This window comes from Dendrobates tinctorius, unplaced genomic scaffold (genome assembly GCF_039654945.1).
Source record: "Dendrobates tinctorius isolate UK_male_01 unplaced genomic scaffold, ASM3965494v1 ptg000107l, whole genome shotgun sequence".
Classification (NCBI taxonomy): domain Eukaryota; kingdom Metazoa; phylum Chordata; class Amphibia; order Anura; family Dendrobatidae; genus Dendrobates; species Dendrobates tinctorius.
In genome coordinates, this window is record NW_027361775.1 from 40,905,692 (window position 1) to 41,049,870 (window position 144,179).

The window sequence follows — 144,179 nt, forward strand, 5'->3', positions numbered from 1 at the left end:
GAGGTCCTCTCTTGGGTTCACGCGTCCAGGGTGGGTGGACACTTTGGTACTAAGCGGATGGATGAGCTTTTAGCAAGGGCGTACTGGTGGCTGCATATGGCTCATGATGTCAAACACTATATTCAGGCGTGCCTTCCCGGCAATGACCCGCTGGGTTATTGTACCCCTTACTGGTGGCGGACAGGCCCTGGGAGATGGTTGGCATGGACTTTGTGGTGGGTCTACCCAAGTCCAGTGGCAGCACAGTTATTTGGGTCGTCACCGACCATTTCTCTAAAATGGTGCACTTGGTGCCTCTCTCTCGGCCACCTTCCGCACGTGGCCTAGCAGTGTTGTTCATCAAACATGTTTTTCGGTTACATGGCATGCCAGACTAGATTTTCAGTGACCGGGGTCCCCAGTTTGTGTCTCGGTTCTGGAGAGAGCTCTGCTGCTTGCTCAGTATTGAGCTGAATCTACCCTCGGCCTATCATCCCAAGATGAACGGGTTGGTAGAGAGGGCCAGGGGGCATGTCCTAGCTGGCCATGTGAGAGGACGCTCAGGAGAGAGCTCCCGCTGCCATCGAAAGATTAATCCTGTACAGGTTTTATTGCCTGCCCTAAATCAAGTGCTTACTGCTGTCTGAAGGTCCCGAGCCCGGGTGAGTGCCGGTCGGACGTCTCTGGAGGGAGAGATGAATAGACGGAGGCAGCGTGATGTGGGTGGAGGAGAGGCTGGGGCGATCCAAGATGTCACCGCGGCCAGAGAGGAAGCTGCAAAGGCTAACGCCGCATGTCAGAAGCGCATGGCGGCCGCTGCAAAGCTCTAGCAGTTTGCACGGGTGGAAGCTGTGGAGGAGGCAGAGACACCAGGTGGAGATGGATCGGATAAGGAGGAGGAGGAGATGTCTTCTGAAGATGAGATTGAGGTACAGATGAGGGCAGGGGGAAGTAATGTGGCGGTGGGCACAGAGGCACAGAATGAAGAGAGGCCTGGAGGGGAGCCGACCCTGAGGGATGTCTTTAACTTGGTCTCCTCATGCAAGCAGACCCTGCAGGAGGTTAAAGGTGAAATAGCTCACATAAATAAAGCTCTGCAGAAGGTGGATAAGCGCATGGGTGCGGTGGAGGAGAGGGTGAGCACTGCAGAAGACCATGTAGTAAATCTGCAAAAAGTGGAGAAAAAGTTTGCTCAGGCACTGTCGGAACTGGCTGCAAAAAATGAGGACCTGGAGAACCGGTCCAGAAGGAATAACCTCCGTATTGTGGGTCTGCCGGAAAAAACAGAAGGGAGAAATCCCACTGAGTTTATTGAATGTTGGCTGAGGGAGAAAATTGGAGTTGAGATACTGATGAAAGTTTTTGCTGTAGAAAGGGCTCACAGGTCCCCCCCACAACCCCCTGCCCCGGTGGCTAACCCTCGTACTATGCTTGCTAAAATTTTGCACTACAGTGACAGAGACATTATTCTCAGGAGGGGCAGAGAAATGGTGGATCAAACTGTCAATGGACAGAGGATTGCCATTTATCCGGATTATTCTGCTGCAGTCCAAAAACAGAGAATGAAATTTACCGGGCTCAAGAGACGTCTGAGAGAGCTGGGGCTACAGTACTCCATGCTGTTCCCGGCGAGGCTGAGGGTGGTAGTGTTAGGAGTCAGGTTTCTGCATCTGCTCTGCAGGAATCCAGACCTTTACATTCTGCGGTCTCTTGCTCTTTATCTACTGCAGAGATTGCCTTGCAGCTAATCTCTCCAGGGGCTAAGTCCCTCTGTCCTCCTACTGAGCATGCTCATGAGACGGTTTCCCATTGGAGATCGGGAGTCATGTGCACAGGTCCTGCTCCAGATCTCATTGGTCCATCTCGGAGATCTGGAAGCTTCCGGAAGGTCCCAGCTGCTATAAAAAGCGCGCATGGCCGTTCCGCCAGGCGCTAGTATATTGTTAGGAACGGCGGAACACACTAAATAAAAATAATAATAAAGTGCATTCGCCGCTCGGGGTCCACCGTGCAGTAGGTGTTACAACCGCTGCTGAGTAATGGCAGACGAGCAATATGGCGATATAATGCACACGGGTTCAACTTCACCCGAAGTGCGCAGAGCGGGCTCTGTTCACCCACAGAGGTGCCGCAGCAAAAACATACAAAAGGCTGAGCCTGTTAGAGTCACAGGCCTCAGGTAAATGCACACACGGTATAAGGTCACAGGAGCAGGACCCAAGACGGAGGGGCTGCGTCCGTCTAGACCTACCGTGTGTGCGGCGTTGCTACTGCGAATGCCATGAAGTGCTGCAACTGCAGCGCTGCGCAGGACACTGCCGCTGGACGATACAGCTACAAAGCAGGCGCTTAGTCGGACGCTAGCGCAGAGGTGCGGTGTGCACAGTGGCCTAAGGCATGCAACAGACTGGCGCAACCAACTTGCTTGGTCTCTGCCGTCTCTCTTCAACGGACCCCTTGCTCTCCGGTGAGGGCAGCAGATGTGCTGCAGGAGAATGGGGGTAAGTCTCAACCCTCGCCATTGGCCAACCATGGGAGGTGCAGCCCTCGTGGTGGAAGGGGTTGGAAGGTGGTGTACCCCTTGGTGAAGTGCGGGGGTGTGAGTGTGGTGACACAGGGGGGCGCCTCTGTTGTCAATCCCAGAAAGAGTTCTCCAAGTGGTGACAAACGAATGAGTGGCAATAAACGTTCAGGTCCGGACCTGTGTGTGAACAAGAGTGGCCACCAAAAAACATCCAGTGGAAGTGTGTTGTGGAGTCCTACCAGCTCATACCAAACATACACATACACAAGCCGTTCCCCAAGTCAGAGCTTCGGAGATGTGTGTTGCCTCCAGAACATGCGTTGCCAACACCAGCGGGCTCATTTGTCATAAACCTGAGGTGAAGGTAGTTGCTGGGGTGAACTCTGGATCTTGGCATCCCCGCTGTAGGTGGTTCCCTGATGGGGAGCGGTCTTGAGGGTCCAGAGGCCCCTCATTAAGGGGAGGGTACTGTCATGATCCATGCTGGATCAGGACTGAGATAAAGCACAGGTAACCTTTTTTTTTTTCTTAAGCTGTGCTTAAGGTATTTTTGCCCCCGGTGGTCATTAGGATTATAGCACTGTGTGTCGTTTGTTATAAGTTTTCCCCTCGGTGGTGGTGAGCGCCATTGCACTCTAGTTTCTTTTGTTTAGTGCACATGAATATAATGCAGGTGTGATTGTTAAGCTCCCAGGCTTAGGTGTAGGTAGGACAGAGTCTGAGACAGGCATCAGTGTCTACGGTGCACATGTTCAACACTCCATAGTCAGCGTCTATAGAGACGTCCGCAGGTGCGACGCCGCACGCTCAGTTGATCTAGAGGGACGCTGACCCCGTGTCCTTGGGGCAGATTTCTGTGACCGCTTTCTGTGCGCTCCGTGGCCGGGCTCTGTGAGCTAAACAGGCACCGGCATTTATGTTCTGCGGTAGCGCGGCTCTGTGAGTTAACAGAGTTCGCTTCTGTTCACACTGGGTGACGTTAACCCACGTGTGACCTTTTGTACACCGCTTTATACTTCCGCCATTACTAAGCAGCAGTTTACCACCCCTGCACGGTGGACCTGGGGCTGCGAACGCACCTTACTAATATTCTATTATTTGGTGCGTTCCGCTAGCCCTAACACATTCATCATCTGTCCGAAGTCTTCAAGGTACTAAGCCAACATGGCCTCAAAATAAAGCCCTTCAAATACCACTTGCTAAACCCACAAGTCAACTACCTTGGACATGTGGTAAGCACAGAAGGGGTACAACCTAACCCCGACAAAATTGCAGCAGTTCAAAACTGAATAACGCCAACTAACATGAAAGTAGTCTGAAGCTTTTTGGGATTTGAAGGCTATTATAGCTGCTTTATTCTTCACTTTGCTCAAGTGTCTGAACCACTTACTGATTTGCTACGGGGATGTCCCAAGGAAAATTACAACTGGAGGCTTCCAGTAGTTTGGACAGTTCGTCAAGAACAAGCATTCCAAAAACTGAAGACCCTTCTTACCGTACCACCTATCCTGGTCTATCCTAATTACACTCAGCCATTCCTTTTGTATACAGGTGCTAGCCTACAAGGGCTAGGTGCTGTTTTGTCCCACATCCAGGACAACAAGGAGAGTGTGATTGCTTACACTATCTGCAGCCTCAGAGGAACTAAGAATGACAATTACAGTTCATTCAAGCTTGAACTGCTTGCACTTGTCTGGGTAGTTATATAAAAATTCAAGGCATACCTGGCTGCCATGCCCTTCACTGTCTACCCAGGCAATAATTTGCTAGCGCACCTGGATACTGCCTGGCTAGGAGCCATGGAATAACAGTGGGCTTCATGCCTATTGAACTAAAAATTCAGTCCTGACTGCCTGATGGAGAATACCCGACCCTGAGATGACATCTAAGAGGCAGAAATGCCCCCTTTCTACTCAAGGTTTGCCCAACAGAGTGCCATCACTGCCTCTGCTGAAAAGGAAAAATCTCATTCCAAGTCACATGCTGAACCTCTTCACGAAACTTCCCTGTGGAAGAAATTACAAGAAGAGAGCAGAGTCCTGGGAGTACTCCATGACTTCCTTACTATTGGAAGAGTTCCAACCCGGCTACGACAAGCTCATCCTGATGTGGAACCTACTTGTCTCTGCAGACAGAGAAAACGCCTATATGTCCAAAAAAGGCTCATAATGAGAAACACTTTGGACCCTGTCTCAGGCGACAGACTTCACCAAATACTCATTCCACGTAGAGATGCATGGGTCATACTTGAAGCCTATCATGATCGCTCTGGCCATTTTGGTGTCCAGAAAACTGAAGATACCATCCACCGAAGGTTTTACTGGGTTGTTATGAGGAGACAATGAAAGTTGGTGCCGAGAATGTCCCACATGTAACATCACAAAAGATGGATGCAGAGCTCAAAGAGTGCCCCTACACCCTATCAAGTCACAAAAACCAGGAGAAATTGTTGCTCTTGATCAGGTGAAATTGCCGCTATTGCTCCTGTCAAAGATCTATTGCTATTGCCGCTATTGCTCCTGTCAAAGATCTTACAGCCAAAACTGCAACTGAAGTCTTCTATGTTGAGTTCATCCAACACTGATCGCGGACCTGCCTTTGAAACTTAATTTTTCCACGAGCTATGCAAGTACAGAGAAAGAAAGAAACTGCGTACCACCACTTACGAACCACAAGGTAATGGACTATGTGAAAGAGTGAACGAAGTCATCATCGGCATGCTGTGCACCGTTTCTGCCACCAAGGGAACTGAGTGGCCTGTGATTCTGAAAGATCTTTACCACATCTACAATAACACCACCCATTGCTCAACTGGTCATATTTCATTTTATCTGATGTTCTGCTGACAACACCAGTTGCCATCAGACTTGGTAAGTACAAGTACCTGACACCATTAATCCTTTTCCACAAACAGACTGGGTGATTGAACACCGCAGACGCATGGTGGAAGCCAAGGAAGTTGTTAATTCACAAATGGAGGAAGCACAAAGTAGACAATAAGACTATAATCAACGTGCCCATGCCAAGCCCTTACAAATTGGTGACAGAGTCTGGCTTTGAAACAACCATTGGACTGGAAAATTGGATCCACTTTGGGAAGTTGAACCATACACAATAACTGCTATACCCTTTGCATTGTCTGATGTGTACAAGATATCCAAAATTGATTGGAAACCCCAGATGGTACAAAGAATCCACCTAAAACTATGCCTCAAGGAAGAACTCAGTTGGTCCCATCGGACAATGGCTGCACACACACAACCCCCGGCAGGACCGCACAGACCCCCGGCAGGACCGCACAGATCCCCGGCAGGACCGCACAGATCCCCGGCAGACCCCCGACAGGCCCGCACAGATCCCCCCCCGGCAGGCCCGCATAGACCCCCGGCAGGCCCGCACAGACCCCCGGCAGGCCCGCACAGACCCCCGGCAGGCCCGCACAGACCCCCGGCAGGCCCGCACAGACCCCCGGCAGGCCCGTACTGACCCCGCCCGCACAGTCTCCGCCCACACTCTTCCCCCCTCCCGAACTGGATGTGCAAGGAAAGAAAGGGTTTATTTTCATTCCGATATTTGTGCCCCATTGACTTGCATGGGTTTCCGGTATCGATATCGGCGATACCCGATATTTTTGGGGTATCGGTCCGATCCAATCCGATCGATATTTCCCGATATCGGAAGGTATCGCTCAACACTAGTCACTACTGCTTCCAGGATGTTTTCCTTGCCAGTCCACGCTGGTGGAACATCTTTCTCCTCACAATCTCCTCCATAAAGGAGTGAAGCCTCATCCAGTCAGGAGAGATAATGCTGCACATGTAGCCAGCGTCTATTAATGGCGTTCTCAGGTGCGACGCCGTGCGCCTAGTGGGTCTAGAGAGGCTCTTACCCTGCGTCTTTGGGGCGGAGTCTTGTGACCGTACACTAGCACTGACTCAGCTGTGCCCTGTGACAGTCAACAGGGTACGGCCTCTGTGTTATGTGGTACCATGGCTTTGTGAAGCAACAGAGCCCGTCGCTACTACATACTGGGTGGCGTCTTACCCATGTGTGTCCAGTGCGATAGCGCAATTTAGTGTCCATCATTACCGAGCAGCAGTTAACATCTCTGCACGGTGGACCCCGGGCTGCGAACGTACCTTATTACCATCTTTAAATTATTTGGTGCGTACCCCCAGCCCTAACACCGTGCAACCGCTTTAATGCAAGAGTTCTGAAAAGCAATTTTCACCAATAAATTTACAGCTGTGTTTTAAAAAAAAAAAACAGAAACGACTCCAGAAAAGTCAATTTTTCTTGCTGTTGAGGATTTTATTTGTTTCTACTTGTACAGCTATTGTTACATTGCAGTAATGCAGTTTTAGAAACAGCCCAAACCCTGTCTCCCGGCAGTTTATTATTAACACAAGCAGGACAAAGCGTCATGAAATCAACATAAGGAGAACAAAAAAAAATATATATATATATATATATATATATAATAAAATAATGACTGACCTTTCCTAAAGATTAGTGACTAGCTTTAGGATGTACCTTTAAAAAGGGATTAGGTTCGAAACATTCATTAACCCCTTTAATGCCAGTGGGACTGGCAACTTGTTGCTGTTCCCCCTGGCACCAATGAGGTTAAAAGGCACCAAAGACAAAATATACATATTTACAAACATACAATAAGAACAAAAGTTACATAATCCTTCGACAGGGTGACTAAGTTTTTAAACTTACTGTAAACCTTCACTTCCAAATAAAGAAAAAAAAAACTTAAGAAACAAAAATACAAATAGACTGTTGCGTTTAGACAAAATAACTTTTCACGTACACTGGTGCAATACATTAAAATATCTTGTAAGTGCTCCATCACAATGAAACATATCTCAGATTGAATTCTGCCCGCAGATACAATCTACATGTTTGCTTTTTTTTTTTTTATAATTTCTTTATAGAGCGTGTTTTAAACCTTTATTTTTTTTCACTCTTCATAATATAGGTATATTTATATATATATATATATATATATATATATATATTTAGATATATATATATTTACAACTCTTCCATAAATTCCTTTTCCTTTGGTTAAAACTAACAAAAGTTAAAGCCCTCTTTTAAAAAGCATACACAATAATTCTTTGTTCTATTTTTTGCCTTATGAGTGCACAATTTGCATACCATAAAATTAAATACTTTGTAAATGTTTCAAGGGTGCAAAAAGTTAGCAACTAGAAAAATAGCTGATTTAGGTGCCTCCAAATGCTGGTATAATATTTCAGCTTTAGCAAAAAGGTACCTTCTGGGGTCATATTAGCCTAATCTAAAAGGCAAGGTTATCACTGGCCAAATGACTCAAGAATGCCTTATTGCTTTATAAATAAGGGGATCTAAGGCGGGTGAAGTGCTGAACTCTGCCAAGGCAGAATGGAGCAGTATATCATTTCCCATTCAAACAAGGAAAGTCAGTTAACTCTGCCATGATAGTCTTGTATTGGACCACCACACAGTGCATTGCTAGGGCCTGTAGCAGCCAACAGATTTACATAGACTTAAGTGTTTCTCACATTAGTTAGTCAAACGTCTAGCACTGACAATATTCATTAAGTCCAACTTATTTACATGGCCGAACACTGCTCCCTTTGAACTCAACACCCTCCATGTGTAATAAATTATATTATATACATTAATGTATAGTTGTGTATATATATATATACACATATACACACTCATACACTACTATACATTAATGTGATTTATTTCTAAAGGGTTTTGCCAACTTTGATGCTGGTGACCTATCCTTACAGTAGGTTATCTGTATCAGATCGACGAGAGTCTGAAACTCCTATTGATTAGCTGTTTTCAGAACCAGTAGAGGCCAGAAAACACTGCATGGAGCAGAACGCCACCGCTCCGCCACACTGTACAGTAGCAGTTTGATGATACTATGAATTAGTTCCTATTCAAATGATAGGAGCTGATCTGCAATATCCAGCAGCAGCCACTAAATTGATAGAGTTGTGTACATCAGCTCAACTGTTTACATACATCCACCACCGAATCTGAGAACAGCTGATAGGTGGGGGATCCAAGTGTCTGTCCCCTTAAGATCTGACATTCATAACCGATCCCAAGGTTAGGCCATCAATATTATAGTAGTGAAACACCCCTTTAACCGTAATTAGAGGTGGAAGGTGCTTATTTTAAGTGCTTGTGTTCTGTTGCATCCATAGAATGCCAGATGGCACCCAAGTCATGGAGATAATTCAACTTCGCAACAGACTGCAGTTTCCCCACTTTGTACTTGGCTTCTTTACAGTCACTAAAACATGGCTGTTGATATTATCCTACTAAGCTAGACACTGTTAGCCACCGAAGAAAAAATAAACTCTTATAAGGTGCTTTCTGTGGGTCATCTTGGCAAGTATTAACAAAAGGAGAACTGAATAATCACTATAATGCCTAAAAGCAGGCATAAGAACCAGGAAATCTCAAGGGACCTATGGATCCTTTGGGTGATGAACTACCTACCAAAGAATGGTGGTGCAAAAACTGGATTCATAAAAAGAAGCAAACTCTGGCTATTATTACTAAGAGGCATTTGTGGAGTCACTCCCCCAAAAAACATACTAGCATAATCACCGATTCTTATACAGCTGGTGCTTCAAAAGCTATACTTCACTCCTCATGGGAGTGCCAGTGCATTGTTGGCTGGGTCCACACAGCAAGGTGCAACAGGCTTTGCATGCCCAATTAAACTCTTCATTCAGTCTTTTCCTCAACATTCTGAATCTCTCAGGCTGAGAATTACAACGCTGAAATAATAAAGAGCGCATGGTCACTATGCCACACAGATTTAGAAAAAAATGTTATGTATATATATTTACAAATAAGGGCGCACATTTCACATGACCAGGACAAATAAAAAAAAAAAAAACTAGACCCGTTTTGTTTTGCCCATATGCGCTTAAAGGTCAAAGAGAGGCACTCCAGTATTACTGGGCAGGACTCAGCAAGATTTTGGGAGATCAGTAGGGAGCTCTGCTTGAGACACCCGGTACTGGACTTTTGTGTTGGTGATTGCCCCATGTTTTTGACGCAGATGAAGTCTTAGTTGGCTCTTGTGACGGAAATGGAGATTGCATTTTTCGCACTATAAAATAAATAGGAGAAAAGAAATTAAGATTACATTTTTAACATGAAACGGCAATTACAGACTATGTAAACATTCCCAGAAATCAATACATATATTGTGACTGAAGTTGGAACATTTACTTTAATATGACACATAAATGTACATTTACATGCATCACATATCTGTCCATGTAGAGTGCTGAGGAACTCTTACACGGATTTTGAATCTGAGCCACTAAACAAGATATGGCTGGATAGGATTTTGTAGAAATCACTATGTAAAAGGGAATGTTGACAAGAAGCAGATAGTTGCAGAAATTTCAGCAACCCAAGAAAAATCTATTTTATACATTGGATTCTGTACCATTACTATAAATCTCCAACAGTTGGAGACTTTTCTGCAACAAATATACCATGTTTGAATACAGTCAATCAGATGGATATCACCTGTTATTAAGCTATGCTCTTCAACTAATGCATAAATACAAAAGATTGCTGAAAGAAAATGATGATGTCTAACACAAGAAACCAACTAGAATAACTGTTCATATGACATTTTTAGATGATGGACCTACATGATAAGGTTTTTCTCCAGTGTGGATACGTAGATGGCTCTTCAATGTCTGCAAATGTCTAAACCTGGTCCCACAGATCTCACATGGGTATGGTTTTTCTCCGGTGTGTATTAGTACATGGGCACGGAGATGAGCAACCTAAAAGATATGGAAAATTAATTAATTAAGAGCATGGAGAGGACAATGACATTGACTGTTAAAACCAATAAAAGACTTTATTTTGACATTTACCTGTACGAAGCGGGCACCACACGTCTCACACTTATACGGCTTTTCTCCAGAGTGAATTCTGGTGTGGGTCTTTAGGTTTGCAGGTCGATTGAACTGTGCACCACAAATACTACAGCGATATGGTTTCTCCCCTAATGAGAAAATAAAAAGGTTAAATTCAATAATTGCATTAACTTTTCTGAACAGTAACTACGGTAAGTAGGATAAAGGGAAATATAAAAATTAGGCCAGCTGTGACACAGAGGTTACAATTCTACCGATACAAAGTAAGTGCTAAATTATACATTTAGATGGACTAAAGTTGTAGAGCTCATTTAAAGCTTTACTGCCACTTTTACATATGTCAGAAATTCCACTAGTATTAAAATAGGACACAATCCATTACTTTAACAGAATGACAATAAAGTTTGCAACCCTTCAGTATTTTAACAACTCACCGGTGTGTACAGTCTTGTGGCTGGCAAGGTTTCCTTTGTAGCGGAATGAAGCTTGGCAGCGATCGCACTTGTAGGGCTTATCACTGTGCATCTGCAGAGTATGTCTTTTTAAAGAGCCCTCTTCAGAGAAACGAGAGTCGCATTCATTGCAAAAGAAAGTGCCATTTTCTGTGGAGAAAACAAAGATCTGTAAGAGATTATAGAAACTAAATTCTATTACTAATATCACCTTATACAATGGAGCCACAGATTAATGTCCCAACAGGATAAGATCTGCATGGAGTCAACAAGGCCCGTTTCATTCGGACACTTCATTTTCTACTAACACTCAAAAATTTTATTTCTGTATACCAATGACTGTGAAACACATAGGAAAAAAGTTTGCTGTATTTCAACATCTGTCCCTTTTGTTCTTAGGGGTAGTAAGTCACCTCCAGAGGTGTAAGGCAGCACCTTACACCCTTCTCCCAATGAAAACACATGTATGCTTGGACAAATTGAGCATTGGGTCATCGGGGGAAAAGCTGTGCCAAAAAACTATTTGCACCCAGCTAAGGTGTAATGGCACCTTAAATGCCATTGTGGGCAATACGAAAAATTCTATATGGCACTCCATAATACGTAAAACCTACAAAAATAACTGCTTGAATGGTCCTTTGTGGAAAAGAACTGATATGGAAATATTCCAGCAGTTATTAATAGACCAAGACATAGAATCGATACTATTTTATTGTCAAACTTCCCATGTAGAAGGCTTTAGGGAAAAAAAAAAATTAACCATAAAATGATGATGCTAAAAAATGTGATATAAAAATGTCTAGCAAAGTTTACATAATAAGCATCCTAAATGGAAACGTACCACAGCTTGAATCTGAAAACTCTGATTGAGTCTCAGCAATCTCTTCTCCAAAGTTAGAACCAGGGGTGTGAGGACACATTTCAGGAGGGGATTGTGAAGAAAACATGCTGAACTTGGTTGTGTGGATGTAAAGAGGTGAATGTCCTTCACTGCTCATAGGTGAACCCTCCATACTCCTGTGAAAACCAAAAAGAAACAAATCACTCGGTTACCTTACGATCCTAAGGAGGGATAAAAGAGATATATACAAACAAGAGCCAACCAAATAAAACATTTGGAATTCCATCCAACCATACATGACTAGTGGCAAATACATTGTGTTACACAGGTTCAGGGCTTACCTATGTACAATGCTGTTCAGTTTGCTAGCCTGGGGTACAGCAGAGTCTTCCGGGCTCCCATTAAGTTTAGCTGAAGTCTGAATGTCCATATTCTCTGACTTAACTGGCTGCTGACATGACGCCTGAGAAGTGTAAAATGGCGGGGACAGGTTGGCCATTTCACTTTGGTTGGCGCACACTTCTTTGTCACTCTGGTTCAGGGAATTCAACAATTTATACTTTTTCCAGTTACAAGCCTTTGGGTCTGTAGAAGATTTCGAAATAGGAGAACTAGAACCTTGTGAAATTCGAGCATTTTTACTGCTGCTGGACTCTGTTGGAGAGTTTGGTTGGCAGTCTGACTTCTGCGGACTTTGAGGGCTAACAAGACCTTTGCGGTTGACAGGAGAGTTTGAAGGTTTAAAGTGTATTATTTCATCTTCCGAAGATGTTCTTTCCTCCTCTTTCCCTTTGTCACAATTATAGAAAGGGCTGCTTCTTACAGACGGACCAGCAGACCGGGAGCCTGCAAGCACATTGTATTGAGAGTCACAACGGGGGTCTTCAAATGCAGCTTCCTTAGGAGAGTAGATGTTGCTGTGGCATACATTGACAGACAAGTCGGTAACCGCTTTCCTGTAGTCTCCTAGCACAGTCCTTGAATTTTCTCCAGGTAACACACTTTCTTTAGGATATCTATTGGATCTTTGGATGTCAGCCATCTGCACATCTCTTACTTCATCCTCTGGAAACAGAAACCCGTGGACTGGAATGTGACTGTATAGAGGGTATGAAGATGGAGAGCCATTGTACAAGTTGGGTATGTAAGACCTTCCATCACAGATAGCTGTGTTACGCAGAGGTACTGTATTTTCTGATATCTCACAGTTTCTGTAGGCCATTACATCAGGAGGCAACATTGACCTGCCTTGTAGGAAATCATCTCCTCTAGATGTTTTCACAGAACTCACAATATCCTCACTGAAGAAAAAAATAGAAAAATATGGTACTTACAGCATAAAATAAGCTATTAATTATACAAATCACTGTAAAAGCATGGGAAATAAGCAGGGTACATAATGAAATGCTACCTGGACTTGAGGAACCTCTGGCAGGTGTCCACAACATGCTCCATCTGTAAGTAAAGTGCAGTGCTCATGACCGCCATAATGCTGCTCTCTCTTAAGCTTAGCCGAGATGTGTACATGAAATCCAAAAGGACCCGAAAGCCTTCTGCGCTGATTTCTGGATCAAGATTGATGATGTTCATGTTGCATTTCATTTGGTCAGTGAAGATGGTATAGAATAATCCACTGGAAAAAAATATATATACATATAAAATCATGTAAGCGTTTCTTATTTAATAAATATAAAATTTCCACTTATGAACAATACAAGTATGAGAAAACTAAACAATCAGTGAAATAATCATACCCCCGCCACAGAGTATACAGAATGCCTAAATGCCAATATGTACCAATATGAAATAACTACAGACTGCATTATGCCCATCCGCACTCACCTGCAAGCCATAAGGACTGTCTTGTGAGCACGAAAGTGTTCCCTGTTCACAACGATGATCACATCTGTGAGGATGTCTCGACTTCGAAGACGATTGAGATTCAGGAGGACATCGCTGGCATGCCGCGTGAACTGGATGCAGCTGTCAGTTGCAGATGTCATTGTGGCCCCTATCCTAAAGGAAAGAAGACAGAACTTTACTACATGGATAGAACGTAACCTTAGCTGTTAAGAGTGCACTCAGACAATAGCTACCCCGAATTACATTACAGACAAGTTTCAACTTCTACTTTTGGTGGTTTGTGTTATTTATGGATCACTGAATCTTCACCAGTTATGAAAGTGGAGTAACATGCAGGTGTGTAACCAAAAAGTGAACGTACGCACAATCGAAATGAAAAACACATAAGTGCCAAATCATAAATAGCATGCACAGCTAAAGGAAAACACAATAAAAGTGAAAATCACTTACCCAAAGTGTCTATTTAAAATCCAAACTCCTCTTTGAATACTACAAAAAAAAAAAAAAACACAATAGCAAAAGTGAGTATGAATGTTGGATGAGAACGGTTTACTTTACAAACTATAGGAATGTCAGATATTAGAGGACATTTATATCGACAGTAACTACTAAGGAACAGCATGTAGAATGTGCCTGGACATGGCAGAACTTCCTACCGCATATTGATAGGAGGTGAGATCACTTTCCACATCTTTACATACATGCGTCCATCCTTACCAACACTTTGATTAACAACGAGATACAAATGTAATCCAATATTGCAACATTTGAGGGCCTGCAATACTGATCACAACCACTGGATGGCCTCACAGACAACTATACCATAGCCATCTCATAACAGACGTTGTCATGCACTGTAAATCTTGGGATATGTAAAGCCAAGATAAAAAGTAATAAAGGAAGCCCTTGGTCCTATACTAGAATCCAGGATGGGTCTTGTCTTAACGGAGCATTTATGTTCATTCCATCCTTACTAGTTTTTAATTCTAATTCAATGCAACACTTCTCATAAAAATGGCTTGTGATAATATAGGAAAGTTATACTGTGAGCCACTATGGAGACCGGTACCGATATATGGTAAATGTGAATGCCAGAGGACTGAAGTAAGCTATGAAGTATTGTTTATTTCCATACACTAAAATGTGACTGGCTCATATATTAGTCCAAGTACCTTTCACATCCCCACAAGGAAAAGCAGAAGTTTTAGGGTTAGACAGTTGGTCCGCAGATAACCCAAAAGGTACTGAATGGTTAGGGCTAAAAATACAGAGGTTGATTCCTCTTCCTTTTTCAAGGAACCTTGAAACTAGGCATTTCCCGCACTCGGTAGTTTCTCTACCCTTTTTGCGCGTTCCCATCCAAACAGAAAGAGTAGCTTGCAGCACAGACTAAAGAAAACCACTGATTGTTGGATTACATCAAAAGAAAACAAAGTCTCAGTAACTCACAAGTAGCTCAGACGTAATAAATCCATAAAATGATGCATCATATTAAAGTGTCCAAGATACACAGAAGTAATAGAAGCCATTACCTTACACACAGAGGACAGGAGAGCCGCATGTATACATAGCTTTGGAAGTGGAATATTAACAGATACCCAGCCTGTGTCATCATCACCTGCTGTACATTGTTTTCCTTTACACAGAGGAATAGGGGTGGATATTGCAGCCATATCATACTGGAAAATATTTGACTCAGACTGGGATTACTTCACCAAATGAACTCTACTACAATTCACTTTCCTGGAAAGCCAGCCCAGGACACAGCCTTACAGCGTGCTCCCTTCTAGGCTTCCCTAACACAAGACACATTTTGGTAGTCAAAATTAAAAAATCATGCATCAGAGTATCCAAGAAACAAAAAAAAGCACAATTACTGTCAGACCGGCACCTAAATAATCTCATTGTAATAACAAGTGAAATGGATTTTCGCGCAGAACAGAGACATTTTGCTCTCGGGTACTGGAACTAACTATCAAATTCATCAACATTTGGAACTAAACATAGGAAAATAACGATCTTCCTAATCTAATGCTAACTGCGGCCTGTTTGCTGTCAGCTTTGCATTAGATTACCATCGTCTGCCACCAGGTGTCGATACATAACAGGGTTCTGTCCTTTTGTCGGGTTTTGGCTGCAGGTAGGGAGCAGTTTAGATTAATATGTGACAAATTGTCATTGGCTATAGTCCTTTTTAGTAAATCACCCAGCCTATACAAAGTACTCCGGATGCTTGGCACCATGATGCAGGCAGGCAATCAAAGTAGCAAGACAAAACTATACAAATACATCAGTAATGTGACAGCAACAAGTGGAAATGCTTCTATTTTGGGTTCTGTTCACTCAAAGGGGCAGACAGGCGCTATCTTGGCTTTTGTGAAATGTCCTTAGTCTTTAACACTTTACCACTGACACTATGATGACTATATAGAAGCCTAAAATGTCGTTCTGTATGACCAGGCGGCTAAAGAAGCTGTTAAAAGTCACGATGCATAGTCCCCTTCATGACAAACAGACCCAGCAAAGGAGAAGAAGTCCCAGTACCTTGATATAGTCTCATCTGGGAAAGCAATGGTCATGGCAGCAGTGGTATGGTGCCCGGTCATGGCATAGCCGCCCTACATTTCACGCTTGCAGACAGTCAGGGCAAGACAAATTATGTCACATGCCATTAACTAAATCTGCTGTAAGAAATATACATTATTTGACCATTTCAATACAGTCAATGTAGTCATATGACTAAAAAAAAAAAAAAAAGTTGTGCGGCCTTATGCTATGAGGGAAAGGAGAAATTCTGCTGTAATGCTCTAATGCTACTCGTACGACTCAGCAAATGTTTCCAGGGATGGCACCGGTTGGCTTCATCTAAGTCTGCCCAATTAAGAAGAGATGCACTTTTACTCTATTCCTCATAGGAAAACAGATATGAGGGGCAATGCTCCCAGTTTTGCTTTCCAGCAGAGAATCACTTTCAAGTTGATTGGATTAATTATTTAACAATACACAAGCCGCCTGGGATTTGTGACTGGCAGCAAGCTCTCCCTGCAATGTTACTCATTCCTTATTTAACCAACAGCTTGTAACAGTATCAGAGAAGAGCAACTTCTACGAGGCAACACCAGGGGACACTGCGCAGGGCAACAACGGGTTAACACTACGAGCTAAGAAGTCGTCCTGTATATTGGCAAATGGTGGGGGGGGAAACTAAGGACGCCAAAAAGGTATGTACCAAACAGTAAGTGCACAGGGATGAGTGGCCGCTCTGCCCTTCCTCTTGGCATTGTAGGACAAATCATCTAGGGCAACACATGCCCAAATCACTATAACAGGAAAAGTAATGCTCAACTGACGGGTTTCCTTAGACATGGAATGCCCCCATCGCCGTCTCTACAAGGTATAGGGGGGCATCTCAGATCCACAGCACTTATAGTGAACTAAAGCATGACCAAGCTTTTTGGTTACTGTTCGTACATGCCGCAAAAACGTATTCTAATGTATAAAAAAGTTCGAGCTATTAATAAATAAAACTTATGAAGTATGGGATATGCATAAACTCATATACAGCAATTTGTAACTAGAATTTTATATAGATTATCTGCGATCACGATTAGCTGAGTCATATTGAATATTAATCATGCCCTGTAAACGGATAAGTCTTCTACCGGAGACAGATGTCAGCGGTGTGATCTGTGCGCCACTAGATGGCACCACTGCCCCTCTTTTCAGATTTTGGCAGGCAGCTTCCATTATGTCCCTAAGAAAAGTTGTTTTTGGATAAACACACACACGTTTGTTCTGATGTTTTGCCCTTTTCTCGCTTAAAAAAAGAAACATTTTATGGAGTTTTGAATCCTGACTCGACATGTGATTTTTTTTTTTTTTTCCACCAAGTCACCCAGGCTCCAGAAGCCTGGCCATGAAATAACAGTGTGGAAGTCTATGGCTTTGGAGAGCTGGCAGGGACCCGGCTTGGAATGCGTTGGTTAGTAGCGGTGCACAGAGACACCTCCTTTGTAAAATAACCTGAGCAGTATTAGTGACAGGGCCAACTACATTCCTGCCCTCCCAAACCTGACACCAGCACATAGCCAGGGAACAAGTTTCTATTATGGAACCTGTACTTTGTCACCTTTTTGTGGCTGATGCCACCCAACCTGCGGACGCGTGCCAAATCTATGGGTCAGGGCTGAATAAGGGCCATGGTAGGCTAACATTACTAAGTAGCAGGTGCGTTGTACCTGGGCTACATATAGACAGCACTGTCACTACAGCGCCAGCTCATCCCACAGCGCCAACGTCACCCAGATGGGCACACACTTCACAAAACAGCAGAAATAAGAGCCGCAAAACCCCAGGGCCAAAGTTACAGTCTCTAAACAATATAAGTAGGGTATTTTTTTTATAAAAAATTGTAATAAATTTGTCAATTGTCCGCTTCAAGCAAATAATAAGATATGTTTCGTTCATTTCTTATGGAAAAATCAGAAATAAGCCTCGCCAACACGCCAAGTGACACGGGAAAGGAGACGTCATGGTCGCGGACTGTCAGAACCCCATCATCTTCCCACAGCCAGCAGAAGAGCTGCCATAAGAGGGGCCTCAGCAGGAATGGAGGGCTGGGGAGGAATGGGAAACCTCCACAGGGGGGAGCATGCATCATTTAACCCCTGGTCTAGGCTTCCCAGTATCGGTATAGCAGGCCATTTGGGCGGTGAGGTGACTGCAGCTTCCCCTCGGTGTGAGCGCGGAGCCGCCGGCGGCAGCAGCGTGTCTCTAAATTTAGCGCGTCGCTGGGGAATTTTATCAAAGAGCCATTCCGATTGTGAGCGGCAGGGGGCGCTGCAGCCCTAGACACGGCGCAGACATATGTTATTTACCACTTGTGTGGACGGCGCTGGAGGCTCCAACGTAGACTGTCATTATGTTATCTATCGCCGTGTAGAACACAAGGTCCTGTACCGACGGGACAAATGTACAGCGTCCGCCCGCCCGCCCAATATGTGCTGCGGGGCACCTGCACCGTGCCCGGCGCCACAGGGTGCTCCTCTCCTAGGGAGTCATGCACAATACACGGGCGTCTGCTAGAACCTGAGGTACAACCATGGGCACAGCCAGCGCCTCGCCTTCTGCCACACACAAACATGAAGAGAAAGGGGACCCCATACTTAACTGCGGTGGTCTTTATTGGTTACCGGCAGGGGAGACCCCATATATCTAGGTGTGGTGGTCCCTGGCGGTCACCTGTCAGAGAGTCGGAGACCCCACATATGTGCATAGTGAAGAGAGTGTACCCCTATACTTGTAAGAGTGGCTGTCTCTGACCGCTGCCTATGTAAGAGGGGACCCCCATACTTATAAGTGTGGGGGTCCCTGGCCGCTACCTCCAGGAATAGCGTGTGGAGCCGCGCCAGCACTTCACTGGGCGAAGCTGATTTACGAGGCGCCCTGCTGTGCCAAGTTCCCTCATAGTAAACACCGAACAGACAGGAGGACGCGCTGCAAATGGAGGAGCAAAGCCTGCACGGTGCCCCCTAGCTACAGTGCCCCAATTATCACTATATACAGGGACCCCATCACTATACACAGTGCCCCTATATACAGACTGCATCGCTATACACCGTGCCCCTATATATAGAGAGCCCCCTATATACAGACTGGATCCGTATATACAGTGCCCCTACACAGAGTCCATCACTATATGCAAGTTCTGTAAACTGTGCACCTAAATATACCATGCACCTATATATGTCTAGTGTCTATATAAGGTTCCTCTAAACATCCCCTAAATATATAGAGAGCTCCCATTATATCCCAAGTATCCCCCTATATACTGTGCCCCTCTATATACAGTGCCACTATATGCCAAGTATCCCCCTATATACTGTGTCCCTCTATATACAGTGCCACTATATGCCAAGTATCCCCCTATATACAGTGCCACTATATGCCAAGTATCCCCTATATACTGTGCCACTATATGCCAAGTATCCCCCTATATACAGTGCCACTATATGCCAAGTATCCCCCTATATACAGTGCCCCTCTATATACAGTGCCACTATATGCCAAGTATCCCCCTATATACTGTGTCCCTCTATATACAGTGCCACTATATGCCAAGTATCCCCCTATATACTGTGTCCCTCTATATACAGTGCCACTACATGCCAAGGATCCCCCTATATACAGTGCCACTATATGCCAAGTATCCCCCTATATACAGTGCCACTATATGCCAAGTATCCCCCTATATACAGTGCCACTATATGCCAAGTATCCCCCTATATACAGTGCCACTATATGCCAAGGATCCCCCTATATACAGTGCCACTATATGCCAAGTATCCCCCTATATACAGTGCCACTATATGCCAAGGATCCCCCTATATACAGTGCCACTATATGCCAAGTATCCCCCTATATACAGTGCCACTATATGCCAAGGATCCCCCTATATACAGTGTCCCCCTGTATACAGTGCCACTATATGCCAAGTATCCCCCTATATACAGTGCCACTACATGCCAAGTATCCCCCTATATACAGTGCCACTACATGCCAAGTATCCCCCTATATACAGTGCCACTACATGCCAAGTATCCCCCTATATACAGTGCCACTACATGCCAAGTATCCCCCTATATACAGTGCCACTACATGCCAAGTATCCCCCTATATACAGTGCCACTACATGCCAAGGATCCCCTGTATCCAGTGCCCACAGACACCCAGCGCACAGCCCGGGCACAGCACCACGATCCCGGGCACACGCAGACCTGGGCGCCGGGCAGACAGCAGGCTGGCACAGCAGACAGGCACCAAGCACACTGATGGCACAGCATGGCCAGGGAGAGCAGCTCAGCCCGAGCCCAGCACTGTCAGCTCCTGGGGAAAGTCACAGGAATACAGGAGGGAGAAGGCGAGGAGGAGAGGAGCAGCAGGAGAGGAGCAGCAGCCCCAGCAACTGGCAAGTAATAAAAAAGAATGAAAGAGAAGCAATCACCTGGTAGGGCTTTCCTAGAAAATCCTTGCATCACCACTTCTAAGAACCCCCAGTTCTAAGAATCAACAGGGCTCAATTCTCGGAATTTGAGCTTCTGATCTTACCATTATATGAAGGCAGGGGAGGACTGCGAGTGTCCCAGCCAGCCCCTTTCATCGTCCTCCTGCCTATCGTCGCCGTCTGCGGGCACTCAGCGTCTGTCCAGGCATTTTGCCCAACCAGAAAAAAATGCCTTTTACACAGGTTCATCTTTGTTGAGGGTCTTAATCTGGTATCTGGCATATAGGGTTACCGTACCCCCCCGGGTGACTTGGTATCGCCCGGCTGGAGGCGTCACGTGGTATGTCTTTGGCCGTGACGTAGGCTTTCAACTTGGAAGGCCGGCCCTGAAATTCTGAGAACTCATTTGCTATTCTGTGACATAGGAGAGGGGTCCGTCCGCTGCTGCACCGAGTGCGCACAAGCCACTGCGTACACTGCGCACACGGCGCACAATGCACACCACTAATAAAGCTTCCCCGGGCAGGGCAGGGCGGCATTGGGGGCCCCGGACTAGGAGCTGTGCGGCTGGAGCCCTCGGCATGGCCTCAGTAGGGTATGGTATCACGGCATCTGCTGCCCATCCTTCTGCCTTCCTGTCTGTTGTGTGTACACGGGTGAGCGCATGGTGCGGCTGCCAGGGGAGGCTTCTAGGGGACCTGCTCTTCCAGGGTTTGGGTGGGGCCTGCCTGGCTCCATGGATGAGGAGAGGGTTAATCAGCTGCCCACAGTGACACCCTGACAAGTCACACTGAGCCCACAACTCTGCCAGGATCAGAGCCCTGCTAATCAGATTGGGCACGGGTATATGGTGCAGCCTGTGTCTAGAACATGACAGCGTTAACCCTCCGTCAGGCGCAATAGATCTGACAGGCACACAGTAATTAGTTTCACTTCTCTCTCCTTGCCCACTTATCAGAAAACCCCACCCCTCCTAGTTATCTCCTGACTCTACAGGCTCTGTGAAACCTGATATCACAGTGACTCAGCAGACCTTCTAGTGAGCAGATATCAACACTTTGGCTTCTCAGGCACATTGCGCCTGATTTCAACACAAATTGAAAGGTTAGTATTTTCTTTTTTTATTCATCACGATTGTGTATTTAGCTTGTTTTATGAAGGATTAATGCTAAGTTAGTGTACATAAGTACTGTTTTCTTAGACAAAAGGAGGGTGGCTTCTAAGGCACATTGCGCCCTAACACATACTCTTTCTCTCTTGCTTCAGATTTTCTGCTGCAATGGCCAGAAAACAGTATGATTCATCTAAACCCCTTCATTTAGAAGAAATGAAGATTTTTTTGTTAGAAGATGATGAGGAAGAACCAGCAGTAACTGAGGATTTAGAGGAATCTAGTGACATTTCATCTGAAGATGAGGTAGCAGAATGTAACACTGATTCTGGAACAGAGCAGGATGGTGATGACACTGATACAGAGGAAACAGACACAGATCTAGCTTATTATTTGGGCAAAGATAAAAATACAAAGGACGTCCCAAGGACGTTCCAGAACAAACACCGACTCTACCACCTTCTAAAAGACGCAGTTGTACTACCTGCTCATTTGTATCTGGTTTCAGAAGGCTTTCTAAATATGACTGCAAAATATGTAAAGAATCAATCTGCCTTTCCCATGCAACTTTCGTCTGCCAGCCTTGCTTTTCTAAGTGTACCTGTGCTGCTTCTGCTGCAATTGAAACCACTGAAGATGAGTAGAAAATAATTAAGTAACATCTAAGTGCAATATCCTTTAAGTTTTTTTCCATAATTTTATATTTAAGCAATAGTTAAGTAAAGATAACTGGAGCCTATTTGGCGGTACTACCGAAAAGTGGTACTTTTAGTTTTAATAAGTTTATGGTTAATAAATGTTTTTTTTTGCATCTGATTTGGTGTAATCTCTTTTAATACATTCCTATGAAGGTCACTGACTACTTCTATAGTCCTGAAATTGAAATATGTAGCTACTATAGGTGGTTTTCTGACCTGTGCTTGTCAGGCACATTGCGCATGAACTGAGGAGAATCTATATTGCGCCTGACGGAGGGTTAATGGGTCTAACTCATCCAGAAATGCTCATGTAGCAGAGCTGAAGTTGTCTTGTCTCTGGGCTCCACTGTGGGGGAATAGGTTCACCTGTAACCCTATGTGTGCCATCCATGTGACAACCTCTGCTCTGCTACCTAGGCATGTGTCACATCCAGTGTAAAGGGTCCTGGATCCCCCAGTGTCTGCTGCTTGGTGGCTTTGCTTTTGGAGTGTAAGCTCTGTCCTAGCTCCGTCTGACAGTAGTGAGGCCAGGGCCCTATTCGATGTAGGTTGTCCTATGTGGCCCCATCGCATGCTGCTGCCCTCTGTGGTTTTCCACAAGACCGATGCGGAATCTAGGGTTATGGCAAACAATGCACCCAGCTCTGCTATTCCTGGGCACACAGCAGCTAGGTCATTGTATGGAGCCCAGCCTCTGTGCACACTCTCATATGTGGAGCCTGTGTGTTGATGTTGTGATGTTTTTGGCCTATCTCTTTTTTTTTTCCGGTGACCTACTTTTTAACAACCGGTCACTATGGGCTCAAGTTGTTAATGGACTGAAATCCAGTGGGTGTTTAGGAATCCTGCAACTCGGATATTTCTTCTGCAGCTGAAAAAAAAAAGAAGCTAGCTAATAAGTGTCGGAATATTTAACCTTGTCTACGCCAGGTGACCTAATTTATCTAAACCTTGAGGAAGATATGTAAACTATGAAGTAAGGAGGGAGATCCACCCTGTTCTATCTAACCTGTCAATTATGTGCAGGGTTATGCAATTCGGCATGTCTCTTGGTATGGGCTTGGGAGATGCGCACAGTGATTATTATGCAATGTAACCCTCTGGTATGGGCAGACTCGATTTAAGGTCCCAAATACCTGCCTTTTCTCAAACTAAAGGGGCTGCACTGGAGGGGTATTTGGGACGGCTGCAGTGTAGAAGCCACCAGCCTCAGTGTCACGCTCCACGCTGTCGATCCTATTGCAGCAGGTCTAAGCTGTTTCTGATCCTTTCCCCAAGTACAATATAATAGGCAAGTCCTGGTACTTTTCCATTGAGAATAACCGCTGCCTGGTCCATGCATGGAGACACTTTTGCATTACATTCCCGTCATGGGTGCATTCCCCTGGGTCCTGAGCCATAATAAAGTCTCCAAATCTGCCTTTACTGCCTTCAATCCGCTCCATTACGAAATACCAGATTGTTTAGTCCTGGTTAATCAATAACTGAGGTCCCTTACACACAAGTCACCTAACAAGGGGCAAAGTCTGGAAGGTAGACCATTTACTTAGCGGTCAAACTAGAGAGAAGGCCCTATTCATTCACAAAAGTTTCCTCTAATAGGAAATGCAGTTTCTTTGTGAAGCATTGTACTGTTACCAGAAAAGGGAAAGTGGGTATCACAATGTGTCCTATTAGAATATCACTTTCAGCTTCCCATGATGTGGTCTGTTTACTGTGACAGCTGCATCGACAGACCATAGAGGTAGAGGATACAATGTCAAATCATAGCTTAGACCACTACCCCCACATTAATCTTCAGCATTTGTCTTTGTTTTGCCACCACAATATGATTAGTATTTATTTATTTAATTGTTTATTTATTTTAAAAGTATATTCAACCTGTTCAGTACAATCCGAGGAGTTCGAAAACTGCCATCCGCATCGTATTACATCACTACTGTCCTAAAAGTGATGTCATAAGAAAGCCATTCATCTCTTATGTGTAACATGATGCACTTTCCCTCCAGTAAGAATAACTAATTATATTCTTGTTTGCTATGCACTCGTGTCACTTCTCAGCATAATAGCTGAGGTTTCCTTAAAGGATAGCAGCCGAATACATAATCTTGTGAATTGCAGCATAAAATCCCAATACACATAGAGCGCAGCTGAGTTTTTCTGTTAACTACTTGGGGCTGCGATTACTTGCCGCTTCCTCTACCTGGAGTCCTGTGATAACTATAGCAGTGATGTCACAACGTGCGATGACAAATTTCATTAAAGACTTGGCGTTCTAAGAACTGTGTGTAAATAAAACAATTTCCAAGGCTAATTTGATATAGTGCATTTTACTACTTGAAGAAATAGACTAAAGAGGAGTATAATTGTAATGAGGATCCAATCAATATTAAATATAATATATAGATTTATAACATTACGCTCCTAACTGAATCCCCTGGTTTACGAGTGAAATTTACTTTCGGCCGTAGCCTTATTATTATTGAAAATGTGCTGTAAATGGGCACAAATACAATTCCACAACAAATTCGGTTTAACATTTTTTTTTTACGTGGACTCTAGTGTATTAAAATTCTGTTTGCAAGCTGAAGATTGCTGGAACATGCTGCTTAGGGGAAAAAAGTAGAATGACTTATTTCTCAGGTTAGAGAGCTGCAGCAGAGTTAGAGGACAAGCACCGTTAACCCCTAGCACCGTTCTTTATGTTTATGCATTCTGTGGCTTTACAGAGAACATTAGACTAAGAGAACAAATATGCATCATATATGATTTACTTGCAAATAAATTGTAATAAGGACTATATCATCGGAAGCCACAATCAGCATCCAAGCTGCAGCGATAATCCTTTATGGCCACTTTATATCCACAAGGTTAGTGCTAGTATCTGGTACAGTTTCATGTTGTAGAAAAAAGCAGAATCAATTTAAGTGTACTATATAGAAATGGTAGTGTCCTGGTGGATCAGTGGTTAAGACTCCTGCTGTTCCGCATTTTAGAGCTCGCTCTGTCTGTGTTTGTGTATTTCCTCCCACAGTATGAAACGTACTGATAATAATCATCATCAACAGGCTTCCTAGGAAATTATGTGTGCACGTGTCTGGCTCTGTGCAGACTCTGAATAAATACCTTCCCCGATCAGAGCAACAGTATATGTTGCAGCCATATAAGTCACCTGTCCATCTACGCTCACTGAACATATGTCTGGTCCAGATGGAAGAAAACGTGAACTATGTTAAATGTTATTTACCGGTAATTGATCATTAGTACAGATAGTAAATCAGTAACCGGTTACATTGTAAAATCAATTCTATGACCATTTATACTTTCTTCTAAACATATGCCCTGTGCACTGAACGTCAGAGACTAAAATTTCAACATTCATTTTAATTATATATTAAGAAGTAAATACCACATAGTCACATAAGTCCGGGACCAAGCGCTTTTTTCTACAGTAGTTTTATTTTTATGTTTGTTATTTTTTTGTTTGTTTGTTTTGTTTTTAAAATTGGAAATTAAGTTCTTTGGTAATAGAGCCTCTCTTATTTCATGTCAACTTAAATCCACTTGCTCCTAATTTATCCACCATATCAGCTGGCAACCATTCCTGGCATGTAGTACACTTTCAGTAAGAGAATACCTTCCAATGTTATTCCTGCTGTCCGCACACTCCAGCTTCTCCCTGGCACTTGGTTCAGGTTATACATCCTGGAGAGTACAGTTTATTAATTTTTCTAATATTCTACTATTTCCATAATGTACCTCCTTTCCTTCTTTCTCAAGGTCACCTAGTAAATGCTATTCATTAGCGTAAGTTATCATTATCGGATGGGTGAGGGTCCATCACCTGGCATTACCACTGATCAGCTATTTGCTGCTCACCCAATGTACAACGTGTTGTGACAGACAGGACAGCGCAGCTCCGTACACTGTGTAGTAGCCATTCTCTGGCACTGCAGCTAAGCTCCTATTCACATGAACAGAGCAGGAGCCCTATATTGCTTACATCCGGCTATCTCCGGAATAACAAGCAGCTGACTGCTCGGGCGGCAGACCCCAACCATTTTCGTACCGATGACCCACATTGAGAATAGGTGATTAATATCGTAAGCCGGGAAAACCACCTTAAACTTCCCAAGTCATTCCTGCCATGTCAGTCATTTTTATCAGCTGTGATTGGGCCTTGATGTATTACGAATACATTCCTGTATAATAAGTCTATAGAATTAAGCATGGTTTTCAAATTACAGTCTAACTACAGTTCTATATATTGGAAATACAACATTTCGTTATTATTACTATTGTACTGTTTCATCACAATCATCGAAATGTTACGGTAAAATCTATATCATGATGTCAGTGGTGACAGTGACCAATGGTGTAAATGGACCCCTTTAACTTTTCATTGTGGTGTTTATGTAGTGCAATTTTTCCTGTAAAATGTAATGGAATCTGCGATGAAGACTCCTCTGAGGCTTTTAGTAACCGGCTGTCATAAATTAACATTCCAGTGATAAGAAATATATGGTTGATAAAGAAGCATAGTGAATGCACACTGGCCTCCATCGATGGCATCAATTTTCTAGTATACTCTAATGCTGGGTTGGCGACTTTCCATAAATTATTGGATGTCCCTTAAAGGGAATTTGTCACCTTAGAAAGCACTATTACCTGCCGATGTGGGATTAAACTGCAGGTAAGTAGCGTTACAATGCTCCCTGCCTGGCTCACTAAAAGTCGGGCTTGTGGGTGAAAATATATTTATTTCCTTCTGGGCCCCGCCAGCTTTGAGTCATGGGTGCGTGCATGGAGCGGCTTCAGTCACTACTCACAGCACTGGTCACTTTACTGCGAGCAGTGACCGGACATACTGTCCGGCACTTTGATAGTTTAGTCTGCACTACAAAGCTTATAAGTTATAAACCTAGCACTCAACTTTAGGATATCCAGAAGAATATTTATTGTAGTACGTAAAAAAACGTTTTGGTCAAATTTTGACCTTCTTCAGTTACGTACTGTACCAAATACATGGTAATAGGTATTAAACCTATTGTGAAGATTCATGTTGGGGTGATCCATCCCACTGCCTGTTGTAGCATGCTTATAGAGGCTAGTAGATGAGGCAACATATGCACGTATGCTGTTTACTGGGGAAATCCATCCCAAAGCCTTGTGTCAGCCAGTAGATGGGGCAGGACGTGCCTCCAGACACAATATCCACTGCATGTCTCAGGCAGTGGGACGGATCACCCCAATTAAGAGCACATGAATCTTCACAATAGGTGACCGAAACTTTTTTTACATACTACAATAAATATTCTTCTGAATATCCTAAAGTTGAGTGCTAGGTTTTTAACTTATAACTACTTGGTTTGGGAACCTAACCTTTAGCACCATTACTTAAGTTGTGCTCACGGTGTTTTTCCCTTCTATGCACTACATAGCTAGCTGTCAGTCAAAGTGCCGGGGTGTGATTACAGCCACTACAAACAGTGTTGTGAGTGGTGACTGAAATCACTCTGTGCGTGCTCCTGTCACTGAAAGTCAGCAGCTCTCGAGAATAAATATGTTAATTTTTAATTTATTATAGGGCTTCAGGCAATTAAATGTAACGCGAGTTACTATAAAAGGGTCTCGTTTTGTGCATCATACTAACATACTGACTTTCATAGCATCAATAGGTAAAAAGATAAAATTTAGTTGCTTGCATAAACCGTATAGTCAGATTGCCTGCGTGACTCCAAGGATTAGTGCAGCCCAGGACAATGTAGTCATTGATTGTTAAATTGATAGCTTTGTGAGATACTGTTTTTCTATTTTTTGCTGTTTTTCATTTCATTGTTGAACATGAGAAACTTTCAATAAGCCGCTGCTGATCGAGCTCTCAGGCTAAGTACCTACAATGAGTGTATGGTGCATTTTTGACGCTTCATATTTTCATTGCAAAAAAAGCGTATTGAATTACAGTTCCACCGAATGGCAGTGAAGCGAATGGAATTTGTAAAAACCTCATGCCCACTGCGCGTTTTTTTAATGCAGCGTAAACTGACCTGCAGTGCATTTTTTAATTCCCCAATATATCAATTACTCTTGCAGTAAATATGCATTGTGGATTTTCCCAAATGACTTGAATGAGATGAGGAACATAAACAAATTTTGAATGTGCACACACGCAATAAAGAGATCAAGGAACAGCCATCCTACTTGTTGGTTTCTGTGCAGAAATAGAGTGAAACTGAAAAAAATGGAATGTAACAAAAATGGAAAGAAGATATAGGCAAATATCACTATCCTGACATAATATCCTGCACTAGTACAGTGAATACTGTAGATATGCCAAGCTTATGTGATATATTCCCATATTATACAGTGTTTTTTGTCCACATTGCTGACTTGCAGCAACCATGAGTTTATTGGACGAGTTCTACTCTTCCCAAAACATGACAAGTGAGATCCATCATAAGCATCATAATAAAAGAAAAATGGTCATTGGAAGCAGACAGTTCCACTTATAATGGCACAAAGCAAATCCAAAACATGTAAGGGTGGTTTCACATTAGCGTTTCAGGGCGCAGCGACGGCTTGCGCACGGCCGCCGCTAAGCCCCACCCCTGCCGCGCCTCCTCCGGTAGCTCCGCCTACGGGCGCATGATGCTGCATACGTCCTGCGTCCCCTATCTTTATCACTGGGGACGCAGGCCGTGCGCAGTATGCGTTTGGTGGCGCATGCGTTCCTTTGACGGTGCGCGAGTGCAACCAAATTGCAACAGGTTGTGTTTGGCGCTGATCAGCGCACCGTCAAAAGGACGCATGCGCCACCAAACGCATACTGCGCACATGGCCTGCGTCCCCAGTGATAAAGATAGGGGACGCAGGACGCATGCAGCGTCATGCACCCATAGGCGGAGCTACCGGAGGAGGCGCGGCAGGGGGCGGGGCTTAGCGGCAGCCGTGCGCAGGCAGTCGCTGCGCCCTGAAACGCTAATGTGAAACCACCCTAATACTGCAAAAAGGAGAACACAGGAGCTATAAGATTAAATGTAACAATTTAGTCATACATATAGAATGCAAAAAAATACATAAAATTCATAAAGATGGAAAGACAATAAATAAATAACCTCGCAGGCGCAGCACAAGCACAAAATCCAGAGTGACTATGTCACCTATGGACACATACCAAATAGCCAACATATAATAGACATAATGGTCAGGAGTAAGTATGCAAACATATAAGTGTCATAATAAACACATATTATAGAGACTCATATCCATAAATATTAGTGCAAACTGTGCAGACTGCAAGGTTGCCATTGAAGAGAACAGTTCCCAACGTGCATTTCACATGTTCAATACATTGCTTCCTCAGGGGGTCTGATCCATCTGACAGGACCTTAAATATTTTCAGCGCTGACCATGCGATCTGGACACCGACCAATGAGATTGAAGTAGGAGGCGCATACGTGCCCCGCTGTGTACACCCTCCACTCACCACCCAGGCCATGAGAAGGAACAAGGATGAGTCACCATGCATGCGGAGCGTGCAGCCGCACATCAATACTCACAGGTTTGCGTGATAATGTATCAAGTGCCAACATGTATGAGCCTCTATTTCACCAATTTAAAACTCTCAATGCTTGAAAGTTACTTATTGACTTAAAAAAGGGGGGGGGGGATTGGAAAAATATTACAAATGTGTACTTAATATAGACAAAAAATACAGAGAATAATGAAGATTAGAAAAAATATGAAAACAAGAAAAATTATCATTTTTCATATTTTTTATTTTCATTATTCTCTGTGGTATTATAATATTAGGTACACACACACTTATATATGTATATATATATATACAGTAAAAGCTAAATTTAACACATACATAGTACTGTGCAAATGTGTTAAAAGATGTTTGAAAAAAAATCTGCAAAGTTGCAAAGTAAGAATTCTTTTAAGTAGAAATGTTTAATAGTTTACTTTTATCAATTAGGAAAAATTCTAAGTGAATAAACAACAGAATCAATACTTCTAGGTATACTTGCACATTGTTTTTGAAGGAACTTGGCAGCAATGTATTCCAAACATCTTGGAGAATTAACCACAGATCTTCTGTAAATGTAGACTTGTGCAAATCCTTCTTGTACTTCATTTAATCACAGACAGACTTGATGATGTTGAGATCAGGGCTCTATAGTGGCCATATAATATTTTCACTTAAGGTTTCGACCAGAGTCTTACACTTAAGCATCTTCTTCTATACCTTTTATCAGCGCCACTTGTAGCCACAACTTCTGACTGACCAGAAGTCAGAAGTAACAGTCACAAGCTTTCAGTGTAAGTTTATGATAGCCAGAATGAGTCATAGACTTGTATAGAAAAGTGACCTCCGGTTTGTTCCAGCAAACACGGGAACAACCTACTGCTCACTGACCGGCGCGGCACTGATAGAAGGTGAAAATGATAGAGGGTTATGTGTAAGACTAGGTGCATGGACCTTAAGTGAGAAGCACCACTTAGTTTAGAGTCACTGTCCTGCTGCAGAATAAATTTGTATTCAATCAAATAACTCCCAAAGGGTATTGCTTTATGGCTAAGTATCTTAACATTGAGGACACCACTAATTTTGACTAAATCCCCAACTCCATTTGCTGAAATACAGCCCCAAATTTGTCAAAGTGTACCTACAGTTTCTTGAAAATGTTTTCATACCTCATGAACTTTTTAACAATTTCTAACATTACACCCACAAAAAATTATTTTATTGGGATTTCATGTGCTATGCCAACACAAAATAGCAAATAGTTGTAAAGTGTAAAGGAAATTATACATGTTTTTCTAATTATTTAAAAAAATATAAATCTGAAAATTGTGATGTGTATTTGTATTCAGCCTCCTGTAATCAGATACCCATAAATAAAATCCTGAGTGACCAAATGCCTCTAGACATCACATAATTAGCAAATTTAATCCACCTGTGTGTAACTCATTCTCAGTATAACTACAGCTGTTCTTTGAAGGCCTCAGAGGTTTGTTTGAGAACATTAGGTATCAAACAACATCATGAAAACAAAGGAACACATCAGACAGGTCAGGGATAAAATGTTGAGAAGAGAAAAGCAGGGTTAAGTTATAAAAAAAAGTAGCCCACCCTCTGAACATCTCAGAGCACTGTTATGTCCATCATCCTAAAATCTTTTAAAATACCCTGGTTTAGGGAGAGAGGGAAAAAAGACAAGTGCGGCGCTTCCTCTGAGCGTAATACGTTTTTACCAACAGGGAAAAAAATTCTTTTGGTTGTGGTTATGCTCACCTTCAATCAGTAAGAAATGATTCTCAAGGAATCAGTTCTTTAAGCACCTCTCTTCGTGTCTTCTATAATCCAAAAAGGTGTGCAGCTCATTTTATATATATATTGATCCTACTTCGGATCTACATAGGTGATGAATTCTACATAAAAATAAAATCCAAGCGTATGTGGCCCTAATCACCTTAGGATTTATTGAATACATTCATTTCCAGTGAAAGTCTATTACTAAAAGTTTATTTTCTAAAAAGCAAAAAAAAGTTTTAAATATTTTTAAAATACAGTACAACGCACTTCGGCTGCTATTTTTACAGTGCAGCCTTCATCAGGTAACAAAAAAACAAATAAAATGCAAAAGCATTATCAAGACACATTGTACTGTACTGTATTAAAAAAATATTTAAATTTTTGTGTTTGAGAAAATAAATTAACTTTTAGTAATAGATTTTTACTGGAAATGGATGTATTCAAGAAATCCTAAGGTGATTAGCGCCACATACGCTTGGGGTTTCTTTTTAAGTAGAATTCATTATCCAAAAATAGAAGTATGGCAGAACGGCAAACATACTAAGACATAGACATCCACTTAAACTTAAATCACAAGAGATGAGAGCATTAGTTAGAAAAGCAGCCAAGAGGCACATGGTTGCTCTGGAGAAACTGCAGAGATCCACAGCTCATGTCGGAGAATCTGTCCACTGGACAAATAATAGTCATATGCTCTACAAAACTGGCCTTTATGGAACAGTGGACAGAAGAAAGCAATTTTTAAAAGCGAGCTATAAGAAGTCTTGTTTGTAGTTTGCAAATAGCCATGTAGGGTATACAGCTAACACATGGAAGAAGGTGCTCTGGATAGATAAGACCAAAGTAGAACTTTTTGGGCTAAATGCAAATTGCTATGTGTGGCAGAAAACAAACACTGCATATCACTCTGAAAACGTCATCCCCACCGTAAAACATGGAGGTGGCAGCATCATGCTGTAGGGATGCTTTTCTTTAGCAGGGACTGGAAAGCTGTACAAAGTTGATGGTAAGATAGTTGGAGTTAAATACAATGCAAGCAATCCGGGAAAAAACCTGTTAGAGGCTGCAAAAGACTCTAGCAGGACAACAACCCTAAACATGCTGCCAGAGCTACAATGGATGGATTAGATCCAAGCAAATTCATGTGTTTGAATGGCTCAGTAAAAGTCCAGACTTAAATCCCATTGAAAATCTGTGACAAGACATGGAAATTGCTGTTTACAGATATTCACCATCCAATATAACTGAGCTAAAGCTACTTTGTAAAGAAGAAACTGCAAAAATTACAGCCTCTAGATGAGCAAAGCTTTCAGAGACATACAGAGGCTTGTTAATGTATTCTCCACCCTTGCTTTTTACCTATTCTGTTACATTACAACCTGTGTTTAAATATTTTTGTAATCCGATTTATGTGTGATGCATCAACTAAATAGTCTAAGTTGGTGAAATGAAGTAAGAAAAATATAGGCATAAATTACATTTATGGGATCAAATAAATAAAAATTGACATGTGCATATGTATTCAGCCCTTTTGTGATGAAGCCTCTAAAAATTTCTGGTACAATTGCTTTCATAAGTCACATGCTTAGTGAAAGGAAGTCCACCTCTGTGCAATCTAAGTGTCACATAGTCTGTCAGTATACACACACCTTTTCTGAAAGGCCACAGAGGCTACAACACAGATCAGGGTTGGGTTATAAAAAATATCCCAATTTCTGATGATGCCCTGAGCTCCATCAAATCCATTATCATCAAACGGAAAGAACATGGTACCACAACAAACCTGACGAGAGGGCCACTCACCAAAACTCTCAGCCTGACAAACAAGGGCATTAATCATAAAGACAGCACAGAGGCAAAAGGTAACCCTGAAGAAGCCAGGTTCCCAAGCAGAGACTTGAGTATATGTCCATATTATCACAATAAGCTGTACACTCCGTAGAGGTGGCCTTTATGGAAGAGTGAGCAGAATAAAGCATTTACTTACACACAAAAATTGTAAGGTTCATTTTGAGTTTGCCAAAAGACATGTGGGAGACTCCCAAAATGTATGGAGGAAGGTGTTGTGGTCAAATGGGACCAAAATTGAACTTTTTAGCCACCAAGGTAAACGCTATGTCTGGCGCCAAACCAACACAACTCATCAACCCAAGAACACCATCCCCACAGTGAAACATGGTGGTGGCAGCATCATGCTGTGGGGCTGTTTTTCTGTAGCAGGGACAGGGAAAATGGTCTAAGTCGAGGGGAAGATAAATGGTGCAAAATATAAGGATATTCTTGAGCTAAACATGTTTCAGTCTGTCAGTGATTTGAGACAGAGGTTTACCTTCCAACAAGACAGTGACCCAAAGCTTACTGCTAAAGCAACAGTAGAGTGGTTTAAGGGTAAACATGGAAATGTTTTTGAGTAGTCTAGTCAAAACCCAGACCTTAAGCCAATCGATAATCTGTGATCAGACTTGAAAATTGATGTTCAGCAGAGAAATCCCTCTAACTTGAGGGGGCTGGAGAAGCTTTGCCTTGAGGAATGGGCAAAAATCACAGTGGCAAGATGTGGAAAGCTCATAGAGTTTTAACCAAAGCAACTTTCCTGCAATTGCTGCTACAATTGCGGCAAAAGAGGCGCTACAAAATGCTGACTTTAGGAGTTTTCAGTTATTTTGTCCTATTTGTTTTTTGTTTCACAATAAAAAGAAAACCAAATGTTCACAGTTGTAGGCATGTTCTTTACATGAACTGGTGCAAACCATCAAAAAAGAAGTCAAATTCCAGGTTGTGTGGTCGCAAAACAGGAAAACTGCCAAGGGGCGTGAATCCTTTTGCAGGCCACTGTATTCCGAAAAATCTGCAGCAGTAGTTGCATCTAATGGTTTCGAATTCAGTTTTCTTCATTCACTTTGTATTTAGTTAATTGATAAAAAAAAATTAGCATAGCTAAAAAGTGAACAATAGGGCATCGCCTTGACAATAATCGATGTAGATCGTATGGTATTGCTCACCTGGCTGAGTTGTGTCAGGCACAACTCCTATGCAGGTATAGATAGATACCAGCCGCTGCAGCTCTGTTGCTCATGTGCTGGAATAAATCCAGCAGTAAATGCAATAGTAGAAAGGGATATATGGATAATTCTGCTGCACCGCTGGTCAAGAGGATATCAATTGTGATTTTTTTCTGATGAAGAAGTCTGTTTAACTCTGAAAAAACTGCTTTTTGCTCAACACCATCATCATTTATATTGGACAATTTCTTGACCAGCAGCGCAGCAGAATTATCCATATATCCCGTATAAGCTATTAACACTTCTATTTTTTGAAAGCATTCTTACTTTAAACACGTACTGAACACAGCAGTGGATGTTTACCACTAGTCGTAAAAAATAATAGTATGGTGAATGTTATGCAAGGTGAGTGACAAACATCTGCTCTATAGGACAGAATGGCGGACCATTCGGAAATTATTAGAGACCCAAAGAAAAAAGAATGAACAAAGGTCAAAGAAAATAGAACAATAAAAAATTAATTTAAGCTTAAAATACCTTTATTAATAATGGTAATGTAATATAGCAAGCATTACAAACAAAAGAGGCGCCCGCACGAATGATAACACATGATTTGTACAAATAGTAAGTTAAATTAAAATATTTAAAATATATTTTAAAGACCACCACACCAGGTAAAAAATGCTAGAAAATTATATGTAAGTGTAGCCATAGCATAATCATCACAGTTACATAATTTATCTAAAGCAAGACCACAGAGATCGTCTACCACTTAATGCAGCAAAAGTATGTATAGCAGCATGGGTAGCTAAGAGGACCACAAAAGGATTGTACAAGGTGACAAAACAATAATTCTCAAACAAACATATGGGTAGCAAAGAGTCAACCAAATAAAAAATATACATAATCATCGTATAATTAGTGGTAAAGAAAAAAATCAAAAAAACATATGTGAATAGATAAAGACATGATCAAAAAAGTGCAAAGTGGAAAAGGAGGATAAATAATAAATGATTTGTTATAGCCAGAAAATAGGTTAGCCAAAATAGATTACATGGCAGTGAGCAAAGTATTACAAAAGATATGAAAAGAATAATTGATATGATCGCAATGGACCATGTCAAACAAGTGCCTGTGAAGGGGGACTGTTGAGTACAGGGGAAGACAGAGTCCTGTGGCTGAAAGAAGTTAACTACCTAGGTATCGGTAGTCTCTGGTGCGGCACACTCCCCGACGCACATTTCGGAACTGGTCCTTACTTTGTAGCATTTTCTCTATCTACACCTGTCTAAAACTTTTGCACAGTACTATATATATAGTAAAACAGGTTCCACCATTCACAATAATTCATTGTTACAACTCGCCTCTTCCCCTTTTCTGTACAATTACAGTGCCTTGTGAAAGTATTAGGCCCCCTGGAACTTTTCAATCTTTTCCCACATATCATGCTTCAAACATAAAGATACCGAATGTTAATTTTTGGTGAAGAATCAACAACAAGTGGGACACAATTGTGAAGTTGAACGAAATTTATTGGTTATTTTAAATTTTTGTGGAAATACAGAAACTGAAAAGTGGGGCGAGCAATATTATTCGGCCCCTTTAACTTAATACTTTGTTGCACCACTTTTTGCTGCGATTACAGCTGCAAGTCGCTTGGGGTATGTCTCTATCAGTTTTGTACATTTCGAGACTGAAATTCTTGCCCATTCTTCCTTGGCAAACAGCTCGAGCTCAGTGAGGTTTGATGGAGATCGTTTGTGAACAGCAGTTTCCAGCTCTTTCCACAGATTCTCGATTGGATTCAGGTGTGGACTTTGACTTGGCCATTCTAACACCTGGATACGTTTATTTGTGAACCATTCCATTGTAGATTTTGCTTTATGTTTGGGATCATTGTCTTGTTGTAAGACAAATCTCCATCCCAGTCTCAGGTCTTTTGCAGACTCAAACAGGTTTTCTTCAAGAATAGTCCTGTATTTGGCTCCATCCATCTTCCCATCAATTTTAACCATCTTCCCTGTCGCTGCTGAAGAAAAGCAGGCCCAAACCATGATGCTGCCACCACCATGTTTGACAGTGGAGATGGTGTATTCAGGGTGATGAGCTGTGTTACCTTTACGCCAAACATATCGTTTGGCATTTTTGCCAAAAAGTTCGATTTTGGTTTCATCTGACCAGAGCGCCTTCTTTCACGTGTTTGGTGTGCCTCCCAGGTGGCTTGTTGCAAACTTTAAACAACACTTTTTATGGATAGCTTTGAGAAAGGGCTTTCTTCTTGCCACTCTTCCATAAAGGCCAGATTTGTGCAGTGTACGACTGATTGTTGTCCTATGGACAGACTGTCCCACCTCAGCTGTAGATCTCTGCAGTTCATCCAGAGTGATCATGGGCCTCTTGGCTGCATCTCTGATCAGTCTTCTCCTTGTTTGAGATGAAAGTTTAGAGGGACGGCCGGGTCTTGGTAGATTTGCAGTGGTATGATACTAATTCCATTTCAATATGATCACTTGCACAGTGCTCCTTGGAATGTTTAAAGCTTTGGAAATCATTTTGCATCCAAAGCCGGCTTTAAACTTCTCCACAACAGTATAACAGACCTGCCTGTTTTTTTCCTTGGTCTTCATGATGCTCTGTGCTTCAAACAGAACCCTGAGACTATCACAGAGCATGTGCATTTATACGGAGACTTGATTACACACAGGTGGATTATATTTATCACCATTACTCATTTAGGACAACATTGGATCATTCAGAGATCCACAATGAACTTAATGAATAATATTACATGCCTCACTTTTCAGTTTTTGAATTTCTACAAAAATTTAAAATAACCAATAAATTTTGTTCAACTTCACAATTGTGTCCCACTTGTTGTTGATTCTTCACCAACAATTTACATTTGGTATCTTTATGTTTGAACGTTGATATGTGGGAAAAGGTTGAAAAGTTCCGGGGGGGCCGAATACTTTTGCAAGGCACTGTACCTATGCACAGATCACAAAGCATACCTAAATATCTATCCTATAGAGTCAGATCATCTTTTGCTGCTTATTCATGTGGCTGCTGTAATCCATTTCTCTAAATGGAATTAGCATCTCAGGCAAGATGCTCTCTCCCCATCACCCTCCTCACAATCATGTACAGAAAATAGAATTTTAAAAAATCTGCCCTCAAAACGTAAAAGCAGATTAGAAAAAAATATGTATCGTTATCTGGATTTAATGAAAATAATTAAATAAATAAAACAATTAAAGTGTTGCAGCTATATATAAGCAAAAATTGTAAGAAGTAGATATTGAAGTTCCAATACAACAAGCTCCTTTTAGAACACTACTTTTAATCACTTGGGTAAATCATGGTTTTTTTGTTGCTGCAATTAAGGCACAGGGAAAGGTAATGTAGAATATAATATTGACATCTATTTAAAAATCATGCTTTTCCAAACATACAGTCAAAGAGAGAAACATTAACAGAGTAAATGATTGAAAATTTGCAAAACACATTTCAGGATGGACCAGGGCGCAGAACAATAAAATTGAGTGCTTGATGCTTATGAGAAACATCACTACAATCAAAGACACAAGGACAAATTCAGCCATCCAGTGAACAGACTACAGAAACACATGCCAAGGTTACCATATTGCATATTTCAATGTCTGTACTAATCCCATCTGATCTGCGCTGCTGATCCATATCAGATTGGCTAATCCGTCTGGCCTCACTAACATAGGGTTGTAATTCCCTCTGTAAATCAGCTAATATGTGATACGTTAATTAAAGTTTTCAGTTTTATTCAAAATAATCAGAAACAGAGAAGATGGTCCAGATAAGATAACTAAGTGTAGCAATTCATTCACCTCTGGGCCGGCAAAGGTAGTAGTATTATTAGGAGAACATGGTGTTTGGGTGTACTATCTGCATTATGTAGCTTTATGGGTCACGCTGCTTATTCAATGAGTTCCTCATCTTGTGTTTCACTTGCTAAAGTACAAAGAGGTGTTCTTATGTGTTCTGTATGAATAATGACTAAATAAATTAGTAACTATGAACTCCAATCCAATATTGGGCAGTTGATGAGTTCCCTAAGCACTAAATCATGGACGTGATTATTGGATGGAAGTGTATTTGAAAAAAAGTCAATGTGCCATATTAAAATCTTTGTCACTTTAGAAGCTAGTAACGTAATGCCTAGTGCTATTTTTTTCATTGACATAACCATATTTTTCTGGAAAAAGTTAACACTATTCATTCTACCATTTATTATACTGAAAAATGAGGATGGGGTGGGGTGAAATGTTGAAAAAAAGCGTAATTCTAAATTTTTACAGTGTTTACCGTACAGGAAATTTACCTGGGAAAGTTAACCATCAGGTTATTGCAAATACAGCTTAGTACACTTGTAGTTTTTTCTTCGTATTTTAGTGGTTAAAATGTTCAGAATTTGTTTCCATTTTATGAGTCCCACAACTTTATTATTGTTCCGATATTTATATATTTTACATTTTTAAAATATTTTGTAATCTTTTTATTCTTTGTTCATTTTTATGTATTTTTTTTTGTTGTCTTAGGGGACTTAAATCTGTAATCGTTTGCTTATACTATACAGTATATTCCAATACTCGGTATTGCAGTAAACTAAAGAAATGACCATCTCCTATTGACGTACAAATATGGTGACAACAGGGCCTTCAGTAGGACCCCGTGTGCCGTGATAATACATCAGCACCAATATTAAAAGCTTCAAAAAGAGGAATTAAAATTTCCCCCAAAGTTTTGCTGTGTTAATACATTGACACCAAATAATCGGATCACTACTATAGTGATATTAAATAGCAGCGATCATATCTATCTCCTGTCACCACAGTTAGAGGCTAGTGCCAACTGTATAACACTGCAAGAACCTGTTCCATAAACCATCACCCAACATAGGACGATTATGTCCTACATCGAGGAGGAGTTTGCATAATCAGAAGTATTTCACCTTGGTCCTTCTAATAGTATTAAAGAGGTTGTCCACTACTTTTTCACTGGTGACCTATCCATAAGATAGGTCATCAATGTATGATCGGCTGGAGTCCAACACCCGGCACCCCCGCCGATCAGCTGTTATCGGTGTCGGCGGCCCCACCGCTGGCTGAGAGTACTCACTTGCTGCAGGGTACTACACATCCACCTCCTATTGATTTGAATAGGAGGCAGATGTGCAGTACTCTGCCTTGGTCACTACCAGAAGACGGCCATATCTGCAAGGGAGTATTTCCGACTGCCACCAACATCGATAACAGCCGAGTACAGAGTGCTCAATTTGTGTTATGTGAGTTTTATTATCTGTATAACTATAACATTATAGGTAATTAGTTCAAGTTTAGGGGTTGGCTTTTTGTTTATAACTTAGCAAATAAGTTGGGTATATGATTTTGTGGCACACACTAATATATTTCCTTCCTTATATACTGCACAGCTTTCATTCTCAAAATGGCTGCTGAAGGAGGAGCATGTGACCAGACCTGTCTATTAGCACCCTTCAATTGAAAAACAAGGGGAAAGATGTTTTTCAATTGGAGGAGGCTGATAGACAGGTCTGGTCACATGCTCCTCCATCAGCAGCCATTTTGAGAATGAGAGCTGCACAGTCTATAAGGAAGGCTGCACTAATAAGTCCGGAAAAACCTGGCATACTTATATGTTAGTAAGTGTCATAAAATCATGTACCCAACATATTTATTAATGTAAAGATAAAGTTGTCAATATCTTTCAACTACAACAGGATGAAAAATATTAGTTTCTTACATGATGCTATTAATAAAGACAGGGGAAGAAATCCCCATGGTAAATATTACATGTTTCTAAACTCAAGTGCTAGCCAACAATATTATTCTCACGCTTACAACTCACTATGAAATGCACAATTTTCTATTTGATGAGATTGTTAATCATTAGCGCATAATATCACCTTAAGTGTCCGCTCTCACAACCAAATTTGTCCCTAGTTTTATTTAAAAACTTCCTTTTCGGATTTTTTACTATCCCTATGTACTGAGTTATGTCTCTATGGTAACAGACGACAAACAAATTCTGTGCAGTCAGATGTTGCCGTAATACTCCCTTCCATCTTGTGTCCCCCTTTATTTGTAATAGTAATCAAGCCATAAGGAAGAGATAGAAGAGATTATGAATATTGCCTTCATTTTTCACTTTTGATGCATTGGAACAATAAAAAACTATGTTGCCAAAGTGATCCATTAATTTTGGTAGGTAACAGAAACCTAGCCATTCGCTGTTGAGAGAAAATTAACTTTATTCCTCCAGCAGCATCCCGGTTTCAGTCACGAGGTGGCGCCGGTGTGGGCTCAGTCACCATTCTGAGCATGCTGAGTGGCAACTGTAACCGCACCCCCGGCACTGACTGACCCTGGCTCTCCATGGGGGCTGGGGGCGCTCTGTATTCTCAGATCGGTGACTGAACCAGCTTCCCATATCAGCAGGTTAATAGCGTTTCTTCTGCTGACAGGTTCCCTTTTACATCATGGCAAACTAAGTAAGAGTAATGCCTGAAACCTGCTGTACATCTTATTTTTGTTATTTTTGAGTTCTAGTTATGAAAATTGCTTGCATAATATGACTAATAACTTTCTAAGAAGTGTTCATTATTTGCAACTGGTAAAATCTTTCCATATATCAAACTGCAGTCAAGAAATTAAAAAAAAAAAAACAGTTGTAGACAGCGCTCTACCGCATGCCAAACTTTTGCTTCCTTTCTATTTTGTATTAATAAAACTCCTATTCGTGGCCAGTAGTTCTACACTTACCTAGAGTCCAGCCATTGTGGTAACAGCTGTCCAGAAGAAAAGCAGTGTGGCACGTCTATAATGTCAGTCTATGAAAGCCATCGACTCTTCATTGTTGAACCCCTGTAAGTTGCATCTGTCTGTGACAAAATGTCTTCAATTTTTGAACATCTGAGAGATGTTCTGCAAGGGTTATGGCAGTAGCTGGTGCGTGCATAATCCAAAAACATCCCTACGAACCACAATTTGGATACAGCGTCCTACCACCGCGATTCAGCAATACCGAGAGGGCTGAGATGGTAAATTTGTGAGAGCAGGAAATAGCCAATTCCCCTGACGCTGCCCCACCCAGCTAACCTATTCAGTATGTTTCCAAAAAAAAGTGTGCAATCCCTTCCAGTGTGGCCCAGGGACATGTATCAGCCACATCTTAACACTTTACGGATAGTTTTCAAATGTCCCAAGTTTAGTTATTGTAATTCTTTCATTGCTATGTTACTCTCATTTGATCATATTTTTGTACAAAAAAAGAACCGTGCAAACCCCCCTTATCAACATACAGTAGCTGTACTTCTTGGCTACACAATTTCAGATTCATTTAGTGGTCAGTACGCTGGATAAAGTGTGAATAGGGTTAAATGGGTTAAATGACCACTGGTCACATAATACAAGTTGGCTTACCAAACCTCCGGATGAAATTTACTAGTACGTCTGTAAAAGTTTTAAGACGCCTCTCAGAATATTTCGGGTACAAGCAGATAGTGTTAATTTAAAAGAAATGTTAATAAAATAATGGGGAAAAATAGGAAATAACTAATTCTCTACAAAGGTGTGAGATATATATGTATGAATATATACTGTTTGTATCTATATATATATCTATATATAGATAGATATATGTACACATATCTATATATATATATTTACATATGTACTGAATTACGATGAAGTCAATGTGTACGGGGTATCTCAGAATTTGTTGTGATAACTAGAAATTATAGCAAATAAAGCCATGCTAGAACTGGCCTTTGTCATTTGTAATTCCTGATTTCTGTGCTGTAGTGAATAACAAGTTTATAGACTAGGAACGTTTATTGTAGATTTTTCATACTAGTGTTAACTTATTTATATTTTTGCTTACAAAGAACGCATTCCCGGAAAAAAAGGAAAAAGTAAACAGCTAAAATTCGCAATCCTAGTAAGCAAAAGGTTAACGCAGTGAAATTGGGATTTCTAAATATGTGCATTTGTCAATCCGGCACCAGTCTTTGTATTGCATATTAAACGTTTAGTTGTCTAGTCTCCTGCATTATAAAGCTAAGATTATATCCTGCTATAAGGTTAAACTACATCTGCGTTCGTTCATCCAGTTTCTTGTAGAACTTTGAAAGCAGCACCGGTCTCCTGGAACCATTCCACTTACATGCTCTGTGTTCAACTATGCATAACAGATTTTGACATTGGTTATTATTGTGTCCCTTTTCCTGGAAACTAGTTGCTTACTTTAGAAATTCTCATCTGATTGCCATAAAAGCTTACGTAGAATTAATGCGTTTCTTTAACATACAAATCTTTTAGCCTATCTGTAGTTGCAGTAGTGACACAACCACTGGCACGCTCATAGCAGTATCTCAAGTGTTTTCTAAAGGTAATAACCCCCAGAGCAGATTTTATGTGTAATGTTACCATTCACATTTTTGCACTAGTGAGTGCTACTAATTTTTGGTGGTGTTAAGCCAGCCATACACACTAGATGGCTGTCGGTGAACTATGCTTTAGCCAATCGGTCGGCCGACGATTACCTTGGCTTGCTCTTCTTACACAGAAGTGCTTATTCAGCCAAGTGTTCCTGGGTTTTCTATTAGAGAGCTATCACCAGAGATGTCAAGCAATGGCTTATCTTCAGTTGTCCAGGATTCCCGCACACATAGACTGTTGGCCGAACCCGTTGATATTGGTGGGATCGGCCAACATTAGTCTTAGACTGTTTGTAAATAATAATGTTTTTATTTTTTGTTGAAATTCCTGTTTGTTGTTTGGACCTTTTTGTATTTAATTCTGTTGCATTGTACAATATGACAACATTGGACCTTGAACAAAATATTTAATACCATATTACTGACCCTTGATATTGTAAAGGGAAACTGTTACTTCCAAAATAATCTGCACATAAATAGCTTTTCAACCATCTGTTGCTGTCTTACTGGAAGTGGGCTACAGGCAGAAAACAAGCTATATTCTCCCTGCAGCCCTTTGCTTCCAGTCATCGACGCTGTAACAATCATCGCTTACTACACAGCGAACACTCTGTCATCATTCTCACTACACCTTGACTGACAGCCAGCTCTGCACACTTTCTGCACAAATACTGCAGATCAGGCTGTCAGTCAAGGTGCAGGAGGAGTAATAACAGCAGGCTAGTGAGCGGTGATGTTCTGAGGACTGGAAGTGAGTGGCTGCAGGGTGAAAATAAAGTCATTTTCTTCCTGTACCTGCGCTTCCAGTAATACAGAAAAACATGGTCCAAATGTCTGCCTGCAGATTGCCGCTATATCTCCAAGCAAATAGTATTTTGAAGGCGTCAGGTTCCCTTTAAGGGGCTTCCCAGTTCTTTAAAATTGTTGACTTGTCTTCAGAATTGGCCATCAATATCTGATCAGTGGAGGTCTGAATCTCAGTTGGCACACCTGTCTATCAAATGTTTAATATGGCCGTGTCCCCGTCATTGTTTATCAAGCACATCTCTGTACTTTGATATCAGCTGTGCCAGTTACGGCAGATAATCCTATTCACTTGAATTAGATGACGCCATAATACCAGGCACAGCAGCTACTAAAAGGGATGTGAATGGTGGGGACACAGCGCTAGTAGGAGTGGAGTGGACCCTCACCAACCTAACAATAAGACATATATTCAAAAGAATTGGAGCCCCCTACCACTCAAGTCCCACGTGCACATATTCTCCCTCTCTGTATGATTTTTGTTTCTTTTATTCAATCTACGGGTAAATCCCTGTATTTGAGAACATCAAGGAAAAATCATTTATTGATTTCTACTTTGTAATTAGGCTTGAATTTAGTTTATGCCTTTTGTGTCACGTGACATAAAATTATATGTATAAATATATGCTATTATTAAATATGACAAGAAAGATTTTTTTTGTTGGGGGGTCAATTTATATATATATATATATATATATATATATATATATATATATATATATATAAAAATATATATGTACATACGCATATATAAAAATATCTTATCTATGACAATGTGCCAAGCAATATTTTTTTTAGGTTGATTTTAGTTTTTTGGGAAAACGGTTCAGGATTTATCATCCCAAGTTACTAATAAATTCCATTAACTGAGGCTTTCTTCTTTAAACACAAACCACATACAATGCCGGACTATAATATTCAGGTAACAGTCAGGACTCACTGGCTTTTTTTTTTAAAACTGTTTTGATTTTCTTATGTCTACTAAAATTAGTGACTACATAAACTATCCGTGCGATTCAGATTTAATGAATTTTGAACTCCAGAATGGAAAACGATCCATTCTCCAAAACACGGGTTGTTAATATGTTAAGGTTTTCATGTAATTCAAAATATGGTTATTGCAAAAAATGAGTGAAGAAAGCTGAATGTTGAATTATCTTTTTATTAGTATTATTATTTTCAGTATCTTGTATTACTGAACAGTTTCTCTTATTTTTTTCTCCTTTATTATAAATGCTTATGTAGCCAAAATAATAAAATATATATTTTCACAATGAACACAATCTTTATACTTTTCTTTGTAATAGAGATTATTTGCTTTTGGCTTCCAATACTCTTTTAATGGTGGTTAACAATTAATGAATCAAACTGAAAAGTACATATTGTCATAGATGCTGGCCATATTAGTTATCTAAGGAACGGCCTTGATGTAACTCAGCAAGTATTACAGCATTATCACTGCAGAATAACCAGATATATTTTTATAGAACTAATCTGATATATTTTCATTTATTGGCAGAGCCGTTTGGAATAGTCGTCAAAACTGTCCTCACTGCAAAACAGCTTATTTTTAAAGAATACTTCAGATGTGTTTCTGTTACGGTATTTTAGTCAATATCTCATATTTAACAGCACATCAGCAATTTGCTTTTAGAAAAAATAGCCTTTTATTAATGACGACACAAATATCAGCTACATTTACGTTAATAGTTATAACATGGGTTAACTATGATTTTTTAAGGGGTAAGCCTACCATGTTGCTTTTTTTTTAGACATTGCAAAAATATTCTAGTAAGTACGGATCTAGAAAAGGTTATCTTGATTCAGATAACACAACACTGAGATATCATAGCACAAAAAAGTGCAATTCGACGGTCTGTGCAATGTTATCTTAATTCTCTTATTTGACAAGTTGGTTTGTTGGCAGTCATGGTAACTTTTGCTACATCTGTAAATTGAACTTGAGCCTAATCTGCATATGTCTAATGGGAAGAATAGATTATTAGCCCAGTTGGCACAGGGAGCGATGTTGAATATGTTATGCATACAACACTTCTAGCTACGCTTGTGGTATAAAAGTAGAAAGAATAGATAACTGTAAAGGAGTTTCCCACGCAAGAAAAAAATAACAATTTTACTCATTTGCCAACCTTTTTTTAAAAATATCCAACATTATTGGGCACATTTGAATAATGTTTTGTTTTCCTTAACTACGTCTATGTGTGGGGAATATCTATTGTAGTGATGAGCGAGTATACTCGTTGCTCCGAGTATTTTGGCGTGCTTTGAGATTTAGTTTTCGTCGTCTTATCTGCATGATTTGCGAGTTGTAGACAGGCTGAATACATGTGGGAATTCCCTAACAAACAGGCATTCCTCACATCTATTCAAGCTGTCTAGCAGTCGCAACTCATGCAGATGAGACTATGAAAACTAAACCTCCTAGCACGCCGAAATACTCGAAGGACACCCGAGCAATGAGTATACTCGCTCATCATTAATCTGTTACTTCTAGGTCATGCTGAAAACTACAGGTCCCCGAATTCAGTAGTATCTGTGTAGTCCTGCAGGTATGCATCTATGCTCTACCCCCTAATGCAAAAAAAACATGCATGCTTGTGTCAAGGAGTGAATCTGGGCACCCAAACAAGAATCATTAATGATGTGCTGTATGATCATTGCGATCTATGGCACTGTGATTTTTCTGGCACTATGATGGAACACTTCATCTATATGCAACACTTCCTCTACAAGCAACACTTCCTTTACATCTAACACTTCCTATACATACAACACTTCCTCTATATGCAACACTATCTCTACATGTAACACTTCCTCTACATGTAACACTTCCTCTACAAGCAATACTTCCTCTATAAGCAACACTTCCTCTACATTTAACACTTCCTCTATAAGCAACACTTCCTTCTACATGCAACACTTCCTCTACATGCAATACTTCCTCTACAAGCAACACTTGCTCTACATCTAACACTTCCGCTACATACACTTACCAACACTATCTCTACATGCAACACTTCCTCTACATGTAACACTTCTTCTACAAGCAACACATCCTCTACATTTAACACTTCCTCTATATGCAACACTTCCTCTATATGCAACACTTCCTCTACATGTAACACTTCCTCTACAAGCGACACTTCCTCTACAAACAAAACATCTTTTCTACATGCAACAGTTCCTCTGTATGCAACACTTCCTCCCTCTACAACACTTCCTCTACATGCAACACTTCCTTCTACATGCAACACTTCCTCTACATGCAACACTTCCTCTACATGCAACACTTCCTCTACATGCAACACTTCCCAACACTTTCTCTACATGCAACACTTCCTCTACATGTAACACTTCCTCTACATACAACACTTCCTCTACATACAACACTTCCTCTACATACAACACTTCCTCTACATGCAACACTTCCTCTACATACAACACTTCCTCTACATACAACACTTCCTCTACAAACAAAACATCTCTTCTACATGCAACACTTCCTCTGTATGCAACACTTCCTCTACATGCAACACTTCCTCTACAAGCAATACTTCCTCTACCTACAACACTTTCTTTGCATGCAACACTTTCTCGAATAGCACAGTGCCAAAGAGAAGCAGATGATTTCTCACAAAATGTAGATCACTATAATGGTGTCCATGCTGCAGAATGTATTTCTGTCCTAACATCATATAGTATACCTCTTGATGTCCTTTGTAGCAATTATTCTCAAACTGTGAAATTAGCCTCAACAGTAATGCCCCCCCCCCACACTTTTTAATCACTGGTGAGATGATTCTGGGTAAATTGGAAGCACTTTTAATTATACCATGAACATCCATAAGAGATGATGAGGTCCAGGCCTATCTGATGAGGCTTCCGTACAGTTGTATAATCTCTGCATATAATAACATGAATGTATCTATTTAAGTATTGTATTGATATTTTATAATGCATTGTATGCAGTATTGGTATTATATAATGCATTGTTTCCAGTACCGGTGTTATATAATACAGTTGTTATATTTAATAAATGACAGACATCCAAAATTATCTGGCTAAAAAGTAGTTAAGAAAAAACGAAACTAAGGTTGTTTGCAACCCGAATTTGATGCTTTCTTTTTGGGAGCTGAACGGAAAACCATTCGGCAACGTTAATGCCGTGCTAAAACTGTAACATCAAAAGCTCTTCACTACACATCAACTGTTTGGAAATGTCTGCAACCAGTATTTTATAATTATTTGAATAAAATCAAATTATTTGATATGTCTTGTTTCTTTTCCTTAAATAAAAGATTTCAAGAATATTTTTATGTCTCTGAAATGTTTTGATAACGGGATGTCTATGCCAGAGCCACATGGCGGTTAGTAGTACTTTATATTATAGGAGTACGTGCCAGCAATTTTTGAAAATATCAATTAACTTATTGGCTCAAAATAAAAACATATTGAATACTTTTCTTCTTAGTCTTCCATTCATTTCACAGTTTCTAAATGGCATTATGGTATTTACAGCGGCAATATTGCAACGAAAATAATACCTCTAACATCTGTTACAGCAAACACAAATACACCCAATTATATATATATATATATACCTACACACCATATATATATACACACATATACTGAATATTTATGTACACAAATTTATATAATTATATGTACACACACATAAGCACATATACCATATACATATTTAAATATACGCATATGGTATGTATATATGTACACACACATAAATATATATACACACACACATTTGTACAGATAAAAAAACAAACAAAAATTAGACACTAGATTAAATATTTGTCAGCTGATTCTGCTCTGCAAAGGATAATTGGACACTACATGGTGTGAAACCCAGTTCGGTGATAAGCAGTAAAGGGTTAATGAGCTTACTTTTTAAGCCAAAGCCCACAGAAATGCCAAAGGGAATATTATTTAATCAAAAGTGCAAATAAACTCTGCATGATCAGGGTTGTAAAACAGCAAGAGAAATAAAAGGAGAGCTCTGTTATACTCTGAAGATCCATACCCAATAAGCTACTGTAGAGATTTCTAAAACACTTGAAGATTATTCTTCATCATGGTGGGGAGGGGAGAGTTATTGCTTATTGTTTTGTTTTTTTCTTTTTTTTTTATTAATGCTAAATAACAACCATTAAACTGTGATATAGAGTCAAATAAAACAGAACCCATTTATTCTGTAATGCTACCAGTAAGACTAGACGATGTGCCATGATCAGAAAGATGTGATGTATACAGTATCATTTCTATCTACCAGAAACAAATGACACAATGACAATTTAGTTTGCATATATCAAATAATAAGTAGTGCCAATAACATATTCAGTTGCTCCTCTAAGCATGCAGGTGAGTACCCAGACCCAAAGTGTTCTACTCCTCTTCAGCGGCCCACCTTGGGAAGTATCAACAGGACCACAGTTCACATTTCAGCACTGGAACAGCGCCCATATTTAAATTTGCTTCTATCAAAGGTCAGTGAGTGTTTTACAGATATACACACAGTACAGACCAAAAGTTTGGACACACCTTCTCATTCAAAGAGTTTTCTTTATTTTCATGACTATGAAAATTGTAGATTCACTCTGAAGGCATCAAAACTATGAATTAACACATGTGGAATTATATAATTAACAAAAAAGTGTGAAACAACTGAAAATATGTCTTATATTCTAGGTTCTTCAAAGTAGCCACCTTTTGCTTTGATTACTGCTTTGCACACTCTTGGCATTCTCTTGATGAGCTTCAAAAGGTAGTCACCGGAAATGGTTTTCACTTCACAGGTGTGCCCTGTCAGGTTTAATAAGTGGGATTTCTAAGCATGGAGGAGGAGGTGAAGCATGGAGGAGGAGGTGAGATGGTGTGGGGGTGCTTTGCTGGTGACAATGTTGGGGATTTATTCAAAATTGAAGGCATACTGAACCAGCATGGCTACCACAGCATCTTGCAGCGGCATGCTATTCCATCCGGTTTGCGTTTCGTTGGACCATCTTTTATTTTTCAACAGGACAATGACCCCAAACACGTCCAGGCTGTGTAAGGGCTATTTGACCAAGAAGGAGAGTGATGAGGTGCTACGCCAGATGACCTGGCCTCCACAGTCACCAGTCCTGAACCCAATCGAGATGGTTTGGGGTGAGCTGGACTGCAGAGTGAAGGCAAAAGGGCCAACAAGTGCTAAGCATCTCTGGGAACTCCTTCAAGACTGTTGGAAGACCATTTCTGGTGACTACCTCTTGAAGCTCATCAAGAGAATGCCAAGAGTGTGCAAAGCAGTAAACAAAGCAAAAGGTGGCTGCTTTGAAGAACCTAGAATATAAGACATATTTTCAGTTGTTTCACACTTTTTTGTTAATTATATAATTCCACATGTGTTAATTCATAGTTTTGATGCCTTTAGAGTGAATCTACAATTTTCACAGTCATGAAAATAAAGAAAACTCTTTGAATGAGAAGGTGTGTCCAAACTTTTGGTCTGTACTGTATATATTGATATATAAATGAAATATACACAGACATACTGTAAGTTATATACCGTATACACACGGTCAAAATTTTTGGTATCCCTCATTTAATGACAGAAAACCCATAATGGTGACAGAAATAACTTGAATCTGACAAAAGTAATAATAAATTAAAAATCTATGAAAATGAACAAATGAAACACAGACACTGAATTTCAACCATGCTTTCACAGAATTAAAAAAAAACCTCATGAAATAGGCCTGGACAGATGTGATGGTACCTCTGAAAATAATGTGACTAAAGGGACATGTTAAATCAAGGTGTGTCCACTAATTACCGACCAACAATTTTGACCACGTGTGCATATATACAGTATATACTGTATATACATACACATATACATATTACGCATGTGCCTGTATACAGTGCCTTGCGAAAGTATTCGGCCCCCTGGAATTTTTCAACCTTTTCCCACATATGCTTCAAAAATAAAGATACCAAATGTAAATTTTTGGTGAAGAATCAACAACAAGTGGAGCACAATTGTGAAGTTGAACAAAATGTATTGGATATTTTAAATTTTTGTGGAAATTCAAAAACTGAAAAGTGGGGCGTGCAATATTATTCGGCCCCTTTACTTTCAGTGCAGCAAACTCACTCCAGAAGTTCATTGCGGATCTCTGAATGATCCAATGTTGTCCTAAATGACAAATGATGATAAATATAATCCACCTGTGTGTAATCAAGTCTCCGTATAAATGCACCTGCCCTGTGATAGTCTCAGGGCAGGTGCATCATGAAGACCAAGGAACACAACAGGCAGGTCCGTGATACTGTTGTGGAGAAGTTTAAAGCCGGATTTGGATACAAAATGATTTCCAAAACTTTAAACATCCCAAGGAACACTGTGCAAGTGATCATATTGAAATGGAAGGAGTATCATACCACTGCAAATCTACCAAGATCCAGTCATCCCTCTAAACTTTCATCTCAATCAGCAAACCGCTCACACACACAGCGCCATACATGCAGCCTGCCATTTGCCCTGTACAGTGAAAACTGGCATTCATTCGTGAAGAGAACACCTTTCTAACAAAGTAGACGCCATCAAATGCAAGCACTTACCCAATGAAGTCGGTTATGACAACGAACTATAGTCAGGTGGAAACCCTGATGAGGACGACAAGCATGCAGGTGAGCTTTCCTGAGACGGTTTCTGACTGTTTGTACATACATTTTTTGGTTATGCAAACCGATTGTTGCAGATGCTGGATGTTGAGGTCCTGGACTGGTGTGGCTACAGGTGGTCTGCAGTTGTGAGGCCGATTAAATATACTGCCAAAATCTCCAAAACGCCTCTGGAGACAGCTTATGGCAAAGAAATGAACATTAAATTCGTGAGCAAAAGCTTTGGTGGACATTCCTGTGATCTGCATGTCAACTACACGCTCCCTCAACATCCATGGCATTGTGCTATGTAATAAAACTGCACTTTTTATTGTGGCCAGTCTAAAGCAGCGCTGTGCAATAATCACGCTGTCCAATCAGCATCTTTATATGCCACACCTGTCAAGTGGATGGATTATCTCGGCCGAGGAGAAGTGCTAACTAATACAGATTTACACAAATTTGTGAACAATATTTAAGAAAAAAAATGGCCTTTTGTGTATGTGGGAATGGTCTTAGATCTTTGAGTTCAGCTCATGAAAAATGAGAGCAAAAACAAAAGTGTTGGTTTTATATTTTTGTTCAGTGTATTTGCACATATGAGAATTTAGCTGCTAAATGTGCAGCATAAGAAAGACCTTTACTCCGCTCATACCTATGTTTAATATGCCATAAAAGCAAAGATTAATTGTGCTTACATAGCATATAAATGATCATTCATACTTATCAGACATTTTTTATCCACACATTACCTTTAATATTCTTTAAGTGTGTTTACCACCAAATTAATCCCACACTGCTTTGTTTTTGTTGTTTCTTACCATTGGACAACCCGACTACCTCATTAGTCATTCTCTGCACTCTTTGAGCTGTCAAGTTGGAACAGTTTAATTTGCTTTTACTGGAATAAAGCCTGGAACTCAAAAACGCTTGTGGTAGTTTCTCTACTTAAAAATACATGTTCACTTGTGCAGGGTATAAATATTTCCCTTAATCGCTTATTCAAATGACAGAGAATATACTATTTGTGATTTTAATATATTAGAAAAAGTCACATTCTCTGATAAAAGATATATTAAACTTGTGTTAAGCTGAGCGCAACGTTGGTGAAACAGTACAATAGATAATGAGACCCAAGAGAAGCCTCTGCTTTGGTCTGAACATATTATTATGAATAAAATCATTGTATTATGGAATGAATTCATAAACTACTTCCTACTACGTCTGCAGATGCGTAAAAGTGGACAGACATGATGAATTAAGAGGTGATATTTTTTGGAAACTGCGATGATTTTGCATGTGTTTACTTTCTATTATGACCAATAGTCTTCATTTGTTATTTCTTCCACTTATTGCTTATTCCATCTCATGCATTTATCATCAGGTAGATGTGAAATCCCAAATCAAAGCTATTTTAAGAACACCTATAGAAGTGACGAGAGAGCCCTGTATTGGTGGCCACCTCTTCATTCACAGTAACCACAAGGCTTGGCCCAATTTAAAATATAGTTGCAGGGAGAACCTTATTCTATTTGACTTATCCTGTGCATAGGCCACAAATATTTTGGGATGGGAATGCCACTATAATGCTTCATTGCACCCATCAGTACAATTCTACTGTACCACAGTGTTTGTAAAGTGACTCAGCCCAAGGGAATCAAACAGCATGGCCATGCCTTTGTTATGAACCCATAGCCTTACATTAGTTATTCCTATACTGTTAAGGAATGACATATCAATGGAAAATGCTATCACTTTATGATCTGTAGGGGTCCAACCTCTGTGATACTCATCAACCCTGACTATTAAGGGGCTCCACCCATTGGAGTAAATGGCAATGCTGCTGTGCAGGTAAAGATTTGGTAGTATACAAAGAGCTTAATCAGTTTTGCCCTTGAGGATCGCTGGTAGTCATAGAGGTCGTACCCCCACTAGTCATGAAGTGATTACATATCCTAGCAATTTGCCGTCACTTCATGGTAAGTCAAAGATTTTTTCTGGCCAAGTGCGGCTTAGTGGTGAAATGGGACAGAACTCTTAACCCCTTTACCCCCAAAGGTGGTTTGCACGTTCATGACCGGGCCAATTTTTACAATTCTGACCACTGTCCCTTTATGAGGTAATAACTCTGGAATACTTCTATGGATCCCGGTGATTCTGACATTGTTTTCTCGTGACATATTGTATTTCACGTTAGTGGAAAAATTTCATTCATATAACTTGCATTTATTTGTGGAAAAAAATGGAAATTTGGGAAAAATTTTGAAAATGTCACAATTTTTCAACTTTGAATTTTTATGCCCTTAAATCACAGAGATATGGCACACAAAAACTTAATAAATAACATTTCCCACATGTTTACTTTACATCAGCACAATTTGGGAAACAAAATTGTTTTTTTTAGGAAGTTATAAGGGTTAAAAGTTGACCAGCGATTTCTCATTTTTACAGCACCATTTTATTTTTAGGGACCAAATCACATTTGAAGTCACTTTGAGGGGTCTATATGATAGAAAATTCCCAAAAGTGACACCATTCTAAAAACTGCACCCCTCAAGGTGCTCAAAACCACATTCAAGAAGTTTATTAACCCTTCAGGTGCTTCACAGGAATTTTTTGAATGTTTAAAAAAAATGAACATTTAACTTTTTTTCACAAAAAAATTACTTCGGGTCCAATTTTTTTTATTTTACCAAGTGTAACAGGAGAAAATGGACTGCAAAAGTTATTGTGCAATTTGTCCTGATTACGCTGATACCTGATATGTGGGGGGACCACTGTTTCGGCACATGGCAGAGCTCAGAAGGGAAGGAGCGCCGTTTGACTTTTTCAATGCAAAATTGGCTGGAATTCAGATCGGACGCCATGTCACGTTTGAAGAGCCCCTGATGTGCCTAAACAGTGGAAACCCCCCACAGGTGACCCCATTTTGGAAACTAGGCCCCCCCAAGGAAATGTGTGGTGAGCACTTTGAACCACCAAGGGCTTCACAGAAGTTTGTAATGCCCAGGCGTGAAAATGAAAAAATCATTTTTTTCCACAAACATGATCTTTTAGTCCCCAATTTTTTATTTTCCCAAGGGTAACAGGAGAAATTGGACCCCAAAAGTTGTTGTCCAATTTGTCCTGAGTACGCTGATATCCCATATGTGGGAGAAAACTACTGTATGTGCACACGCCGGGGTTCGGAAGGGAAGTAGTGACGTTTTGGAATGCAGACATTGATGGAATGGTCTGCGGGTGTCATGTTGCCTTTGGAGAGTCCCTGATGTGCCTAAACTGTAGAAACCCCCCACAAGTGACCCCATTTTGGAAACTAGACCCCCCAAGGAACTTATCTAGATGTGTGGTGAGTACTTTGAACCACCAAGTGCTTCACAGAAGTTTATAATGTAGAGCCATAAAAATAAAAGAATCATATTTTTTTCCACAAAAATTATATTTTTGCCCCCAATTTTTTATTTTCCCAAGGGTAACAGGAGAAATTGGACCCAAAACGTTGTTGTGCAATTTGTCCTGAGTAGGCCGATAACCCATATGTGGGGGTAAACCACTGTTTGGGCGCATGGCAGAGCTTAGAAGGGAAGGAGCACTGTTTGACTTTTTCAATGCAGAATTGGCTGGAATTGAGATCAGATGCCATGTTGCATTTGGAGAGAACCTGATGTGCCTAAACAGTGGAAACCCTCCAATTCTAACTACAACCCTAACTTCAAAACACCCCTAACTCTAATTCAGCCCTAACCCTAGACCTAATCCTAACTCTAACCCTAGCCCTAGCTCTAACCCTAGCCCTAGCCGTAACCCTAACCTTAATGGGAAAATGGAAATAAATATTTTTTTAAATTTTATTATTTTTCCCTAACTAATCCCTAACTAAGGGGGTGATAAAGGGGGATTTGATTTACTATTTTTAGTGGGTTTTTATGTTTGGCAGCAGTCATACGCTAAAAGACTCTTTTTATTGTAAAAATAGTTTTTACATCACCACATTTTGGCAGCTATAATTTTTCCATATTTTGACCCACCGAGTCATGTGAGGTCTTATTTTTTGCGGAACAAGTTGACGTTTATATTGATATCATTTTTGACTTTTTTTTATCACTTTTTATTCCGATTTTTGGAACGCAGAATGAACAAAAACCAGCATTTCATGAATTTCTTTTGGGGGCTGCGTTTACACCGTTCCGCGTGTGGTAAAATTGATAAAGCGGTTATATTCTTCGGGTCAGTACAATTACAGCGATACCTCATTTGTTTTTTTTTATGTTTTGGCGCTTTTATGCAATGAAAACAATTTTATATAAAACAATTATTTTTGCATCGCTTTATTCTGCGAGCTATAGCTCTTTATTTTTTCGCTGATGACGCTGTATTGCAGCTTGTTTTTTGTGGGACAAGATGACATTTTCAGCAGTACCATGGTTATTTATATCCGTCTTTTTGATTGCGCGTTATTGCAATTTTTGTTCGGCGTTATGATGATAAAGCATTGTTTTTTGCTTTGTTTTTTATTTTGATTTTTTAAGGGGTTCACTAAAGGGGTTAACTAGTGGGACAGTTTTATAGGATGGGTCGTTACGAACGTGGCAATACTAAACATGTGTACTTTTGTTGTCGTTTTTTTATTTCCAAAAAATGAATTTGTTAGGGAATTTTTTTTTTTACTTTATTTTATTGTCCCAGGGGGGACATAACTGTAATGTGTCAGATCGCTGATCTGACAGTTTGGACAGCACTCTGTCAGATCAGTGATCTGACAGGCGCTGCTGCAGTCTTCCTCGTGCCTGCTCTCTGCAGGCACTGAGGAAGCCGCCTCCCTGCAGGCCCCCTGAAGGCCCCTGTGGCCATCTTGGATCCGGGGGAAGGAGACCGTCGGAGCAGCGCAGCACATCGCACTGCTCCAGTGGTCTCAGGGAAGCACAGAGGGAGCCCCCTCCCTGCCGATGCTTACTTAATCCCCCGGTAGACTGCTGGGTGTCAGCTGTGATAATCAGCTGACACCCAGCCACGATCAGCAGCACCCCTCCCGGGAGTGCCACTGATCACTTAGACATGCTATCCCATCCCCGGTCATACGGGCTTGGGTACCGTGGACAGGATAGTATGTCTCATGTCAGAAAGGGGTTAATAATCACCCATGCACAGGTATTTAGATGGTTACATCAAGTTCAACCAAAAGACCCAATTCCTTCAAGTTCATGCTTTCTTATTCAATTATACATGATGTTTCCCTAGATCATTTATAATCCACAATGCCATTTGTTGTAAGAAAAGCATCCAGCCCTTTATAAAAGCTGTTATAGTGTCTGTCATTACCTCTTGTGGTCGGCATTCCACAGTGACTGCTCCAAATGTAAAGAACCCTTTCTTAGGGTAGTTTCACATTTGCGTATGGCGGAGATGTGGAGGAGCTGCGGAGGGCTGCGGACTGCCTCCGTGGCGCTCCGGCCACTGCCACACCTCCTCCGGTCAGCTCCACCTACGTCTGCATGCGGCCTGCGTACCTATCTTTAACATTGGGTACGCAGGTAGTGTGGATGTATGCGGATGCCTCTGCATGACCTGCGTATTCAATGTTAAAGATAGGGTACGCAGGCCACATGCAGAAGTATGCTGATGTAGGCGGAGCTGACCGGAGGAGGTGCGGCAGTGGGCGGAGCTTCACGGAGGAAGTCCGCAGCCCTCCGCAGCTCCATACGCAAATGTGAAATCAGCCTTATTTGGTGCCAAAATCGCGTCTCTTCCACACATTATGAATGTACCCTGGTCCTTTGTATGGTCATTGGAAGGAATAAGTCATGTGCCAGTGTTTTGTATTGACCACACATGTATTCATACATGTAAATGAGATCGCCTTTGAGGCACTGCTTTACTAGGCAAAGCAAACCCAATTTTTCTAACTTTTGACTGTAAGAGAGACCTTTCATTCTATGTAAAATCTTGCTTTTTAATATCTCTTTTAGAATGTGGAGCCTAAAACTGGATCCCATATTCAAGATGTGGCCTCACAAGTGATTTATAAATAGGTAATAATATATTGGAATCACAGGATTTTATCTCTCTTTTTATGTACCCAAAAATCTCGTTTGCCTTCGCTGCTGCTCCCTTACATTGAGTACTGCTGCTTGTAACCATACTGCCCAAGTCCTTCTTCTATTCTGTAATTTTTAGTAAACTACCATTTAATATATGCCGCAATAGGATTACTTCATCCTAGGTGCATTACTCTACATTTATCTACTTTAAACTTCATCTGCCAAGTATTTACCCAAGCAGCCATCTTATCTAGATGAAGAAATTCAGCACACATTCATGAACACAGCAATGTACATAAATTAAGGTGGCTATTGCATACAGCAAAAAAAGATTTATTATACTCGGAACAATTTAAATTGACTCCTGCATGACAACAATGCCTGACAGGACACGGCCATTGTATCCCTCCTAAAGCCTCCAGAGTTTTCTCTTTCAAACATGGACCCAGAAGATCTACAGGATTCTCCAAGCAGATGCCCAGAAATTTCAAGTATTATACTTTGCAAACACTTGGGTTGCTAATACTGTATATTTGGTGTATTGCTATCTAGTACAAATAATTACAGAATACGAGCAGCAGTAATTGTGCAGAGAGAGACCCTTTTAAAATGAAAAATAGTTTCTGAAAAATTATACACCTAAACTTTTCAGAAACTACTTTGCAAATTTAAAAGGTCTTTTTAAAGGGGTTATCTGGTCCAAATCGATAAGTCTGCAGCAACTCTGTGTAACTGCAGATTAAAGAATCCCCCAGCGCACGCACTGCGCACTGAGCCGGAACCGGAGGGTATGTATGCGTTATACATAGTCCTGGCCAAAGCCCAACTGCTATTGAATGAGGCCACGCCCCAACTAGTGATACGGCGTCCAGTGGGTGTGGCCAACTAGAGGACGCGGCGACCTCGCTTCATACAAGTGTATGGAGTAGGTCGTGCCTACTGGAAGGGCTCTGGCAGGAAATATGCATAAAGCACATATACCCTCCGGGCCCGTCTCAGAAACCAGCGAATCTTCGCAGCTCACAGTACATGCACTTGGGGGGGGGGAATTCATAAGTCTGCAGTCACATAGAGTGCAGACTTATCAATTTGTAAAGGCCAACCCCTTTAATTATCGCTGCCAGTACAGCAGATAGCGAATCAATGAATGTATATACTGTATATATATATATATATATATATAGTTAGGGACTGGCGGAGCGCACCTAATTAAATAAGCGTAGGGACAAGGTGCTTTCGCAGTCCGGGGTCCATCGTGCAGAGGTGTTAACTGCTGCTAGAAATTAACGGACAGTGTATGGTAAAGAATAGCCTAACTCACGCAGGTTAAAGCCACCCGGTGTGTACTGAGTCAAACTCTGTTACTTCACAGAGAGTGCCCTGAACCTGTTCAGCCTCATAGACTATTACTAGGAGAACGCTAGTGTGATGTCGCCCCAAGACACGTGGTCAGCGCCCCTCTAGACCCACTCGCGCACGGAACTGCTACTGCGGAGCCAGGGATATACTGTACCTTTAAGATATGCTGTGTCCTTTTAAATGTCACAGGGTGTAGCAGACAGTTGCTTACCACACAGAGTGAGTACAGCACCGCACTAGCGGACACCACTAACCAGCCTCAGCTTAGAGCTGGAAAGCGCACTATCTGCACACGGCGCCGCTCTGACGGACGCTGCGGAAATGCGGTACCGAGGTGCCGTGTGTTGAATGGCGCCCTCAGGCGCTAATATGTAAATGGAGCTGAGAGCAGTGCGGTGCTAGGTAGTGCCATTACTCAGTGCTGACTCAAAAACCCTAAACCCTACAAACGTGCGTATCAAAGGCAGGGGAATATAATAAGTCATTCACCAGTCTCAGACATCCATCATCAAACACACCACTTAGCTACAAGTCTCTATATTAGCGCATGGCCGGGTGGCCATGCGAACCTTTTATAGCTGCAACCTTCCGTGACCTTCCTGGTGGTCCAATCGGAGCAGCAACAGGACCTGAGCACGTGACCTCCGACCTCCAATGAGAGGTCATCTCACGTGCATGCTCAGTTGGGGAAAAGCAGGACTTAGTCCCAGGAACATCTGCTTGCTGCTGACACGCATGATACAATAGTAGAGCCACAAGGAGCAACCAGATGCCTAGCATTAGCCTGGGCAAGGCGCTAGGACCGACGTCTCTGCTGAGCAGTCTCCTCTCTGGCTGGAGTGGAATGTGAGACCGCAGAAGGCAAGGCTCAAGTTTCCTCCTGTGCAAAGGCAGGAACTCGACGCCTAACATATATGTATGTATATATATATATATATTTATGGTATGTATATAATAATAATCTGAAGAGAACTGCCAACTATGAAGTCACTATCTCAAAATGTATGCTACAATACAAACAAAGACAGCGCATCACCTTGTAACAGAAGGAAGCTAACTTTTATTAGTATACAGTATATGCACTGGAAAGGTAATAATATAATGAAAATATGGTTAAACTTGTAATGACATTAACCAGTTTATGACACTTTACATTTTAAAAAATGCCTGGTAGAAAGCCTATAAAGAATATGAGACCGTGGATTTTTCTCAGTCAATAACATTTCTGCATGTAGCATTTCTTTGATGTAACAATTATTTTCTGCTTTTGATATAAAGTAATATTTATTTAAAAGCAGCCACATTGCATCATATTATAGGAATATTGCCATCAAATTATTTCCAGAGTAAATGGCAATTTCCACTGATACTTAGAACTTTTAAATGCTCGATTTTACTGAACTACCCTTCAGGATCCTTATACCGTAGATATGTAAAAAAAAAAATATTTGAAAAACCATGTTCACATTTGTAACTAACAGTGTTATTCTTCATTGCCTATGTAGCCACCATTTCTCTCCTTACAGATGTGCACTGACTTGTTTCTAAACATGACATTTCCTGTAACGTATGGTGCAAGTATCTTCACCAAATATGTGAAAGAACCAATGTGGAGGAAGATTAATATAAAAGAATATTAATTTCCAGCGTTTTGGCAATGAACATCTGTTCTGAATAAAAATAAACGTTCAGCGTTTGACCAGACTTCTGGAGCCCTACCTGCCTCCAATACTTCTTCTAAGCACAGAACTGTTTGGAGACTCCCAGCTGTCCTCCGCTAGGCCACAAATGAATCTTTGCTAATGGTGTGGCGCTGTCATGACCCTTCTCAGAATAAACATAAGAAATAATACAACTTAGACTCTCGCACAGGGGGTTTAGTCATGTACAAGAAACTCAAACATTCTCACATAAGGAACTTGTTAGTCAGTTGCTTCATTAAAAAAATGTATTAATAAAGCCAGATCGTACTACAACTAAACAATGCCATTATATTTCACACTTAATCAGTGCTGCCACACTGAACACTAGCTAAACATTACCACCAAAATGCACAAAAGCAATGCCAGGATATTACAAACATAAGCTACATACTGCCATATTCCATGATTTAAACATGCCATCATATGGTACACCAAAGAAGTACTAACATAGTACACTTAAAGGGGCTGTCCACTATTAGGGCAACCTGTTCTTAAATGTTCGGCCCAATAAATAATAAAGCGTATACTCACCTCCCATGCTGTCTCTGTTCCAGCGGTGTTGGCACTCGCGGTCCTGGAGCTGTGATGCGTTGTTGTGACACATGATGCCCGCTGCCCAATCAGCGCTGGAGTCACTGTCTCCACCTTCAAACAAACTGAACATGAAGAGGAAGTCTGGGATGAGCTGCAGATGGATCCCTTTCTTTTTATGCTCAGATCATGCAAAGGCAGAGACAATGATTCCAGCGCAGTTCGGGCATTAGGCATCACGTGTCACAATAACGCAAGAGAGTCCCGAGGAGAGCTAGTGCCACAGGAACAGGAACAGCACCAGCACGGCAGGTGAGTAAAGGCTTTATTATTTTATCGAGGCTAAATTTTTTTTTTTTAGAAGTGTAAATATTAATTAGCATTTTACAATTTTTGACAAATAAAACAAAGGTCCGGACACACAATGCAATAACAGTCCAAGGCAAATGAATTCTGGAAAGCAATAGTCACAATGACAAGTCAATGTAGATGAGGAAACTCCTTCATACAATAAAAACACTTTTATAGTGAGCATAGAGTGGGACAAATCCCATCAGATATTGAATATTTAATTTAAGAAGGGGTTGTCCTAATAGTGGACAACCCATTTAAATAATAATCCCAAATTACACTGGGTGCAGAATTATTAGGCAAATGAGTATTTTGATCACATCATCCTTTTTATACATGTCCTACTCCATGCTGTATAGGCTTGAAAGCCAACTGCCAATTATGCAAATTAGGTGATTTGCATCTCTATAATGAGGAGGGGTGTGGTCTAATGACATCAAAACCCTATATAAGGAGTGCTTAATTATTAGGCAACTTCCTTTCCTTTGGCAAAATGGGTCAGAAGAGAGATTTGACGGACTCTGAAAAGTAAAAAATTGTGAGATGTCTTGCAGAGGGATGCAGCAGTCTTGAAATTGCCAAACTTTTGAAGCGTGATCACCGAACAATCAAGCGTTTCATGGCAAATATCCAACAGGGTCGCAAAAGCGTGTTAATAAAAAAGGGCACAAAATAACTGCCCATGAATTGAGGAAAATCAAGCATGAAGCTGCCAAGATGCCATTTGCCACCAGTTTTGCCATATTTCAGAGCTGCAACGTTACTGGAGTATCAAAAAGCTCAACCTGTGCCATACTCAGGTACATGGCCAAGGTAAGGAAGGCTGAAAGACGACCACCTTTCAACAAGTAACATAAGATAAAACGTCAAGACTGGGCCAAGAAATATCTTAAGACTGATTTTTCTAAGGTTTTATGGACTGATGAAATGAGAATGACTCTTGATTGGCCAGATGGATGGGCCCGAGGCTGGATCAGTAAAGGGCAGAGAGCTTCACTCCGACTCAGATGCCAGCATGGTGGAGGTGGGGTACTGGTATGGGCTGGTATCATCAAAGATGAACTTGTGGGACCTTTTCGGGTTGAGGATGGAGTGAAGCTCAACTCCCAGACCTACTGGCAGTTTCTGGAAGACACCTTCTTCAAGCAGTGGTACAGGAAGAAGTCGGTATCGTTAAAGAAAAACATGATTTTCATGCAGGACAATGCTCCATCACATGCATCCAAATACTCCACAGCGTGGCTGCCCAGTAAAGGTCTAAAAGAAGACAAAATAATGACATGGCCCCCTTGTTCACCTGATCTGAACCCCATAGAGAACCTGTGGTCCCTCATAAAATGTGAGATCTACAGGGAGGGAAAACAGTACACCTCTCCGAACAGTGTCTGGGAGGCAGTGGTGGTTGCGGCACGCAATGTTGATCGTAAACAGATCAAGCAACTGACAGAATCTATGGATGGAAGGCTTTTGAGTGTCATCGTAAAGAAAGGTGGCTATATTGGTCACTGATTTTTTTTGTTTTGTTTTTGAATGTCAGAAATGTTTATTTCTAAATTTTGTGTTGCTCTATTGGTTTACCTGGTGAAAATAAACAAGTGAGATGGGTATATATTTGGTTTTTATTAAGTTGCCTAATAATTCTGCACAGTAATAGTGACCTGTAGGGTTGAGCGAAACGGGTCGGTCAAATTGATAAGTCGCCGACTTTCACTAAAGTTGGGTTTCGCCGATCATTTTTTCACACACCGCATAGAGGTGTATGCTCCTCACACACTACCGTGTACCGGCTGGTATCACGGACATATACATGCTCTCTGTGTGTGACTCCATAAAAAATAGACGGAGATTTTAAATTTTCCATACATACACTGTATAGAGCTAGAGCTGTCCACTTCTCAAACAGTATCGTATATCTGCTGTTTGTATTGCGGTCAAATCTATACAGAGACAGCGTGTGTGTGTGAGACTCCATAAATACAAATACGGACATTTTAATTTTTCCATACACCGTATAGAGCTGTCCGCTTGTCAAACAGTATTGTATATCTGCTGTTTGATAACGGTCAAATCTATACAGAGACAGCATGTGTGTGATTCCGTAAAAAAATAGACAGAGATTTAAAAATTTCCATACATACACTGTATAGAGCTGTCCGCTTGTCAAACAGTATCGTATATCTGCTGTTTGATTTCGGTCAAATCTATACAGAGACAGTGTGTGTGTGTGACTCCGTAAAAAAATAAGCGGAGATTTAAAATTTTCCATACATACACTGTATAGAGCTGTCCACTTGTCAAACAGTATCGTATATCTGCTGTTTGATTATGGTCAAATCTATACAGAGACAGCGTGTGTGTGTGACTCCGTAAAAAAATAGATGGAGATTTAAAAATTTCCATACATACACCGTATAGAGCTGTACGCTCCTCACACACTACCGTGTACCAGCTGGTATCACAGACAAATACATGCTATCTGTGTTTGACTCCGTAAAAAACAGACAGAGATTTAAAATTTTCCATACATACACCATATACAGCTGTCCGCTAGTCAAACAGTATCGTATATCTGCTGTTTGGATTACGGTCCAATCTATACAGAGACAGCGTGTGTGTGTGTGTGAGTGTGTAAATACATAGACGGACATTTCCATTTTTCCATACACCGAATAGAGCTATCCGCTTCTCTAACAGTATCATATATCTGCTGTTGACTCCGTCAAAAAATAGACGGAGATTTAAAATTTTCCATACATACATCGTATAGAGCTGTCCACTTCTCAAACAGTATCATATATCTGGCATTTGTCTTACAGTCAAATCTATACAGAGACAGCATGTATGTGTGACTCCGTAAAAAAATAGACGGCGATTTGAAATTTTCCATACATACACCGTATAGAGCTCTATGCTCCTCACACACTACCATGTACCGGCTGGTATCACGGACAAATACATGCTATCTGGGTGTGACTCCGTTAAAAAATAGAGATTTTCATTTTTCCATACATACACCGTATGGAGCTGTCCGCTTCTGATATAGTACCGTATATCTGCTGGTTGGATTACGGTCAAATACATACTGGGAGAGCGTCTGTGACTAAGGAAATATATATGGAGATTTAAATTTTTACCTACACCTTATACAGCTGTACGCTCCTGGGGCAGATTATATATGGAGCATTATTTGGGCCCATCATACACTGGAGCGTCATCCATGAGGCCCATCATATACTGGAGCATTCCAAATGGGGGATATCAGTCACTGGAGCAGCATTTACGGGGCCCATTATACACTGGAGCATTAGAAATGGGGCTCATTATATATGGAGCATTATTTGGGCCCATAACACACTGGAGCATCATCCATGGAGACCATCATATACTGTAGCATTATGTGGAGCTCATCCTATACTGTATGGAACATTATATGGGACCAATTATTCTGCATGGAGAAATATATGGGGCTCACTATTCTGTATGGCGCACCATGTGGTGGCCATAATACTGTATGGAGTAATATACTGTCCGTTTTTTGAACTATTGTAGAATTTAAAATAGATATATCAGTCATGTCATGTAAGAGGTGAAGTATTTTTCCTTGTACTATATCTATATTTCTGTGCCGTATCAGAGCATCATGAAATGTGGTATGTGTTAAAGGGGCCCACTGACACTCTTTGGCCCGGGGCACACGAAAACCTGGAGCCAGCCCTACCCCCCCCACAACTTTAGCCAAATAACCCCCAGTTTTCAATGCGTAACTATTATTATAAAGTAAATTAAGGTTGACAAGCTTATGTAATAAGAATTGATCTTGTTGGCATTGAAATGGGCACTGTAGGTGTGTTTACTGTCCTCCACTCCCTGCCGACTTTGCTTCCCCATTGACTTGCATTGGGTTTAGCGTTTCAGTCAGACCCCCAACTTTTCACTATAGTCGGCCAATTTCATTCGACTCGACTTTTGAGAAAGTCGGGTTTCATGAAACCCAACTCGACCCTAAAAAAGGTAGTCGCTCATCTCTAATGACCTGCACAAACAGATATCCTCCTAAGATAGCCAAATCTAAAAAAAACCCACTCCAACTTCAAAAAATATTAAGCTTTGATATTTATGAGTCTTTTGGGTTGATTGAGAACATAGTTGTTATTCAATAATAAAAAGAATCCTCTCAAATACAACTTGCCTAATAGTAGTCCTAAAAGGGTGATCAAATTTTTGTCATTCAAATTTGCCCGCTTCAACAAAAATTTATTTTGCGACAAATCTCAGTACTCTGATTTCCTTGAGATTATATGCTTATTTTTTGGGGAAGAAGAGAGACCAAACTTGTTAAGGACGGCGGAACGCACTAAATAAATAATAATAAGTGCGTTCGCCACCCAGGGTCCACCGTGCAGTAGGTATTACACCGCTGCTAGCTAATGGCAGACGCGCTATATGAATACCGAGCCTGTTGACCTCACAGGACTCGGCGGTGTGCACACACGGTAATCGGTCACAGTACTAGGCCCTAGACTCTGGGTCAAAGTCCGTCTTGACCTACTGTGCGTGCGGCGTCGCTACCGCGAACGCCCCAACTGCTGCTGACTGCAGCGCGTTGACTAAACTAGCCGCAATACGACAATGCCCGGACAGGAGCACCGTCGGACACTAGCACTGTGAAGATGGAGACCGTGGCCTGTAACGTGCCACTGACTGGCGCTCACTCTAAGGCCATGTGCACACGATGCAGATTTGCAGCGTTTCCGCAGCGGATTTTACCGCGCAGAAACGTTGCATATCCGCATTGTGATGTACAGTACCTTTAAAATGAATGGAAAAAAAAAAACGCTGTGCAGACGCTGCGGATTTTTCCGTGCGGTTTTCCTGCGGTACAAAATCCGCAGCATGTTACTTCTTTTGTGCGGTTTTCTATCTCCCCTGTTACCAAATCCGCAGGGGGAAGACCGCAATGGAAAACCGCACAAAAACCGCATGAAAACCGCGTGAAAAATGGAAGAAATCCGCAGGAAAAATGCAGGTCATTTGACCTGCGGTTTTCTTCCATTCTGCACGGAAAAATCCGCAGGGCTCAAAACTCCGTCTGCACTCAGCCTAACACTAGTTCCCTGTCCACATACGTAATATCAGAGGGTGGGGAATCATAATGAGTCATTTGCAAGTCCATACATCCATCATCATACACACAGTTAGCATCTTGTGTCTATACTAGCGCATGGCCGAACGGTCATGCGCGCTTTTTATAGCCGGGACCTTCCGGAAGCTTCCAGATCTCCGAGATGGACTAATGAGATCTGGAGCAGGACCTGGGCACATGACTCCCGATCTCCAATGGGAGATCGTCTCGTGAGCATGCCCAGTAGGAGAACAGAGGGACTTAGTCTCTGGAGCAATCTGCTGCAAAGTAATCTCCTCTGCAGAAGATAGACAGCAGGAGACCGCAGAATGTGAGGCTCTGGATTCCTGCAGAGCAGATGCAGAAACCTGACGCCTAACATTACCCCCCCTCCTAGGGCCCCCTCCCCTCTGAGCCTTCCAATCCATCACCTTGTGCCCATCAGAGGCATAGGCCTCAGACTCGTCCAAAGGCAAGTCTGATGTCCCGGCAGGTGACACGGAAAACTGGGACATGTGGAAGGTGGCCAGATCGCCAGGTTTAAGAAGGGACACGGAGACAACGAGAGCGGAAAAATCGCCAGGAGCAGAAGTTGAAGTGGAACACCGCTTTGTGTCGGCGGGTGTCATCACTCTCTGTTTAAGGAAGCTATTCCGAGCACAAGAGGCACATGACCGAATATACTTTTTAGTGTCCCGAGCCCTGTGCGGCCACCAATAAGACCCTGCCAGGAGTTTTGTGGTCTGCATGTAGCCACAGTGGCCACCCGCACGGGATATATGTGTGCCCACGCGAGAAACTTCGGCCGAAGGCGAGGGGGGACAAAGGTCTTGCCCGGCGGCACCGAGTTTGGCCATTGCGGGGCCCCGTTATCCTGGGGAACAGAGTGCTGACAGTGGTAACCGCGAGTGGAGCTTAGTGCCGGATGCGCCTCGAGACCGGAGCGCGACACCTCCATGGGCTCTGGGAGTGTACACTCTGGCTCGGGTAATTCCGGAGGTTCAAAAAGGTTGGGAGCTGAAGTAACCTTCCGTCTGGTTTGAGCACGCTCCAGCCCACGCTCCGAAAAACGGAGATCAATGCGGGTGGCAATGGCAATCAGCTCCTCCAGACTTACAGGCACCTCTCTGGTAGACAGAGCATCCCTGACATGCTCCGCTATACCTCTCCAAAACACAGGGATGAGGGCTTTATCAGACCACTCCAGCTCGGAAGCCAGTGTCTGAAAACGAACGGCATACTGGCTGACCGAGAGAGATCCCTGAGTTAATGCAAGTAGCTGAAGAGAGGTATCGTGCATGACCCGTGGTCCCAGGAAGACCTGCTTGATAGATGTTAAGAACTGAGCAGCGGTCCGAACCTCTGGGTTACCACGCTCCCATAGTGGCGTAGCCCACTCCAACATCCTGCCCGACAGAAGGGAAACAATAAACCCCACCTTAGCCCGTTTCATAGTGAATCGCGCAGCCAGTAACTCCAGCTGGATAGAGCACTGGCTCACGAAACCCCTACAGGAGGCACCATCGCCAGAAAATTTATCGGGCAACAGTAGGCGGAAAACTGTCGGCGCAGGGGAGGACGTGGGCAAACGAGAAACCGCCTCTGCGATTGCCTGTACAGCAGCCTCAGTAGACTTCGCAGCTGAGATAGCAGTCTCAAGAATAGCCAACCGGCCCTCTAGCTGCCGAATGTACTGTAGGAGTTGCTGCTGATCTGCCATTACTAGCCAGACCCTGGCGCTAGTATAATGTTAAGGATGGTGGAACGCACTAAATAAATAATAATAAGTGCGTTCGTCACCTGGGTTCCACCATGCAGTAGGTATTACACCGCTGCTAGCTAATGGCAGACGTGCTATATGGCGGTATAACGCATGCGGGTTGAACGTCACCCGTTGTGCGCGGAGCGTATTCTGTTGAATCACAGAGACGCTTTAAACATAGACATGAATACTGAGCCTGTTGACCTCACAGGACTCGGCGGTGTGCACACACGGTAATCGGTCACAGTACTAGGCTCTAGACTCTGGGTCAAAGTCCATCTTGACCTACCGTGCGTGCGGCGTCGCTACCGCGAACGCCCCAACTGCTGCTGACTGCAGCGCGTTGACTAAACTAGCTGCAATACGACAATGCCCGGACAGGCGCACCGTCGGACGCTAGCACTGTGAAGATGGAGACCGTGGTCTGTAACGTGCCACTGACTGGCGCTGACTCTAACACTAGTTCCCTGTCCACATATGTAATATCAGAGGGAAGGGAATCATAATGAGTCATTTGCAAGTCCATACATCCATCATCATACACACAGTTAGCATCTTGTGTCTATACTAGCGCTTGGCCGAACGGTCATGCGCGTTTTTTAGAGCCGGGACCTTCCAGAAGCTTCCAGATCTCCGAGATGGACCAATGAGATCTGGAGCAGGACCTGGGCACAGGACTCCCGATCTCCAATGGGAGATCGTCTCGTGAGCATGCCCAGTTGGAGAACAGAGGGACTTAGTCTCTGGAGCGATCTGCTGCAAAGTAATCTCCTCTGCAGTAGATAGGCAGCAGGAGACCGCAGAATGTGAGGCTCTGGATTCCTGCAGAGCAGATGCAGAAACCTGACGCCTAACAAAACTTTTGTATTGCAAAAAGAATGAGAAATGCGTGTAAGGGGAATACATTATAAATTACACCGACCCTGCCGCTTCTACCTGCCATATCTTTTTCTCTCTCTCTTGATGCAACTGAATATTCATCAACAATAGTGCCTTTTTCTGACCCTATGTCGAATGACGCACTCTCTGACCTCTATACCTGCTCTGTAAAAGCATAAAATGCTGCTGCTTGTCCAACCCTCATCTTTTATACTGGCTGTGATAGTTTAGATTATGGCGAAGCCCCCTTGGCCGCACCTTTCATTATTATCCCGGACTGTGATTTCTCAGCAATGTACGAAAAGATACCTGACATTTTTTTTTCAGCTGATTTATGCAAATTCACTTGCAAGCTGTTGGAATTCATGGGGACTTGTGAATTTCAGGAAATTCGACTTGAATTCGATAAGCCGTGGATTAATATGATAATTTCCATTAAACTGTAGGGTCGGTGGTGGGGTGCCGAGCTGGGGGGGGTGATAGGGGGTGATCCCACTTCTTACCGCGCAGAGATGATACAGAGACACGATGAGGCAGATTCTGGGTGCAACAGGTCCAAGTTTATTTCACACCGTCCGACTGACGGTCCTCGCGGCACACCGCGATATCTCTCTCTGCCCTCCGTGTTCAGGGCCGCTTCAACACCGTATGTTACACAAGGGACGTACTTACACGTCACGTCCCGTCTCACACTGTGACAATCCTGACAGCTCGGTTACTGTGGCCGCCTTAGGCCCGTACACCAACAGCACTTTACTAATCAGTCTCGTCGTTACACATACGGTGTCTTCCACCCAGAGCCTTGTCTCTGCTGCGGTCCTTCCCTGTCAGGACCACCCCCCTGACGTTTCCTCTCCTCAGTCCCCCTGGTCGGATTCTCCTCAGGGCACACAGACTGGCGAAGTCCTCCTGTCACCTGGGCTCCCCCTGGGGACTGGAACCTTCTGGAACCCTCCCTCAGTATTTATAACTTCCCCGGTTCCTTGAAATTGTCACTAACTGTCACCACGCCCCCCATGACCAACGGTTTCTAAAGCCCTAAGCTGCTGTAAAGTCCTTTGCTCACACTCCACCCTGCCATCTAATGGTCATCCCAAGGTACTGCACGTCCACTACACTTTTCTAGTTGTTTCCCCACTGTAATCACTGTCTCCTACCTACACTGTGCAAACCTATCTTTCTTCACTCTGACTAGTCCGTCCGTCCGTAAGGTCACCTTCCCTACAAAACAGTAACAGAAGTCCCAACGATAATGCTATCTTGAGACGCAAAGACAAGCAAACAAACCCTAAGTCACTACTGTACATGTAGATACAAACATATACACACTACATGTAACCACAATAATAAGTAATAAATAATAAATAAGGGGGTAAGCATAAATGCATTTTTCTTTTACATAGCACACTCTTTATATGGATAGGCACACATTGACGCTCAATTCATACACGGATAAACCTTCTCATTACGTACATTATCCCACATATGCACACGCTCATTAAATGCGTTTGTGCAAACATACATTTACATATTCACTAATATATGGATGTGTCATAAGTCATTAATCTTGTAGCCTGGATAATTCTTTTAATGATATCCACACAGTGGAACGAAGCCCAAGTAAAAGGAAAAAAGTATTGTGATACATTTGAATACAACTCGTAAATGAAGACAATGATTATTGTATCATCATCAAAATAAATTAAAGCTTGTAAAGGAGGATTAATGCTCCTGTGCCATCATCACAGTACAAATCGGTTATAAGTATAGACACATTGTATTGTGACATCACACAGAATGTACAAATAAAGACAAAACCATAAAATAAAAGACGATCAGTATTGTGACATCATGACAATAAGATTCAATCTAGGAATCAAGAGAAAATGATAGTGGGATCATGACATCACTAAAATCAAACAGTCTGTGGGCAAAAGCAAAGCGTATTGTGACATCATTATGATAGGACACCGCTTAACAATAAATATAATAACTACTGTGACATTAAAAACCACAGTGTGGCTCAGTTCACACCTGTTTTTTCACTCCATTTCTCTGTTCTATTCTAGGACAGATTCATTGCATGACGGATGTAATCGACACCTAAAGGACCACATTAGCTGTAATAGGGACTTATTGGTTTCCACTATAATGTCTATTGTTCTATGTCTATGTTCTATTACCAGAGCGAGAATTCCAGAATGCCACCTGAGATCACCACAACAAAACACACATAGGCTTGGAATACTGTATAAGATGACGATCCCCAGTTAGATATAAAGGCAGCACTATTGTAACATACCCACAATAAAATGTAGCTGTGCTATTGCAAAGGGAAATGTTAAGACATCATCAGAAAAGGGATTGAGTCACATCAGCATATGGCATCTGCTGGAGCGGGAGCCGAGTGTCATGTGCTCAGATCCTCTCATATGACAAAATCGGAGAACAGCTGTGGAGGAGACGGAGAAAGTAATTTCTCCATCTCGGCAGGAATCGCACTGCAGTCAGGTGATATCCGAGTGATGTGCACACATGTATGGGTGCAAGTGAGCCGAGTCTCGTTGCCAATCGATTGTTCTCTCATGCTGAATCAGCATGAGAAAATAATCGCAGATCAGAGCTGCCCCATAGAGTAACATTGGGCCGAGTGCTACTGTTTTATCGCATAGCGCTCAGCCGTGTTTTACAAAAGTGTAACATAGCCGGCTATGTTCATATTGCGATTTACACTCAGGTCAGGGCTTACATCTCATCTGAAACCCTGAAAAACAGAATTCGGGCATGTGCACTGACAATGCAGTTGACTATAATGATGTATGTGGAGTCACCGTCTGCTCTGTCGGACATCATTTTCAGCCGTATGCTCCTATTTGAGGCATGCTCCAACACATGGTCTTTTTCATCTTGAAGCCTGCCTAAAATAGGCGGATACGGTTGAAAATGATCTCCAAGAGAGAACACAGTGACTCTGCCTGCATCATTACATTCAATGGATCAGTCAGCATATACGACTAAATCTCATTTTCCAGGACATCACACATAAGCCCCTATGGAGGCACTAGTGTGAGGGTAAAAAGTAATATGAACGTAGCCTAAGAATAGAGACAAAAACTATAATGAAATACAGTGAATAAAAAACTCATTGTACTGCGACATCAACAAAACAGAACACAGCATATAAAGCGATAAAGAGCATAGTAGCATCATTTCAATGAAACAGAAAATTATCCACTTTATTGCCATCATTAGAGCCAACAAAATAAAGATAAACTATATTCTTACACTATACAAAAGAACACAGCAGAGATTCAAAGATGAATACTTTTGTGACATCTTCACAGTAACACAAAGGTTTAGGATTAAAGACAATCAAAACTAAGAAAATGACACAATAGAAAATACAGCATTTTATATGGAAGTTTGACACAATTGTGCCATTATCAAAGAAAAACAGCTTATAATCAATAGGAAACATCATTGTAACACCATCACAATAGTTTGCAATAAAGCAAAATAATATACAACACCATCCTCATTAATGAGATCACTGTTTCTAACTATGTCAAGATTTAAAATGCGCTGATAAAAGCACTGGAGCATAAGATTCCTTATTCATCGTGTGCACAATTATTAGGCAATTTGTTTTTTTGATGATTCATTTTATTATTGCACAACTACATTGATGTCAGTCAATCTAAAAGGTTAATACACCAGAAATTTTAAAGAAATAAAAGTGAGGTTTTGTCTTAGGAGAATATCTATGTGCATAATTGTTTAGCAACTATTAGTTTTCAGATATATTATGTAACTAAATGAAAAATGTAATTTTTCCCATCTCAATTGTTTAGATTCAATCTGTTATGTAAGAATACTAACCAGACAGTTCAAAATATGTAAAAATATATTTCTGACCTGTCAAAAAAATATATCAGTGACCAATTTAACCGCCCTTTTGTTCAATGCCAGCCATAATCCTTCCATCAATACAATCTGTGTGTTTCTTAATTTGTTGACGATCAACTTTTTGGGCAGCACGAACCAGACACTGTTTAGAGACCTGGACTGTTTTTCTTTGCCATAAATCTCCCATTTAAGAATGACCCAACAGTTTTCAATAGAGTTTACATCCAGTGATGAAGGGGACCATGTTATTATTCTTTCATTTTTAAGGCCTTTACTGGCAGCAGAACAGTGAAAACTTCTATGAAAGGGATGGACTATTGTCCTGCGTAAAAATCATGGTTTTCTTGAAAGATGCAGAGTTTTTCCTGTACTACTTCTTGAAGAAAGTGTTTTCTAAAAAAATTTGATAGGTTTGGATGTTGATTTGAGTCCATATTCAACCCAAAAAGGTCTAACTAGCTCATCGCTAATAATATCAGCCCATAGCAGTACCTTGCTGGCTCGCGAGTTGAAGTGGAGGTCTGTGCCCTTCACTGATCCACTCAAGGGCCCATTCATCTGCTACATCAAAAGTGGCTCTCATCTCATCAGTCCATAAAATCTTTGAAAAATCTGTCTCCAGATATTTCTTGGCCCAGTCTTGAGTTATGTGTCTTGTTCAGTGGTGGTCAGGTTTCAGACTCCCTTACCTTGGCCATGGCGCTGAGCATTGAACACCTTGTACTTCTGAGCACTCCAAGGAGGACCCCTGACGAAGTTGTGGTGAAAAATATGTTGTGTCTCTTGGTGGATGAACTGATCATACTCATGTATTACTGATATCTTTTTGTATACTCTGTGTAATCCCCTATATGTATTTATTACTTATCACTAGTTATTACCAGTTATATTATATATTGGAAGGGGATTTATTACTATTCTGCTACATCAGAAAAACTTGCTAATCTCAAGGTTTCATGTATATGCATTAATGGACTAGCCAACAAATATGTGATGTTACTTTATTTTGACTTGTATTTGGAGCATCCATGTACAAATGTACTAATGAAACTTTTTGATAAACTTTTTTGACTAGCTCACCCACCAACTCTTTTAGTTGCCTGTGACTTTTTTTCTGGTGCTTGCTAAGATTGTATTGTTTCTAATTTTTTTATTTACTTAATAAAAATACATTTTTTAATCCACACTTTGCTGCATTTTGTTCCTGGCACACAACTCTCTCTTTGGGTTATGTATATATTTACCCCTGTGCCTTATGGGGACCTACTGTATATATAAATAAATAATTTGGGTCAGTAAAGATGTATTGGTAAAGTGCTGGAATATGACACCACTGGAGGATTATGGGTTCACATTTGATTCTTCTCAAAACTTCGGCAGTTAATATGCGTCTTTTTTCGCAACAAATTTTTTGCCACCCTGTTGACTTTTTTGAAACAAAACTTTTGATGGTTGTGATCACGTCCCAATATCTTAACAATTTCAAGGGTGTTGCATCCATCTATAAGACTTTTAACAATTTTTACTTTTCTGAATTGGTTACATCTTTTTTTAATCCCTTTTGCCTGAGGAAAACAAGTTGCCTAATAATTCTGCACTTCATGATATAGGATGCTGATATCCTTAGACTACAGCGGTCGCCCACTACACAAATACACATCTGCTTTATCTAATAAGCATTCATGTTTATACAGATTAGGGTTGGAAAATCTGCATAAAAATGATGATATGGTCAAAATACTCACTCGCTATTTATTTAGTTCATGCAGGATATTTGCCAATTTTGTTTTTATCCCAGGTACCATAGAACAGAATAAAACAAGGGAAAAAAGCAAAATATTATTTTGACATCATCCTAGTACAGCCTACGAACATTATTCAAACATTATTGTCATGTCATATTAATAGAACGCAACCTAGAAAGAGAGACACACCTGATGTGATAAAGCAAATGGGTCTGAGGGTTTACCCATCTATTTCGAACATGTGCTTGCCCACTTTTCGTCACACTAGCGGGACATGTCTTCAGTAAGGTCTAGCAAATATTTTGGAAATAATCTTGGTAGATCCTGGAGGAAATGTCACCTTGAAATGAGGCTAACTTATGAGGGACTTTCTTGATCACTACTTTAAATGTTAAACTTAGTGGTGTAAAAAAATGGCTTGAAAAATAAAAACTACTTTCATTAATATCCGGTGGGGGACATCACATGACCTCTGTAATCTCTCTTCTTTTGTCCAAGAAGAGAGATGCTTATTACCGTTCAGACAAAATGTAAAGGCTGCAGTGCTCAGGAGATGCCCCTGCCGGATGCCACCAGGCTGGCAGAAGAGCCAGTAACAAGTGAGCAGAAGTGGTGCAAGTTTGGAAGGTGAATAAAAGCTTTTTAATTCTTACTTCGCCCTGAGTCCATTTAGTTTAAAGTGCCATCAGGACACTCAGATATTGATCGGAGGGGTCAGTTCCCCCTTTATTTTCTACATCTACGAAAAGCTGGCATAAGTGCTGTACAGAGATAATCCCGTTGTGTCTAAAACATGGTAGATAGATTTGGTGGCAATGCTGGAAGCCCTTCAAATGTTTCTATGCTAATGATATAAGACAATATCAAGTCATAGGTAACCCAGTGATAAAACCTCTTGTAGTTTTATTGTAAATACAATGCCCAGTACAGGGGAAAAATTAATATATAATGTCACATCTTTAGTGACAACTGGGAGTGTTGGGCAATGAATATCAGTGCAGACATTTCAGTACAAGTATATACAAGTATTTCTATAAGTTGCATGAGATTTTTTCGTCATTCTACTCATTAGTACAATAGAATGTTTTATTGGCTTGTTGATTATAACAAAGTGCAATATCCTACCATCCTCCAAAAATTTAGCATAGTAGTTGAAAACATAATACTGTGTATGGTTAAAAAAAAACAAGATTGTTAATGTTAAGTGATGTCATGTAACAGGGTCACTAGAAAGCCCTTAGAAAGACTGGAGGACACAAAATAGACTTTGAAGTTACTTCTAACATAACTATCACTTGCTAAGTAAGGTTGGTGTAAAAGTAAAAAATTGCAGAATTTTCAATCCTAAAATAAATTTTCAGATCCGCTCATAATCCCCAATAAAATTATTACTTTTCTCTGAAATGAAGGGATAATTCTTAGAACAAAATATGTTTTGTAAGCATAAGTAGCCACATTCGTTACAATCTTCTTCTTAGTAATTATTGGTTAGTAAGCCAGGGCACTAGTACAAGTCTACCGTATCACGCAATGAATCCTTGTTGTAATTTAGGATTCTACTAATTTATAATGTCTAATGTATTATTCAATAACGTACTTGTATGTTTTGCCATTTTTTAAAGATTCATACAATGCATATTTTAATGTGTCATATGACATCAATGTAAATAAGGGCAGAGCAGGAAGAGCCCTGAATAAGACACCCATCTATGGGAATAGTTAGAAAAAATATTTTGGCAAAACGAAAATTTGAGCCAGTCTATAAGCTGTTGTATGTGCAAGGATAGGAGCAAGTTCACGCTGTGGCCATTTCAGAGACAAAACCCAAGAAAAAAACAAAATGAGCATAGACCCTACAACAAGTAAATGAGTAAATGGTAATGGTACATGTAAATAACATAGGGTACTTAGCGCTCTTTTAATTAAAAAAGCATAAAAGCCTTCCACCGCATCACGGTGTACCCAACGAGCTTCAAAGGAGACCATGAATTTTATTGTATTCAGCAGTATAGCAAAAGCAATTGGATGATCACAGGCTCAAGTCTCCTTAGAGGATTAACAAATACAATAAAAAGTAAAAACAACATTTTTTTAAACAATGTAAACTAGTTTAGCTAACAATTTGAATCACCCCACTTTCTTACCAGTCTCCACCTCCCCCAGTAAAATTAAGGATATTAAGAAAGTTTAAATAAAGATACACATATTTGGTATTGACTGATCCATAAAAGTTCAATATATCAAAATATAAAATTAATCATACTAATATGAAAGCATCATAAACAAAAATAAAAATTAAAAACACAAAAATTGTTATTTTTGTTTTTGTTTTGGTCAGTGTCATGCTGCAAAAAAAATTCTGTAGTAAGTGACCAAAACGTCATATCTATGTCAAAATGGTATCAATAAAAATGTTGGTAAGCCCCGGAAAGAATTAACCCTCATACACCTCTAATAAATTAAAAATGGAAACGTTGCAGATCTTAGAAATGGTGACACAATTAGTTTTTTTTTTTTTGCAAATTTCTGATTTTTTTCACCAATGAAATAATTTGAAAAATGGACAGGCTTGGTATATTAGGCCACATACAGATGTCCATGCTGCATGTAAGGTTCTATCCTTCTTCTTCACTAATAGAACACATACACATAATAATCTATGGTGCTGTTTACATGTCCGTCTTTCATGAGCCGTGCACTTTTTCATTGCTGTGCTGTGACTGTCACTCAATATGGGACTCGGGAGGGAAGTTTGAGTCAAGCAGCACTTGTTTAATGCGTGTCTCTGTCCGTAACGATTTCCCCCACCCTATCAAAATGCTGAATGAGAGTAGATATTACCTAGACTTGTATTCAGAACACATTGTTCGTAAAAACAGACACACGGACTATATATTAATGACACTCTGATCTAAAACACTAATGAGACACTGATCCAAAACACTGATGAGACACTGATCCAAAACACTGATGACACGCTGATCCAAAACACTGATGACACACGGATCCAAAAAAGTGATGACACACTGATCCAAAACACTGATGACACACTGATCCAAAACACTGATGACACACTGATCCAAACCACTGATGACACACTGATCCAAAACACTGATGACACACTGATCCAAAACACTGATGACACACTGATCCAAACCACTGATGACACACTGATCCAAAACACTGATGAGAGACTGATACAAAACACTGATGACACGCTGATCCAAAACACTGATGACACGCTGATCCAAAACACTGATGACACATTGATCCAAAACACTGATGACACACTGATCCAAAACACTGATGACACACTGATCCAAAACACTGATGACACAGTGATCCAAAACACTGATGACACACTGATCCAAACCACTGATGACATACTGATCCAAAACACTGATGAGAGACTGATACAAAACACTGATGACACGCTGATCCAAAACACTGATGACACGCTGATCCAAAACACTGATGACACATTGATCCAAAACACTGATGACACTGGTAACATTTTATCACGTACGTATTGAAACATGGACGTGTGAATGAGGCCTTATACTGAGGGGAAGTGCAATGGCATAATTCAAATGTGTAACCTGTCCTGCAAAAAAATAAGCCTTCATACAACTATGTGGATGGAAAGATAAGATATGGGTTTTGGAATAAGAGGAGGAAAAAATAAAAATGTAAAAATGGAAATTGGACATGTTGAGAATGGGTTAAATGCTTATTCATTATATACCGTATAAATAAAAGTTTTAAAATCTATGGAGAAAAATACCACAAAAAGCACCATGCCTGGACCAACAAACCACGCTACTGTGCCTCTTGCCCATTGCCTAGATCTCTGCTTGCTTATCTTTACTGCTGTGATAAATGAAATCTGCATTGTGATTTGTTCCTATGAGTAAGAAGGCCAGTACTAGCTATTAGGCCCAATGTAGGAAGGGGTGTTTATCAATGCTTGTACATGAAAAGCAATTATCTGGCTGCTGTGTTTTGCTTGCTTTTTAAAAATTTCCCCCAATAAAGTGAAGCAAAAAATCCACTGCGTGTGCATCATAAGTTAGATACAGGAGTATAATGAAGACCTAATTTTTTGGCTTTAGATGTAATGATCCTGAGTGAGTCATATAATTCTTTGTTTGTTGTGAATACACATACTTGTTTGTCTTTCCCATATCTGGGTCATCTTGAAGCTATATTTAACGTGAACTTGACAACTGATACATGCTGCTCAGTCCGCGGGCAGCATGTATAAGGCAATGACTATGACCTCAGCCACGTATGTTGACTGTGAAACTCTGCAGCGTTTTAGAGTAAAACATGCTTTAAAAAAGAAGCTGCCGGGGACACAGCCCGTGCTGTAACCCTGTCGGACAGGCGGACCCAGGCAGGATCTCCCCTCCGCAGGCCTAGATTGACAGGTCTTGGGCTATACAGAAACCTGTCAATCCAGGGCAGCAGGTGGGGATAATCTGCGAGGTACCCACCTGTTCAACTAGTCTATGGGCTGGCTCAGTCCCCAGAAGCTTCTTTTTTGCTTGTCAAAGTGCCACAGTGTTTTAGAGTCAAACATACCTGGCTGGGTGTAACACCAGCGCATCTGCATCCCTTTCCCTGGCAGAGGTGTTCTGTGATGCTTTTTGGACTTTACCTTGCCGGGTCCTTGCCTCTGCAGCCAATTTTTGTTTTTTTTCCCAGCCCTTTCTTCAAGGGTCCTACATTTTTTTTAATTTTTTGTCGACATGACCATATGAGAGCTTGTTTTTTGTGGAATGAGTTTTACTTTTGAATAACAACATTAATTTTACAATACAATGTACTGAAAACAGGAAAAAAAAATTCCAAATAGGTTTAATGATGAAAAAAATACAATATCGCCATTGCTTTTGGGATTTATTTTTACGGCTTTCTTTATTTGGTAAAAATGACCTGATTCTCTAGAGTATTACGATTACAGTGATACCAAATGTGACCATTTTTTTAAATTTAAGTAGTGAAAAAAATCTGAAGGGTGTAATTAACATTTATATTTTTTGGAGCTGTATGAGGGCTTGTTTTTGTGTGGTCAACTGATGATTTTATTTATATCAATTTGGGGTATTGTGACCAAAAAATAATCATCAGTTCTGGCATTTTGATTTTTTTTCTCTTTACAGTGTTTACCATATCAGTTAATTAATTTTATATTTTGATAGACTGGACTTTAATTTTTTATATATTTTTTCCTTTTCTTTATTTTTAATGGGGGAAAAGGGGTTGATTACATTTTTTATTTTTTTATAGACCTGCAATCATCTGATCACTAATGCGATATTTATCAAAGTGATCCAGTAGAGGGCTTGGTGCTATTGACAACCAATGTTGAAGTCAGGAAGATACAAGATAGGGTGGTACTCTGGAATTCCTTAAAAATGTTCTTTATTTAAATCATTAAAACACGGATGCAGGGGAGCGAGTCCTCATCAGGAATACAGCCGTTTCGCATCCGACAGACGCTCCAACGGGTCCAGGTACCTGAAAATAAAGAAGATTTTTTTAAGGAATTCCAGAGTGCCACCCTTTCTTTTATCTTCCTGACTTCAACAAGACTTGCCTCTCCGGGTGGAGCACCTGATAATCCTGACACTTGCAAGCCGCAAATCATCCCACAAAGCTGTCATAAGGTACGCAAGACTGAATGGTGCAGGCTGTTTGCTCTTTGACTTGGATCAATACTGACATGACAACCAATAACTGAGCAACTTTTTATTTATTTAATTTATATTATTTAAATTCCAATAAATGCATTGCTGAGTCCTGATTAGCTGCTATATGTCACAATGTTAGGATTACTCTTAGCTCTGCCCACACTGGTTTCTGTTATATATGGACGAGAGGCACAGTGCCGACTCAGTAATATGCTAGAAATTATCTGCAGTTGATGGACTTCATTGACTTAAAACAGGGCCTGTTGACATCTACCAAGGTGTCATTGGATTTAAATGGAATCAGTCATCAGATTCATTGGGCCCAAACTGTAAGGAACATGAATCAGACACTGCAAAAAAGACCGTCAGCACAGCTAATGCTGAGGTGCTCAGGTAGGATCCCAAACCTTGTGCAAATAGTAAGAAAAACCTGGCGCACACCGTATTGATGCTGTGAAAAATTTAATATGTAGTACATACAAAAGTAGACGTTTCAGTCGTGATGACCTTCATCAATGTACTAAAGTAGTGTACTATGGTATATAGAAAATGACAGTCAATCTGATGGGGCAGAAAAAAAACCCATTATAGGAACTAGCCTGAGAGCAGAGGGAGTTATTGCCAAAGTGGCAATGAATCATTACTGTGATTTGATGCAGACACAAGGACGCGGTATCCACCGCTAGTCGCGTGCTGGTCGTGATTAGCGGTGGATACCGCGTCCTTATCCCTGCATCGAATTACAGTAGCGATTCATTGCCACTTTGGCAATAACGCCCTCTGCTCTCAGGCTAGTTCCTATAACGGGTTTTTTTCTGCCCCATCAGATTGACAGTCATTTTCTATACTCCATGAATCAGACACTGGCTGCGAGATTGCGGCCAGGTAAGTTGTACTTTGAAACACTTACAAAGCATAAGAGGTTATGTGCCCCAGCCTCTTTGAGTGACAGGTCACTCCTTATTAGAGATGAGTGCATTTGTTCGGATTTTGTCCCCGAATCTGATTTTGACATATTCGAGCCATATTCAAACAATATTCGTGCCGAATATCTGTCTTATGATCGATTCCGAACATATTCGGTAATTTCTACTCCCATTGACGCTAATGATGTTCTGCTATGTTCGACGAATATTGCAAAAACAATATTCTATTCCGATCGTATTCGGAACCGAATCTGAACATATTCGCTCATCTCTACTCCCTATATCTTCACACAGACAAAAACATACACCTGCCATTCATGTGGGCAGGGAGAAGGCGCCAAGGACTTGTTATTTGAGACATATCGTCCCCAGGAGACATTTCAATGTACATTTTCTCTGAAATGCCACTGCAGAGAGAAAAGCTTCATCCTACTGGTGTCCTTTATAAGTTAGAAGATCATTACATACAATTGCAGTGGTCTCTTCGTCACGTAATTTTTGTTTGAACATATCACTCCTAGGAACACCAGAAACAGCTCATTCAATGCAAATATCTATAAATTCAATGCTTTTGTGGTCTATAACCGTCCCGATAAAAATTAGCTCATTGGTAAATATGGTTGTTATATAACTGCTAAAAGCAAAAATGTAGATTCTCCAGCGAAATGTCCTTAATAGTGATGAGGGAACGTGCTAGGGTGTAATCCAAGTATCTCGGGCATGCTCTTATATTATAGTAGAGTTATAGTGGCTGCATGATTTGCGGCTGTTAGACCGTCTCAGTACATGTGGTGATTGCCTGCTTGTTATAGAATCCCCTCGTGTGTTGAGGCTGTCTAACAGCCGAAAATCATGCAGCTGCAGGGACTCGAACATAATATACAAGCACATCCATGATACTCTGATAACACTCGAGCACATTATTCGAGCACGTTCGCCCATCACTAGTCCTCAGGTAAGTAAAACGTGAAGTTTATTTCACAAAAACATTAAAATCAGGAATGACAGAACATAGCAGACCAGACTACAGAGAAATGAATCCACCACCGATTAGTTTCAGCATACAGCCTTAATCATGACCATGATAATAGTATGCAATCATACCGCATTTTTTTCACTAGCATTGTACCCGTGGGCATTGAAGGCTCATTTTATTGCAAAGTCAAAGTAACGGATATCCACATTATATTTTATAAAAACAAAATAATATCGCATTCCAAAATGTAAATTTTGTAGGCCACGATTTACATAACTAATAGCAGCTGCCCAGGTTGGGAAGTTTTTACATATGAAAGTGGAATGGATCATGACACACCTGTTCCTGGAAATCTTCCCTAGATGCAATAAATGTGCTGCCGGCAATGATCTACAAATATGACTAAAATAAATAAAAGTGAATTATAAATGTATGATCACAGGAGAAGATCTGCATAGATGCAATCATTCTTATATCACCCTGTAACACATATGTATTGTATGTGTAGAATTATAGATAGTGTATATGTCGTATTATTCTGTGCTTTTCTGCACTAATCGGCAGGAAAGAACAATGTGGGCACCATTAAAAGTTTTGTGCACTTTGCTGGCAAAGGGGTACAGCAGATAAACACATCTTAGGAGGACTATAGTCACATCTGAACACATTTTACACAAGATATAAACTAAAAGGTGTAAACACGGAGAGTTCAGTAACCTTGTAATTACATTGCTTTACCTTCCTTGAACTTAGAGGCTTAAAGAGGGTTGTCCACCGTTTGAAACAAAATTTCTTTTTACTTGAATGTAATTGGAGCAAAAAAAAATTTTTTTTTTTGCATTTCAGTATCATTAAAAAATGTTCACCGTTTTCCTTCTATAGCCTCTGTGTGGCACCATCTAATTCCTGGAGGCAGAGTGAGGGAACTGAGAACCTGTCAGTTTGCTATGATTGGTCTGACAAGGAGTTTATAACTCTTTTCTTTCTTTTTCTGAGCTGATCATAGATCAGATCCAAGTTAAATGTGCAAATGAAAAGGCCTGTAAAAGCTAAATGGTGCAAAATATGCAATGAAACCCAATTGTAAAAATGATTTTCAGCCCCAAATACATTCATTAAAAAAATGAAATTGTCCCAAAAAACTGACAACCTCATTAAATTTGTTCCTGAATGGAGTGACAGAACTCTTTTTTCACTATAGATATAGGCTCCTGGAGTGAGATCCTCATCTACATTCATCCTATGGCTAGGCCATAAATGTACAAGGTGTAAATACCCTTTTAATTAAAAAAAAGTGGCTCTGTATTGTGAATAATCCAAACATTATCTTTTTTTAATTCATTACGGTAAGTCATTATTTTATGAAGAAAAAGAAGCTCCCATAACTACTTTTGTCTTCCTATTCCACATGCTGGCAAATAACTAGCGAAATCACCTCTACGGAGTGAGGACTCCAAAAAAACAACTCACCAATTGACAGCGTCCTGTATCCCGTTTTGTATGACTGACTTGGGGATGTGGAGAGATATTGGGTGAACTGCAGTCACAGATGGATAAATGTATCACTGACTCAGATACTCAAGTACTCTGTGAGTTAAATGAAAATCCTTTGTTAGAACACCTTTTGGTGCCAGAAATGGATTTAGTGTATTTGCATACGCCGAACAGGATTACACAAGTTCATGAATAGTGTAAAACTAATACAGTTCATAAAAGTACAGACATGGAAGGTTGTATCTTATGTTGTGTGTTTGTGTCTTGTGTTATGCCATGACTAGCACTGTGCAGAATAAACAGATATATTTTTACGAGGAATCAGAATAAACATGTAAACAATCCATTCCTTCGATTCCTGTCTCTAAGGGGTGAAATATAAAGCTACTCACTGAAAACGTCTTCAGAAGCACCACCATCTTCAGTAAGAGAGTCAGTCCATTGCGTCATGGCAGTGATTCCTCAGCAGCAGATTTTTATCAGCATGGTTTTCCAGTCTTGGTAACACCATTAGCTCTTTCTCTGTGATGATAAAGCAATGATTTTACATACTGATTTGTAAACTGATTTTCTAAACCCAGGATTAATGCAGTTTCAGGAAGAAGTTGAAGCTCAGCCATTATGTAGAATGAAGATGCGGCAGAGAACAGGCAAGTCAAGTAAGTGCTTAGTTCAGTAGGAGAAGTCTAACAAACCTGAATAAATCATGTATTATTTGCCGTACGTTGAGTCACGTAGAAATAGAAATGTAGATTACTTCTATCAATCCGATGTTTTGCCACACATAAGCGTCACCCATTAGTAATGCCTTGGGAGACTGGTATAAAGGGCGGCACCGCTTCATAGTTGTGGATCCTTTCCAAGGTATATAATCGTTCTGCTGGCAAGCAACCGTCTTTTCTTCCCAGGAAGCACTGTCTCTGAAAAGCAAACTTGTGCACTTGTCTAAGATCTGAATGAGAAAAGAAATGAGGCCACCTGTCCTTTCAGCTGTAGGGATGTCACCCTAATATAACATAATTATATATTATATATGGAATTGTTTGATGGCATATGTCATTACGTTCTGATCCTTTAAAGGTCAACCGATGGGACCATGTTGGCGCCTTAGTCAGATGAGGTATATTGCAGCACCCACTGCCCTTCCAAGTAATTAATTCAGAATGATAGTGATTGGACCGTTGGTATTGAAGGGGTTAATGGAAACATTTCTGGGTCAAGTACTTAGTGCTGCTCCATAGTTTATCCACCTCATCCCCACCCTCTGTGCCCAAATCAATGCTCCACAACTTGGTTGGAAGCAGCTGAGAGTGCCATAAAGACTGCCTTGGCAGATGTGCAGACACTAAGGCTGGGTTCACAAATTCTTTTCTCCTACATTCAGTGGCCCCACTGGGTCTTCCGTCCAAGCTAATAAAATAAAATAAAAACAAATACATTTTGTATCACTATGTCTGCAATAGTCCATCTACCAAAAAATAAAGATATTTAACACCAACTTAAACATAGTAAGGAGATAGAAATCGAAATGCCAGAATTGCCATTTTTTTACTGCCACACATACCCAAAAAAATACAGCAAAAAGTGATCAAAACGTTGTATGAGCTTTCAAATTTTATTAATAAAAATGACAGTTCACCTTGCAAAAAACAAGCCCTCACACAGGTCCATTGAGGGAAAAATAACAAAATTACTGCTCTCAAAATACGGTGGCACAAAGAAATTTGTAAAAAAAAAAAATGGTGTCATTCAAAACCACAACTCATCCCACAAAAACAAGTGCTTGTCGTGGGAAAAATAAAAAAAATTCTGAACCTTGGAAGAAAGGAGAAAAAAAAACAATAAAAGTGCAAAAGCTAAAATTAGCCACGCTGAGAAGGGGTTAGACTAATAGACACCAGTACCCCTAAATATAGACCCTAGTACTATCAAGGTCTATGTAGCCTTTTTTTCAGTAGAACTGTAGCCTTGGTGCCTTAGAATCATCATTTATTCAACATATTGCAGTAAGCAACGTTGTATAAGGCAGTTCTTTTGTGCATAAAGTGCACGTGAATTTATCAGCTTTGTCCTAAATGCTATAATGTTTGGTTACACTTACACTTACAACTGTATGGCGCAACATTGTGCCCACTAGACAGCTTGTGCCTGGGAGTATATATATTGCATACATCACGGCTGTTCCTGGCTCAAGAAACAACGCATCCCTGTGTGCATTGGGGGAATTGAAAAGTCTGCATTAACACGGAGTGACTGCAGACTTACTTTAGACCAGACAACGTATTTAAATGGATTGCCCAGGACTTCTATAAGGCAACTGATTTCCATGTCAGTGTGAAATTATAAAAAATTGCATCATTTTGTGCTGCTGAAAAATTCAGGTGATGCAGATGGCGCAGTTGCAAAAATTTCAGCAGCAAATTTTTGGATACACCATTATTATAGGTTACCGGATAATATCTTGTAGGGGTTGTCCAGTACTCTTAGATTTATCTTACCTGGCCTCAGCATACATGATCAATATCGTATCTGTGGAGATCCAACACCCTGCATCCCACAGATCGGCTATTATCACCTTCGGCTGGATTTAAACAGTGCATGGAGCAGGAACAGCTTAGCTTCGTACACTTCGTACACTTTCTATTGGTTATGATAAACTTCACCAAATAATGTATGAAGGTACGCTGTTCCTGCTCTGTAGCCTGTATGCAAACAGCCAAAGTGGGAGCTACAATGATTGGTGGGGGTGCCAGATTTCGGATTTCCAATCCATATTCATTACCTCTCTTGACGCTTCCCATATACATTAGAAGTCAGACAATGCTTTGGCAGACAGCTACCTCTACCCCTACATATATAGTGTATAGGAACACTCATCTCAGCCAAGCGGTGCTAGGTTCTCTTTGAAATTTGCTGCCAGACTCCTGTAGACCAGAACAGCAGCGTAGGTACAGCGCTGGAACTTAGGGATGTGTGTAAGAATATGTGTACACATCTTTTGCACACAACATCTTTTTAAGGTGGGTCCACTCCAAAATCCGACGAAAAAAGCACTAAGAAAACACGCAAAAAAAATGAATATATGCATTTCTATGTAAAAACAACCTTGTGAGCATGTGCTCAGACTTTTGAGCATCTTTTTACTGCTCCAAGTTTCAACAGACGCCAAGAAGTGAGCTGATCATTCTTCATGCGATTTTCACTCTGAAGAAGCTCCATTCTTACAATATAAGTCAATAAGAAGTCTCAAAAGAGCCGCGGGCATCTGTTTGAGCGTTTGAACGGGAGTTTCTCTTCAGTAACATTCAGTGGAAAAAAAATGACCGGAAAAAAACAGTGCAAAAGACGACCCAAATGATGAAAAAATAAAATACCCCAAAACAATGATGGCACTTAAAAACGACTAACAAGCACTCAGGAAGTGACCAGAGATGCAAATAAAGGAGATTCAGGATAAAAACTGCTGACGTGTCTTTCTCTTGGAAAGCCCATCTGGTCATCACCACTTGTAAAAGACATCTTGTGCACATACTGTAAGGGTAAGTGCCAATGATCAGGAATTGCTGTGGTTTTGATGCTGCGGACTTATGCAGCCACAGACCTGCAACGTCCCGATGTTACAGCATTGTGGATGGGATTTCTAGACATCCCATGCCCACTATGCGTGTATGTGCACCTGTGGTTTACCAGTAGAGACGGACATGTGGTGCATCTTTCAGATCCGCAGCAAGTCAATTTCTCTTCCAGAGATGCTAGTCTCCACAACAGAAATTTTACTAATAGAATGCATTGAATGCCGTAAAGCCGCACGGTTCAGTGAACACATGCGGATTTACCTGCGTTCAATAGAAGGCAGCACTTTGAACTTGGCTAAAATACGCTGCGTCCAACGCTCTGCTACTTCCTGTTCGTGGGAACGTAGCCTAACAGCTATCATTGTAATTTTATAGGCATAAAACCCTATGGGGAAATAAAATACTTCCCAAAAAAAATAAAAGGAACACTATTCCATTCGCAACAGGCTGTTTGTGTTCCCTTTATTTTTTTGAGCAGTATATTTTAAACTGGACACCCCTTTAATATAACTCGTTGACACATTTTGGTTGCTTAAAGTAAATTATAGAAAAATCGAGAGAAATGAATGCAGTTTATTTTTTTCATATACTAGTGGATATAGGCAGCTTAGATTTTGTGCTTATAACATCGAACATTACCATAAATACTTATGAAATGTTGAGAACCTTTCTTTAAAATGACTTAATTTAAAAAAAAAGAACAAAAAAACTAAATAAGAATTAATGTACAAGTTACCTGACTGCAACCAGTATAGAATCTAACTGAACATTACACTTCACTACAGGTTAGCAAGAGGACAAATAAAACATATTTAATGAGTGAGCCCTGGGCCAGACTGTGCGCTCTGCTCTGCAGATCTACAGACATTCCCTGGCTGCTACAATTCTCTCGATGAATCCCTGTGGTTCCCAGGGCAAACATCTTAATGGTATGCTATTTTCTCCATTTATCTTTTAGAGAGTATAACGTAAGATTAGGAATTTTACAAATGCAAAAATAATTAAATAAAACAATCTGCACTTAATGTTATACTATATAACCTACATAGTTTGAAGGAAACACAAAAGGACTGATTCATTATTGCTTTTGTCCCTTTTTTTGTTTAGTTTTGTGCCTGTTTTTGTTTCACCATATTTATCTCTTCATTTGCTCTCTTTTTAAAGTCATTTTTTATGTGCTCAGCTGAATCTTTCTAATTTCACCAATGTGGTCGGGTTTTAGCTTTACAGACGTTTTGGCTGATTTCTCAGTTGGGGTTTTGCAAAACGTGTCTACATTTTTTGTAGAAAAACGTACGTTATTTTATATATGCTAGAATTCAATCCTTCACCTAACCCTGGTTTTTGCATCATTTTGCCAAAAATTTACTTAAAAGTCACCAAAAAAGGTTCAAGACAAAAAAAAAGTCAATTTCATGAACCGTGTGCGTCATGTTGTAAAATTTAGTACAAAAAGACGGCTACAAATTACACAAAATAAAAAAGAACAAACAAGTTTATTGTCGAGAAAGAAAAGCTCTAGATACCTAACTGCAATACAACACAAAAGTAACATTTATAAGATAATCTAAACTTTATAAAAGTGATCTCAGTGTGTAGAAATGATATCAGACAGATCAGAGTTTTGTTATAAAATAGTATAAATAGTATAAAATAGTATTTTGTTATAAAATAGTTTGGTCTAAAACATCTACACTGGAACTTTTAGTCTATACGTACTAAGAACAAGACCAGATCAATATTGGAGTAAGCCCATGGACAAAACATTAGGTGGCGACTCATCTCCTTTATTTTAGAGGTGGCAGCCTTTCAGCCCTTTTAGAAATTTAGGCTAAATGCAATTTAGATGGGCCAATTTATGTCCATAAACAATATACAAGTCAATTGGCAATCATTTATTTACCTTTTCATATGGGTCAATGAAAACTAGACGGGGACAGAACATTAATTAATAAGCTCATTCTGTGCTCTTATAGCATGCTTGTCATTTGCAGTGTAAGTCCTACTTACACAGGGTGATGTACTGCTGACAACAATGATTTTCATGTCAATGTAAACAATCTCATTTGCCAATGAACAAGCATTTTGCTATTTAGTTGGCTGATAGGAGTCATATGTGCCAAGGCCAATGATTGAGAACCAAGGCCAGTTATTCTCATGGATACTGGATTGCTAAATTTTAGGTCATGTAAATGGTCTTTAATAAGGCCCAAGATGGAACTGTTGTGGTTAGCTCCTCCTCTGAATGAATGAATGAATAAATGAATGAATGGCCAAGCCAAGCTAAGATTGCTTTAATTGATAAGTTCCATTGTTTGAATTAGTGAATGAAGATATGGTAAAGAACATTTACCCTCCCTATAATCTGGTCACGTGTTATTAGCTCATCTGGTTAGGTGGACTCGTAGGTCATGCTGAGCAGTATGGACCAGATTTGTTGATGCAAAGAAGAAGGAAAACAAGACGTTACATGGAACAGTGAGTACCAATAGAGCTGAATATGCAGGATGGAAGGTGGATCAACAAAACTAGAAGTACTAGATACAACAGAGCCAAATATGTGGACAGCACACAGAAACAACAGAGTTGAGTAAGAAATCATGCATCTTATTACAAGAGAATTGATGGTCCGACTGCACTTTGAAAAACTGAGATGAGTAGGCAGGCAGATACCTTGATACTATAGAGTTGAGGGTGAGGATGGCGCCTTGGAATACAAAGATCAGTGGACTGGCAGGTACCTTCATAAAATAGAGCTGAGTGCCTGAACAGCAACTTAGAAACCCATGAAAATGGAAGAGGGTGCACTTTAATATATATGAATTAGTCAGAGTGAGACAGATATATGGAGCGCCAGGCTGATTGGTCTCAGGGCGCTGGTTGATGTAATCTGATGCTGCTCCTGTCAGGTGCCTCTAGAGAGGATAAAAACATGGGAAGCAGGGTAACCTGATCGCAGGGGAGCGCAAAGGAAATGCTGCCACCTGATGAAGACGGATGTTATCTGTCGAAACGCGTAGTGGAACTTAATAAAGAAGAAAACCATTCAAGCTTCTCCCTTTCCTTTGCTCCCCTGCAATCGGGTTACCCTGCTTCCCACACTTTAATACATATGACACCCTCCTCCTTTTGAACTAATATTATGTTAAAGCATTGCTTATCTTGGGCCCTTTGATTTTTTCATTTATGAGTTATCAACTTCAATGCTTAGGTTTTAGTTACTCATATTCTTTATATTTAGCTCAAACATATAGGAGTGTGGTGTAATTTTTCACTTTGGTTGTGTTATTTTATTTCTGATTTTGAATGCCTACTAATTGTTTTTATCATTGTCAATAATAAAAAATATATTTGCATCTAATTTTTTATATTTGAACTTTTTTTGCATAGGTATTTATTAGTTTCAATGTGCATATAAGTTTTATCTTTAAAGCTTAGAATGCTAATGTATGTTAGGTGCTTTTGATAAGTGAGAATTGTGTCCAGCACTAGAAACAGCAGAGTTAGTGGGTAGTATGCATGCTGGCTAGCACTCAGGAGCAGCTGCACACATCTGTAGCATAGCCAAGTGGGCAGTATGGCTCGACTCCTGGAAATCAGAAGGTAGCAGCATGCACTACTAGCAGAATACTCAGGCGGCCTGCAGCCTCCTGGGCCAGCCTTTGAAGGCCTCAGACCATGATATCAGAGACTCATGAACTTGCTCATAGGAAGCCGGCCGTGGGGAAAGAAGAATGAACAAATCCTGGCGCTAAAGATATACAGTATAAACCCTATCTATACTGGAAAAATGGTAACATCAATATATTTGATAAATGTGAGTGGGAATTAAAGATTTCACCAGCTATTTGAAGGACAAACAATTAAAATATAAAGGTAAAAGAACAGAAACAAAAATAAAAACACTTTAATTAAGTCATAAATATGATCTACTGTAGTATCCAATATAGATTAGGTGTTTCCAACATTTTGGTATGCAGTGCTGTAATGTAAACCTCATGGGCCCCAATGCAAAAACTCCAATGGGGCCCCAAATTATTGCAAGTCATTAATAGTAATGGTCTTTTCATAAAGGCCAAAGGGACTTTTTGGGCATCTTAGGCTCCAGGATTTGGATGCGATTGCAACCCCTGCACCTATTGTAGTTACGCCCCTGTGAGTATGTATCATGCAAGCAGGCATTTAGTCTGCATTGTGTAAAACCATTCTACATTATTTCAGAAAAGCCTAAAATATAGATGCTCTGGCTGAACACCATGCACAATGAAGAATTGAGTTAATGGAGAAGAGGAGTAATGCATGATTTAGTATGGTAGAAAGCATTTTTGACAATACATAGAGGTATTATGCATGGACTGTAATATACCATGGACTACCTTAATTATAAAGCAATGATGCAGTTCCAGTTTTCCTTCTGATTCCATGTCACATGGTACTTTCTATCTTTACAGGATATTTAAGCGTAAATGTTTGCAGAACAGGATATGATAACAAAGCTAAGCAAATAGTTAGGAGTAGTGTTGAGCGATACCATCCAATATCGTGAAATATCGGATCGGATTGGATCGGACCGATACCCAAAAAGTATCGGATATCGCCGATTCCGATACTGGAAACCAATGCAAGTCAATGGGACAGAAATATCGGAATTAAAAAAAACCCTTTCTTTCCTTGTAGGTTAATTCTACATGAAGAAAAACAACTAATAATAATGTAGAATGTATTGGGGGAGGTGTAGGAGACATTAAAGGCATAGAGGTTTAGCCCAATCAAATGGAATAGCAGGAATAATTTTTTTTTTTTAAAGACGTTCGGAGTTACAAAGATATTGACTATGTTAACCTTTTTTATATTTTGTCAGATATGTATGTTTCACTACTTCCATGCTCTTCACCTTCTTTTTTAATTCTCCCATACTTTCTCCTTCATGATCCTCAGCAGCAGCATCTTTTTCATCAACTTCTTCTTCACCTTATTCATCTTCTTCTTCTTCTTCCTATTATTCTTTTTTTTTACATTCTTCATATTCTTCTTATTCAACTATTATTCTTCTTCATATTCTACTTCTTCATCTTCTTCCTATTCTTCTTCTTCATCATATTCTTATTTGTGACAGTCATTCCTGTAGTTGTTATCTATAAAAGTTTGAAGATTACACCTTCCGTTCTGCCTGTCACAAAAGATTTACAACAGGATTTGTCCGCGTTCAGTTTGGCCTGCAGCAGCAAGCATTTTCCAGGGGCACCACGAGAAGGAACAGACTCACCCCCATACACTGCTTAGTCTTCTTCTGCTTATAATTTAGATAATATCTTTTGCTCTGATTTTTAGTCTTATGCTTAATGTTCTTCTGCTTTTTGTTCTTCTGCTTCTTGGTCTTCTGTCTCTTGTTGTTCTGTATCTTGGTGGTTGTCTTCATGTTCTTTGTCCTCTTGGTCATCTTCTTCAGGGTCATCTTTTTGGTCTTCTTCGGGGTGGTCTTCCGGGTCATCGTCTTCAGGGTCATCGTTTTCGTGGTCGTCGTCTTCTTCGGGGTGGTCTTCAGGGTCGTCATCTTCAGGGTTGTCGTCAGGGAGATCCAGAGTGATAACCAAAAACCATTTCCAAAAGCTTGAACTTGGAAATGTAGCAGAAGGTACTAGAAGGCTGAGGAACTGCCGAGAACCAGCTGACGGTACTAGAACCCAGATGGGTAGCAGAAGGAACAAGAGCCAATGGCACTACCGAGGACCAGATGATGGTGCTGGAACCCGGAAGGGCAGCAAAAGGAACAAGAGCCAATGGCACTACCGAGGACCAGCTGACGGTGCTGGAACCTGCTTACTAAGCAGGAGGTACCTGTGCTAGAAAGCACTACCAAGGACCAGCAGACGTTGCTGGAACTCGGATACCGAGAAGGAGGCACCTAAGCCAAAGGCACTGCCGAGAACCAGCTGACGGTGCTGGAACCCGGATGGGTAGCAGAAGCTACAAGAGCCAATGGAACTAGCGAGGACCAGCTGATGGTGCTGGAACCCGGAGGGGCAGCAGAAGGAACAAGAGCCAATGGCACTACCGAGGACCAGCTGACGGTGCTGGAATCTGGTTACTAAGCAGGAGGTACCTGTGCTAAAAAGCACTACCAAGGACCAGCAGACGTTGCTGGAACTTGGATACCGAGAAGGAGGCACCTAAGCCAAAGTCACTGCTGAGAACCAGCTGACGGTGCTGGAACCCGGATGGGTGGCAGAAGCTGCAAGAGCCAATGGAACTAGCGAGGACCAGCTGACGGTGCTGGAACCTGGTTACTAAGCAGGAGGTACCTGTGCTAGAAAGCACTACCAAGGACCAGCAGACATTGCTGGAACTCGGATACCGAGAAGGAGGCACCTAAGCCAAAGGCACTGCCGAGAATCAGCTGACGGTACTGAAACCCGGATGGGTAGCAGAAGGTAGCCATGAAAAACAAAGTTGCAAGGCCGCGAGCCGGCCGCAGTTACCGAAACCCACAGTCCTACAGGGGGTGCTTGTCCTATTGGCACTGCGGAACCAGCCTTTGTTGCCAGATCCCGCAGCCCACATAGGAAGCCCATAATGTTATGATTGAGTCACCGAAGGAGGAAAAAACAAAAATACAAGCTAAGTCCAGAAAACCGGAGAGGTTGGTAGCTATCGGATTGCAGACCCCTGATCCTATCCACAACAACTAACAGTAGCGGTGGGGGTTCCTACGATGCCCTAGACCCCTCGATCACAGCCGGAGAACTAAATAGGCCTAAAGAAAGAAAGGGGAAATCTAAACTGCCCCACAGCAGACCCCAAAGCAATAGGCAGCCCCCAACATATAATGACGGTGAAGCAAGATGAAAACACTAACACAGATAGAAAGATAGGTTGAGCAAACGATGGGGCCCAAGCTAACTAAAAAGGACAGGATAGAAAAGCTGCTGTCTGCAATCCATAAAAAACCCTACCAAAAAATGTCCCAACCGTCTGATAGGAAAAACAGGCCCTGAAGTCGTTAGGACTTCAAAAAGACTATATCAGCACTCAGGTAAATTCTGAAGACAGAGCAAAGAGACAAACTGATCAGAGAAAAAAATGGAACTCAGCACACCCACGACCGGGGATGGCTGAACTCCAAAAAACAAGGTAAACAAAACAAAACTAATAAGTTCAATAGCAGAGCAAAAACTTATCTTTGGGAAGAAGGAGTTAGACTGGTCTCCAAGAATCCAGCAGAGAAATCACCAGCGACTCAGAAGGGCGTCGGCTGCCTTATATCCAGTCAGAAGTTCCTGTCACCCAGTCATCATCTACCAGATCAGGTGTTTGGTAATCAGCCTCACTACCTTTCTTCACCAGAAGAGGGAGTTCATCAGACATCGACAGTGAAGGGGAAAATGAACTTACAACACATCACTAAGGGCACACCGACAACCCCAACTCACCACAGACACAGATTTCCAATCCAAAACTGGATTATGGATTTTCAACCAGGCAATCCCCAGAACAATGGTATCATGCAAATTATGCAACACCAAAAATCTGCAATTCTCTTGATGGTCTGGGGCGACCTGCATTACCACCTGGGTCCAAAACTGAGGTTTATTCTTCGCCAAAGGAGTAGCATCAATACCCCTCAAAGGGATAGGCGTCCGCAGAGGTGTCATAGGAAATCCACAACGTTTAGCAAAATCCAAGTCCATCAGGTTGAGAGCTGCTCCCGGATCCACAAAAGCCTTAGCGTAAAATGTGGACAGGGAGCAGATCAGAGTAATTGCAAGAAGAAACTTAGGTTGAACACCACCCACAGCAAATGTGTGTGCAAAACGTTTCTCTCGTTTAGTGTAGACAGAAATGATATGCGAGACATCACCACAGAAGAAACACAGATTATTACGCCTTCTGAACTCCTGACGCTGCGCCCCAGACAAAACTCTATCACATTGCATAGGTTCAGACATTTGTTCAACAGGTGGCAACACCTCCAGTGCAGTCCTGCTTTCACGTAAACGCCGATCAACCTGAATGACTAATGACATAGAATCGTCAAGACCAGAGGGAGCAGGAAATCCCACCATAGTATCTTTTACGGTTTCTGACAAACCCTTCCGAAAGAGAGCTGCCAAGGCACCATCATTCCAGGTAGTAAGGACCGCCCACTTTCGGAATTTTTGACTGTACAACTCTGCAGAATCCTGACCCTGGCTCAATGCCAACAGGGCCTTTTCAGCCTGATCAATAGCATTAGGTTCATCATACAACAACCCCAAGGCTTGAAAAAATGCGTTCACATTAGTAAGAATAGGATCATCAGGTTTCAAAGAAAACGCCCAATCCTGGGGATCGCCGCGCAGCAAAGAGATGACAATTTTAACCTGCTGTGCAGAGCTCCCCGACGAGTTAGGCTTCAAGGCAAAAAATAATTTACAATTATTCTTAAAATTCAAAAATTTAGACCGATCCCCAAAAAACACATCAGGAGTAGGGATCTTTGGTTCAGCAGCATGTGAATGAGCAAGATAGGCGGAAATTCCCCGCACTTCAGCAGTGAGCTGTTCCACATGATCAGACAATTGCATCATCTCCATTGAGAAAGAAAAAAAAATTCCCCCTGCGGCCTCAGAGACATAGAGGAAAAAATATACACAAAAAAAAATATTCTGACAAACTCTTTTTTTTTTTTTTTTTTACAATTCTTTCCTGCTATTGAGTACCCTAGGATCTGCGGTATGGCTGGTGATTCTGTTATGATTGAGTCACCGAAGGAGGAAAAAACAAAAATACAAGCTAAGTCCAGAAAACCGGAGAGGTTGGTAGCTATCGGATTGCAGACCCCTGATCCTATCCACAACAACTAACAGTAGCCGTGGGGGGTTCCTACGATGCCCTAGACCCCTTGATCACAGCTGGAGAACTAAATAGGCCTAAAGAAAGAAAGGGGAAATCTAAACTGCCCCACAGCAGACCCCAAAGCAATAGGCAGCCCCCAACATATAATGACGGTGAAGCAAGATGAAAACATTAACACAGATAGAAAGATAGGTTGAGCAAACGATGGGGCCCAAGCTAACTAAAAAGGACAGGATAGAAAAGCTGCTGTCTGCAATCCGTAAAAAACCCTACCAAAAAATGTCCCAACCATCTGATAGGAAAAACAGGCCCTGAAGTCTTTAGGATTTCAAAAAGACTATATCAGCACTCAGGTAAATTCTGAAGCCAGAGCAAAGAGACAAACTGAACAGAGACAAAAATGGAACTCAGCACACCCCCGACCGGGGATGGCTGAACTCCAAAAAACAAGGTAAACAAAACAAAACTAATAAGTTCAATAGCAGAGCAAAAACTTATCTTTGGGAAGCAGGAATCAGACTGGTCTCCAAAAATCCAGCAGAGAAATCACCAGCGACTCAGAAGGTTGTCGGCTGCCTTATATCCAGTCAGCAGTTCCTGTTACCCAGTCATCATTTACCAGATCAGGTGCTTGGTAATCAGCCTCACTACCTTCCTTCACCAGAAGAGGGAGTTCATCAGACATCGATGGTGAAGGGGAAAATGAACTCACAACACCATAAACTGCAGGCACCATAGACTCGGCTAACCCGACCGCAACACGACAGGACAACGTATTGGTGGCAAAGTGACGTTGACACTACCCGGAAACAGCAGGCGTGCTGGAACCAGCCTGGGCAGGAGGGAGTACCCATGTCAAAGACACTGCCGAGAGCCAGCTGACGGTGCTGGAACCCGGAGGGGCAGCAGAAGGAACAAGAGCCAATGGCACTACCGAGGACCAGCTGACAGTGCTGGAGCCTGGTTACTAAGCAGAAGGTACCTGTGCTAGAAAGCACTACCAAGGACCAGCAGACGTTGCTGGAACTCAGATACCGAGAAGGAGGCACCTAAGCCAAAGGCACTGCCGAGAACCAGCTGACGGTACTGGAACCTGGATGTGTAGCAGAAGGTACCCATGAAAAACAAAGTTGCAAGGCCGCGAGCCGGCCGCAGTTACCGAAACCCACAGTCCTACAGGGGGTGCTTGTCCTATTGGCACTACGGAACCAGTCTTTGTTGCCAGATCCCGCAGCCCACATAGGAAGCCCATAAACTGCAGGCACCATAGACTCGGCTAACCCGACCACAACACGACAGGACAATGTATTGGCAAAGTGACGTTGACACTACCCGGAAACAGCAGGCGTGCTGGAACCAGGCTGGGCAGTAGGGAGTACCCGTGACAAAGACACTGCCGAGAACCAGCTGACGGTGCTGGAACCTGGAGGGGCAGCAGAAGGAACAAGAGCCAATGGCACTACCGAGGACCAGCTGACGGTGCTGGAACCTGGTTACTAAGCAGGAGGTACCTGTGCTAGAAAGCACTACCAAGGACCAGCAGACGTTGCTGGAACTCGGATACCGAGAAGGAGGCACCTAAGCAAAAGGCACTGCTGAGAGCCAGCTGACGGTACTGGAACCCGGATAAGTAGCAGAAGGTACCCATGAAAAACAAAGTTGCAAGGCCGCGAGCCGGTCGCAGCTACCGAAACCCACAGTCCTACAGGAGGTGCTTGTCCTATTGGCACTACGGATCCAGCCTTTGTGGCCAGATCCCGCAGCCCACATAGGAAGCCCATAAACTGCATGCACCATAGGCTCGGCTAACCGGACAGCAACACGACAGGACAACGTATTGGTGGCAAAGTGACGTTGACACTACCCGGAAACAGCAGGCGTGCTGGAACCAGGCTGGGTAGTAGGGAGTACCCGTGACAAAGACACTGCCGAGAACCAGCTGACGGTGCTGGAACCCGGAGGGGCAGCAGAAGGAACAAGAGCCAATGGCACTACCGAGGACCAGCTGACGGTGCTGGAACCTGGTTACTAAGCAGGAGGTACCTGTGCTAGAAAGCACTACCAAGGACCAGCAGACGTTGCTGGAACTCGGATACCGAGAAGGAGGCACCTAGGCCAAAGGCTCTGCCGAGAACCAGCTGACGGTGCTGGAACCCAGATGGGTAGCAGAAGCTGCAAGAGCAAATGAAACTAGCGAGGACCAGCTGACGGTGCGGGAAACCGGAGGGGCAGCAGAAGGAACAAGAGCCATTGGCACAACCGTGGACCAGCTGACGTTGCTGGAACACGGTTACTAAGCAGGAGGTACCTGTGCTAGAAAGCACTACCAAGGACCAGCAGACGTTGCTGGAACACGGATACCGAGAAGGAGGCACCTAAGCAAAAGGCACTGCCGAGAGCCAGCTGACGGTACTGGAACCCGGATAAGTAGCAGAAGGTACCCATGAAAAACAAAGTTGCAAGGCCGCGAGCCGGTCGCAGCTACCAAAACCCACAGTCCTACAGGAGGTGCTTGTCCTATTGGCACAACGGAACCAGCCTTTGTGGCCAGATCCCGCAGCCCACATAGGAAGCCCATAAACTGCAGGCACCATAGGCTCGGCTAACCGGACAGCAACACGACAGGACAACGTATTAGTGGAAAAGTGACATTGACACTATTCGGAAACAGCAGGCATGCTGGAACCAGGCTGGGCAGGAGGGAGTACCTGTGCCAAAGACAATGCCGGGAAACAGCTGGCGGTGCTGGAACCCAGGGAAAATACAACAAACAGAGTGGAGACAGAGGCCTAATTGGAGCAAGTTTAAAATCTGTAGTTGTGTGAGTGTGGACAGAGCAGGAGAAATTGCCAGACACACAGCTGGGGATCAGATGACATTTCTAAACCCCAATAACACTGGAGCATATGTTGACTGTGCAGTCGGCACTTCTGAGCAGCAACTGGCGATGTTGGAGCCCAGGGTCAATCAGCGTGCAGGCTGAGGCCTAATTTCATCAAGTTTAATATCTGTTGTAGACTACTACTGATTTTAAACGTGCTCCAATTAGGCCTCTGTCTCCACTCTGTCTCTAGTATTTACCCTGGCCTCCAACACCCCCTACTAGTAGTGGGAATGTGGACAGAGCAGGAGACATTGCCGGACACACATCAGGGGATCAGCTGACGTTACTGAACCCCAGTAACACAGAAACAAGTGTTGATTGTGCAGACGGCACTTCTGAGCAGCAACTGGCGGTGTTGGAGGCCAGGGTAAATACTAGAGACAGAGTGGAGCCAGAGGCCTAATTGGAGCACGTTTTATATCTGATGTAGTTTGAATGTGGAGGCAGCAGGAGACTTTGCCGGACACACAGCAGGGGAGCAGCTGGCGTTACTGAACCCCACTAACACTGGAGCATGTGTTTTTCTCTGTGCAGACGGCACTTCTGAGCAGCAACTGGCAGTGTTGGAGCCCAGGGTCAATCATGGAGTAGGCTGAGGCCTACTTGGAGCAAGTGTAAAATCTGATGTAGTTTGAATGTGGAGGGAGCAGGAGATATTGCCGGACACACAGCAGGGGAGCAGCTGGCGTTACTGAACCCCACTAACACAGGAGCTAGTGTTTTTCTCTGTGCAGGCGGCACGTCTGAGCAGTAACTGGCAGTGTTGGAGCCCAGGTTCAATCAGGGTTTAGGCTGAGGCCTACTTGGAGCAAGTTTTATATCTGATGTAGTTTGAATGTGGAGGCAGCAGGAGACTTTGCTGGACACACAGCAGGGGAGCAGCTGGCGTTACTGAACACCACTAACACAGGAGCTAGTGTTTTTCTCTATGCAGATGGCACTTCTGAGCAGCAACTGGCAGTGTTGAAGCCTAGGGTCAATCATGGAGTAGGCTGAGGCCTACTTGGAGCAAGTGTAAAATCTGATGTAGTTTGAATGTGGAGGGAGCAGGAGATATTGCTGGAAACACAGCAGGGGAGCAGCTGGCGTTACTGAACCCCACTAACACAGGAGCTAGTGTTTTTCTCTGTGCAGACGGCACTTCTAAGCAACAACTGGCGGTGTTGGAGCCCAGGGTCAATCATGGAGTAGGCTGAGGCCTACTAGGAGCAAGTGTAAAATCTGATGTAGTTTGAATGTGGAGGGAGCAGGAGATACTGCCGGACACACAGCAGGGGAGCAGCTGGCGTTACTGAACCCCACTAACACAGGAGCTAGTGTTTTTCTTTGTGCAGACGATACTTCTGAGCAACAACTGGTAGTGTTGGAGCCAAGGGATTACAGTTCAGGTGGTATAAACATGAACACAACAGGAGACCTGGATACTGTTGCCAACCAATTATTTATTCTGGAAGAGAGGACTGGCAAATTACGGCGAGATCCAGGCCTTGTTCATTTTCAGAAAAGTAAGCCAGTCAACGTTATCGGAGGATAGTCGCGTGCGACGGTCTGTTAGTACACCACCTGCGGCACTAAAGACGCGTTCCGATAATACACTAGCAGCAATGCAAGCCAGCACCTCCAATGCATACTGGCTAAGCTCTGGCCATGAATCCAGCTTAGAGACCCAAAATTTGAAGGGGGAAGAGCCGTCTGGGAGTACACTGACAGGGCAAGGCATGTAGTCTGTCACCATCTGACGGAATCATTGCCTCCTGCTGACTGGAGCCATCTGTGATGGTGTAGACATTTGTGGCGGGCACACAAAACTTTGCCACACTTGGGCCATACTGGTCTTGCCTTGTGCTGAGGCGCTGCCTCTGCTCCCTCTTTGTGCAGAGCTTCCTCCACTGCCTCGACGCACAGAGCTGCTTTGTAAAGCACTAGCAGCACTGATCTCGGGTGAAATGGAGAACATGATGGACTGCACCATTGTGTCTTGGTACTCCCACAGTTTACGCTCCCGGTTCAACGGTGATATGAGGCTTTCTAAGTTGTCCCTGTAGCGAGGATCTAGGAGGGTGTACACCCAATAATCAGTCGTGTTGAGAATGTGGGCGATGCGGCGGTCGTTTCTCAGGCACTGCAGCATGAAATCAACCATGTGCTGCAGACTCCCAACTGCCCAAGAAACTCTGTCCCCTGCTTAAGGCGTCATCTCTGCCTGCTCTGCATCACCCCACCCTTTCTGTACATACTGACTACTAGAGCATTGTGTACCTCCCTCCTCTGGAGAGATGTCTTCCTCCTCCACTGACTCCACCTCATCCTCCTCACAAAGTGACCTCTGCCTAGGCCTTTGTGAGAAACCACGTTGCGCAGACTGTCCAGAAGCAGATGGCATTTGGGACTCATCCTCCACCTCTTCCAAAACCTCCTCCCTTAGTGCTTGCAGTGTTTTTTGAAGCAGGCAGATAAGGGGGACAGTCATGCTGACTAGTGCATCATCTGCACTTGCCATCCGCGTGGAATCATCGAAGGCACGCAAAACGAGGCAGATGTCCTTCATAGAGGCCCACTCAGTGGTGCTGAAGTGTGATTGGCGCACAGTGCGACTTGTTTGCGCCTGATGCAGCTGGTACTCCATTACTGCTGCCTGCTGCTCACACAACCGCTCCAACATATGTAACGTTGAATTCCACCTGGTGGGTAGGTCATATATGATGCGATGCTCCTGAAGGCAGAATCGGCGCTGCAGAGCTGCAATGCGCGATCTTGCCATGCTGGAACGCCGCAAGTGAGCGCACTCTATGCGGACCTTGTGCAGCAGTGCATCAAGATCCGGAGAGTCCCTCAGAAAGCTCTGCACAACCAAGTTGAGCACATGTGCTAGACATGGGATGTGAGTGAGGTTGCCTAGGCCCAGAGCTGCCACCAGATTTCCGCCATTGTCACACACTACCAAGCCTGGCTGGAGATTCGCTGGCACAAACCACACGTCGCTCTCCTGCTTGATGGCATTCCAGAGCTCCTGCACTGTGTGGCTTCGATTCCCCAAATAAATTAATTTCAGTACGGCCTGTTGACGTTTGGCCATGGCTGTGCTCATATCGGTCGTAACAGGCTCCTGCAGCGCTGATTCAGAGGAACTGGAGTATGAGGAGGAGTCAATGTGTACAGACTGGATTCCTGCAATCCTTGGAGTTGGCAGAACACATACAGCGCCACTCTCAAGATCTGTACCCGGCTCCACAACATTGACCCAATGGGCAGTGAGGGAAAGGTATCGTCCCTGTCCATGGTTACTGGTCCATGCATCGGTGGTCAGGTGGACCTTGCTACTGACGGCGTTTAGTAGCTCATGTTTAATTTTTCCCTCCACATGCTTTTGTAGGGCAGGGACGGCTTGCCTGCTGAAATAAAAGCGGCTGGGCACGGTGTATTGTGGGACTGCCAATGCCATGAAGTTACGGAAGGTGTCAGTCTCCACCAGCCTGAATGAGAGCATTTCAAGGGCCAGTAGTTTGGCAATGTCAGCATTCAGAGCCTGTGCTCGAGGATGGTTTGCCGAGTATGGCCGCCTTTTCTCCCATGCCTGTGCTACCCATGGCTGTAGAGTGGCCTGGGAGTGTGAGGACGAACGGGAACGTGGTGCTGTGGGTTGAATGTCACTGGGTCTCTGGACAACAGTGCCAGAGGTTCTTCCATGGTGATCCTGTGAGAAAGCCGAACCAGCTGTGTGAGAGCTGGAGGAAGAGGCTACAACACGAGCTGAAGAGGTGGTAGGTGGTGCTGTAGGTTGGCCTACGTCTTCAGTGTGTCTTTGTAACTCCACCACGTGCTTGGTCCGCACATGTTTCCGCATATTTGTGGTATTTAGGTTGCTGACACTTTTCCCTCTTTTCACTTTCTGATTACACAGCTTGCATTTGACAAAGCAAATGTCATCTGCAACTGTGTCAAAAAAGGACCACGCACTGCAAGTCCTGGGAGCGCCCGTTTTGGGTTTTGGAAGAGGAATGCTCCTAACGGGTGCCGAAGTGGAGGCTACAGGCAACCAAGTCTGCCCCCTCCCTCTCCCTCTTGTTTTGGCGTTCGGGGAATCTCTTCCTCAGAGCTGCTCCCACCACCTTCCTGTTCCTCACGCCATGATGGGTCAAGGACCTCATCATCTACACTCCCCTCTTCAAACACCTGCTTCTCCTGGGTATTCTCGCCAGCACAGTACGCACCAGAAAGTGGCACCTGAGTCTCATCATCTGATGTGTACTGAGGTGTGCTGACCATAGGCACTGGCCCACCCGCCTCTTCAGATTCAGAGGGACAAAGCAGTTGCGCATCACTGCATACTCCCTCTTCTTCACATTCTAGAATGCTGCTTGGCTGGCCCCTTGTTTCCAAGCCAAAAGATTCAGAGAACAGAAGTAGAGATGGCTCCTGTCCAGGGCTCTCTGACTGCCTGGGCAATTTGGCAGGTGGTGAAGAGACAGATGGTTGCTCTTCAGTGTTCTGGCCCTGAGAGGATATGGAAGTAATTGAAGTCGATGCGTTAGCTGCCATCCATCTGACAACGGCTTCAATTTGTTCATCCCGCAACAGTGGAGTACGGCGAGGTCCTACAAAGCTGCGCATAAAGGACTGTTGCCTGGTAAAACTGGGGGATGCTGAGTCACTGGTGCCCGCAGCAGGCACAGAATCCCCACGTCCTCTCCTTGCTGAAACTCCACTCCCACGACCACGTGCCTTACTCCCTGCCTTCTTCATCTTGGTAGACTGATAAAGATAGGCAGAAAAGTACAAAGGGGGGGCTTAGTGTGCTTATTCCTGAACAGCTGCTAACAGGTATAAGAAACACTAATTTTATAAAGTGTGTGGACTACACTTTAATATGAGCTAATGTGGCCTACACAACTGTCAAGTGGAGTGTTTGGTGAACTTTATTTACGTGTTTTTTTTCAAAAAAACAAAAAGGATGTGACCAAAGATGTGAAAGCAATAGTATCACAAACTTTTTGGAGCGATTACAATGCAGGAAGGTAACCTACAATGCAATAGATGAGGCTCCAAAAATAGGCTAATACTAATCTGGCTGCGGCTGCAGGGCACAAGCCAGCAAAAAGGCTCCTCTATCTACTCCTATATAGTGTTTGCAAACAACCAAAAAAAATCAGGAAAAATGAGCTGTAATAAAACAAAAAAAGGACTATGTATGAGGCAGTGATGCACACTAAGCGGACTACAACCAGAGGTGGCTGCAGAACACACTACCACGTGAGCTGCACTCACACTCAGAGACCTCACAGACAGCCGTGAACAGTGCAGAGAACTGGGCACTAGCACTGAAAGGCTGCAGAAAGGCTCCGCTGTCTACTCCTATAGTGTTTGCAACCAATGTAGATGGATACAGATGGATTCACACTAATAGGAAAATTAATGAAAAATGAGCAGCAATAAAACAAAAATAAATAGATATGAGGCAGTGACGCACGCTGAGCGGCCTACAACCAGAGGTGGCTGCAAGACACACTACAGCGTGAGCTGCACTCACACAGACCTTGCAGACAGCTGTGAACAGCGCTGCAAGGCAAAAGAAAGCTACAGTGATTGATAATGTAGCCTGGGTAAAGCACAATATTATATAGCAAATCGCTATCTCTAACTGTCCCTCAGAGTCTTGAACAGCAGCCTGTCCCTAACTGAATTCACAGCAGAGTGAACCCTAAATGGCGGCGGCGGCTTTTATAGCGCATCTTGACATCATTTCACCAGCCAATCACAGCCATGCCATTAGTTAACATGCCTACATGCTTAACAGGATGTGCCCACACTTCTGAGGATTCCTCATTGGCTGAATCAAATCAAACTGGCTCATAGCATTATGGGAACTTCCGATTTCGGTATTCGATATGCAAAAAGTATCGGAACTCAGTATCGTACTTAAGATACCGTGAATATCGGCCGATACCCGATATTTGCGGTATCGGAATGCTCAACACTAGTTAGGAGACATTTGTGGTAACTGTATATACGGTATTTGAGATATTCTTACGTTTGAGTATTTGAAGAAGGGTAAGTGCAGCCTGTAGGCCACAGTGCATGTTATTAGGTATCTAAAAAGGACTATCTACAGAGCTATCCATCAACATCAATTGGAAGTGCAGAGATTAAGGACTGAAGTAGTAGTCATATTACCAAGGCAAGTTATCCAGACAAGGTAATCTATGAACCTACAGCCCTAAAATAACTTGTTCAGCAACTGCCTATACTACAATTCATTATTATGCAATGCTTGAAAGATTATGTCTAAGAAAAATGTCCGCAAATGGACAAAGAATGTCTAATTTTCTAAAGAATTTCATATATTGTGAAACACACCTTGTAGAAAGATTTATGCTTGCATGGAAAGCTATTATATGGTTAAGAAGCTTGGAGCAATACAGCTAACTGTAATAATGTATTATTTCCATTCTAGTTTTCATTTCAGGCATTATATGCAGACCATACTTGGATCAGAAGACCCTGCCAGGGTAGTTCCAGCTAGTTCTCCCGAACTAAATAGTTTCATATATGACTATTAGATAGCTTACTGAGTTTCTCATGGGATGAATTCCCTCAAAATCACTTTGACACATGAACCTAGCCTGGATTTCACTCGTGTCTTCAGCTACTTCATTCTCAAGTCAATGAAATTCCTTCTTCTGCAAAAACACTAGGGAGGCCCCAATGTTACAATAATGTAATGCATGCAAGACAATAAGAGACTTGGGAATAATGCATGTAGGTGTTAGGGTTAATCACAGTTTACTGTATTGTTGGAGATTTGTGATGTAATATATGATGTGGCTGGTAGAGGGCAGCGGCGAGAGGCCAGAGTTGGAGCACGGGGGGTTTTGGCGGCTGGTGGGCGGTTGAGCGGCGTTGAAGGAGAGTCTGGGTGGAAGTGAAGCTTTGGATTCTTGGAGAAAGTCTGGAAAGGGCAGTTCAACTCAGAATCTGTTGTTGGTGACTCTGAGACGCATTGTTCATCTTGACGTGAGCCAACTCGGTGAGGACAACTTAGTACACAGCATCTTGGGCTAGGACACGTGAGGCCTTATCTCTAAGGACTTATTGAAGCCCTGTGTTGGAGAGATTGGCATTCCCTAAGAGCTTCAAGACATCTTTTCTGATTATTCAGGACTCACCCTAGCAAGGACCCTTCTACTTCATGTTTCAGGATGTACTGGTACCTTCTTACATCTGAATATATATTCGCATATGTAAATAGCCTTATAGAGGTCCAGTTAGTTAGGAAAAAAGGCCTCTTCTGTAAGAGACACTTCAAAAACTGTTCTGAGTACATAATTGCTAAAGTTTGGTACAATACTGTCGTTTTACTGATTTATGCATAGAAAAGGTTAATTGTGTAGTATTTTGCTCACATATAGCTGTTAATTCTGTTTAAGTGTACCTACGTATACTCTTAGTTGGTGATATTGAAAGTAATTGCTGTTATTGCTACTTACACACTTTTTACCTATCATCCTTTCTTCTGTTTCATAAACTGGTTGGTAAAAAATCATATTATCTAATCTTTGTGCGTGTCTGCTGATTGTTGCGGTGGCCACTTCTCATCCACGTTTCACATGCAAGGATGAGGCGCTTGATGCAGCCCATGGCTGCAAATAGAGTTTCAGTACCCCCAAAATCCTACAGCAGAAAATAAATACTGAGACCTATTCCCTTTGTCTCTGAGACTGGGAATAGGCTAGGTCCTTCCATATGAGACAGTAATTCTTCGAACAGGGTGACAAGTGTGGAAAACGTCTAATTCATATGGCAAAATGATCCTCTGATACATCAGTTATTACATCTCTGGTGACAAGAAATCATGGGGAATCCTAAGCAAGCCTTCTCTCACTTTTTCTTCTTCTATAAATCCCTCTATGTTATTTCCACTTCTAAATCAGAGTTGAAGATGAAGGATTACTTTTTATCATTTAGACCAACCCACACCTAAACAAGAATTAGTTTGTAATTGCCAACTTTCCAAATAATAATAAGTCACAGGGTTCAGATGAACTCCAGGGAGAATTCTACAAACAGTATACAAACTGCCTGCCGCCTGTCCTAAAAATGCTCTTTGAACAGGCATTGAGGGGAGTTCAGTACCTGCCTCATTGCTGTAGGCAATAATAGCTACAATACCAAAGCCTAGAAAGCACTTAGTTCATGATATAGACAATTATTGCTGCTCCAGTCTGATGTCAGGATTTTATCATAAATCTTGGTCAACATGCTTTGCTCATATATCTTACAAATTGTCCATTCAAACAAAACCAACTACATGCCTGGGAAGTCCACAGCCCTTAACTTGAGATGCCTATTTATTCAAGTGAATCATAATAATGGAGCGATTGATTCCAATATGGTATTTGACTCAATCGGTAGCCTTTCTTTGGACGCAAATGTGAAGGATGAGCATTGGACCAGTGTTTATCAGATGGGTAAAACTCCTGTATGCAAACCTGGCTGCCTAAGTGAGAGTCAACCAGACGGCCTAAGTGAGAGTCAACAATATATCTCTTAAAGCTTCTTAATATTTTGCACTACGTCTGGGCATCGCTTTCTTTCCAATAATTTATGCAATATTTATGGAAACCCTGCTGACTTTTATCAGTTGAGCCCCAGAATTCCAAGGATTTACAGCTGTGTGAAAAACTATTTCCCCCCTTACTGATTTCCTATTCTTTTGCATGTTTGTCACACTTACATGTTTCTGATCCCCAAACAAATTAAAATATTAAACAAAGATAACACAAGTAAACACAAAATGCAGTTTTGAACTGAAGGTTTTTATGATTAAGGGAAAAAATCCAAACCTACATCAGCAGCCAGGACTTCCTCTTCATGATTGATTTGTCTAAAGGCAGGGACAGTGATGCCAGCGCTGATTGGGAACCAACGTCACGCATCACAAAACCGCACAGGAGCCCCGGGGAGAGCGAATGGTGACACCGCAGGAATGACGCCGGCATGGGAAGAGAGTATAGGCTTTATTATTTTATGGAGGCCAAACATTTTGTTCAAGAAGGGGTTGTCCAACCCCTTTAAGGCACCCTTCCCCTGTAGGGAGGTGCTTAAGCATCGTTAATGTCTAGTCAGTCTTGCACTTGCTATTTAGTTGTCAGGTCCCCGTTCATGAGTCTGTCCTGTCTGTACCTGTACCTGCACCTCAAGTCTGTCCTATCTGAACCTGTACCTGCACCTCGAGTTTGTCCTGTCTGAACTTGTACTTATACACTGAGCCCCTCCTGTCTGAAACTGCTAATCAATTCTGCCTGAACCCTGAGCTTGCCCTATGGTCCTGAATATACTCCGTCTGAACCAGCTCCAATATCTGTTCTGGCCTTAATCCTGTTCCTGCCCTACCATCAAGTCTGTACCTTCGCCCCAGTCACTTTGGGGTCATCTGCTGCAGTTCCGGGGTCTGTCTTGAAGTGGTACCTGGCGACCACCTGCAGCTCAAATCTAACCACACTATCAGGGACTCACACCTCCAGATTTTCTCCGGTCTGTGGCTCAGCAGCGTGACACCATACAAACAGTGTTTTATCAGCAGGAGATTAACACTGCCAGACTACAGCTCACATCCAGCAGTCAGGCTAATCTGTGTAACCCTACCTTTCCCACTGATTAGCAGGAAACTGACAATCTGGGGTGTGGGTGAGGTTGTACACAGAGCAGAAGACATGGCTCTCCTACATCTACATCAGACAAAGCAGGTATTCTATGAAAACTACAGAAAGCAGCCAAGTAAGTGATACATCCCTGGAAGCAGGCTCTCTTTCCCTATGTTATGCTGCTACCAGATTATATAGCAATAACCTGCTGACAGATTCCCTTAAAAATAAACAGTATGTCTTGTGACTTCCTGATTGATTTGATGATTACTTCCAGACTAATCTGTTTAATCTCACTAAAATAGGTTACACAATTCCATTATTTGGGGGTGCATTTTTAAAGTTAATATAACATCCTCATCAGGTATAAGAGATCTATTTAGTAATAATATTAATTGTTATATCTGGTGACAGTTTAGCTTTAAGTTCATCAACTGCTCTGTAAATATGAAAGTGGCATTGTGTGTTAGCTGTTGTGGGCAACATGACATGATCAGTTTTACTCTTGGCCGGTTTTAATAAACAGCGCGCAATTTCCCTGTGGGGTCAAAAACATGGATTTCGACTCTTTTCCTCTGCAGAGACATTGGAACTTGTTGATGCAGTAGAGTCTCTAGGAAAATAAAACCACTGACTACTAAAGTATTTCCTAAAGCTGTATATACAGGGTGGCCCATTTATAAGGTTAGACCTGGGTGGGCCATTTATATGGATACACCTAAATTAAATGGGAATGGTTGGTGATATAAACTTCCTGTTTGTGGCACATTAGTATATGGGAGGGGGGAAAACTTTTCAAGATGGGTGGTGACCATGGCGGCCATTTTGAAGTCGGCCCACCCAGGTGTTTTCATATAAATGGTCCACCCAGGTTTATCCACATAAATGGCCCACCCTGTATATATCTATATACAGTATTGGGAAACACTGTAATAGTCAGTGGTTTTACATATACTGCATATATAAATACTGTATATATATCTATTATATAAAGCTCAAGTGTGTGCATGTGTGTATGTATGTATGTATGTCCGGGATTGGCATCCGCACCGTCGCAGCTACAGCCACAAAATTTGACACAGTCACACGTCTGGACCCCGAGAGCGTCCTAGACTATGTTGTGAGGTGAAATTTTAACCCCGCGCATTCCAATTCACCAAACAATTTTTCTACATAATGGGAAAAAGTGAGTGTGTATCAAGCCCCGCCCCTCATTATGATGTCATAATGGTTGCCATGGCGACGCTGATGTCATCATAGGTTGCAAGCCCCGCCACTCATTATGATGTCATAATGGTTGACTATGGGATGGAGGATGTGTGGTGGGTATATGGGCACTGGACTATGGGATGGAGGATATGTATGACGGGTATATGGGCACAGGACTATGGGATGGAGGATGTGTGATGGGTATATGGGCACTGGACTATGGGATAGAGGATATGTATGACGGGTATATGGGCACGGGACTATGGGATGGCGGACAGGTATGATGGGTATATGGGCATGAGACTATGAGATGAAGGATGTGTGATGGGTATATGGGCACTCGACTATGGGATGGCGAATATGTATGATGGGTATATGGGCATGGGACTATGGGATGGAGGATATGTATGATGGGTATATGGGCACTCGACTATGGGATGGAGGATATGTATGATGGGTTTATGGGCATGGGACTATGGGATGGAGAATATGTATGATGGGTATATGGGCATGGGACTATGAGATGAAGGATGTGTGATGGGTATATGGGCACTCGACTATGGGATGGTGAATATGTATGATGGGTATATGGGCATGGGACTATGGGATGGAGAATATGTATGATGGGTATATGGGCATGGGACTATGGGATGGAGGATGTGTGATGGGTATATGGGCACTCAACTATGGGATGGAGGATAGGTATGTTGGGTATATGGGCACGGGACTATGGGATGGAAGATAATAATAATTTGTTATAAATATCCACAGTTAGTTACTATGCCCGGGCAGCGCCGGGCTCTTCAGCTAGTATATATATAGTATATATATACAGTATATATATATATACCGTATATGCTCGTGTATAAGCCGAGATTTTTTGCCCATTTTTGGGGGCTGAAAGTCCCCCTCTCGGCTTATATATGAGTCATATACCTGGGGGTCGGCGGGGGGGCTGGGGTGTCAGAGGTCATGCTTACCCCCTGGTGCGGTCTCAGCAGCCCCCCGCTTCTCCACTGTGATGGAGTCAGCTTCAGCTGAGTCGTTTTCTAGAGTGGACCCTCTGGGTCGTGGCACCCACTCATCTAGGGCGAGCTGACCTTGTGAGGAACCACCCCCTATACAGGGAGTGTCAGGGGCAAGACCAAGGGGGTGAGCCACCATGACTGCTGGAATCAGATGGCCGGCTCAAGGAAGACACAATGTGTAAGTGTCTGACAACAGGGGACGTGCAGGAAACAAGAGAAGACAAAGCGTGGTCTCAGTTTATCTTCATTAAAGCATGAGCTCAGGTAACATCAGGTGCAAGACGTGATAACAGGGAAAAAAAAGCAAGGTGCATGCGTGGGCACGCCAAGGTCCATGGCATAGTACGTGCTAGGTGGCACGCTTGGGTACAGGCAAGGGCTCAATGGCATCGGACTCCGGACAGCTGGCAAAGATTGACAGGATCAGGGCATCAGGCTGCGGACATCAGCTCCGGACATCAGGCCGCAGTAGTCAGGCTTAGCATCTCTGGAAGCAATCGGCAGGTTCCAGGAATCTGGCAGGCAATCCAGGGTTCAGGCAAGGAGGCATGACAGAGCTGGAGACATGGTGCGTGTTAGGAGACACGCCAAGGTCCAAGGCAGAGTTCAAGGCAGGATGCGTGCTAGGGGCACACCAGGGTCCAAGGTAAGGTGCAAGGCAGGGTGCGTGCTAGGGGCACACCAGGTTCCAAGGCAGGGTGTGTGCTAAGGGGCACACCAGGGTCCAAGTCAGGGTTCAGGGTTAAAGGCCCTGCGCATGCAGAGGGGCACGCCAGGGGCAGGGTACAAGGTAAGGCCCTGCGTGTGCAGATAGGCACGCCAGGGGCAAGGTTCAAGGCAAGGTACTGTGCATGTAGAGAGGCACGCAAGGGGCAGGGTTCGAGACAGAGCGGAATGTAGGCAGTAGTACAGAGCCGGGTACAGGGAAGAGAAGCGGAGTGTATGCTAGAGCCCGGAGCCAGGTACAGACTAAGGACATAGTACACAGAACAAGACAGAGAGCCAAGGTTCAGGACAGCAATGATATTAAAAGACTTGTGCTAAAGAAGTATGAAACACACAGTGCGAGAAACAGCGTGTGTGCAAGGTAGCACGGAAAACACGACTGAGGCACTGGCAGGCGGAACCGGCTGAGGCACAGGCAGGCGGGCATGACTAGAGGTGGCACGGCTGAAGCACAGACAGGCAGAAACCACTAGAGCACTGGCCGACGAGCACGGCTGAGGCACAGACAAGTGGGCACGACTTATGCGGCACGGCTGAAGCACAGACAGGCGGGCACGGGTACGACCAGGCGCATGTAAGGGGCACACAGCCACAAGGCAGGGCTAGGCAAAGTTACAGAACTAAGACACATGCCATACGGCACAGCACAGCACAGCCTGGTATGAAAGGAGAATGTGCAAGAGCGCACAAAATCCGGAACTAGACACAGAGTTCAAGACATGGTCCTGCGCGTGCAGAGGGCATGTCAGGGTCAGGGTTCAGGACAGAGAGCAGAACATAGGCAATAGCACAGAGCCGGGTACAAGAGAAGAAAAGCGGAGCGTATGCTAGAGCCCAGAGCCGGGTCAGAGACATAGAGCAGAGTACAGACAGGTAGCGGAACGTATGCTGAGGCACAGAGCCGGGTACAAGGGAAAAGCGGAGCGTATGCCAGAGCACAGAGCCGGGTCAGACAGAGTATAGAGCTAGCAGCGGAATGTAGGCCGAAACCCAGAGCCGGTCAAGGTAGAACCTTGAGACAAGACAGGGAATGTGCTAGAGAGCACCATAGGTCAGAGTATAGAAAAGGAACAGAGGTTGTGCTAGAAAGCACAAGAACACAGAGGATAGGAAAGCCAGGCAAAGACAGGGAAACATAGGAAGTACTACATGGCTAAGGATAGCAGAGACAAAACATGGCACAAAAGACAATACAAGACATGGCACGAGACAAGAGGCAAAATCCAAGCACAGAGAGTGTGCAGAGAAGCACAACAGGGCAGAGTGCAGGGGCACAGAAAACAGGGAGCGACCGAGCAGACCAAGCAGCTTTGCAGGAAAGCAACACGATACTCAGGCCCCGACCATAGGAAGGGGCGGTCTGATATAGGGCATTAGCACCTGCACTTCCAGGTCAGGACCAGGAGAGGACTTCTGGGTCGAGTCCTCCAGGATCATAGAGAAGATTGCTGGATCAGATTCTGCTGGACCATAGAGAGGATCACATGGTCGGGTTCTCCATGATCATAGAGATGATTGCTGGATCAGATTCTGCTGGACCATAGAGAGGATCACATGGTCAGGTCCTCCAGGAGCATAGAGAGGATCACAGCAGGCAGAGCAGAGACGGGCGCGCACACAGCAATGGCATGCAGCCATGAGGAGGTATGCGTGCACCCTAGCGATGGCGCACAGCCATGAGAGGTAGCACATGTGCGCACAAGCAAAGGCATATAGCCATGAGATAGCGCACGAGTGCGCACCAGCAATGGCAGCCAGCCATGAGGTGAGGTGCGCGTGCACACTGCTCCAGGAGTCACGCAGCACAACAGTTATGAGGTGCGCGTGCATACTGCTCTAGGGATCATGCAGCATAGCGGACATGACAGGTATAACAGTGAGGTGCGCGAGCACACTGCTCCAGGGGTCATGCAGCACACAAGACATGACGGGCAAAACAGTTAGGTGCGCGTGCACACTGCTCCAGGGTTCATGCAGCATAACAGACATGGCGGGCATGACATCCACGGTCTCCCTTCCTGCCTTCAGCGGTCACGTGGTACCTCTCATTAAACTCATGAATATGCGCATATTCATGAGTGTAATGAGCGGTATCACGTGACCACTGAAGGCAGGAAGGGAGACCGTGGAGAAGCGGGGCTGCAGAGACCGCGCCAGGAGGGGGAAAGTATAGCGATATTCACCTGTCCATTGCAGTTCACCGCTGTCTGCTGTGTCCTGTGTCAGTGACATTTAGGCAGCAGAGGGTGCGGTGACGTGGTTAGTGCGTGATGTGCCCTCTGCTGGCTGAACAGTTACTGACACAGGACATATCAGACAGCGGTGAGCAGCAATGGACCCCGGACAGGTGAATATCTCAAGTGCCGGGTCCTGAGCAGGAGAGGTGAGTATGGCATTTTTTTTTTGCAGCAGCATATGGGAGCATAATATATGGAGCATCTTATGGGGGCAGCATATGGGGGCATATTCTATGGAGCAGCATATGTGGGCACAGTCTATGGATCAGCATATGGGGGCATAGTCTATGGAGAAGCATATGGGGTATATTCTATGGGGCAGTATATGGGGACATATTCTATGGAGCAGCATATGGGGGCATAGTCTATGGAGCAGCATATGGGGGCATAGTCTATGGGGCAGCATATGGGGGCCTAGTCTATGGAGCAGCATATAGGGGCATAGTCTATGGAGCAGCATATGGGGGCATAGTCTATGGGGCAGCATATGGGGGCATAGTCTATGGGGCAGCATATGGGGGCATAGTCTACGGAACAGCATATGGGGGCATAGTCTATGGAGCAGCATATGGGGGCATATTCTATGGAGCAGCATATGGGGGCATAATCTATGGAGCAGCATATGGGGGCATAATCTATGGAGCATCATATGGGGCATAATCTATGGAACATTTTATTTATTTAAAAGTCTCTTTGACACTTTTCATTCTCTACTCAACCCAAGATTAAAGGCCCCAACCACGGAGCTCCGAGCTGACGATCTGGCCAATTACTTTAAAGAAAAAATTGACCAGATCTGACACAAAATTATCTCCCAGTCACCTCATACCATGCACTGTCCTCCCTCCCCCACTGCATCTAGCTCACTCTCTGATTTTGAACCAGTCACAGAAGAAGAAGTAAGCAGGCTCCTTGCATAAACTCGCCCAACCACTTGCATCAGTGACCCATTTCCATCACATCTCCTCCAGTCCCTTTCCCCTGCTGTCACCACTCACCTAACTAAAATATATAACCTCTCTCTCTCTTCTGGTATCTTTCCCTCCTCATTTAAGCATGCCATCATACATACACTACTTAAAAAAACATCCCTCGACCAAAACTGTGCCGTTAACTATAGACCAGTCTCTAATCTTCCCTTCATCTCTAAACTCCTGGAATGCCTGGTCCACTCCCGTCTTATCCGCTATCTCTCTGATAACTCTCTTCTCGATCCTCTCCAATCCGGCTTACGCTCCTTACACTCTACTGAAACTGCCCTCACTAAAGTCTCTAATGGTCTACTTACAGCTAAATCTAATGGTCATTACTCCATGCTAATTCTCTTGGATCTCTCTGCAGCATTCGACACTGTGGATCATCAGCTCCTCCTCACTATGCTCCATTCCATTGGCTTCAAGGACACCGTTCTCTCCTGGTTCTCCTCCTATCTCTCTGACCGCTCCTTTACTGTATCTTTTGCCGGTTCCTCCTCCTCTCACCTTCCCCTTACTGTTGGGGTTCCTCAAGGATCAGTCCTAGGCCCCTTCCTCTTCTCCTTGTACACTGCCCCTATTGGTCAAACAATCAGTAGATTTGGTTTCCAGTACCATCTCTATGCTGATGACACCCAATTATACTCTTCTTCTCCTGACATCACGCCAGCCTTTCTAGAAAACACCGGCGATAGTCTAAACGCTGTGTCTAACATCATTTCCTCACTATATCTGAAACTGAACCTGTCAAAGACTGAACTCCTTGTGTTTCCTCCCTCTACTAATGTACCTATACCCAACATTGCTATTTCTGTGTGTGGCTCCACTACTACTCCCCAGCAACATGCCCGCTGTCTTGGGGTCATACTTGATTCCGAGCTTTCCTTTGCCCCCCACATTCGATCACTGGGTTGCTCTTGTCATCTGCACCTCAAAAACATTTCTAGAATTCGACCTTTTCTTACTTTTGAGTCTGCAAAAACTCTTAGTGCTTCTCTTATTAATTCTCGTCTCGACTATTGTAACTCTCTTCTAATCAGTCTCTCTCTTACCAAACTCTCCCCTCTCCATTCTGGCTTGAATGCTGCAGCCAGGATCATATTCCTCACCAATCGTTACACCGATGCCTCTACTTTGTGCCAGTCATTACACTGGCTACCCATCCACTCCAGAATTCAGTATAAACTTATTACCCTCACCCACAAAGCCCTCCATGGCTCAGCATCACCCTACATCTCCTCCCTTGTTTCAGTATGCCACCCTACACACGCCCTCCATTCTGCTGATGACCTGAGGTTAGCATCCTCAATAATCAGAACCTCCCACTCCCGTCTCCAAGACTTTACACGTGCTGCGCCAATTCTTTGGAATGAACTTCCCAGGTCAATACGATTAGTCCCCAATCCCCACAATTTTAAGCATGCCCTGAAAACACATTTATTCAGACTGGCCTATCACCTCAGCATATTAACCTAATCTATCCCTGTGTGGCACAGCCAAAAGTTTTACCATAACCAGGTTCCCCGCATCATGTTCCCACATGCTTTATGCATCCATTAGCCCTCTGTGTCTGTACTGATACACACTTAAAATTATGGCTGGTCCATACAGTCAGGGCAACTGTTACCACCCACCTTTCATGTCTCCCTTTTTTTCCTCATAGATTGTAAGCTTGCGAGCAGGGCCCTCATTCATCTTGGTATTTGTTATAATATATGTGATTATTGTTATGCTGTAATGTCTATTGTCTGTACAAATCCCCTCCGAAATGTAAAGTGCTGCGGAATATGTTGGCGCTATAGAAAGAAAATTTATTATTATTATTATTATTATTTTATGGGGGCATAATCTATGGAGAATTTTATTGGAGCATAATCTATAGAGAATCTTATGGGGGCATAATCTATGGAGCATCTTATTGGGGCATAATCTATGGAGCATCTTATGGGGGCATAATCTATGGAGCATTTCATGGGGCATAATCCATGGAGCATCTTATGGGGCATCTTATGGGGGCATAATCTATGGAGCATCTTATGGGGGAATAATCTATGGAGCATCTTATGGGGCCATAACCTTTATGAAGCATTATATGGGGCATATTATTCCATGGAGCATCTTATGGGGGCATTATTAACCTTTGTGCAGCATTATATGGGGTGTATTTTGTATGGAACATCTTATGGGGCCATCATGAAATGAACTGTATGGAGCATTATATGGGGCTCCTGATTCAATATGAATATTCAAAAACATTTTACCTACTGATGTCTCAATTAATTTTACTTTTATTGGTATCTATTTTTATTTTTGAAATTTACCAGTAGCTGCTGCATTTTCCACCCTAGGCGTATACATGAGTCAATAAGTTTTCCCAGTTTTTTGTGGCAAAATTACGGGGGGGGTCAGCTTATACACGGGTCGGCTTATACACGAGTATATGCGGTATATATTTATACAGTGGAGAGCAAAAGGGTAACAATGTTTTGAACTTCTGGCTTTCAGGCTCCATATCTCATTATCCACTTCTGCTTTAAACTTGAGACTGCCATCATTTAAATTTGACTTGCAACTTTTTAGCATATGAGTAGTTATGCAAATACTGGTCATGTCACTGCATTGTTACTGTTTTGCTCCTAAAGATCTAAATTTTAATTTTTAGTATTTTGTTAGTATTTTGTAAATCTTCCTTTGGCTTTCAACACTGCCTGAACCCTTCTGGGCATGCTCTCGATCAGATTCAAACATGTGTTGACCGAAACTTGATCTCGTGTCTCTTCTGCACGTTCCCAAAGTTGATGCCTACTGGTCGACTCATTTGGGTATGTATACAGTTTTTTCTTCAATTCTACCCACAAGTGTTTGATTGAGTGTTGAGGTCTGGGGACTGTGGGGGCAATTCCAGCACCTCTACTTCATTGAAATATTTATTTGCCAATCTTGACATATGCTTCTTGTTGATGTCCTGCTGTAACATTATGTCATCCTTTTCATACCCATAGTACTTGAGTCTACAAAGTAACTCATCTTGTAGGATACTCACATATAGCTCAGCATTGAGACCACCATCAATCCTGGTCAAATATCCAATGCCTTTGGCTGTGAAACAATTCCATATCATCAGGCTTTCTCCACCGAACTTGACATTTCCTTCAATTTCTAATTCCGTTAGACCCTTTTTCCCTTGTTTCTATCAGACTCATTTCACATATCAGAGCCTAGTCTATTGACTTTCGTGTCATCGCTCCAAATCACCTGTTTCAAATCTTTAAATGTACACTTTTCGTTCTTGTTTGCAAACTCGAACTGATGCTTCTTATGACAATATTGAAGATGAGGCTTCTTTCATCTTTTTTCGGACCAACATTCCAGACTTGTAAAATGTGTGTAGCAGGATGCTTGCACCGATGTCTGTGATCTCACTATTATGAAGCGTACAAGCCACTTCCACTGCCATGTTTGTCACACCAGAACTGATAGAAATTGGAATGAGTCGACTTTTTGACCCCAATATTTTGCCTGGACGTCCACTTTTTGGCTTCTGAATGGATGAACGGACTTTATTTCGTATTCTTCCAACTGCCATGGCACTCACATGATGCAGTTTGGCAATTTTCTTGGCCAAGAGACTGCTATCGATGAGCTGTTTCTCTTTTCTTGGAAAATCATTTTCATGGCTCCTTCTCGACTCAATCTAATGACCTTTCACTTGGGAATCAGCCTAATAACACACTGAACTATTAGGGAATGTGAGAACAGGTTGTATTTTGTAGTATTCAGGAAAAAATAATTTCTACCCCCCTGGAGCAAAACTAACAATGCAGTGACGTGGCAAGAATCTGCATAACTAATCATTGCTAAATAGTTGCAAGTCAAATTTATTTATGAGATAGCCAAGATGATTGTCTATAAAATGATGGTGGTCTCTTGATCAAAGCAGTAGTCAATGTGAGATATGGAGCCTGAAAGTCAAAAGTTCAAAATATTCTTACCCATTTGTTCTTCACTAGAGATGAGCGACTTTGCCTTTTTCGGGTCGAGTCGGGTTTCACGAAACCCGACTTTTGCAAAAGTCAGGTCGAACGCAATCGGCCGATTATCGAAGTCGAAGACCGACTGAAACACGAAACCCAATGCAAGTCAATGGGGAAGAAAAGTCGGCAGTGAGTGGAGGACAGGAAACACACCTACAGTGCCCATTTTAATGCCAAAAACATCAATTCTTATTACTTAAGCTTGTCAACCTTAATTTACTTTATAATAATAGTTAGGCATTGAAAACTGGGGGTTATTTGGCTAAAGTTGTGGGGGGGGTAGGGCTGGCTCCAGATTTTCGTGGGCCCAGGGCCAAAGAGTGTCACTGGGCTCCTTTAACACATGCCACAATTCATGATCCTCTGATATGGCAGAGAAATAGCGGTATAGTACAATGAAAAATACTTCACTTCTTACATCACATGATTGATATCCATTTTAAATTCTCCAATAGCTCCAAAAATGGACAGTATATTACTCCATGCAGTATTATGGCCACCGCATAGTGCGCCATACAGAGTAATGAGGCCCATATATTTCTCCATACAGAATCATTGGTCCCATATAATGTTTGATACAGTATATGTTGGTCCCCATGGATGAAGCTCCACTGTCTTATGGGCCCAAATAATGCTCCATATATAATGGGCCTCATTTCTAATGCTCCAGTGTATAATGGGCCCTGGAAATGCTGCTCCAGTGTCTGATGTCCACCTTTGGAATGCTCCAGTGTATGGTGGGCCCCATATATCATTCTCCATAGTATAGTGCTCCCCAAAAATTGCTCCCAACCTTTAAAACAATTAAATAAGTTTCCTCGCTAGGGAATTCCTGTACTCTGGACTCCTCATCATCCCCATCTTCCATCTCTCTGCACTTGGACTGTTTAGGCAGAGGGCGTACAGACGTGATGTCATCGCACTCTCTGACCAGAATGTCACTGTCAGGAAACGCGGAAAACGTCACGGCGGTGGAGCAGGGAGAGGTAAGTATTTCAACTTTGCAAGTGCTGTGATCCTGAGCAAGCAGGGGGGCCCACTCGTTGGCGACGGCACTGGCACAGGGCCCCTCATAGTACGGCGGTGTGTCTGACGGCGGGTGGGCCCTCCCGGGTGGGCCCTCCCACCAGCAGAGACACTTTTGCGTAGCAGAGACACTTTTGCGTACTATGAGGGGCCCTGTGCCAGTGCCGTCGCCCATGAGTATGCCCCCCCAACTGCTCAAGGAACCTGCACTTTCATCTGCACCTTCCTCTTTGTTACCGTGTAAGGTGGTATAGTATGCGGGAAGGGGAACCTGAGTTTGATCAGGGTCAGATTCTGGCTGTGTAGAGTGCAAGGGGAATGTAGTGGTCTAGGTCAATGTACCAGCAGAATCATCTAGCAGTGGCTGGGCATCAGTGCACTTGTGGTGCCCCCAGGAGTACGGTCGCCACAGTGGCATTACCTTCCTCCTAGGGAGTGTGATGTCATGCTTGGGAGCAACGAAGGATCTCTCTAGCAGTTAAACCAATACACAACACAGTTCCCACTCCAGGCCAGCTCTCTGCTCTGAACTCTGAGCTCTGAACCTGACTGCTGAGGAGCTGCTCTCTGTGGTCAAGAGGAGGAAAGTTAGGGCAGTCTGTGAAGGGAAGGGGAAGTGTGTGGACGTGAGAAGGGGAGCTGGAGGATGAGCAGAGTTAAGGCTCACTCCTAGCTGGAGCGCATGGTCCAGATTCCGGTCTCCAAGTTTGTAGGGACACTGATGGTCCTGCAGCAGAAACCGGAGGAAGTAGCAGCTGTAAATGCTCTGTTCCCAACTAAGGCTCGGAGGCCCCAGCAGTGACGTGTGTTAGCCAGAAGGAAAAGGCTACGGCTGCCTGCCATGCGAGAAAGTTCCAAAAAGAGAGTCAACAGGGGGAACTTCAGTTAACTCAGTACTGCGAGTACCTCAGATAAGCGCTAGAACGGAGGCCACACTACCTATCTGCAGAGAAAGAATTCCTAATTTGCTTCCAGGCTGACCAACTCCTTCTCCATCTGTACTCTGGGTCCTGGACGGCACTTACCAAGTACAGGTAAAGGAACTGCACTACTGTGCCTGTCATCTTTCTCCTGCGCCTGGCGCACGGCTCTGCTACATCCTGCACTGCACACCATCTACCAACTCTTTCATCTGCCCTGCGACTACGGCCCTACCTGTGCAGGGCTTCTACATCTTAGCTGCACCACAACATCTGTCCCAGAGAAGCGACCCTGCAGCGCTGGTCAATCTGATCAGAAACAACAGGTGGCATCACATATCATTCACCTATAAACATTATTCACCCCTTTGCATGGACGCCCAGGGCCACGGACCGGGTCACCACCACCGTGACACATCCCTCTGAGACACCGGCCTGGTACCGATTAACCCCACTGCCCTGGCTGGCGACCCACACTCCATGTCAGACTCATCTTGGACTGAGGAATTCACGATTTGACTTGATAACCCAGGAATGGTATGTGAGAAAGAGCTACATGGACTAATGTGAAGTGTGGTCTGCTGTATCATTCACTTTTGGTGGGGGTGAAGGACACAAGGAAAGGGATTCTTCCTGACCAGGAGCCAGCACTTGATGACTCAGTGCTTGCATTTTTTGAAACTTCAGAAGAGGAGGGCATATTAGCTGGAGTCTGTTTCAGCAATGTAAGCCAAAACCAGTTCCTGATGCTCCGGCTTTAAAAGCGGTTAACCTACTCCCAGAAAAGGTAGCCTTCCAGGCCTTCCGGAGCCAGACCATGACGCAGGCTCAACACCTCCTGCCTTAACTGCTATTGTGCTTTTGCCACTACCAGCAGATGCACCACCACCATCAGTACCAGCTGGCCCCCCCACGCCCATGTCCGCGGCCTCTTCCACCATACTTCCAAATTTTGGAGAAAATGTACCCAAAATACATCAGATATATGGTACTGTATCAGAAGCATACAGCTGTATACAGTCAAAGGATAATTGTAAATCTCCGTATATATTTCATGAGTCACACAGAGACGCTCACAGGCTCAGTATGGATTAGACAAGAATATAAAAAGTAGAAAAAGGGTACAGTATCATCAGACAGCAGGTATATATAGTATAGTTTAAACATTTTAAATTTCCGTATATATTTCAGGAGGCAGACACAGATGCTCTCAGGCTCAGTATGCATTACAACACAATATAAAAAGCCGTAAAACGGTAATGGATTCTTTAGCGTACAGCTGTATACAGTGTAGGGGTCATTGTCAATCTCAGTATTTATTTCTGTTTCTGACTCTGGAAATAAACACTTGGTCAGTTTGGACTAGACCAGAATATAAAAACCAGTAAATGGGTAATGTATCACAAGCGTAGAGCTGTATACAGTGTTGGGGTAATTTTTAAATCTACATATAAATTGCAGGAGTAACCCACAGACTCTCATATGCTCAGGATGGATCACATTACAATATAAAAAGAAGATCCGCAAGAAATAATCACACATGTGGGCCAATGTTCCAGGTGTCAATGATACACTTAGAGTGGTGGGTGGAGGAGGACTTTCTGGCAGAAAGGGTACAGTATCACCAGATACCAGGTATATATAGCATAATTTAAACATTAAAAATGTACGTCTATATATCAGGAGTAGTGTTGAGTAGTGTTGAGCATTCCGATACCGCAAGTATCGGGTATCGGCCGATATTAGCTGTATCGGAATTCCGATACTTAGTTCCGATACTTTTTTCATATCGAATACCGGAATCGGAAGTTCCCATAATGCTAGGAGCCCGCTCGATTTGATTCAGCCAATAGGGATCCTCAGAAGTGTGGGCATATCCTGTTAGGCATGTAGGCATGTTAACTACTGGCATGGCTGTGATTGGCTGCTGAAATGATGTCATGATGCACTATAAAAAGCGCTGCAGCCGCCATTTCTGGTCACTCTGCTGTGAATTCAGTTAGGGACAGGCTGCTGTTGAAGACTGTGAGGGACAGTTAGAAATAGCGATTCCACAAAACATATAGTGCTTAACCCAGGCTACATAAACCACCACTGTAGCTTGCTTTTCCCTAGCAGCGCTGTTTTCACAGCTGTCTGCAAGGGCTGTGTGAGTGCAGACCCACGCTGTGTAGTGTGTCCTGCAGGCACGTCTGCTTGTAAGCCGGCCAGCGTGTGTCTCTGCCTCATACACATTTTTCTTTTATGGCTGCTTTTTTTTTCTCCTGTATAGTGTGCTTCCATACGTATCCATATACAGTGGGGCAAAAAAGTATTTAGTCAGTCAGCAATAGTGCAAGTTCCACCACTTAAAAAGATGAGAGGCGTCTGCAATTTACATCATAGGTAGACCTCAACTATGGGAGACAAACTGAGAAAAAAAAATCCAGAAAATCACATTGTCTGTTTTTTTTTTCATTTTATTTGCATATTATGGTGGAAAATAAGTATTTGGTCAGAAACAAGCAAACAAGATTTCTGGCTCTCACAGACCTGTAACTTCTTCTTTAAGAGTCTCCTCTTTCCTCCACTCATTACCTGTAGTAATGGCACCTGTTTAAACTTGTTATCAGTATAAAAAGACACCTGTGCACACCCTCAAACTGTCTGACTCCAAACTCCACTATGGTGAAGACCAAAGAGCTGTCAAAGGACACCAGAAACAAAATTGTAGCCCTGCACCAGGCTGGGAAGACTGAATCTGCAATAGCCAACCAGCTTGGAGTGAAGAAATCAACTGTGGGAGCAATAATTAGAAAATGGAAGACATACAAGACCACTGATAATCTCCCTTGATCTGGTGCTCCACGCAAAATCCCACCCCGTGGGGTCAGAATGATCACAAGAACGGTGAGCAAAAATCCCAGAACCACGCGGGGGGACCTAGTGAATGAACTGCAGAGAGCTGGGACCAATGTAACAAGGGCTACCATAAGTAACACACTACGCCACCATGGACTCAGATCCTGCAGTGCCAGACGTGTCCCACTGCTTAAGCCTGTACATGTCCGGGCCCATCTGAAGTTAGCTAGAGAGCATTTGGATGATCCAGAGGAGTTTTGAGAGAATGTCCTATGGTCTGATGAAACCAAACTGGAACTGTTTGGTAGAAACACAACTTGTCGTGTTTGGAGGAAAAAGAATACTGAGTTGCATCCATCAAACACCATACCTACTGTAAAGCATGGTGGTGGAAACATCATGCTTTGGGGCTGTTTCTCTGCAAAGGGGCCAGGACGACTGATCTGGGTACATGAAAGAATGAATGGGGCCATGTATCGTGAGATTTTGAGTGCAAACCTCCTTCCATCAGCAAGGGCATTGAAGATGAAACGTGGCTGGGTCTTTCAACATGACAATGATCCAAAGCACACCGCCAGGGCAACGAAGGAGTGGCTTCGTAAGAAGCATTTCAAGGTCCTGGAGTGGCCTAGCCAGTCTCCAGATCTCAACCCTATAGAAAACCTTTGGAGGGAGTTGAAAGTCCGTGTTGCCAAGCGAAAAGCCAAAAACATCACTGCTCTAGAGGAGATCTGCATGGAGGAATGGGCCAACATACCAACAACAGTGTGTGGCAACCTTGTGAAGACTTACAGAAAACGTTTGACCTCTGTCATTGCCAACAAAGGATATATCACAAAGTATTGAGATGAAATTTTGTTTCTGACCAAATACTTATTTTCCACCATAATATGCAAATAAAATGAAAAAAAAACAGACAATGTGATTTTCTGGATTTTTTTTTCTCAGTTTGTCTCCCATAGTTGAGGTCTACCTATGATGTAAATTACAGACGCCTCTCATCTTTTTAAGTGGTGGAACTTGCACTATTGCTGACTGACTAAATACTTTTTTGCCCCACTGTACGTTGGTTGCAAACACTAAAGGAGTAGACAGCGGAGCCTTTCAGCAGCCTTTCAGTGCTATAGCCCATTTCTCTGCACTGTTTTTGGCTGTCTGATAGGTCTCTCTGTGTGTGAGTGCAGCTCACGTTGCAGTGTGTTCTACAGCCACCGCTAGCTGTAGTCCGCTCAGCGTGCGTCACTGCCTCATACATAGTCCTTTTTTTGCAGCTAATTTAGCCAGATTTTTGCTCCTATATTAGTGTGCTTCCAACTGCATCCATTGTCATTGGTTGGTTGCAAACACTATATAGGATTAGATAGAGGAGCCTTTTTGCTGGCTTGTGCCCTTCAGGGCCAGCCAGGCTAGTATCACCCTATTTTTTGGAGCCTCATCAATTGCATTGTAGGGTAGCTTCCTGCATTGTAATCGCTCCAAAAAGTTTGTGATACTATAGCTTTCAAACTTTGGTCACATCCTTTTCTTTCCCCCCACCCAAAAAAAAGGAAATAAAGTTCACCAAACACTCCACTTTACAGTTGTCTAGGCCACATTAGATCATATTAAAGTGTAGTACACACACTCTTAGCCAAATTAGTGTTTCCTATACTGGTTAGCAGGTGTTCAGGAATAAGAACACTAAGCCACCCCTTTTTTACTTTTCTGCCTATCTTTATCAGTCTACCAAGATGAAGAAGGCAGGGAGTAAGGCACATGGTCGTGGCCGTGGAGTTTCAGCAGGGAGAGGACGGGGGGATTCAGCAGGGAGAGGACGTGGGGATTCGGTATCTGCTGCGGCCACCAGTGACCCGGCATCCCCCACTTTTACCAGGCAACAGTCCTTCATGCGCAGCTTTGTAGGACCTCGCCGTACCCCACTGCTGCGTGACGAACAAATTGAAGCCGTTGTCGGATGGATGGCAGCTAACGCATCCACTTCAATGACTTCCGCATCCTCCCAAGGCCAGAGCACTGAAGAGCAACCATCTGTCTCTTCACCACCTGCCAAATTGCCCAGGCAGTCTGAGAGCCCTGGACAGGAGCCATCTCAATCTTTACTTCTGTTCTCAGAATCTGTTGGCTTGGAAAGAGGTGGCCAGCCAAGCAGCATTCTAGAGCGTGAAGAAGAGGGAGTATGCAGTGATGCGCAACTGCTTTGTCCCTCTGAATCTGAAGAGGCGGGTGGGCCAGTGCCTATGGTCAGCACACCTCAGTATGCATCAGATGATGATGAGACTCAGTTGCCAATTTCTGGTGCGTACGGTGCTGGCGAGACAACCCAGGACCAGTCGGTGCTTGAAGAGGGGAGTGGAGATGATGAGGTCCTTGACCCATCATGGCGTCAGCCACAGGAAGGTGGTGGGAGCAGCTCTGAGGAAGAGATTCCCCGAACGGCCAAAAGAGGAGGGAGAGGGCGGGGGCAGACTTGGTTGCCTGTAGCCTCCACTTTGGCACCCGTGAGGAGCAATCCTCTTCCAAAACACAAAACGGGCGCTCCCAGGACTTGCAGTGCGTGGTCTTTTTTTGACACAGTTGCAGATGACATTTGCTTTGTCAAATGCAAGCTGTGTCATCAGAAAGTGAAACGAGGGAAAAATGTGACCAACCTCAATACCACAAATATGTGGAAACATGTGCGTACCAAGCACGAGGTGGAGTTACACAGACACACTGAAGATGTAGGCCAACCTTCAGCAGCACCTACCACCTTTTCAGCTCGTGTTGGGGCCTCTTCCTCCAGCTCACACACAGCTGGTTCGGCTTCCTCACTGGAACGCCATGGAAGAACCACTGCCACTGTTGTCCAGAGACCCAGTGAAATTCCACCCACTGAACCACGTTCGCAGTCATCAGCACAATCCCAGGCAACTCACCAGCAATCGGTAGCACAGGCATGGGAGAAAAAGCGGCCATACTCGGCAAACCATCCCCGAGCACTGGCTCTGAATGCCGGCATTGCCAAACTACTGGCCCTTGAGATGCTGTCATTCAGGCTGGTGGAGACTGACACCTTCCGGAACTTTATGTCATTGGCAGTTCCACAATACAATGTGCCCAGCCGCTTTTATTTCAGCAGGCAAGCTGTCCCTGCCCTGCAAAAGCATGTGGAGGGAAAAATTAAAAATGCGCTACTAAATGCCGTCAGTAGCAAGGTCCACCTGACCACCGATGCGTGGACCAGTAGCCATGGACAGGGATGATACCTTTCCCTCACTGCCCATTGGGTCAATGTTGTGGAGCCGGGTACAGATCTGGAGAGTGGCTCTGTACGTATTCTGCCAACTCCAAGGATTGCAGGAATGCAGTCTGTACATATTGAGTCCTCCTCCTACTCTAGTTCCTCGGAATCAGCACTGCGTGAGCCTGTTAGGCCAGATATGAGCACAGGTGTGGCCAAACATCAACAGGCCGTCCTTAAATTAATTTCTTTGGGGAATCGGAGCCACACAGCACAGGAGCTCTGGAATGCCATCAAGCAGGAGAGCGATGTGTGGTTTGTGCCAGCGAATCTCCAGCCAGGTTTGGTAGTGAGTGACAATGGCCGAAATCTAGTGGCAGCTCTGGGCCTAGGCAACCTCACTCACATACCATGTCTGGCACACGTGCTCAATTTGGTCGTGCAGAGCTTTCTGAGGGACTCTCCGGATCTTGATGCACTGCTGCACAAGGTTCGCCTAGAGTGTGCTCACTTGCGGCGTTCCAGCATGGCAAGATCGCGCATTGCATCTCTGCAACGCCGATTCCGCCTGCCAGAACATCGCATCATATGTGACCTCCCCACCAGGTGGAATTCAACGTTACATATGTTGGAGCGGTTGTGTGAGCAGCAGGCAGCAGTAATGGAGTACCAGCTGCATCAGGCGCAAACAAGTCGCACTGTGCGCCGGACACACTTCACCACCACTGAGTGGGCCACTATGAGGGACATCTGCCAAGTTTTGCGTGCCTTCGATGACTCCACGCGGATGGCCAGTGCAGATGATGCACTAATCAGCATGACTGTCCCCCTCATCTGTCTGCTTAAAAAAACCTTACAAGCACTAAGTGAGGAGGTTTTTGAAGAGGTCGAGGATGAGCAGTCAGAAATGCCATCTGCTTCTGGCAAGTCTGCGCAACGTGCTTCCACACAAAGGCCCAGGCAGGGGACACTTAGTGAGGAGGATGACGAGGAGTCAATGGAGGAGGAGGAACACATCTCTCCAGAGGAGGGAGGTACACAAGGCTCTAGTAGTCAGTGTGTACAGCGAGGGTGGGGTGATGCTGAGCAGGCAGAGATGCTGCCTCAAGCTGGGGACAGCGTTTCCGGTCCAGTTGGCAGTCTGCAGCACATGGTTGATTTCATGCTGCAGTGCTTGTTAAATGACCGCCGCATCGCCAACATTCTCCACATGGCTGATTATTGGGTGTACACCCTCCTAGATCCTCGCTACCGGGACAACTTACAAAGCCTCATACCACAGTTGAACCGGGAGCGAAAAATGCGGGAGTACCAAGAAACACTTGTGCAGGCCATCATGTTCTCCATTCCCCCCACAAGTGTTGCTGGTAGTGCTTTTCAAAGCAGCCATGTGGGTAGAGGCAGTGGAGGAAGCTCTGCACAAGAGGTAGCAGAGGCAGTGCCGCAGGACAAGGCAAGGCCAGTATGGCCCAAATGTGGAAAAGTTTTGTGGGACCGCCACAAACGGCTACACCATCACAGACGGCTCCAGTCAGCAGGAGGCAACGTTTCCGTCAGATGGTGACAGACTACTTGTCGTGCCCTGTTAGTATTCTGCCAGACGGCTCTTCCCCGTTCAAGTATTGGGTCCCTAAGCTGGATACATGGCCAGAGCTTAGCCAGTATGCATTGGAGGTGCTGGCTTGCCCTGCTGCCAGTGTATTATCGGAACGTGTCTTTAGTGCTGCAGGTGGTGTGGTAACAGACCGTCGCACGCGACTATCCGCCGATAATGTTGACCGGCTTACTTTTGTGAAAATGAACAAGGCCTGGATCTCACCTGAATTTGCCAGTCCTCTTCCAGAATAAATAATTGGCTGGCAACAGGATCCAGGTCTCTGTTGTGTTCATGTTTCTATGACCTGAACTTTATTTCCTGGGCTACAGCAACGCCCGTTGTTGCTCAGAAGTGCTGTCCGCACAGACAAAACACTCGCTCATGTGTAAGTGGGGTTCGGTAACGTCAGCTGATCCCCTGCTGTGTGTACGGCAAACTCTCCTGCTGCCTACAACTTCTGACTACCTCTGATTTAATATGTTCTCTGATTTGCCCTCTGTCTCCACTCTGTTTTGAGTATTTCCTCCGGCCTACAACACCGCCTGTTTCTGCTCTCAAGTGCCGTCTGCACAATCCACACTTGTTCCTGTGGTACCTGGGTCCTGTAACATCTGCTCATCTCCAGAGTTGAGCACGGCAATGTCTCCTCCTTTGTCTACATTCCCACTACTTGTAGTGGAAATGTGGACAGAGCAGGAGACATTGCCTGACTCACCTCTAGGGAGAAGCTGCTGTTACAGAACCCTAGTAACACAGGAACAAGTGTGGGTTGTGCAGACGGCATTTCAGAGCAGCAACTGGCGTGGTTGGAAGCCAGAGGAAATACTCGAAACAGAGTGAAGACAGAGACCTAATTGGAGTACGTTGACAGTTAGTAGTAGTCTAGAAACAATCGCAAACTGCCACCAAGTAGGCCTCGGCCTACTACCTGATTTTCCCTGGGCTCCGACACCGCCAGTTGGTGCTCAGAAGTGCTGTCTGCACAGACAAAACACTCGCTCATGTGTAAGTGGGGTTCGGTAATGTCAGCTGATCCCCTGCTGTGTGTACGGCAAAGTGTCCTGCTCCCTCCACAGTCAAACAACCTCAGATTTAAACCTGGCTCCAAGTAGGCCTCGGCCTACTACCTCATTTTCCCTGGGCTCCGACAACGCCAGTTGGTGCTCGGAAGTGCTGTCCGCACAGACAAAACACTCGCTCATGTGTAAGTGGGGTTCGGTAACGTCAGCTGATCCCCTGCTGTGTGTACGGCAAAATCTCCTGCTGCCTACAACTTCTGACTACCTCTGATTTAATATGTTCTCTGATTTACCCTCTGTCTCCACTCTGTTTTGAGTATTTCCTCCGGCCTACAACACTGCCTGTTTCTGCTCTCAAGTGCCGTCTGCACAATCCACACTTGATCCTGTGGTACCTGGGTCCTGTAACATCTGCTCATCTCCAGAGTTGAGCACGGCAATGTCTCCTGCTTTGTCTACATTCCCACTACTTGTAGTGGAAATGTGGAGAGAGCAGGATACATTGCCTGACTCACCTCTAGGGAGAAGCTGCTGTTACAGAACCCCAGTAACACAGGAACAAGTGTGGGTTGTGCAGACGGCATTTCAGAGCAGCAACTGGCGTGGTTGGAAGCCAGAGGAAATACTCGAAACAGAGTGAAGACAGAGGCCTAATTGGAGTATGTTGACAGTTAGTAGTAGTCTAGAAACAATCGCAAACTGCCACCAAGTAGGCCTCGGCCTACTACCTGATTTTCCCTGGGCTCCGACACCGCCAGTTGGTGCTCAGAAGTGCTGTCCGCACAGACAAAACACTCGCTCATGTGTAAGTGGGGTTCGGTAACGTCAGCTGATCCCCTGCTGTGTGTATGGCAAAGTGTCCTGCTCCCTCCACAGTCAAACAACCTCAGATTTACACCTGGCTCCAAGTAGGCCTCGGCCTACTACCTCATTTTCCCTGGGCTCCGACAACGCCAGTTGGTGCTCGGAAGTGCTGTCCGCACAGACAAAACACTCGCTCATGTGTAAGTGGGGTTCGGTAACGTCAGCTGATCCCCTGCTGTGTGTACGGCAAAGTGTCCTGCTCCCTCCACAGTCAAACAACCTCAGATTTACACCTGGCTCCAAGTAGGCATCGGCCTACTACCTCATTTTCCCTGGGCTCTGACAATGCCAGTTGGTGCTCGGAAGTGCTGTCCGTACAGACAAAACACTCGCTCATGTGTAAGTGGGGTTCGGTAACGTCAGCTGATCCCCTGCTGTGTGTACGACAAACTCTCCTGCTGCCTACAACTTCTGACTACCTCTGATTTAATATGTTCTCTGATTTGCCCTCTGTCTCCACTCTGTTTTGAGTATTTCCTCCGGCCTACAACACCGCCTGTTTCTGCTCTCAAGTGCCGTCTGCACAATCCACACTTGTTCCTGTGGTACCTAGGTCCTGTAACATCTGCTCATCTCCAGAGTTGAGCACGGCAATGTCTCCTGCTTTGTCTACATTCCCACTACTTGTAGTGGAAATGTGGACAGAGCAGGAGACATTGCCTGACTCACCTCTAGGGAGAAGCTGCTGTTACAGAACCCCAGTAACACAGGAACAAGTGTGGGTTGTGCAGACGGCATTTCAGAGCAGCAACTGGCGTGGTTGGAAGCCAGAGGAAATGCTCGAAACAGAGTGAAGACAGAGGCCTAATTGGAGTACGTTGACAGTTAGTAGTAGTCTAGAAACAATCGCAAACTGCCACCAAGTAGGCCTCGGCCTACTACCTGATTTTTCCTGGGCTCCGACACCGCCAGTTGGTGCTCAGAAGTGCTGTCCGCACAGACAAAACACTCGCTCATGTGTAAGTGGGGTTCGGTAACGTCAGCTGATCCCCTGCTGTGTGTATGGCAAAGTGTCCTGCTCCCTCCACAGTCAAACAACCTCAGATTTACACCTGGCTCCAAGTAGGCCTCGGCCTACTACCTCATTTTCCCTGGGCTCCGACAACGCCAGTTGGTGCTCTGAAGTGCTGTCCACACAGAAAAACACACTTGTTCATGTGAAAGTGGGGTTCGGTAACGTCAGCTGATCCCCTGCTGTGTGGCGGGCAAACTGCTGCTGCCTCCAAATTTTAGCTACTTCAGATATAAACATTCTCTGATTTGGCCTCTGTCTCCACTCTGTCTCTAGTATTTCCCCTGACCTCCAACACCGCCAGTTCCTGCTCACAGTTGCCGTCCACGCATTCCACACGTGTTCCTGTGTTACTGGGGTTCTGTAACGTCAGCAGATCCCCCAATATGTGTCCGCCACTGTCTCCTGCGCTGTCCACCTTCCCACTGCAAGCGGTGGGAATGTGGACAGAGCAGGAGACAGTGGCAGACACACATCAGGGGATCTGCTGACATTACAGAATCCCAGTAACACAGCAACACGTGTGGATTGGGCAGACGGCTGCTGTACGCATAAACTGGCAGTGTTGTTGGTCACGTGAAATCCTGGAAACAGAGTGGAGACAGATGCCTAATTGGAGCACGTTGACAGTCTGTTGTAGCCTACAAACAATCTAAAACTGCCACCAAGTAGGCCTCGGCCTGCACCCTGGTTCTCCCTGGGCTCCAACAACGCTAGTTGGTGCTCAGAAGTGCTGTCCACACAGAAAAAGACACTTGTTCATGTGAAAGTGGGGGTCAGTAATGTCAGCTGATCCCCTGCTGTGTGGAGGGCAAACTGCTGCTGCCTCCAAATTCAAACAACGTCTTATCTTAAACTGCCTCCAAGTAGGCCTCAGCCTACAAAATGACTATCCCTGGGCTCCAACATCGTCAGTTGTTGCTCGGAAGTGCCGTCCACACAGAAAAACACACTCGTTCATGTGAAAGTGGGGGTCAGTAACGTCAGCTGATCCCCTGCTGTGTGGAGGGCATAGTATCCTGCTCCCTCCAAAGTCATAATACCTCAGCTTTACACCTGGCTCCTAGTAGGCCTCGGCCTGCACCATGATTGTCCCTGGGTTCCAACAACGATAGTTGGTGCTCGGAAGTGCTGTCCACACAGAAAAACACACTCGTTCATGTGAAAGTGGGTGTCAGTAACGTCAGCTGATCCCCTGCTGTGTGGAGGGCAAAGTGTCCTGCTCCCTCCAAAGTCAAAATACCTCAGCTTTACACCTGGCTCCTAGTAGGCCTCGGCCTGCACCATGATTGTCCCTGGGTTCCAACAACGCTAGTTGGTGCTCGGAAGTGCTGTCCACACAGAAAAACACACTCGTTCATGTGAAAGTGGGGTTCGGTAACGTCAGCTGATCCTCTGCTGTGTGGAGGGCAAACTGCTGCTGCCTCCAAATTGTAACTACTTCAGATTTAAACATTCTCTGATTTGGCCTCTGTCTCCACTCTGTCTCTAGTATTTCCCCTGACCTCCAACACCGCCAGTTCCTGCTCACAGTTGCCGTCCACGCATTCCACACTTGTTCCTGTGTTCCTGGTGTTCTGTAACGTGAGCTGATCCCCCAATGTGTGTCCGGCACTGACTCCTGCGCTGTCCACCTTCCCACTGCAAGTGGTGGGAAGGTGGACAGAGCAGGAGAAATTTGCAGACAAACATCAGGGGATCTGCTGACATTACAGAACACCAGTAACACAGGAACACGTGTGGATTGGGCAGACGGCTACTGTACGCATAAACTGGCGGTGTTGGTAGTCACGTGAAATCCTGGAAACAGAGTGGAGACAGATGCCTAATTGGAGCACGTTGACAGTCTGTTGTAGCCTACAAACAATCTAAAACTGCCACCAAGTAGGCCTCGGCCTGCACCCTGGTTCTCCCTGGGCTCCAACAACGCTAGTTGGTGCTCAGAAGTGCTGTCCACACAGAAAAACACACTCGTTCATGTGAAAGTGGGGTTCGGTAACGTCAGCTGATCCCCTGCTGTGTGGAGGGCAAAGTGTCCTGCTCCCTCCAAAGTCAAAATACCTCAGCTTTACACCTGGCTCCTAGTAGGCCTCGGCCTGCACCATGATTGTCCCTGGGCTCCAACACCGCCAGTTGGTGCTCGGAAGTGCTGTCCACACAGAAAAACACACTCGTTCATGTGAAAGTGGGGTTCAGTAACGTCAGCTGATCCCCTGCTGTGTGGAGGGCAAACTGCTGCTGCCTCCAAATTGTAACTACTTCAGATTTAAACATTCTCTGATTTGGCCTCTGTCTCCACTCTGTTTCTAGTATTTCCCCTGACCTCCAACACCGCCAGTTCCTGCTCACAGTTGCCGTCCACGCATTCCACACGTTTTCCTGTGTTACTGGGGTTCTGTAACGTCAGCAGATCCCCCAATATGTGTCCGCCACTGTCTCCTGCGCTCTCCACCTTCCCACTGCAAGCAGTGGGAAGGTGGACAGAGCAGGAGACAGTGGCATACACACATCAGGGGATCTGCTGACATTACAGAATCCCAGTAACACAGCAACACGTGTGGATTGGGCAGACGGCTGCTGTACGCATAAACTGGCGGTGTTGGTAGTCACGTGAAATCCTGGAAACAGAGTGGAGACAGATGCCTAATTGGAGCACGTTGACAGTCTGTTGTAGCCTACAAACAATCTAAAACTACCACCAAGTAGGCCTCGGCCTACACCATGATTGTCCCTGGGCTCCAACAACGCCAGTTGGTGCTCGGCAGTGTCTTTGGCACCGGGACTCCCTGTTGCCCAGCCTGGTTCCAGCACGCCTGCTGTTTCCGGGTAGTGTCAAGGTCACTATGCCACCAATCCGTTGTCCTGTCGTCTTGCGGCCGGGTTAGCCGACTCTACGGTGCCTGCAGTTTAGGTGACTCCTATGTGGGCTGCGGGAACTGGCACTGAAGGCTGGATCCGTAGTGCCAATGGGACATGGACCCCCTGTAGGACTGTGGGTTTCGGTAACTGCGGCCGGCTTGCGGCCTGGCTACTTTGCTTTCAATGGGTACCTTCTGCTACCCACCCGGGTTCCAGCACTGTCTGCTGGTTCTCGCCAGAGCCTTTGGCCTAGGTGCCTCCATCTCGGTATCTGAGGTCCAGCACCGTCAGCTGGTCCTTGGTAGTGCTTTCTAGCACAGGTACCTCCTGCCTAGTAACCGTGGTCCAGCACCGTCAGCTGTTCCTCGGTAGTGCCATTGGCTCTTGTAGCTTTTGCTACCCATCTGGGTTCCAGCACCGTCACCTGGTTCTCGGCAGTGTCTTTGGCACGGGGACTCCCTGTTGCCCAGCCTGGTTCCAGCACGCCTGCTGTTTCCGGGTAGTGTCAAGGTCACTATGCCACCAATCCGTTGTCCTGTCGTCTTGCGGCCGGGTTAGCCGACTACGGTGCCTGCAGTTTAGGTGACTCCTATGTGGGCTGCGGGAACTGGCACTGAAGGCTGGATCCGTAGTGCCAATGGGACATGGACCCCCTGTAGGACTGTGGGTTTCGGTAACTGCGGCCGGCTTGCGGCCTGGCTACTTTGCTTTCAATGGGTACCTTCTGCTACCCACCCGGGTTCCAGCACTGTCTGCTGGTTCTCGCCAGAGCCTTTGGCCTAGGTGCCTCCATCTCGGTATCCGAGGTCCAGCACCGTCAGCTGGTCCTTGGTAGTGCTTTTTAGCACAGGTACCTTCTGCTTAGTAACCGTGGTCCAGCACCGTCAGTTGGTCCTCGGTAGTGCCATTGGCTCTTGTTCCTTCTGCTACCCATCCGGGTGCCAGCACTGTCTGCTGGTTCTCGCCAGTTTCTCAGCCTTCTTGTACCTTCTGCTACATTTCCAAGATCAAGCTTTTTGAAATTGTCTTTGGTAATCCTTATTGATCTCCATGACGATGACCCTGATGATGACGACCCTGAAGACCACACCAAAGAAGACCTGAAATATGACCCTAAATAATAAGACCAAGAGGACAAAGAAAATGAAGACAACCACCAAGATACAGAACAAAAGACAGAAGAACAAGAAGCAGAAGAAGCAAAAGCAGAAGAACAGAAAGCAGAAGAACATTAAGCATAAGACAAAAAATCAGCATAGAAGAAATTAAAATTATAAGCAGAAGACTAAGCAGTAAATGGGGGTGAGTCCGTTCCTCCTCGTGGTGCCCCTGGAAAATGCCTGCTGCTGCAGGCCAAACTGAACGCGGACAAATCCTGTTGTAAATCTTTTGTGACAGGCAGAACGTAAGGTGTAATCTTATAACTTTTATAGATAAGTACTACAGGAATGCCTGTTACCATAAGAAAATGAAGAAAAAGAAGAATAGGAAGAAGATGAAGAAATAGCATATGAAAATTAATAATAGCTGAATAAGAAGAATATGAAGAATGGAAAAAAAAAATTAATGGGAAGAAGGTGAAGAAGAAGAAGATGAATAAGGTGAAGAAAAAGTTGATGAAAAAAATGCTACTGCTGCGGATCATGAAGGAGAAAGTGTGGGAGAAGTACAAAAGAAGGTGAAGAGCATGGAAGTTGTGAAACATACATATCTGACACAATATAAAAAAGTTAACATAGTCAATATCTTTTTAACTCCGAACGTCTTGAAAAAAAAAATTGGAATTAATGCTATGCCATGTGATTTGAATAAACCACTATGCTTTTAATGTCTCCTCCACCTCCCACAATACATTCTACATGATTCTTATTTGTTTTCAATTATGTAGAATTAGCCAACAAGGAAATAAAGGCCTTTTTTTAATTCCGATACCGGAAGTCCCATTGACTTGAATGGGACTTCCGGTATCGGAATCGGCGATACCCGATATTTTTTTCGTATCGGGCGATACCATCCGATACGATATTTTTGGGTATCGAACGGTATCGCTCAACACTAGTGTTGAGCCACCCCGCTAGTGTTCGAGTTCGGTTCGTCGAACAGGAGGCAAGTTCGTCGAATGTTTGTCGAACATTCGACGAACACTGTCGAACCCCATTGAAAACAATGGCAGGCGTTTCAAACACATACAAACACATAGAAAACACATACAAAACACCTTAAAAGGTGTCCCAAAGCAGACAAAATGCTCAGAAGAAACAAATAACATATGGAAAAGGGCAACTAATGTACATATAGAAAAGAGGTGGAGGAGTAAAAGGAGAAAGCGGAGACACAGATATAGGCATGTCATGCTCTTATAAAGTCAAGAAAGGCTGGAATAAAAATCCAGAATTAAGCTGAACCTTAAAGGAATTGCCAGAAGAGTACCACGACAAGGAGTCGAGCCTGCGGCTTAATTGGACTCCACACGGGCAACCTCAACCATGCCAGCCACGGAAAGAATGGACAGATTGCAAGCTTTCTCGATTCTGTGGGTGGTGGTGCATGGCCGTTTTTAGTTGTGCTAGCGATTTGTGAGCTTAATTCCGTTAACGAACGAGACTCCGGCATGCCCCCGTGGTCCGCGTCCAGCTTACTAGAGGGACACGCGATGCTCTGGCTCGTGAGATCGAGCAATAACAGGCCAGTCATGCCCTTACATGTCCGGGGCTGCACGAGCGCTACATTGAAAGGACCAGCGTGTGTCGCTTACAGGTGCAGATAACCCGCTGAACCCCGTTAGTGATGGGGATCTGGGATTCCAATTCTTCCTCGCGAACGACGATTTCCCAGGTCAACCGGAATTCCGGAATTAGGCCTAACCGGCATTCCAGAAAGAATGTGCAAAAATTAAGTGCCCAAACAACAGGTGCTGTAGCTTGCTTAACAGCTGGGCTCCTCTGCTGAGTAGCACACAGTTCTTACATAAACAGGCGGCATAGCTTAGTCCACGGGTGGGCAACTCTACTGAGTAGCAGACAGTGCTTACATAAATAGGCGGCATAGCTAGGTTCACGGGTGGGCTCCTCTGCTGAGCAGTAGACACAGGTACTAGACCCAAAGTATTGACTTGGCTAAATGGAGTTAAAAATGGTTCTTACATAAACAGGCGGCACAGCTTGGTTCACGGGTGAGCTCCTCTGCTGAGTAGCAGACACAGTTACTAGGCTCAAAGTATTAACTGTGCTAAATGCAGTCAAAAAATGGTTCTTTCATAAACAGGCAGCATAGCTAAGTTCACGGGTGGGCTCCTCTGCTGAGTAGCAGACAGTGCTACAAGGCCCAAAAGGATTTTCTGGACAAGATGCGGTAAAAAATTATTAGAAACACACGCGGTGTAGCTCCTTGACACCGCTGGCTACCAGACACCGCTACTATGCCATGAAACTGTCTATTAACATTGAAAACCATTATTAATGTGAAAATAAAGTTACGCTTTTGGTGAACGAACCGTTCTCGAACAGCCGAATTTTAAACAAAGTGTTCAAGTTCGACGAATGGCTAGAACACCGCCCAAAACAGCTCGAATTTGTACTTGGCGAACAGTTCGACTCGAACACCGCTCATCTCTAATCAGGAGGCAGACTCAGACAGTCTCAGGCCCAGTATGGATTCATCAAGATTGTAGAAAGTTGAGAAAGGGTACAGTATCACCGGATACCAGGTATATATAGCATAGTTTACACATTAAAAATGTATGTGTATATATCAGGAGGCAAACTCAGACGGTCTCAGGCCCAGTATGGATTCGACAAGATTGTAGAAAGCTGAGAAAGGGTACGGTATCACCAGATAACAGGTATATATAGCATAGTTTAAACATTAAAAATCTCTGTGTATATTTCCGGAGTCCGACAAAGACACTCACAGCCTCAGTATGGATTAGACAAGAATCTAAAAAGTAGAAAAAGGGTAATGTATTCGAAGCGTACACCAGTATACACTGTTGGGGTACTTTCAAATCTTCATATATATTTCAGTCTCAGTAAGACAGTCCAGACTCTCCACAAGAGGAAATGAGATGGATACAAGTGCACACGGAAAGTCGAGTGATTGCAGAAATTTTGGAATTACTAATCACGGGAAAAACTCCCGGGAGAATTCTCAGAGGCGATGCTGACCCTCAATTACTGTGTCTGTGGAGACAGCGAAAACAGTTCTTTGTGAAGAAAGGATTGCTGTATCGCAGTACCATGGATCCCATCACCGTTACTCATCTCCATCAAATTGTGATCACAGGGAGAGATGTAGACATGGTCCTCACTGCCTATCATGATCTGTCAGGTAACTTTGGAGTGCAAAAGACAGAAGCCACAGGCCATAGGCGATTCTATTGGATTGGCATGAGAGGACACATTTAAAAATGTGGGCAGGAATGTCACACGTCTGTGAGTAGGAAAACTGTGAAAGCTGATGATAAACCACCACTGCATCTCATTGTGAGTCGATGTCCATAACAAATGGAAGCCATTGATCATCTGAAGATAGAGCCCAGCAGGACAGGGCATAGCTACGTCTTAACCATCATCTATCAGTTCACCAAATTTGTAGTGGTAGTCCCTGTGACGGATTTAAGTGGCCACACTACACAGCGGTGGAGCAGGGAGAGGTAAGTATTGCAAGTGCTGGGGCCCTGAGCAAGCAGGGGGCAGGCGGCGGTACTGGCACAGGGCCCCTCATAGTACGCTGGTGTGTCTGACGGCGGGTGTGCACCCCCACCGTCAGAGACACTTGATTGTACTATGAGGGACCCTGTGCCAGTGCCGTCGCCCAAGAGTGGGCCCACCCACCAGTCAAGGGCAACGGCACTCGCTCGGGTGCGTGAGTCAGGTGGTGACCCCGGCCCTGGGGGGAAGGCAGCCCAGTTAGGGAGGTTGAAAAAATGGCATATGTTGATGTTGGACATTCAGAAGCTGCAAATGGAGGAATTGGAGAAGTCCGAGGAAGAGGAGGACAAAAGCGAGCCATTTTTCTGGCAATCTATGTGTCATCAGGGGAAGGTGGGACAAAATCCTTTGAAACCCATGCATGGTTCATTTTAATGAAGGTTAGATCATCAACATTTTGGGTCTACAGACGGGTCCTTTTCTCTGTCAGGATGATCCAGCAGCACTGAAGACTCTTTCGGATAGCACACTAGCAGCAGTGCAAGCGAGCTCCTGAAAGGCATATTGTGCCAATTCAGGTCAGGTGTCCAGTTTACAGGCCCAATAGTCAAAGGGGATTGACCTGTGAGGGAGAACATCAATATGGGAGAAGTAGTTTGTAACCATAGTTGACAACTGCTGTCTCCTGTCACTTTCAATCGATGCAGTACTACCAGTCGTGTGAGCGGTACATGAAAAATCAGTCCACAACATGGTCATAAAACCCCTGTCTCCAATGCCACTTCGGATGTGTGCACCACGAACACCTCTTCCATGTTGCCCCCTACGGCTCGTGTGAGAACCATCACCGCTGCTGTGTGCTGGGAATGCCTCAAACTGTTTACCAGAGTTGCTTGCTTGTTAGCCAATATTAGCTCTAGGTTCTCCTGTGGCATGATGTTTTGGAATTTGCCTTTATAGCGTGGATCCAGGATGCTGGCCAACCAGTTGTCGTCATCGTTCATCATTTTGGCAATGCGGGGGTCCCTTTTTTCGGATCTTCATGCTATAATCACACATGTGGGCCAATGATCCAGGTGTCAATGATGCACTGCGAGTGCAGGGTGGAGGAGCACTTTCTGGCAAATCCACATCCCTCCAGTCACGCACAAACCCTGTACCTGACCTTGCCACGCCAACATTTTCTCTTGACGTCTGAGAAGCATCCTCCTCCCCTAAAAAATCATCCCCATCATCCTCCTCCTCCTCCTCTTCTTCTTCCACCTTGTCCAGGAGAGTTCCCTGAGCAGACAATGGCTGACTGTCATCAAGGCTTCCCTCCTCCTCTTCCTCCTCGGCTGCAGACGCCTGCTCCTTAATGTGCGACAAAGTTTGCATGAGCAGACGCAAAAGTGGGATGCTCATGCTTATGATGGCATCGTCTGCGCTTACCAGCCGTGTGCATTCCTCAAAACACTGAAGGACTTTACAGAGGTCTTTTAGCTTCGAACACTGCACACCAGACAACTCCATGTCTGCCCTCAAACTGCCTGCCCGTGTATCCTCCCACAAATGCATTACAGCCTGCCTCTGTTCGCACAGCCTCTCAACCATGTGCTGGGTGGAGTTCCACCTTGTTGCAATGTCGAAAATTAGGCGGTGCTTGGGAAGGTGGAGCAATCGCTGCAGCTTCTGCATATGACTGGAGTGTACGGGCAACCGGCGGATGTGCGAGCACAGTCTTCGCACCTTATGGAGCAGGGCTGTTAACTCCGGATAATTATTGAAGAAGCACTGCACCACCAGGTTCAAGGTGTGAGCCAGGCAAGGTATGTGTCTGAGTTTTGAAAGGGCTATGGCTGCCACAAAATTCCAGCCGTTATCACTAACTACCTTGCCTGCCTCAATATGTAGACTGCCCAGCCATGACTCAGTTTGTCGCTGCAAGTAGTCGGTCAGTACCTCCACGGTGTGTCTGTTGTTGCCCAAACACATCATCTTCAAAACAGCTTGCTGACCCTTACCACTAGCTGTTCCATAGTGGGACACCTCGTGTGCAACACTGGCAGCTGCTGATGCAGTGCTCGTGCAACTGCACTCTGTGGACGAGCTTTCGCTTCTGGAGGAGGAGGAGGAGGGTCGAATGCCTACGGCCAACTGTTTCTAATACCGTGGGCTAGGCAGCACTGTCCCACCGCCGCTGTCCCCTGTGGACCCTGCGTCCACCACATTAACCCAGTGCGCAGTGATGGACACGTAACGGCCCTGGCCATGCCTACTGGACCATGCATCTGTTGTGAGGTGCACCTTTCCACTCACTGATTGCTTGAGTGCATGGACAATGCGGTCTTTCACATTCAGGTGGAGGGCTGGGATGGCTTTTCAAGAAAAGAAGTGCCGACTGGGTAGGTCATAGCGTGGTACTGCATAGGTCATGAGCTCGCAGAAATCTTCGCTTTCAACCAACCGGTAGGGCATCATCTCTAACGAGATTGGTTTGGCAATGTGGGCATTCAAACACAGTGTACGCGGATGAGAGGATGAGTACTTTCTTGTCCTACTCATAGTCTCTGGTAGGGTGAGCTGGACTTGAGAGCTGCATATGGTGGAACTAGCGGTGGACATGGCGGACTGAGAGAGGGTTGGTGATGGTGATGGTGTTGGTGGTCTTGCTGATGGCCTAGATTCAGTCTTTCGTAGCAATAACTAGTGATTCCCTTACTGCTTTGGCCTTGCGACAACACCTCAACATTTGCTGCTGGTGGTGTGCTAACCAGTGGGCTTACAGTGGGGAAAGCAATGTAGCGTTGCTGACTACCTTCATTCGGAGCAGGTACACATGTGATACGTGAGGTTTGGTAGTCCGTCCACGCTTGCAAGTGCATGGTGGTTAAATGTCTAAGCATGCAACTGGTATTCAAATTTTTCAGATTTTTCCCTCGGCTAAAGGTCTTTGCGCACTTCTTACCGGGAACCTTTGCCTGATCATTAGGATTTTGTTCAAAAAAGTGCCACACTGCTCTCTTCCTACTATGGAAGACATTTTGAGGCCTTGCACGCTGTACTAATTTGACCTTCTGGCCAAGCTGTCCTGTAACTCTTTTGGTTTTTGTAACCCGTTTTTGGACTGCTACGGGCCTGCCAGATAACAGCTGTTGTGATGTCGATGCCTGCTGCGAATCCTCCTCCTCCTCTTCTGAGCTATTGGCAGTGGCACCCACTTTCCCCAGTTGGTACCAATCTGGGTCAACAAGTGGGTCATCAATCACCTCCTCTTAAATTTCATGTGCACCTTCCTCTGTGTCACCGTGTAAGGTGGTATAGTATGTGGGAAAGGGCACCTGAGTTTCAGCAGGGTCAGATTCTGGCTCAGTACACTGCAAGGACAATGTAGTGCTCTGAGTGAATGTACCAGCAGAAAAATCTAGCAGTGGCTGTGCATCAGTGCACTCCATGTCAGATTCATCTTGGACTGGGGAATTCACGATTTGACTTGATAACCCAGGCATGGTATGTGAAAAGAGCTCCATTGAGTAATCTGTAGTGTGGCCTGCCGCATCCTTCACTTTTGGTGGGGGTGAAGGACACAAGGAAAGGTGTTGTTCCTGACCAGGAGCCTCCACTGCTTTATTTTTTGAAACTTCAGAAGAGGAGGCGAAAGAGCTGGAGGCTGTGTCAGCAATGTAAGCCAAAACTTGTTCCTGAAGCTCCGGCATTAAAAGCGACTTACCTACTCCCAGAAAAAGGAGCCTTCAAGGCCTTGTGGAGCCAGACGATGACGCAGGCTCAACACCTCCTGCCTTAGGTGCTATTGTGCTTTTGCCACTACCAGCAGATGCACCACCACCACCACCATCAGTACCAGCTGGCAACCCCCCGCCCACGTTCACGGCCTCTTCCACCATACTTCCTCATTTTTGGGAAAATGTACCTAAAATACCACCAGCTATATTGTACTATAAAACAAGGTACAAGGTGTATATAGTATTGGGGAGAAATTGAATCTCCCTAGAGATTTTAGGAGGCTGAACAATTATCTCAGGCGCACTATAGATTACACCTCAATTTAACAGGCTGGTGTATGACAAAGTACAAGGTGAATATAGTATTGGGGAGAATTTGAATCTCCCTAGAGATTTTAGGAGGCTGAACTATTATCTCAGGCCCACTATAGATTACACCTCAATTCAACAGGCTGAAATTGGCTGGTGTATGACAAAGTACAAGGTGAATATAGTATTGAGGAGAATTTGAATCTCCCTAGAGATTTTAGGAGGCTGAACTATTATCTCAAGCCCACTATAGATTGCTAGGCATCGGATTCCTGGGACTGCACAACAGGAATCCAGAGCTGTACATCCATTGGTCTCCCATTCCCCTCCGACCGCTTAGGGACCTGCTCAGCAACCCCAGCGATCCAGGCGTCCTGCTCAGACTTGCTCTGTGAACCTGGATGTTGCTGCCACCTCTGGTGCAGCAATGGTAGCGCAACCTGCTCTGCAGGGAACCGCTCCAGAGGCTAAGTCCTCTCGCCGTGCTGCTGGGCATGCCCGCAAGATGACCTCTCAGTGGAGAGCAGGGGTCACATGCTCAGGTCCTGTGTTGGATCTGATTGGTCCTTCCCAGAGTACTGGAAGGTCCCGGAAGCGCATGGCTATAAAAAGCCCGCATGGCGGCTCGGCCATGCGCTAGTGTAGACTAATAATGCTATGTGTGAATGGTGATGGATGCATGTGTCTGGTGACTGACTTATTTGATACCCCTACCCTCTGATATTACGAATGGTGACAGAGTGTTGGCTTTAGTCAGTGCCAGGTAGTGGCTAGCTATGCACCACTGAGCATACCACACCATACACTAG

At 43.4% G+C, this 144,179-nt stretch overlaps 1 protein-coding gene and 1 long non-coding RNA gene across 9 annotated transcripts; one reads left to right on the plus strand and one right to left on the minus strand.

Annotated features, from left to right (window-relative positions):
- Positions 1 to 6,789: 6,789 nt before the first annotated feature.
- BCL6 (BCL6 transcription repressor) lies at positions 6,790 to 85,017 on the minus strand. 8 transcript variants are annotated; one of them, XM_073589400.1, is made up of 12 exons: positions 84,885 to 85,017; positions 84,582 to 84,711; positions 84,166 to 84,282; positions 14,041 to 14,079; positions 13,570 to 13,738; positions 13,139 to 13,360; positions 12,069 to 13,028; positions 11,728 to 11,903; positions 10,869 to 11,036; positions 10,432 to 10,562; positions 10,201 to 10,338; positions 6,790 to 9,644 (listed from the first exon to the last, which is right to left on the minus strand). In XM_073589400.1, the coding sequence occupies exons 5-12, from the start codon at positions 13,728 to 13,730 to the stop codon at positions 9,501 to 9,503; spliced, it is 2,100 nt and encodes a 699-aa protein (XP_073445501.1). In that variant the 5' UTR covers positions 13,731 to 13,738; positions 14,041 to 14,079; positions 84,166 to 84,282; positions 84,582 to 84,711; positions 84,885 to 85,017; the 3' UTR covers positions 6,790 to 9,500. The 8 variants fall into 8 exon arrangements, with proteins under 8 accessions (XP_073445501.1, XP_073445497.1, XP_073445502.1 ...); XM_073589396.1 differs by having other exon boundaries at positions 13,570 to 13,743; XM_073589401.1 differs by lacking the exon at positions 84,166 to 84,282.
- LOC141100730 (uncharacterized) lies at positions 20,959 to 38,905 on the plus strand. Its single transcript, XR_012234752.1, has 3 exons — positions 20,959 to 21,188; positions 29,766 to 29,963; positions 38,238 to 38,905. It is a non-coding gene; the product is annotated as an uncharacterized lncRNA (long non-coding RNA).
- Positions 85,018 to 144,179: the final 59,162 nt, after the last annotated feature.

Coding starts and splice junctions, on each gene's coding strand:
- BCL6 (XM_073589401.1), bottom strand. CDS start 13,730: ATGACATCTGCAACTGACAGCTGCATCCAGTTCACGCGGCATGCCAGC. Junction 13,361..13,569: donor ACAGTCCTTATGGCTTGCAG/GTGAGTGCGGAT, acceptor ATTTTTTTCCAG/TGGATTATTCTATACCATCT. Junction 11,037..11,727: donor GTTTTCAGATTCAAGCTGTG/GTACGTTTCCAT, acceptor TTTTCTCCACAG/AAAATGGCACTTTCTTTTGC.